Source organism: Salvelinus fontinalis, chromosome 19 (genome assembly GCF_029448725.1).
Source record: "Salvelinus fontinalis isolate EN_2023a chromosome 19, ASM2944872v1, whole genome shotgun sequence".
NCBI lineage: Eukaryota > Metazoa > Chordata > Actinopteri > Salmoniformes > Salmonidae > Salvelinus > Salvelinus fontinalis.
The window spans coordinates 48,561,570-48,705,748 of NC_074683.1; the positions used below are offsets into that span (position 1 = coordinate 48,561,570).

Genomic DNA, 144,179 nt, shown 5'->3' on the forward strand with positions numbered 1-144,179 from the left:
TCAGTAGAAAGGCCTCTTTAGTGTCCTAAGTTTTCATAACTGTGACCTTAATTGCCTACCGTCTGTAAGCTGTTAGTGTTCCACAGGTGCATGTTCATTCATTGTTTATGGTTCATTGAACAAGCATGGGAAACAGTGTTGAAACCCTTTACAATGAAGATCTGTGAAGTTATTTGGATTTTTACGAATTATCTTTGAAAGACAGACAGGGTCCTGAAAAAGGGATGTTTCTTTTTTTGCTGAGTTTACATGTACACTTTTAGAAAAAAAGGTGCTATCTAGTAATGGAAAAATGTTTCTTCAGCTGTCCCCATAGGATAATCCTTTAAAGAACCATTTTTGTTTCCAGGTGGAACACTTTTGGGTTCCATGTAGAACCCTTTCCACTGAGGGTTCTACATGGAACCCAAAAGTGTTTGACTTGGAACCAAAAAAGGTTTCTACCTGGAACCAAAAAGGGTTCTCCTATGGTGACAGCCACAGAACCCCTTTGGAACCCTTTTTTAAAGGGTTTAGGCTACTGATAGTAGGCTAAACCTAAGACAGTTAACGATGCCAATCCATGATGAAAAGGCTGTGCTAATTACTAACCAAAGAAAATTCAAAGATGGAATGAAAGCAACAACATTTTGTCATGATGAAGTTAGAAATGGAAAACTATCTACAGGGTAAACAAAGTGTCTGGGGTGTGATTTTTTAAAAATGGTGTTGTAATTCTAGTTTGTCATGTGTGGTTGCAATATCCCTTCTCATGTGGACCTATTGGGCTTGAAGACTAGTTTTGTAACCACTACCCTGCATGCTACCCATGTCTTTCCTACAATGGAGAGCTTTATTTTCCCTTGAAATGTAGTTTGTATCTTTCCTGAGGGAGATGTTGTATCACCAAGGGGACCATGACAGTGCTTTGAATCTTCTGAAAATTCTGTTTGACCCCGTGGCAGAATCACTGTAGAGTCTGTGTAAGTGCAGGAAATCACTGTATGATGACAATGCCATATGTGATTAGACATAAACTCACTGTCTCTGAGCTACAGAATACAGCCTTTGTCCTCAGACAGTAACATTATTGACTGTTATAATGGTGGTATGCCTCCCTTGAAAAGGGGATTTTAGTAAAGTATTTATATAATTATAAATGATAATCATTAGTGTTAGTGTGAATGTTTTGATAGTGAATTTCCCAGAGTATGATTGGTTTCCCATCTTAAATTCTTTCAATAAAAACATACATTTGCATAATTATTTATATTCTGTGTGTGTATGTGTGTACATATGTGCATGTGTGAACCAAGCGTGGCTGGACAGCCACTTCCCCCCAAACTGTTAACCTTGGTCTTGATCTTAGTCAAAGTATCCCTGCCTTTTGGCTTCTAGCAACTGTGTTTCCATGGAGACTCAGCGATTCACATCCAGCACAATACACAGACCCTCATGTGTGACGCCGATATTGTTTCTCTCACACAAAGTGCTCACTTTGATGTGCGGTCCTCTTTGCTCAGTGTCCGTCTCAAAACCAACTGGGCTCTCCATACTATGCTGAGACCCAGCTATCACCATGTTTTGTGAATGGGACCTTACCTTAATAAAGATAATTCATTCGATATTAAGGGCTGATTCTCTGTGAAATGTTAGGGTGGATTTAAAAAACACACCAAAGTGCTACCCAACTTTGTTCATCATCTATGTTGATTTGTGTTGGGCAAACACATTCAAAGACCTCTGATTTGTTTCAGCTATAGGGGTGGAGTAGCTAGGGCCCCCTTTTCCCTACAGCGTTCCAGATGCTACCCGGTTGCCATGACAACATGGTGCCACATACAGGAAAGCCTTTGATTGACAGACATGCTCCCTGCCAACGGCAGTTAGCGGCCACAAAACAATACAGGGAGGAAGTCAGCCATTAGTCTGGTTGCAAGTCTTTAACCTCTCCTTAATCTCTCCAGGGATGCAATGTTTAGATCTAGCTATGCCTGTGTGTGTGTGTGTGTGTGTGTGTGTGTGTGTGTGTGTGTGTGTCATGAGCAACACATTTTGGTAAGCTATATTACATGACAGCAGCCAATTCACCAGAGTGGATGTGTAATTTATTGATAATAATGATGACAGTGAGGGGAAAGAGAGGGAGGAGGGGGAGGATGACTTAAGATATTTCAATCCACATCATTGGAAAATGTATGCTTTCAATATATGTTATATTATTTTATATATTTACAGAAAAATATTTGAAAAAGTGGAACAGGGTAGTATGATTTTCATCTAAGCTCATTTTTTTTGTGTAGCCCTGAACAAATGTGACATTTTAAATAAATGAAATTACCATTCTATACATAGGCCTATATACATCTATAATAAAAAACTAGATCTACAGGGAAACAATACACACACGAACTTGACCACAGAGCAATTGAGTATGATACAGATCAAGGTGTAATAATCCTGTAGTTTTGTGCCCCCTTCTGGTCATTCAGGTCCCATTCACAAACATGGTGATAGCAAAATGAATCACTATAATACTAATGGAAGACCATAACATGTATCAATATATGTGGAATATTGTAAGACAACCACACTTGTATCATCCCAACAATGTGTTAATTTTGTGCTCAGATATTTTTGCAGTTGACTTAAAAGCCCTTGTATCCATAGCATAATGAAATCAAAACAATTAGTTGCATTCAGAACTAAACATCAACCTATAATGTCCCACTTGACAAGGCCAGTTTTCATAATTTCACTCCCTTGGTTCAAGGCCTCCTATGAGTCTTTCTTTCACTGCCTTTTGTGTCACCTTGAAGAGAAGCTGACTAAGCTAAGCCATTAAATTCCATAGCTGTAAATATGATACGCCACAAAACTCCATTATTACCTGTGCTGTCTTTGCTACAGAGCTGGTAGGTAGATGGGAAGAGTGGATCGAGACACTGGTGAAATAGTGATTGTGATTGATGGCTTCCCATTAGATAGTGTGTTATCGCTGCAGGTGGAGAGAACCATCCAGCCACTGGGTTATAACACAACACATTACCTGCCACAGTCTCCAGCAGCCTCAGATGTTTAAATAAAATATAGACCCTATCATGAGATCCTCGTTCCCTGCTCCAGGCACTCTGACTAGCTGATTTCACGTCAGCCTTGATTTTCACAACATTCCCACCCAACAAACACATCTAGTATTCATATTATTCTAGCTAGAGTTTCAGTTCCCTGCAGGAGCTCTCAGCAATGTACTGTAGGTCTCTGTTCAATCATCTCAGTCGTGGATAATATCTGGTGTAGCCTAGCAATTGTCAATTTTTATTTATTTTCTTCCTGGTGCTCCCGGTCAAAGTGATAGACTGTGACTGGTGCACGGTGTCCTGCATTACCTCAACAAATAATCTGGCCCTCGATGGCAGACCTTGACCACAGAGAAATCAATATCTCACCATTAAAATCTATCAGAGTTAGGGCAGCAGCTGTCAGAGGTTCCACTATCACACGGCCACAACATTAAAATCTTACACTGGCCGTACATGAGTAATCAATATACAGTGGTTCACAGATCATTTGTGGTCACTTTCGCAGCCGTGATGGATGTCTGTGGAGCCCGTGATTCATGTGACACCGTTTAACAGGATTCTGCTCCGATTTAGATGGTCATTCCTCAGAGACATACAGGCGACGTGGCAGTGGAGCCCACACACTTTCACTGAGACATTATGGATTTTGTGCCCTGCCATCTGTGAAAACACCTCAGTGTGCAAGGTTAAATCTTGTCCTACAGTTTTCAAGTGATGAGCAAATGCAACAACCATAGTAAACAGCAGTCTTGCTTTGAGGGGTGTTGGACACAACTGTACCATACTGGATCAGTGTAATATGGTACTACTGGGTTCAATACCAACTACACTGGTGTCAGAAGTGGGAATAGCTAATATGTGGGTAACACAAGGTGAACGTTCCAAAGGAACGTGTTATGACAACAGCTCTCTACTACTCACTATCCACTACCATGCTAAGCCTGTTGAATGGTTGGAAAAAGAGCCATCTTACTTTTTCCTTGGAGTGTATCGGATTGCTCTCAAACTTGCCTCCTGACCCTCAGTCTCTGAGAGGAGATAATTACTTGTCAGGAATAGATAGATATTAATGAATTCATTAGCAGGAAGGAGTTTAGCTTTCACAGCACCACTTTCTGCTATGACACATCACGCCTATTGTTTTAGCTAGTAAGCCTTGAACAATAACATTCACACAGTAAATTGCCCCATACAGGACCGTAAAACCCAAGAAAAAAAATATCCATAAATGCTGGAATTTAGCAACCATGCAAACGAAGGATTCTTAACTCCAAATTATTCCTTTTGTATGTCTATATAAGCCTGTTATTGTGGGAGGCTGGTGAAGACGGGAGACATCCATCCACATTAGCAGAATACACCAGTTAGATTGGATAGCCTTGCTATAGCAGGCACTGTATATTTGGACTGCAGCACTGGTACAGTATTTTCACGTCAATACACATTTATCTAACCATGTAGAATAGCCTAAGCATCATGATCAAGTGTTTCTGTTAGAGGTGAAAACATCCCAGTTCAACCAGTTAAACCCTCCACTTCCTGAAGAGATGCATTAAATAAAACCTGTTCCATCATATTTATAGAAACATTCACCATAGCTTTAACGCTGACATGCTAGGACATTCAAGTTAGTTATTGTAATATTGATCGCGTTCTTAGTCATTGGCAGGTTGTTCGCATATTATCATATCCAGTCAAATTAATCTTTTACAAAAACACTGCAGACACTTATTTCTAAAAACATTGAGCTTCCTTTAAATCAACCCTTCGTGTTAAATATTGAATGTTAAGGTTTTCCAAAATCATTATAAAAAAAAAAAACTATTCTTGCCACAATTTCGAGATACAGGAAGCCATCCCTTATTTATTGCTGTCTATATCCAATAAGATTTGGAAACAAGAAGTGAGGTTCCTCAACTCTAATTCAAGTACAACTGCATACAGGAACGTAACACTCTATTATATCCTTATAGTATATCCGTTTAATTAATCAAATGTTCTATTTTTTCAAAGCAGAAGTCAGTTCAATTATTGTCTGTGTGCTCAATGCGCAGTTTCTCTAGAGATAAATCAGATCTAGCCCAAAATGTGCGATGTAGTAGGGAGTTGTAGTTTCCAACAGGCCAATATTTTACATAGTTTAATGCAGAAAACTTGGTAATTAACTATAATGACCCATTCCACACCTACTTGTCAGGTTTGTGTGTTTATTTTACCCCCGCTATGCTATGTTACTGTGGGGCAGACACGGAGGGAGAATGGCGATTGAGAGGGATAGATAGCAGTTGTTTCGGGAGGTATCTTTTCCTTAAAATACATGAGCTAAGTGACTGATAGTTGGTATTCAACAGTCATAAAAGTATGCCTTATTTACTTTGATGAACTACAAAAATTGTGATTTTGTTGTTAGACATCAGCTCTATACAGATGAGATGATGCTTGGAATGAAATAAAAGTCATCAAATAAAACAAATGCAATATACACAACTAACATATTATTGTAAAGTAATGTGGATTTCTTTTAATATGCAGTAATGGGCAGCCATCAAGGGACATTTATTATTTTATTCTGTGTTACAGCATTCAACCAATAACGCATTTAACATTTAAAAATAATCATCAAACCCGAAAACTTGGATTTTTTTTTTTTTTAACAATCAAACCAAACTTAATAAGTACTAATAGCTTATCAGCAGTACCTCTGACCCAAGAACCCACTGCTGATGTGGATACTTGTGTGCACCTGCTGGATGGACAATGAAATGGGAAGCCTGGTCTCTGACTTGAAATGATCAGGGTTTAGGTCAATTCGGTTTTCAATTCAGGAAGTAAAATTTGCCCATAAACTTCTATGAGCATTTTTTACATTTTTTTTTAACAAAAGAACCATTTTAATTTTAATTGAACATTGAATGGAACCAAAATGGTCAGGTGTAGAAAAGCAGGGGCAGGTAAGGCTGTTTGAAATACCAACTGGACCCTGTATGCCAGTTGCCTTGATATCCCACTAGGATGTCACAAATAAGTACAACAATAAACACCCCTTCTCATGTGTGCCAGCAAATAGACATTATCCACATGTAACAAATTTAAAAAACTACTATATGTATGTATATAATTGTACATTTTAAAAGCATGAAATAAATGTATCTACACATATATTGGCTATATAGATTCTACTAATGTATCAAGGATATAAGGAATGGATGAATAAAGAAAATAATTCAGATAATCCTGTGTGTAAGTCTGTTTGGCACGATGGAGCCAAAGGTTTCACACCACTGGTGCTGAGGTGCCCTGAACAGCAGCAGAGCGACACTAATATTGGTGCCTGTTGAGTTGCAATCACAGATTGCGTTGTAGATTGGGCCTACCTACCACACACATCGGCAATTCTTGTTATTCCTCTCATTAGGCCAGCCATTGAATGCTTATAATAAAGCTAGCTGTTGTCCGTCCACCTAGGCCCTAAAGAGGCACAAAGGAATCAACCAATCGAAACAGTCTTGTCCTACAGCACTCAGCAAAACAGTAGCACATAATTGTGCATGACTGCTCCGCCTCCGCCAAGATTGTCCAATCCCCATCGATGCTGCATACAGACGTCCTTTTACATCCCCCTTTTGGCTTTTTGTTGCAATTTTTATTAAATATTTTGAGCAACAGTTTGATATAACCAGAAGTTATTTTAGTCTTGATGAGTCTTTCCTGACATACGTTTGCATTCATACTGGAAAAAAGAACAGGGATAATGTAATGTGCCAGTTGAATAGTCAGAGTAAAAAGCTTTGGTTTGAATGAATATATACAACCTATGACAAACTTCTTAATTCAGCATAAAAAAAGATCCTCACCAGGGCTAGCTGCCGTCCTATGTTCCCCATGGTTATCACACCAGCGAAGAAGATGCAAGGCAACCAGGAGCGAATGTACAGAAAATCTGGAGAGGTATACCTGAAACAAAACAATAGAACAACTATTAAAACATAGTACAATCCCAAAATGAGCATGAAAATCAACAGAAATATCTCCTTCCTGTCTCTTGAAAAACAAAAACATGAATTGCAATTTTGTCTCTAAAGAAAGATTATTCCATTTAAAATGCAGTGTATACCATGCTTTGATTGTAATGGAGGAAACAAAATGCTCCCAATGTTTAAGTAGGCCTACTCCCTCTGATCAATGTTCTTGAAAATTAACACACACACACACATTTAAAGCTTCAGGCATTTAAAATAAAAAAACGATTCGCTCTATGGATACAAAGAGCATTTCAACCTGTCCAACAATATTATGAATTTAACAGAAGACAATAGCTCAGCCAGGTGTAAGTTCATGTAATACAGCTATTAGATTTAGCTTACTTAAACATGAACAAGCTGCTACTACTAGACTTGGGATCATTTTCTTAACTCTTTAGACTTGTGAAATAAAACAGTAGCTAAATTGAATGGATGTCCTAGTCTGATTAAAATCATTGTGGGAAGTTAGCTAGTTAAATCACAAGGCATTCAGCCATTGCATTGTAAACATTCATTTGGATAGCTAGCTAGTTACTTCTGTACAAAATGGTGTTGTTGCTGTTATCCAAAGAAACATCTCGGGAATGTGTTTGTTGTTGAATTCTGTTTTCCTTAAAAATTGTTTCTCTGAGCTGGCACGCAGTGGATGTTTAAGAGACAGACAAGGCTACATAACATCAGCTGCCACAGACCGCAGTATCCGTGCGGAATAGGGCCCGTGCAGAAACAAGTGCGATTAAAAAGAGAAATGGAGATCCGATTAACTGCGTCAAACTTTTTTACGGCATAAAAAAATGTAACGCGTTATTAATTAAAGTTAACAGCCATTATTATAATATATGTATGTCCTGTAAATTGTATTCTAAGGTATTGTAGTAGTACTCACTGAAAGACTCCGTTGTAGACCAGGAGCTGAGTGGACAGAGTGGCCAGCAGGGCGATGACCACCCCCAGGCCAAAACCAGAGCGAGATCGGTCAAACGTCCACCACAGGCCGATGGACAGGGCCGCCAGTGTCAGGGACAGCTGCACGTTGTTCGCAAAGTCCACTTTCTGAGAGGGCCTGGGTTAAGGACAGCTGAGCTTGTAGTAGGATAGTCCACACAGGAACTATGGTTTCTACTTAAGAGTAAGGCGCTTTCTTGTAAACAGAATATCACGTTTAAAACCCCACATTTTTAGCTTGGTAATCTTATTGTTTTACACATCCTTTGTGTTTATGCACTTTATTCATCCCCTTTATTGCTTCATTTGATTTTACTTTAATTTTATTGTAAAGTGTGTTGCAATTATAAATACACTTAAAGTTTTATTTGAATGTGGAAGTGTCATGGGATACTTTTGCCCCATGGTTATCAGGTTTTTACGCACATCTTGTATTATGGTATGCACATCAATTCAGTGCGTGTCAGACAGGCAGGTAGGCCTAGAGGATACAGCACTGGCATGGTTGATGCCTACGAACACGGCAACACAGCGCATCACACTGGACCACTCCCGCTTGAACTTGTGGGGCTCGCCGAGCCTACTGTCAATGCACGGATACAACAGACCGATCATTGCTGGGAGAGAGCGGTAGATGGAGAGAGAGGAAGGGGATTGCAGGGTGAGATGGAGCAGAAATAGGGAGAGAATCAGAGATCAACAATCAACTTTATTGCTACAGCAGCAATCCGTGCCGTACATTCCTGTTAGTATTGTTGTGGAGAGAAAGGCTGCCATGCCAGCCCATCACATAGCATCAAAGCTATTCTGACGACAAAAGAAACAAAAAACACTTCAGGTTGGCCCCCTTTGAAAGTTATAGGTTCAATAATACACAAGAACTGTACAGACAAGTAACTATGTACAGTAAACATGAAGTGCTGCTCTGGTCTTGACTAGTCAATAAAACCCAATAGCTACAGCATGATGCAAACAGCCCAGTGTGCAGTAACAGCGGAAACCTCCAACTCCCCCAGGCTGAGCATTGGAGCACGGGAGTCTCAGTCTCAGGGGGAAACGGGCCTGGGGCTGTTGTGCCCTTCCACTGGTCCACTAGGGAACAGCAGCTACATCTAATCTCTGTGCTGCAGACCCAGGGGACAACAATTTAATTATTATAGAAGTCAAGTCTGGCGGGCAAAAACCTGTGTGTGTGTGTGTGTTGTGTTCGCCCTACCCGAGGCGGTTCCACAGCAGGGCGGCACCCACCAGGCTGATGAGAAGATGCTACTGATGACATCAGGGGGGAACAGAGTGACGTTCCTCTGTACCTGCAGCAAGAGAAAACAATCAGGAGCTACTTTAGTACTCTGTCACCTTCAATGTTTTCTTGCTCAAGAGATGTATCATTAAAATAAAAACAAACATGGTCCACCTGCAGCAGATTGAGCACCAAAGCCAAGAACACTCCTATAGAGAACAGCATAAACCCGCGGATCCCCAGATTGGTGTTTCTGTTTGTGATCACCGCGATGTACGGTCCTCTGGAAGGAGTAGTCTGACCGGACCCGGGCGGCTGCTGGTCGCTGACCACTGTAGAGTCGGCCATGGCTGCCAGGGCCGGGGCAACCGTGGAAGCCAGGACAGGAGGAAAAAAAGGAAACGCTAACTTTATCCGCAAGTGATCGTACTGTCCACTGACATCACCAACACCCTGAAACACAAGAACATATTTATGTATTCAAGTATGGCTACATGATCCAACAACCAACCACAGACAGCCCAGAGGTGTGGACTGTGAAATCTGTGGGCAGGAACAGCGCAGATACAAAGTTTGGTAACAGAATGACGGTTTGTGCTGTTTATACCATCATTCTGTCACCAAACGTTGCATCTACACTGTTCAAATGTGTCTTTGTGAGAAAAATAATTACAAATTAAAAGTCGTCCTTGTGCATAGAGTTCTATGGTTAGTTGTCCCCCAATAAGAAATTGGGGAGGGCACTGTGCATCCGTCTCCATCCAGTCTTACGTTAGTCACACGCAATCTCATAACACTGGCACGATGACGACAAAACTTGGGTGAATGATGCATCTTGCCATAGAGATCAGGCAATTACAAAATTACACTAATTGGCCAGATGGTGGCACTATAATACGTTTTAAAATGCTACTTTTGAAAGGTTATGCCCATCACCCTGATTGACCTAAGTCATGAAATTCAATACATAGGTCCCTCTCACAATGAACAAATTTGCCCCCGGGACCCCTCCATGACAGACTTTCACCATTTTGAATTGAGAAAAAACACACTTAATAACGCTACTCTTCTGGCACCGAATGACCAATCAGCACAAACCTTGATTGTTGTATCTAGGTACAAAAGTCTTAATGCAATTTTTTCTAGACAAGTACCTAAAACAGCTTCTATTAAGCAATAAACATTCACATGGGGGTGTGGTCTGGCACATAAATGCATATAAAGCAGTGAAGGATATTCATATTGTAACACCCTTTGGTAGACTCAACATATGCAAGAACATTCTTATCGACCACCCGGTGACGCTCTAACGGACATGTGCATCTCTCTTGATCTGTTTGACTCAGAGCGCTGAAACGTGGCACACACGCTAAGGGATATGAGTGTATTTAATCCACTCGGTATCAGACACCACTGCCCCGATTTTGACTAAACTTGGGTAAATGATGCGTCTTGTCATAAAGAGCTGGAATTGACAAAATGACATTGATTGTCCCAAGGGTGCCTTCAGAAGTATTCACACCTCTTGACTTTTCCACATTTTGTTGTGTTACAGCCTGAATATAAAATGTATTAAATGGAAAATTGGTCACTGGCCTACATAATACCCCATTATGTCAAAGTGGAATTATGTTTTTAGAAATGTTTACAAACTCATTAAAAATGAAAAACGTACATGTCTTGAGTCCATAAGTAGCAACCCCTTTGTTATGACAAGCGTAAATAAGTTCAGGAGTAAAAATGTGCATAACAAGTCACAGAAGTTGCATGGACTCACTGTGTGCAATAAGTGTTCAGCATGATTTTTGAAAGGCTACCATCTCTGTACCCCACACATACAGAAAATTGTAAGGCTCCGCAGCGGAGCAGTGAATTTCAAACACTTATTCAACCACAAAGACCAGGGAGATTTTCCAATGCCTCAGAAAGAAGGGCACCTGCTGGTAGATGGCCAAAAAAAAAGAAGAAAAAAGCTGACATTTAATTTTCCTTTGTGCATGGTGAAGTTATTAATTACACTGGATGGTGCATCAATACACCCAGTCACAACAAAGATACAGGTGTCCTTCCTAACTCGGTTGCCGGAGAGGAAGGCAACTGCTCAGGGATTTCACCACAAGGCCAATGGTGACTTTAAAACAGTTAGAGTTTAATGGCAGTGATAGGAGAAAACAGAGGATGGATCAACACTGAGTACGTTTACATGTGCAGGAATAATTAAATATAGTCATGTAAACTCCTTATCTTTAAATCGGCGTAAGGTCAAAATCAAAGTAAGCATATGCCGATTTAAACACCTGGATTCTGAGCAACCTTTCAAATTATTAGGACATGTAAACACCTTAAAAATCAGCATTCCAGCTGTGTATTTGATCTGCAAATGTGCCAGCACTGGTAGCACAAACCTCCCTCTTTAGCGAGACTGAAGTGAGTTCGGAACAACTGAATGTATGCATCTTAGAAATAGTTTTCGCATACAAAGGTTATATGTCCGAACTCAGAAACAAATATACTTTCCAAAAATAACATGGTCTCTGTGGTAGAACGTTTATTTTTTTGGAGCGATTTTCTGCATTTATGAAAGCGCCATCAAGCAGCTGGATTACAGATGTGTTCATATAAAAACAGGATTATTAGGAAAATGATTCTTTGTGCAAAAATCTGACTATCCATAATAAATCACATTGTGCATACAAAAAATGTGGGAAAGAAATTAACTTTATGTCCTGAATACAAAAAGTTGTGTTTGGGGCAAATCCAGAAACACATCACTGAGTACTACTCGTCATAATTTCAAGCATAGTGGTGGCTGCATCATGTTATGGATGTGCTTGTCATTGGCAAGAACTAGGGAGTTTTGTTTAGGATAAAAATAAACAGAATAGAGCTAAGCACAGGCAAAATCCTAGAGGAAACCCTGGTTGAGTCTGCTTTCCATCAGACACTGGGAGGCAAATTCACCTTTCAGCAGGACAATAACCTAAAACACAAGGCCAAATATACACTGGAGTTGCTTACCAAGACATTGAATGTTCCTGAGTGGCCTAGTTACAGTTTGGACTTAAACTGTCTTGAAAATCTCTGTCAAGACTTGAAAATGGCTGATTATCAATGATCAACAACCAACTTGACAGAGCTTGAAGAATTTTTTTAATAATGTGCAAATAATGTACAATCCAGGTGTGCAAAACTCTTAGAGGCTTACCCCAAAAGACTCAACTGTAATCACTGGCTAAGGTGATTCTAACATGCATTGGCTCAAAGGTGTGAATACGTATGTAAATTCGATATTTTTGGTTTTCATTTTCAATACATCTAAAACATGTTTTCATTTTGTCATTATGGGGTATTGTGTGTAGATTGGTGAAAGAAAAACATTCAGGCTGTAACACAAAATGTGGAATAAGTGAAGAGGTATGAATACTTTTAGTCACACGTGATCTCAGACACCACTAGCCCGATTTTGACGAAACCTGGGTGAATTATGCATCTTGCCATAGAGATATGTAATAAAAAAAATTACACTGATTAATTGCTTTTTCAAATTATTTTTTTTAATATATCATACAACCAGCTGTCATAAGACACAAAAATTACTTCCCATGCAGTCACAAGCTGCATTATTCCTGGGGGACAATATGTTTAATGTTGCCTTGTTTAAAATGTGTAAGTCATTGGTTTTTGTTTGACAAACATTTTAAAGTGAAGAATCTGAGTCTCAGCATCCCTCTAACTGTGGAATTTCCCCTGGCTAGCTAGTCAATTGAGCCCCACAGTGGAGGAATCGTAATACCCGTAAAATCTAGCAGTCAAAACAGAGAAATGTTTCCAATCGTTTTTTCCACCATTCATTTTTAGAAACACTTAAAATAAAATAAGGCCTGTATTTCGTGTAGGTTTACCCTGGCGTGATGTTTTGATAACCATGTAAATCTCTCTGGAAACCGTGACTTTAAAATCAACATATTTCCGCTTTATTTACTCTCAGATTTGAAAATGCTATTAGCGTCAAAGTAGACATCATGCAAGACTACAAATCCCTGTAAGCTCCAGCATGTCATCTCTCACAGACAGCTTTGCTAACAAGTATTGTGTCAATTTAAAACTTGCACAAGACAGTTTACAGAAATGTAATTTTAAAAGAAACGCACCACATTTGGCTAACAGATAGTTAATCCAGAGATTCTTACCATTGCCTCAATTTGGCAGTCTCATCCAGATCATTATGGCATTTGTAGTTATGATAGCCACATTGGCAGCTAATTAGCATTTCATTTTTGGGGGGTAAATACAGACAAATTTATTGATAAAAGTCACTTTGTCCTAGAGATTTACAGGGTTATCAAAACTTCACGCCAAGGTAAACCTACATAGAACACAGCCCTTATTAAGTGTTAACATTTTTGGGGGGAGAAAATGTATGGTGGAAAAAATGACTGGAACCATTTCCCTGTTTGACCGCTAGGTTTTATGGGTATTATGACTCAATGTGGTAATCTATGTTAATGCCTTAACTAGAGTATTCATATTCTACAGTTAATTTCTTTATAGTCTCAAGAAGAGGAAAATCTAATTACATTGGTCACATGCACAGAATACGACAGGTATAGACAGTAATTTGGCTTTACATACACCAAACCACACACACACTACATGGCCACTGGTATGTGTGGACACTCCTTCAAATGAGTGAATTCTTCTATTTCAGCCACACCAGTTGCTGACAGGTGTATAAAATTGAGCACACAGCCATGCAATCTCCATAGACAAACATCGGCAGCAGAATGGCCCGTACTGAAGAGCTCAGTGACTTAACGTGGCACCGTCATAGGATGCCACCTTTCCAACAAGTCAGTTCATACAATTTCAGCCCTGTTACAGCTGCCCTGGTCAACTAAGTGCTGTTATTGCCGAGAGCTTAAGCGTGTAGTGTGTAAAAAGTATCTGTCCTCGGGTGCAACACTCACTACTGAGTTCCAGCAAAATAACTGTTTGTCTGGAGCGTCATGAAATTTCCATGGTTGAGCAGCCGCACACAAGCATCGGCTGGAGTGGTGTAAAGCTCGCTGCCATTGGGCTCTGGAGCAGTGGAAACGCGTTCTCTGGAGTGATTAATCATGCTTCACCATCTGGCAGTCCGACAGGTGAATCTGGGTTGACATCAACCCCATCGAGTACATGAAATGGGACGACGACTGCGAGCCAGGCCTAATTGCCCAACATCAGTGCCCGACCTCACTAATTCTCGTGGCTGAATGAAAGCAAGTCCCAGTAGCAATGTTCCAACATCTAGTGAAAGCCTTCCCAGAAGAGTGGCGGCTGATATAGTAGCAAAGGGGGACCAACTCCATATCAACGCTCATGATTTTGTATTGAGACGTTCGACGAGCAGGTGTCCACATACACTACATGGCCAAAAGTATGTTTAGCCTCAAATGATTGCACACGTTTGCCATATTGCTCACTACTTTAAGACCTAGCTAGCTACCTACCTACATGCATGTATAAACGTTTCATCTACGAACTGAGAGCTGATAACAGTAACGTGTGTCAGTATTTGCAGAGCAACGTAACGTTAGTAACTTTGTTAGCTCGTTGTGATGACCGTAGCTATCTAACGTTAGCTACTATAATGCTAGAAGATAGCCAGCCAACTACTGTAGTTAGCTGGCATTATACTTTTCAAAACACAATGTTGGATACAAGCAATTATTAGCTTACTATATCATGTAAGATTACATAAACGATTTTGTTACTTAGTCATTTGTACATAGTTGACTGACGATAATCACATTTTGTTGATAAGCATAGCTAGCTGACTAGTTAGCTAGCCAGCAAGCTTCGTAAGTCAGCTGATGTGACCGATATCCACAAGCTATTTGCCTTTAATTAAATAATAAATCTTACCTTCAACGTTTAACAAGTATATTTTCTAAAATTGTAAAGTACACATTCCACGTTATGCTTTTATGTAGTTAGCAGGAGTTTGAGCTAGCTTCGAAATTAACCTTCTCGCTAACTTCCGAATAACCGGCTTGGCACTGGCTAGGTGCCAAACCAATCAGCTCCTAAAACCAGAGATACTTTCAAGGAGATGAGAAACGTAATTGAAATCATAATAACATCAACTGTGTGCGTTGCCCGTGCTTCATCAATGGGCCACACAATGCATTCTGGGCTATTCTGGCACAAGGAGAGCTGTTCTCTTCAAAGGTTGAATGGGAGTCAATTGGGTACAAGCTCAAAACCCCAACAAAAAGTACAAGATTACAAATATTTTCCAAGATATGAGACAATTAACTTGTTTTCTGTAATATTTGATAGCTTTATAGAATCGTTTTATTACGTACCTTTGAGGAAAATAGTCAGATTTCCCTGACTTTGAGAAGGCACTGCGTGACGACATGCTTAGCAACCTGGTGACGTAAAATGACAATGTCAACGCGATTGGTCGACAGTTTGCTGGGTGCGGCGTTGAACGTTCCCCAGTCATTGCTCAATGAGATATCCATCTCCTTTCTCTAATATCTCTGCACGTGTACCATGACGTGTCCTCATGTACACATTGACCAACCGACACGTTGTTCTTAAACAATGTTCAGCGCACAGGAGGTTGGTGGCACCTTAATTGGGGAGAACGGACTCGTGATCATGATTGGAGCGGAATAGGTGGAATCGTTCCATTTGCTCCGTTTCAGCCATTAGATTATGAGCTGTCCTCCCCTCAGCAGCCTTCAGTGGTTGAAGTACTTAAGTATTACTTGAAAGTATTTTTTACTTAATTAAGTAGCTGTTGGGGGTATCTGTACTTTACTTTTACTAAACTACAGTCCTAAAGAAAATGTACTGACACCCAAAAGTACTCATTACATTTAGCAGGACAGAAATGTTTTCAAATTCACATGCTTATCAAGAGAACAACCCTGGTCATCGCTACTGCCTCTGATCTGCTTTGTTTGGAAATTATGTCTGAGTGTTGGCCCCTGGCTATTGATAAATAAAAACTAGACAATTATGCCGCTTGGTTTGCTTACCATAATGCATTTGAAATTATTTATACTTTTACTTTGATATATTTTAGCAATTACATTTACATTTGATACTTAAGTATATTTAAAACCAAATACTTTTAGAATTTTACTCAAGTAGTATTTTACTGGGTGACTAACTTTTACCCGAGTCATTTTCTATTAAGTTATCTTTACTTTTACTAAAATATGACAATTGGGTACTTTTTTCACCACTGAAAATGTTCATAATCAAGCGGGAATGTGTAAATTCATCTTCTTCTTTGGTATTATGGCAAACAAATATTATAGGTGCATGTATTATCTGTGTATCAGCTTATTATTCTGTAGGATGAATTCAGTACAATTTGTGAGAAAAAACAAACATATTTTAACTCTTCTGCAGTAAAATCTCGTACACCCAATATCTTCTCTGTAGATACCACCACAACATCTATCCTCAGTGATTTACAATCCATTCCATGCGGTACAATTTTTCCACCGATACTACACAATCCTTTGTCTCATGTCCTCCTGCACACTTCTCACATCTCGGAACCTCCCTCCTACACACTGCTAGCACATGACCATAAGCTTGCCACCTAAAACACCTTAATGGATTCAGGACAAAAAGCTCGCACAGGATAACTGACACATCCTAACTTGACTTGATCTGGTAAAGACTGCATCAAAACCCAGTAGTACAGACAGTGTCTTCTCTGTTTGCCATGCTCTCCACCACGTTTGTGTCGCACGAAACAGCAGACGTCACAGACCTCGGAAATCTTCAATTTCAGTTGATCCTCCTCAACACTTAATGCAACTCCAGTTATCACTCCTTTCAATAGAACCCTGCTCTAGAGAGGAAAGCAAGTCACAGTTCTTGTCCCCAGTTGCGTGGTGTGGTAAGCACGCTCCCTCTGGTTGTCAGAAACGCAAAAAATCACCAAGATTCCACTTAGTTTCACTTTCACCGACCCAACATTTCCCAACCTCTTCTCCACCCAACATGACACCACATATGGATCTGCCAGAAGGCAAGGATCCATTCGCTCCAAAAATCTCACTCCCACTGGGCCAGAATCATCTTTGTCATCACCAGGACGAGGCTCAAACTTTGCGGTGTTTACCACACCTGCCACCGTAGTTAATTCATCCTCACTCTCGTCACATTCATTTTCCTTCTGTAGCTGTTCCTAAGTTCTGTGTGATCCACCTCTCCATATTCACTGAAAGCATGTTTCACTTTTTTCCTGTCCGCCATATTCTCCATTATCAGATATTCCAGAAGGCTTGTGCATTCCCACATTCCATTTTTACTTATAATATGTTCCACTTTTCTTCTTTTTTTCCTGTCCACCATCTTATCCACACCTCATAAGGTGGAAATGACCAGTTGTGAAGTCGTAAATACCAGTTACATGCACATGCTTTGAACTTGTTGAGAAACGCCGATTGGCTAATGGCCAACAAGCTCCGTCGTCAACCATAAACTAAAAGTACAGCTATCATGTTTGTTATTAAATTACAGTGTTCAAAAACCATATTAATATAACGCTTTAAAAAACATTTAACTGCCGAAAATGCTGTTATCGAGGTCATTTCCTGAGTAGGTGACGTCAGAGGTCAGCATGTGATGCTAGTGGGAACTAGTAAACTCATAAATGTCCAACTTGTGATTAACTACAACCAGTTAGCAAGTCAAACATTTCCCAGTTTCCTAGTTCTGACTAGCGCGTGAATGCGGCATTAGAGAAATTGGAGCTCAAGGATGATAAACGAGTTTCCCACTAGTAGCTCATTACCAGTTGGAGTGGTGTTCAAGTGGATTTTTCCCAGTCTTATCTGGTAAATACCACCTTCCCACTTCGTTTTGAATACAGGGAAAGTCCAAAATCTGCCCAGGTAGAATAAAAGCAAAGCCTGTCTTTGATATATCACATTATAAAATACACAAAAGTGGTTTAAATTAAAATACATACAGTACCAGTCAAAAGTGTGGACACACCTACCCATTCAAGGATATTTCTTTATATTTTACTATAATAGTTCAGCTATGAAAACTATGAAATAACACATATGGAATCATGTAGTAACCAAAAAAGTGTTTAAGATTTTAGATTTCTTAGATTTTAGAGAATAATATATATTTCAGATTCTTCAAAGTAGCCACCCATTGCCTTGATGACAGCTTTGCACACTCTTGGCATTCTCTCAATCAGCTTCACGAAGAATGCTTTACCAACAGTCTTGAAGGAGTTCCCACATATGCTGAGCACTTGTTGGCTGCTTTTCCTTCACTCTGCCATCCAACTCATCCCAAACCATCTTAATTGGGTTGAGGTCAGGTGATTGTGGAGGCCAAGTCATCTGATGCAGCACTACATCACTCTCCTTTGTGAAATAGCCGTTACACAGCATGGAGGTGTGTTTTGGAACATTTTCCTGTAAAAAAATTTTTTTACAGTCCCACTAAGCGCAAACCAGATGGGATGGCGTATCACTGCAGAAGGCTGGGGTAGCCATTCTGGTTAAGAGTTCCAGCAAAACACCCCCACACCATCACCCCTCCTCATGGAGGGAACCACACATGCAGAGATCATCCGTTCACCTACTCTGTGTCTCACAAATACACAGCGGTTGGAACCAAAAATCTCTAATTTAGACTCATCAGACCAAAGGACAGATTTCCACCGGTCTAATGTCCATTACTCTTGTTTCTTGGTCCAAGCAAGTCTCTTTTTCTTATTGATGTCCTTAAGTTGTGGTTTCTTTGCAGTAATTCGACCATGAAGGCCTGATTCATGCAGTATCCTCTGAACAGTTGATGTTGAGATGTGTCTGTTACTTGAACTCTATGAAGCATTTATATTGGCTGCAATCTGAGGTGCAGTTAACTCTAATGAACTTATCCTCTGTAGTGGAGGAATCTCTGGGTTTTCCTTTCCTGTGGCGATCCTCATGAGAGCCAATTTAATTATAGCGCTTGATGAAACTTTCAAAGTTCTCAACATTTTCCTAATTGACTGACCTTCATGTCTTAAAGTAATGATGGACTTCTCTTTGCTTATTTGAGCTGTTCTTGCCATAATATGGACTTGGTCTTCTACCAAATAGGGCAATCTTCTGTATACTACCGCTACCTTATCACAACATAACTGATTGGCTCCAACGCATTAAGAAGGAAATAAATTCCACATATTAACTTTTAACAAGGCACTCCGGTTAATTGAAATGCATTCCAGGTGACTACCTCATGAAGCTGGTTGAGAGAATGCCAAGAGTGTGCAAAGCTGTCATCAAGGCAAAGGGTTGCTACTTTGAAGAATCTCAAATGTAAAATATATATTATTTTGTTGAAAACTTTTTTGGTGTTAAACACATTTAGAAAATAGCAAAAATAAAGAAAAACCCTGGAATGAGTAGGTGTGTCCGAACACAACAAAAGTTCCAACCACCGTGTGGTGGTGCTTTGCTGGTGACACTGTCTGTGATTTATTTAGAATTCAAGGCACACTTACCCAGCATGGCTACCACAGCATTCTGCAGCGTTACGCCATCCCATCTGGTTTGAGCTTAGTGGGACTATCATTTGTTTTTCAACAGGACAATGACCCAAAACACACCTACAGGCTGTGTAAAGGCTATTTGACCAAGGAGGGTGATGGAGTGCTGCATCAGTTGACCTGGGCCCCACAATCACCCGACCTCAACCCAATTGAGATGGTTTGGGATGAGTTGGACCGCAGAGTGAAGGAAAAGCAGCCAACAAGTGCTCAGTATATGTGGGAACTCCTTCAAGACTGTTGGAAAAGCATTCCTCATGAAGCTGGTTGAGAGAATGCCAAGAGTGTGCAAAACTGTCATCAAGGCAATGGATGGCTACATTGAAGAATCTAACATCTAAAATCTATTTTGATTTGTTTAACACTTTTATTGTTACTACATGATTCCTATGTATTATTTAATAGTTTTGATGTCTTCACTATTATTCTACAACGTAGAAAATAGTCAAAATAAAGAAGAAGTAGGTGGGTCCAAACTTTTGACTGGTACTGTCATTCAATTTATATATCATAGCAGTGTTGATTAAATAATGTATTTAATATAGATCACATCTGACTTGTCATTAGGGACTATTTACATGGTTGGTCTATCCATTGCATAAAATTCATTGCATGAAATTCAGAATTGTACTATTAAACATAACAATAAATCATAATAAACTGAGTGAGTGTGGATGGTCTGTGAGACTTTGAGAAGGCATCATGTGAGGTATATAATCCTTTAAACCCCAGCATGAGCACTAAGCCATGAATACTGAATACCAAATTCAAGTGTAAATGTGAATGGGGATTAACTATGATCCACTTCACACTGTGACTGCCTCACCTCCATAGCATAAGCCTATTAGATCACGTGCTGGAGTATATCGAATGTGTTGAGTGAACAGTGATAAGAAACTTGAGAGGAGATGTCGTGCAGCCATCGTGAATGAAAGATGACAGGGGAAAGAAGGGGATCATGTTACTGATTGAGTATGCAGTGAGGAGCAGGACAGGGATATTTGTCTGTTATACTTTTGGGGGACACAACAGCCTTTAGACTTATTTGACACAGAGATAGTTGAAAGGATTTCAATTTTTTCTCACATACAGTAGGAAAAGCTGTCACTAAACTACTTTCCAGCACACCAGTGTAAACACTTTCAACATCCACAGTATATTTTTCCACTGGATGGCTAGGATGTAAAATCACATAGAGTAGAAGAAGAGCACATGTGGTTAATTCATTTAGAACTGTTATCATCTTGGGTTTTCTGGATTCAACTGGGTGACTCTACAAGTCCCATCCACTTCAGCAGTACCAACAATCCCCAGGGAGATATCCTTAACCCTAATAATCAGAGTTATAGAGGGAGCCTGCTAGGTACAGGCAGGATGCAGAGGGGGTTTCAATTAGTTGTCCATGGCTATTTGGAGGCCCCGTGATGCTGAGAGAAAATGGCTGGGGACCCAATTCATCATCCTGACTGGCTTAATGTTAAGGACATTTTCATTACCAGTCCCGTGTGTCCCAGTCAGACACAACCATGGTATAAATGTGACTGATGGGCCTCCCGGGTGGCGCAGTGGTCTAGGGCACTGCATCGCAGTGCTAACTGTGCCACCAGAGTCTCTGGGTTCGCGCCCAGGCTCTGTCGCAGCCGGCCGCGACCGGGAGGTCCGTGGGGCGACGCACAATTGGCATAGCGTAGTCCGGGTTAGGGAGGGTTTGGCCGGTAGGGATATCCTTGTCTCATCGCGCTCCAGCGACTCCTGTGGCGGGCCGGGCGCAGTGCACGCCAACCAAGGGGGCCAGGTACACGGTGTTTCCTCCGACACATTGGTGCGGCTGGCTTCCGAGTTGGAGGCGCGCTGTGTTAAGAAGCAGTACAGCTGGTGGGGTTGTGCTTCGGAGGACGCATGGCTTTCGACCTTCGTCTCTCCCGTGCCCGTACGGGAGTTGTAGCGATGAGACAAGGTAGTAATTACTAGTGATTGGATACCACGAAAATTGGGGAGAAAATGGGATAAAAATGTATTAAAAATAAAAAAATAAAAAAATAAATGTGACTGATGGGGAAGGTGCAGGGCGGGGTCGGCTGTCGCCTCTCTTCAAAGTCACCCCCTATTGGCCCGTTACAGATCTCAGCTCAGACATAATAGGCCCCCTGACCTTTCTGTTGTTTCTAATTAACCCCTAACCCCCTCCCTCCCTGACTCGCCCACCAATCCCCAGACAGGGATAATAGATGCGTTTTGCAGTGCCACCGTAACTCTCAGCCTCTCAGAGGTGTTATTTAATACTGAAAACCACTGAGGGCAACAAAGTAAAATGGCTGAGTATATGTGTTTCACTGGGGCTGCCTGACCAATAAATACATGTAACATATTTTATGCCGTTGCGTGTGGGGGACGATGGTGGTGGTCTTCAATCATTTGAAACATAATATTAGTAAAGTTGTTGTCTAGGTGCCATAGAGAATTGAGAATATTATCAAACATAAACTAAATTAATGAAACGCCTTATTTGAAATTACACCTATGCACATCTGTGCCAAGAAAAGTCTGTGTTTTTGAAAACATGTTTGCATGTTCCAGCATGTCCCCAGGTCCCCAGGGCTCACAGAGTGGATCAGGAATAACCCATAAGGGCTTGACATATTGTCTCTCTCTGTGCCTGACTGACATTCTGTGAGTCTCCATGAACATCTGTACTATGTTGTGTTCAGAAGACAAGCCAGGAATGAATAGAGAAACGTGCAAGTACCTCCCTCAGAAAGTTTATTGACATTTACAGCAACAATGAAATACCAACCATCACATTTGTGGTATTGCCTAATGAACCAGAGTAATAATGGAATGTAAAATTCTCCAAAGTTGCATGATTAGACATTCCGTGAGGTTTTTAAGAAGCAAGGTATGCAGGCACACAGGGACACACAGTGCCTTCTATCATTCTAAATAAATGAGAAAGAAACACAGGATGGGAAAGAATATATATTGAAACTTTAGAAACAGAGGGTAGTTATTTGTGGTTCTAAGTCTACTAATTCATCATTGTCGAGGAAAATTATTGCGACTATAGGCAAAATGCTAATGTCATTTAGCTGGCAACACAGAAGCACCAACACCAGCATGTGTGTGGCATCTTGAATGATAGTGACAAAGCATTCCGTATCCCTTGTGAGCAAGTCTGTGGAACGCTGATTACAGATTGGCCAGTGTGTCCTCACCCCTATCAGGACCAGGATTCTAATGCTAATCACTGTTGGCTCCCATTGAAATATAATGTTTTCCATGTAGCTTTAAAGCACGGAAATAAAATGGAATACACCAGTTACACTATTGTACAGAGCTCTGTGTGTTTTGTCATTTTTATCCCTACTGCATTTTGTATCACTTACTCACTGCCAATTTAAACCAATTGCACCATCTACTGGCCCCATAATAGAACTAGCCTGTTTTTGTGATGAACCAGTCACTGGCCAGACCTTTCAAGTTGAATGTATATGCTCAGATTCTAACAGGAGGAAAGTTAAGAGAATATATGAGGAGTGCTATATGATGATGTTTATTCACGTCTATAGTATATTTACCAGTCATCATACAGGTATCATCAGTTCACTCTCAATTTGAAATGCCCTACATGGGATTCATCATCAATTACAAACTGTGAGACATTCCATAAATATCAGACAGCAGACACTTTATTTTCATTCAGGAGAAACATGTCGGAGCCGAGCCCAGTGATGCTCAGCTGCACATCTAATATAGGTTAATTGAAAGGAGGGAGATTCAGTGCATCTGTTCTCATTGGCTGGCTGTGTGCAGCTCCTCTGTAGCACAAAATGTCTGTATTAATCAGCAGCCATCTCTTAAACAGCGGCCATGGCTATCAGTGAGGTGAGTCCATTGCTATTCAGGACCGAACAGATGATAAATCATTTGTACATAATTAGTGCTCAGCAAGGTTACAACTGACACAGATTTTCATCTTAATTAGGTGGGAGATTTGTTCCATTAATTTAATTTGGTGCGCATGAGCGGGTTAGTGCCTAACTAAGTTAATCTTACACCTGTCAGTGTGGGCGAAAAGAGGGCCTTGGATGACGGGTAAACGAAAATTCTTCTTCTATGAACTGGCTTGTTTCATATGTATGCCACCATTGTGAATGTCGTCTGTTTTCAGTACTGTTTCACAGTAAGCCATAATAGTCTAATCACCCTAAGAAAAACATGTAGCCTATTTTGTTATTCTGTTATAAGTAACTTGCGACATGGCTCCAATTTATAAGAAAAACCTTTGGCCCAAAACCCTGTTTTGAGATGGCTGCAGTCCGTACACCTCGTCAAGTGATGTACTGTTGTAAGCGTCTTATGTTTGAGTGAGAGACACTGCCTGTAATGGTCTCAGCCGGGTGGGCATGGGTAAGTCCAAGGACTTGGTTTCTTTTCATTGTTGAGGAGGCAGGGGAGTAGAGTGTATGAAGCTGTAGTAATTACCTGACAGAAGCAGTTCAATAAATAGAGAGAGAGAGAGAGAGAGAGAGAGAGAGAGAGAGAGAGAGAGAGAGAGAGAGAGAGAGAGAGAGAGAGAGAGAGAGAGAGAGAGAGAGAGAGAGAGAGAGACTGATTTAGGAACTGTGGGTCTCTAATGGAATCCTCCACCTGGGCGCTTAACCTGACAACTGTTACCTGAACTGATGCATAGACCATTATGGGAGCCTCCAATTTAATAGAGTGTCCATCATGTGAAATACAGAGATGTCGGGTGCCAAAGGACTCACACCTATTTGAAGGTGTAACCCGCTCTGTAATGGTGTTCTTTTAGACAATGGTGAATCTATTCTTTGTAACAAAAAGCATACTTAAGACAGAGGCAAATGGGAATTCGAACACAGGTTTTTAAATGTGAGTGTTGTAGTGTTCTCTTTCTCTCTCTCACGCACGCACGCACGCACGCACGCACACACACACACACACACACACACACACACACACAAATCTCAGGTTGTATGATTTTGTTGTCTCCAAGAAGATTGACAACCCTGTTCAAGTGAAAGATACTGATGTTGAAAGGATTCAGACCTAGATCTTCATCTTGTGCACGAGTAGACTTTCCCATGGAATCTTGAGTGGCATTAGCTTCCTCCACTGGACAAAAGTGGTATTGCAACTTTTAGAACAGTTGCATCGCTTCAAATGCACCATTCGTGTTACCTCAATACTCACTTTATCAACTCTCTCATCACTCTACTGTGGCCGTGGTACAGTCGATATTTAGCTGAGGTTACCCTACTTGTTGTATAGAAATCGTAAACACAATTTCTCACGGAATGACCAAAGTCATATGCTTCGTCATGTGACTACACACCACACCAGCCCAACATGGCGGCCACGTCTGTTTTCCAGAGAGTGAGAACAGGGTCGAAAATAGGAGCTCAATATGATCAAGAAGGAAATCTTATTCAGGTAACATAATTAAATGTTACGCTGTAGTCTTTCGTTTTTCCAAATATGGTGCGGTTTGTTTCATAACAATACAACATTGCAAGGTAAACATGGCTGGGTTTGCCAGTTAGCTACGTTAGCTAGCTCACCGTTTGCTATATAAACCAACTGATGTTAGCAACTTTGGCTTGCAGGTTGAAACACGGGAGGACGAGGAGCAGAGTGTCAAGCTAGCAGAAATCCTGGAACTTCTGCTTGCTGCTGGATACTTTAGAGCCCGAATCAAAGGACTGGGACCTTTTGATAAGGTGAGTATTAACAACTTACGTAGGGGTGGCCAAGGCCAACACTCCTCCTTGTTAGCTGCAGACTCCTTTCGATTCCCGGTATATCATCTCCTTGCTACCCTGTAAATGACACATCCATATTTCTTAGTCCACTTCCCTGAACCATATTTTGTAATAGGTGGTTGGAGGGATGACATGGTGCATTACAACATGTAACTTCGACATTGATGTGGATCTACTGTTCCAGGAAAATTCAACTATTGGACAGAAAATGTAAGTAGTTCACAGCCAGCATTATTGTGTTTACTGTTAGTGATGTTGCTGGACCAGTGTAACTGATGTATATTGACCTTGTGTTTCTCATTGCAGAGCTCTCACAGAGAAAATAGTGTCTGTTCTACCCAAAATGAAGTGCCCTCACCGCCTGGAGCCCCATCAGATCCAAGGGCTGGATTTCATCCATATATTTCCAGTGATACAGGTGTGCATTCCTAGACATTAGAGTTTTGTAGTAGAATACTGCACTTAGTTTGTGATCTCATGTCTGATTCATTGCCTATGTTGTATGGTATTCAGTGGCTGGTGAAGAGAGCCATAGAGACGAGGGAGGAGATGGGAGACTATGTGAGGGCCTACTCTGTCTCTCAGTTCCAGAAGACACACAGCTTTCCTGAGGTGAGCACTGTTATAGTAGGGTGGCTCCATGGCAGGGCTATTAAACTCCAGCGCTACTCATACAATTTCTAAGTGCAACGTTCTGAACGTTTCACTGAATAAACCCGTCTTATGCACCCTGTCTGTATTGTCCCTCCATCCTAGGATGAAGACTTCCTGCAGAGAAAGGAGAAGGCTGTGAAAGCAGTCCTAGATGTATCGGTGAGTGACTCGCTGACACGTAATTTCTGGGTCAAATTATCCCATGTCCCTTCACAATACAGGCCCCCCTTGTTATAGTATAAAAACATTAAAATCACACATACAGCATTTGTTTTTCTCCTATGGTATTGACAGGAAGTGTATAAACCTCAGAGAAAGTACAAGAGACAGGTTGAAGCAGGAGAGCTGCTGGATGAAGAGTCCAGGGTTCACTCCACCTTGCTGGAGTATGGAAGGTATGCTACCTCACTCTTTCTTTTTCTCGCTCTCTTTCTCCGTATTCAGTTCTTCATATCCAACTTTCTCCACAGTTCATGTCATTTTCACATTGATTATCAGAACCAATGTGATCTCATCCCATTTGATAATTGTGTTCCTTCCATTTTCCTATCCTTTTCCTGCTTATCATCCATCCTTGTATTAGAATGTCAGATTACCTTCTGTAAGTATGTAAATGGATTCGTTCACTGCAGGGAGTGCTTTTCACATGAATGCTTGTTATGTGTGTTTGAATACAGAAGAGAGTACAAAACACTTAAAATAAGCATGTAGTCTGTGTGTGTGTGTGTGTGTGTGTGTGCGCATGCATGCATGTGTTAATGTGTTCCTTATAATGTACCAGTATATTAACAGTGATTTAATATAAGCACCTATTTCTCCTTGATTTTAGACGATATGGATTCAGCAAGCAGACAAAACAGAACAAGGTGAGCCTCATTGAAATCGCATCAAGTTACAAAAATCTCTTTCATCCTTGACGTGAAGTTAATTGTAGAATTCTATGAATTGAAAGCCTAACACTACAGCCTTCTACAGAAAGATACATACAGGGACAGTAGGTTGATCATTACAGGGATGGAGACTGGTGGATTTATAGGTGTTCTGTCAACTGTAGCTGTAGTAGAAAGTGAAACCTTCATAATGAAAGATGGTTTCCCCCTGTTCCTTACAGACAGAGGATCGGAAAGCCTCGTTGACCCCGGGCTCTCAGGCCACTCCCCAAGGGATGACAGAGGTGTCACAGGAGGAGGAGGACCTGCAGGCAGCAGAGGAGGTGAGGTCACGTCCCACGTGTATCGCTCTAAACCCAACCGTAGCCACATGTCCAATACTTCATGAATGCATCCCTCTGTATGATGATGTCCTGTCATATTTCCTCTCAGATGCGCATCAAAACACTGATGACCAGCATGGCTGCCATGGCGACTGAGGAGGTAGGCACAACTTTAGTTCTTCTCTTTGCCTGCGCCTTTACTGTGTGGTTGATTTGTGTCAAGTTTTTTTTATTAATGTTTGACATCAATATATTGTGGTCATGTGTGGCTGTTGGTAGAGCATTGCGCTTGCAACGCCAAGGGTTGTGGGTTAAATTCCCATTCAGGCCACCCATAATCATGCATGACTAAGTCTCTTTGGATAAAACGTCTGCTTTATGCCATATATTATTGCATTGTGTTTGCCTGCAGGGGAGGCTAACAGCTAGCACCGTGGGCCAGATAGTTGGGCTACAGTCTGAGGAGATTAAACAGATAGCATCTGAGTACGCTGAGAAGGTAAGCGACTCTCACATCAGGGCTCACTTAAATGGTTAACTGCAATCAACAGGTTTCTGTCATATTTTAAAGGATAAGTCAATGCCACATTGTGTAGTTAATTTGTTCCCACACACGCATTTCCAGCAGTCAGAGCTGTCTGCAGAGGATCGTCCAGAGCGGTACGGGCCAGTCCAGCAACACCGAAGATTGGTGACCTCTCTAAACAAACAGATCCAACAGAAAACCAAGCAGTTGGAGGAGGTGAGGACTGGACTCTGAACTTTACTGTACTTTATTGTGAAATAGCCATGTATTTCTCTAATGGAAGGATACAATGCTCTTTCTTTTAGTGACAGAAGTAAATAAAAGTATGTATTTTGTGTATTTTCAGCTACAAGCCAAGCGCTTGGAGGTAAAATCAGGGTGTGAGCAGGCTAAGAGCAAACTGATGGAGGCCACAGAGCAGACAGAGAGACTGGAGAAAGAGCTGAGTGCCCTGGAAGAGGCTGAGGGCCAGGCTGATACTGGGTGAGTACTGCACATGCAGGCCAACCATTGGGCATTCATTCAGAGGTTGTTAGTATAGAAAAACCCTGAAATTACAAATGTGCTTTGGACATTTCTCATCCTCCCTGTGTGTACCACAGTCTGTTGGAGAAGCTGAGGGCTCTGGTAGGCATGAATGAGAACCTAAAGCACCAGGAGCAGGAATTCCGAACACACTGTAGAGTGAGTCTGCACACTTTCCCTAATACGTCATAATAGTCCATATGACTTGTTAGACATACTTCATAGATGTACAGTTGAAGTCGGAAGTTTACATACACTTAGGTTGGAGTCATTAAAACTCGTTTTTCAACCACTCCACAAATTTTTTGTTAACAAACTATAGTTTTGGCAAGTCTGTTCCAGAAAATGATGTCATGGCTTTAGAAGCTTCTGATAGGCTAATTGACATCATTTGAGTCAATTGGAGGTGTACCTGTGGATGTATTTCAAGGCCTACCTTCAAACTCAGTGCGTCTTTGCTTGACACCATGGGAAAATCAAAAGAAATCAGCCAAGACCTCAGAAAAAAAATTGTAGACCTCTGGTTCATCCTTGGGAGCAATTTTCAAACGCCTGAAGGTACCACGTTCATCTGTACAAACAATAGTACTCAAGTATAAACACCATGGGACCACGCAGCCATCATACCACTCATGAAGGAGACGCGTTCTGTCTCCTAGAGATGAATGTACGTTGGTGCAAAAAGTGCAAATCAATCCCAGAACAACAGCAAAGGACCTTGTGAAGATGCTGGAGGAAACCGGTACAAAAGTATCGATATCCACAGTAAAACGAGTCCTATATTGACATAACCTGAAAGACCGCTCAGCAAGGAAGAACCCACTGCTCCAAAACCGCGCTTTAAAAAATCCAGACTACGGTTTGCAACTGCACATGGGGACAAAGATCGTACTTTTTGGAGAAATGTCCTCTGGTCTGTTGAAACAAAAATAGAACTGTTTGGCCATAATGACCATCGTTATGTTTGGAGGAAAAAGGGGGAGGTTTGCAAGCCGAAGAACACCATCCCAACCGTGAAGCACGGGGTTGGCAGCATCATGGTGTGTCACGGTGTGGGGGTGCTTTGCTGCAGGAGGGACTGGTGTACTTCACAAAATAGATGGCACCATGAGGAAGGAAAATGATGTGGATATATTGAAGCAACATCAGTCAGGAAGTTAAAGCTTGGTCGCAAATGGGTCTTCCAAATGGATAATGTCCCAAAGCATTCTTCCAAAGTTGTGGCAAAATGGGTTAAGGACAACAAAGCCAAGGTATTGGAGTGGCCATCACAAAGCCCTGACCTCAATCCCATAAAAAATCTGTGGGCAGAACTGAAAAAGCGTGTGTGAGCAAGGAGGCCTACAAACCTGACTCAGTTACACCAGCTCTGTCAGGAGGAATGGCCCAAAGTTCACCCAACTTATTGTGGAAGGCTGCCATTTAAATTGTTTAACTTGGGTCAAATGTTTAAGGCAGTGCTACCAAATACTGAGTGTATGTTAACTTCTGACCCACTGGGAATGTGATGAAAGAAATAAAAGCTGAAGTTAATCATTCTCTCTACTATTCTGACGTTTTAAATTCTTAATATAAAGTGGTGATCCTAACTGACCTAAAACAGTGAATTTCTACTAGGATTAAATGTCAGGAATTGTGAAAAACTGAGTTTAAATGTATTTGGCTAAGGTGTATGTGAACTTCCGACTTCAACTGTATTTGATATATTTCACTAATTTTCTGGTAAGAGCACCACAAATAATATGGAGTGCTATTTGATTCCAGGAGGAGATGGTTCGCCTGCAGCAGAACATTGAGAACCTGAAGATTGAGTCAGGAGATGATACGGAGGATGAGAAGGTAGCACACTGTCCCTGAGAGGAGCCCTCACAAGACCAGCTAACTCTTCTTTGTCTATGTGTAACTCTCTCTCTCTCTGTCTCTCTGTCTCTCTCTTTGTCTCTCAGGAGAGGAGTCAGCTAATAGAAAAGCAGTACAACACAGACAGAGAGAAGCTACAGAAAATCAGACTACTGATGGTAAAATCTCCAACACACACTGCTGGAGCAGGATTAATTAATGCTTATTCAGTTTGAATTGGGTTAGGCATTTTGTTTGGATCATGCAAATAGTGGTCCTCTTACCACTTCCATTATTTGCTAATGACCTGAGGTCTACTCTCTGATAGGCTCGTAGGAACCGTGAGATTGCCGTCCTGCAGAGGAAGATAGACGAGGTGCCGAGCAGGGCAGAACTGACCCAGTATCAGAAAAGGTTCATTGAGCTCTATGGCCAAGGTGGGTGTCTTTGCCTCATCCTCTGTTTTTTGGCATATTGTTTAACAAATTCTTGCATCAAACGCAGTTATAGACAGTGTACAAAACATTAGGAACACCTTCATAGTATTGAGTTGCACCTCTTTTGCCCTCGAAACATCTTAAATTCGCCAGGGCATGGACTTTAGACAAGGTGTCAAAACTGATCCACAGGGGATGCTGGCCCATGTTGACTCTAATGCTTCCCACGGTAGCTTCAAGTTGGCTTGATGTCTTTTGGGTACACACAGGAAACTGTTGAGCGTGAAAACCCAGCAGCGTTTCAGTTTTTGACACACTCAAACCGGTGCGCCTGGCACCTACTACCATACCTTGCTCATAGGCACTTAAATCTTTTGTCTTGCCCATTCATCCTCGCAATGGCACACATACACAATCCATGTCTCAATTGTCTCAAGGCATATATAATAATTATTTAACCTGCCTCCTCCCCTTCATCTATAAGAGACCATAGATGGATTCACCTGGTCAGTCTGTCATGTTTTATACACTGTGTATATCTTTTGTGTTTTCAAGTTTATTTGTCATATGGACAGGATACACATAGTATACACAGTCCAACTAAATGCTTGCAGGTTCCCTCTCGTTAATGTGACAACAATGAGAAATAATAAAAGATAAGAATAAAACTTACTAAGTAAATGAGCTCAGTAGAATATAATTTTTTTTTTGCATAAGTATAAATATAGGAAGGCACTCATCAATTTACAGTACAATATTTGCACGTATCGGGGAAGGGTGACTGGATGGCAAGTGTTTAAAAGGTGCAGTATTTAGCAATAATAAATAAGTCTAGTAGCAGCAGTCATGATGTATATGTACCATGAATGTATATGTGTGGTTGCATGTGTGCTAAGGGGCAGAGAATCAGTGCAGGTGGTCAGTCCAGTTCAAGGGTTCAGCAGTGTGATGGCTTGTGGATAGAAACTGTCTCTGTGCCTGTTGGTTCGAGACCCAATTCCGTCTGCCCTGCGGTAAGGGAGTGAACAGTCCGTAGCTGGGGTGTGTGGCTTCCTTAATGATGCTGTGTTAATAATGTTTGCTTTTTCGTCCTTTAGTTTCAGCAACACATAAAGAGACCAAACAGTTCTTTACCTTGTATAACACATTAGATGACAAGAAGGTTTACCTGGAGAAGGAGGTAAGAGAAGAGGGCAAACTATCTCAATCAATTTCATAGAGCCATTGCAGTTGAAATCAGCGGTTTACTCATCATAGTCATCCTCCTCTGTATTGATCTGTTTCTTTAGGTGAACTTGCTGAATTCCATCCATGACAACTTCCAACAGTAAGTATTGTCACAATTAACCCTCTCTAAACCTATCCTGCATTTGGTATTATGGGTAATGGAGTCCAGCAGATTTACTTCCTGTCCAAGCTGTGGTTTTCTGTCTTGCTCAGGGCGATGGCGTCTTCGGGGGCCAAGGAACAGTTCTTGAGACAGATGGAGCAGATAGTCGAGGGAATCAAACAAAGCCGCATCAAGGTAACCATTTATTATTCTCTTTACTGTCTACTGCGTAATGACAGCTTTCACTGAGCATGCCAGGTGCTCACCCCCTGGCCCTAGTGACACATAAATTAGACAGCGATGTGGAAGTGGAAAAAAATTAAGCAGAGCATATTGGTAATGTGATGTGTGTACAGATGGAGAAGAAGAAGCAGGAGAACAAGATGAGGAGAGACCAGCTGAACGATGAGTACCTCGAGCTGCTGGATAAACAGAGGCTCTACTTCAAAACTGTCAAGGACTTCAAAGAGGTGAGGCCTGAGAGAAAACAGTGCTGGGTCTGTACAGTAAAACAAAGGATCTAGTTAACTGTTTTATGAATGTATTTTATTGTAGTCTCCCAGAGCTGAATATTGTTTTCTAAACTGTTAAAGAAGAGAATCACTGAGGTTGTTTACTGATCCAATACTCTTTCTTACAGGAGTGTCGGAAGAATGAAATGCTGCTATCCAAGTTGAGAACCAAGGGTGCTTCGTAACTCAAATAATCTCTTATTGTTTATAAAAACTAATCTCAAAACAAATCTCATCAGTCAATGACTTTGTCTTGCTGTCTGCATTATGTATTCTCCTCTATTGGAGGTCATCATTGTTTTGTCTTATTCTGCCTATTGTGCTTTGAGATTCCACGTTTATTTGCAGCATGTGGTTAGGGATGTCACTCGTGGCAGGGCAGGGGGATTCTTGAGAGAGGGACATTAACTGCCCTGTGCACTGTGACATGAGGAATGTTCGCTCTACTTATGTGCCAATTACCTGTGCCTGGCCCCTGTGGCGTTAGCCATTGCAGTAGACCTAATGTTGTAGATAGGTACTCTGTGAAATCCCAAGTGTGCAATTGGCACTAACGTGCAGGGCTATCTGTACAGTTGTATTCATTAGCTTTCTCAGATGTTGATTGAGTGTAACAGTGCAGAATGAGGCATGGTTGACACTGTTACTAAACTACAGCATTTCAAATTAATAAATGCTATGCAGAAATATGGTTCACTTTTATGCTGACAATTTTTTCAACCAAAATCAAATGTTTTACCTGTGTCTTATTCTCTTGTCTATCCTTTCCAACAGTTTACTATCAAGTTGGCACTTCCAACTTGATAGTAAACTTGATAGTTGAACAGATTTCCTGCTGTTCAATTCCTGATCATTTCAGAAGCTACATTTAAAATGCCTTATCTTAATACAACGGGATGTAGCTTTAATCCAATCAAAATCCAGGATATGAGTTGTTGTAGTAAATCAATGTACCCGCTAGTTGGTTCTTTGATAGGCGCAAGGTGAACAAGCCAGTATGGCGGAGGAGGAAAGTGATTTGGAAACAGACAGACTAGAATTGAAACTGGAGACTTTGTACATATACTCTAACGACAACTGTTCAGTACAAAGCAAAGAATATTGCTCTGAGTTTTGTAAGGTAAGCTAAACCGAGGCAATTTCTGGTTTTATCTGGGAGAGAGGCAAGGAGTAATGTGCTTCCGCCAAGCTAACGTTAGCTAGCTAGTTAGCCAGTTGCTCATCAGTACAAAGCCAGGTACAGTAGCCCAGCTAACTATTTAATGTCAGTAGCTAAAGTAATTATCTAACTTAATAGTTAAAAGCTACATATACTAGCTAGCATTAATAACAAATTCAGTCAACCCACGCCGGCCTATAGTTACTATTTTATTTAGCTAACTTAACTAGCTAACTTTAGCTTGCTAACGTTCCTATTCCAATGTGAAGTTGCAAGCTACTATAGTCAACTAGAATTACTAGCTAGCATGCAAATGCAAAACTGTTTGCCTATTAGTGTGAAGTACCGTTAGTCTACTTATTGTGTCTACTAGATAACAAACTGGAATAAATTATAGCTAAGGCTCTAATACGTTTTTCCTCGCTAGCATGCTAAACCAGTGTTTACATTTAGCCAGTTGGCTAATGATAGGCTAGCTAGTGCAGCTGTCGCATTCAATATAATATCGTATACTTGTTTGCAAAGAGAGCTAACTAGTTAGCAAGTTGTGTTTAGCACCCAGGAGGACCGGTTGAAATCTGCAACTATCTAGCTAGCAACACGCAATGAGCCCCAATTCCACCTAGCTACCATATAACGTTCCACGACACTTCACCGAAGCGTTCCTGTGACATTTGGCTTCAAATTCAGATAGCTAGCCAGCAGCCACACAGGTCTGCGCAGATCTCTACAATACCGCACCTGGAAAAAGGTTGATCATATCAGTATTCAGGAACCACATAAAAAATAATCTGGACAGGAATTTGTATCTGAATCACACTCCCTGTATCTGTCGGACTGTCTCTCTCCCTGTCAAGCTGGTGGAGGAGCATACAGAGAGATGGCAGGTGCCGCTGCCCCAGCTGAAGGTGCTGCGGACAGCTCTTACCTGCTTCACCAGAGCCACTGCTGCCTACCCCGATGACTGTCAGCATGTCAGTTACGCTCTCAGCAGTCTGGCCTTGTAAGCACTTATTTATATGGTTCTTACACTTTCATGCAGACTCAAACTGTACTGTGTCGACTTGGATATTTATTTTCTACATTGTACAATCCTGCATGACTCGTCTCTAAAATCGAGCTGAACTGGCCCAATTGCATATGTCACATTTTCAGGAGCTTCTTTGAGCTGATGCTGTTCTTCGGTAAAGAGGAGTGCCAGGAGGCCCCCTTGAAGGACATACTAGCCTCTTTTCAGGTGAGGCCAACCGTGATGTAGCCTATTTGTTCATACAGAGTGAAACCATGCTGATCCATGTGGTGTGTTAACATGAGTCTCATCTCCTCCTCTGTAGGCCTGCCACCGCCGCCTGCTGAGACACAGGAATGTCTACCTGCTACAGGTGAGGCAGGTGATCAAAGATGGCGGCCCCTGGGAGAGACCCACTCTACAGGCCATCCTGAAAGATACAGTCCTCACACAGACAGAAGGTACCTTCACTACTTTTTTTAGCTTGTGAGTTCTCTATGCATTTCTTATTCTCTCTCATCTCCTCACTCTCTGCTCTCAATTTCCCTCGCTCTCCCCGGTACAGTGGAGAAGTATCTGAGCTCGGAGAAGCCAGTGTTCTTTGAGCTGCGTGTGCGATACCTGCAGGCCTGTGAGCGTGTGCAGGAGGCCATGGCCCTGGCTAAGAGTTGTCTGGAGCACCCAGAGGTGGGGAGGCACCTTTTCTTCCACCAGGCCTACCTCACCTGCCTGTACAAGGCCTCGCTGCATGAACACCTGCTCAAGGAGGTACAGTCACTACCTAGAACTACCTTTCACTGTATCTTCAGACAGACTCTCTAATCAGAGTGGACTGAAAGACAATAAACATAATCGGAGAGGATTCATGGATGTGTTTCCTCCCTTAGGTGGCTGAGATAGATGGCAGAGACGCAGTAGAGATAATCTGTAACGCAGAGAGCCAGGAGAAAGAAGAGCTGCTGCTGTCTCTTTGCAAAGCCTTTCTCAGTCAACAGCTAAACAATGGAGACATGTACTACATCTGGTCAGTAACACTGTGATATATATGTACTACATCTGGTCAGTAACACTGTGATATATATGTACTACATCTGGTCAGTAACACTGTGATATATATGTACTACATCTGGTCAGTAACACTGTGATATATATGTACTACATCTGGTCAGTAACACTGTGATATATATTCTACATGTACTACATCTGGCCATTAACACTGTGATATATATGTACTACATCTGGTCAGTAACACTGTGATATATATGTACTACATCTGGTCAGTAACACTGTGATATATATGTACTACATCTGGTCAGTAACACTGTGATATATATGTACTACATCTGGTCAGTAACACTGTGATATATATGTACTACATCTGGTCAGTAACACTGTGATATATATGTACTACATCTGGTCAGTAACACTGTGATATATATGTACTACATCTGGTCAGTAACATTGAGATATATATGTACTACATCTTGTCAGTAACACTGTTATATATATATATATATATATATATATATACATACTACATGTACTACATCTGGTCATTAACACTGATATATTTTTTTATTTCACCTTTATTTAACCAGGTAGCAAGTTGAGAACAAGTTCTCATTTACAATTACGACCTGGCACACAGGCAAGGCCATATATATACTACATGTACTACATCTGGTCATTAACACTGTGATATATATATACTACATGTACTACATCTGGTCATTAACACTGTGATATATATATACTACATGTACTACATCTGGTCATTAACATTGATATATATATATATATCAATATATACACTACATCTGGTCATTAACACTGTGATATATGTACTACATGTGCTAAATCTGGTCAGAGCTCACCACTTTAAACAGGGCTCCATGATAACACAGTATTGTAACATAATATAATGTTGCGTTGATACAGGGATCTGGTGTTCCTGTGGAGCAGACTGCACCTCAGGGCCCATCCCGCTAAGCAGGGCTTCCTGTCTGAGTGTCACCAGCTGATGCTCTCCGCCATCAACACCAGAGCCATCTTCCCCTTCATCAAAGTCATCACAGCAGAGGTGGGTGTATAGCCAACCACCATCAAGTTTACCTTGATTTAGAAACTTTGTTCTGTCATTTACGCAATTCAATGTAACACATTGTTCTTATTTCTTTGCCAGATGGGTAGTGAGGGAGTGCCGCTGTGTGTGGAGCTGTGTACTGCAGCGTTGCAGACAGACCTCCAGTCTGACCCTGTGACGCGCAGCCTGTTGTGTAAGACCATTGCCTTCCTGCTCCCCCGCGACCTGGAGGTGTGTCGCCTCTGTGCCCTACTGGTGTTCTGTCTAGAGCGCAGTGTGGAGGCCTACAAGACCGTGTATCTGCTCTACACACACCCAGACGAGGAGCCACACCCCCTCCACACCCCTGTCAAAACCAACATACGCTTCTATATCTTACAGGTCAGAGAGGCACCGGGTAGCTTGGAAATATGATGCCAAAGACTTTTGCTCAATTGCTAAATACGGTATCTAGAAAATACAGTAGGTTATTGAAACATATACTTTGTCATTAAAAAAATACTTTTCTCTCTTGTCGAAATGACATAACGATAGACTGTTGGCCTGTATTTTGACCTGGCATCCTCTCATTGAGGATGCATCTATTAATAATGTTATGTCTGTAACTGAAACTGTGCCTATCCCTGGTCCAGGTGCTGAAGGAAGGGCTGTTCTTCGACCCAGAGTTCTGGAACCTCCTGACCCTGAGAACCCACTGTCTGGAGCTTATGACTGACAAGGTCATGAGGGAGGCCCTCAACGAGGTGAAGGAGGAAGAGGAGTTGGAGCAGGTAGAGGAGGAGTGGATACCAAGTTACTGGATGGAGGAGGAGACATGCAGGATACACACAGACACCTCCCACCTCCAACCACACACTAACACAGCACTGGAGAACTCTGAGACTGCAGGGCAGGAGCATGAGGAGGGAGAGTATGGGGATGCTCCTGAGTCACAGACAGAAGACTTCCTAGTGAGGAGGAAGAGAAGGTGTAGGTCTGATGTTGACTATGCTGAAGACCCAGACATGAAGTACTCCCTCAGACACAATCACAGTTCTGAAAGCTCCACCAAGCTACCGGCCAATCGGCAGAGGGAATACCTGGCCAGACACGTGAAGAACAAGATCCTGAAGAGACGCGGCAGGAAACCAAGATGGCTGCTCCTGGAGATGACCAGACAGACGGAGAATGTGTCCCCGGGGAGAACAAGGGCGAGAGGGAAGGGAAGGGAGGGAATGAGAGAGAGGGGTGAGGGTAAAAGAGAGAAATGGGAAAGAGGAGAGTGTAAGAGTGAGAGATGGGAGAGGGGAAAGGGGAAAAGAAAGCAAGGGGACGAGGGTAAGAAAGCGAGGAGGCAGGGAAGGGAAGGTAAGAGACCTTACCGCAGAACAATACGTGGCATGGAGCTGTCCTTCCCTGAAAATGAAGTGCCTGTGGACCAGGTGGTGGTAGAGAATCGTGTAGAACCCAGTATTAGTGTTGCACTGCAGCACAGTGACGCGGAGAACTATGTCAACATGGGACTGCCTAATGGCCTACATGGTGAGAGACTGTTTGAGTATGAACCAGAGACAGAAATAGAGCTTTCAGAAGTAGAGCCTTCAGACATAAATCCTTTAGACTTAAAACCTTCAGTAGTAGAGCTTTCTGTTGTAGAGCCTTCTGTTGCTGAGCCTTCAGAAGTGAAGGTTTTCGAAGGTCCCAGTGAGCAGACCGACCCAGAGCTCGACGGCCCAGCCTTGGACATGGAGGATTGTCCACTAACACTGTTCCACATCTATGCCAAATCCTCTAAAGGGACAGATGCTAAGGAATTACAACCTTTGACGGAAGGTAGTGATGTCACAGCGTTGGAGGCGGGACCGGACTCAAACACTCAGGTTAGTGTTATCTGAGGCAACGTTGTTTTGAGAAATTAATAATTGATGCTTAGCTACTGCAACTGTCCTAAGAATATCACCTGTTAACAGCTTGTTTCTCCTACTCCAGGGTGAAGACACAAAGCCAGAAAAGGCTCCTGTCCGCTCCAAACACCTGCGCTTCCACTGCAATCACTGCCAGAAGCTCTTCAAGGGAGGCAACGTGGTGAGACACACCCTGGCCCACCTGAAGCTGAGGAAGACTAGGCTCAGCTGTGTCTTCTGTGGCAAACACTTCCAACGGTACAACCGTGCCAAGGAACACGTTCTAGAGCACGTAGAGGAACTGAGAACCACCACGCTCAAAAGTAAGATCAAACCTGCTGTCAATGGAGATGCAGAACCGTCGGAGAACGTTAATCAAGCTTCGGAGAACGAGACTAAACCCACTGAGAATGTGACAGAGCCCCCTGCTCTGACGGATCAGCCTCCCAAACCCAAACGTGTTAAAGCTAAGCCAGTGGTCAGCAAGCAGAGTAGAATCATTCAGAACCTGAGAAACCTGATCAGAAAGTCCCAGAAGTGGAAAACGGACACGGATAACCAGGTGCCAGTGGAAGTGAAGGATGAACAGGTGACTGTGAAGGATAAAGTGGTGATTGTGAAAGAGGTGGTGCCTGGGGAGGAGACTGAGGGAGGAGAGAAGAATGAGTGTGAAGGAGGAGAGCAGGAGGGGAAGCAGAAGCAGTACCACCTGTGTCCTGCGGAGGGCTGTGACAGCATCTTTATGAAGATAGGCCCATCAATGCTGAGACACGCAGTCAACTACCACATGGAGGATGCAGCTGTCCTGGAGAAGACCTTCCAGTGGGGGAAGGGGAAGTGCCAGATCTGCCAGAGGTAAGAAGGGTCTTTCTCCACATATTATTTTCCAGGTCAGGTGCGAAGGCACTCTGAACAACATGTAGGCCCCACCTAGACCAAAATTGTCAATTGGAACCAATAGAAACTCTAAGGTGGGCTGCAACTGATCTCTGTGGGGGCGGGGGGTTCTTACCATACAATGGTGTCATTTTATGTCTCCATCTTTTTTGTTGTGCCCCAGGCACCTGCTGGTGTTCGAGCACTACAGAGACCACATGAAGCTCCACGATGCTCCTCTGAAACAGGCGTGCCTCCACATGAGCTGTGGCCAGTGCTTCAAGACCTCCCAGGAGCTCAAAGACCACATGGACACCCACCGGCCACTCCAGGCCCCCTGTGGGTACTCCGGCTGTAGGGAGATCTTCTTTACCCTCCCCTCTCTCCACGGCCACGAGTGGAGACACTACACCCAGCCCCAGTCTAAAGATGAGCTGGAGCAGGGCGCTACCAAAGAGCTGAGCCCTGAGGGTGAGGCCTCCTGGAAACAGAGGGTTAAGAGCCATAATGTGACAGTGCACGGGTGGAGGGAAACGACTATTCCCAAATCCAGGCGCTCTGATCCTCATGTGAAGTGCATTTACTGTAACAGGTAAAATAGTGAGACTCTATATACTGCTGTCCAATGATTTTTATCACAGTAACATTTCAACCATGAGGTCTTCATCATGCTAGGCCTGAGACACGACTTGCAGAAGCTAGTGAGAACACCCAATTTTTACTGCTCTCCAGTATTAGGTTTCATCTGTGTCTGGGGAACTAGCCCATAGATGGTTTAGCCGGTAAATTAAATAACCCCCTATGGGCGATGTCTGTGCCCCTGTGGAAATCTAATTAGCATAATAACAAAATCCCCAGAAAAATCTGTTAGTTTAAGATAGAGATTTCTGCATCTCAAGCCACCACAACCTCCTATATAAGACTTCTGTATCTGTGGAGGAAGGTGATAGGGCTAGAGCTGTGTTTGTCAGACCATGAGACAACCCAAAAATAGGTCTTCTCACAAAATCGTCTGTAGCGTCCGAACGGTTTGGCCTACAAACTATGACCCCTCTATGATGAGACTCTCACTAAGGTGTTCCGTTTTGCTTTACGACCCCCACAAGTGTCTTGGGACTCGTCGGAAGTTGGTACAGCCATTCTGCCAACTTTTGTCTGTAGTGTCCGAACAGTTTGGGCTACACACTAATACGACCCCTCTGTGTAAAGGTGAGACTTTCACGAACACGTACAGTACCAGTCAAAAGTTTGGACACACCTACTCATTCCACGTTTTTTCTTAATTGTTTACTATTTTCTACATTGTAGAATAATAGTAAAAACATAACTATGAAATAACACATATGGAATCATTTAGTAACCAAAAAAAGTGTTAATCACAAAGTAACCACCCTTTGCCTTGATGACAGCTTTGCACACTTGGCATTCTCTTAGCCAGCTTCATGAGGTAGTCACCTGGAATGCATTTCAATTAACAGGTGTGCCTTGTTAAAAGTTAATTTGTGGAATTTCTTTCCTCAATGCGTTTGAGCCAATCAGTTGTCTTGTGACAAGGAAGGGGTGGTATACAGAAGATAGCCCTATTTTGTAAAAGACCAAGTCCACATTATGGCAAGAACAGCTAAAATAAGCAAAGAGAAACGACAGTTCATCATTACTTTAGGATATGAAGGTCAGTCAATCCAGAAAATTTCCAGAACTTTGAAAGTTTCAAGTGCAGTCGAAAAACCATTTAGCGCTATAATTAAACTGGCTCTCGTGAGGACCGCCGCAGGAAAGGAAGACCCAGAGTTACCTCTGCTGCAGAGGATAAGTTCATTAGAGTTAACTGCACCTGAGATTGCAGTCCAAATGAATGCTTCGCAGAGTTCAAGTAACAGATGTGAATCAGGCCTTCATGGTTGAATTGCTGCAAAGAAACCACTACTAAAGGACACCGATAAGAAGAGACTTGCTTGTGCCGAGAAACACGAGCAATAGACATTAGACCAGTGGAAGTCTGTCCTTTGGTCTGGAGTCCAAATTTGATATTTTTGGTTCCAACCACCGTGTCTTTGAGACACAGTGTAGGTGAATGGATGATCTCCGCATGTGTGGTTCCCACCATGAAGCATGGAGGTGGTGTGGGGGTGCTTTGCTGGTGACACTGTCGGTGATTTATTTTGAATTCAAGGCACACTTAACCAGCATGGCTACCACCGCATTCTGCAACGATACAGCATCCCATCTGGTTTGCACTTAGTGGGACTATCATTTGTTTTTCAACAGGTCAATGACCCAAAACACACCTCCAGGCTGAGTGAGGGCAAAAAAATCAAGTATTCTTTATTTAACGAGGCAAGTCCGTTAAGAACAAATTCTTATTTACAATGACTGCCTACCCTGGCCAAACCCTAAACAGGACGATGCTGGGCCAATTGTGCGGCGCCGTATGGGACTCCCAATCACAGCCGGATGTGATACAGCCCGGGATCAAACCAAGGTCTGTAGTGACGCCTCTAGCACTGAGATGCAGTGCCTTAGACCGCTGCGGCACTCGGGAGCTTCAAGGAGAGTGATGGAGTGCTGCATCAGATGACCTGGACTCCTCTAATCACCCAACCTCAACCCAATTGAGATGAGTTGGATCGCAGAGTGAAGGAAAAGCAGCCAACGAGTGATCAGCATTTGTGGGAACTCCTTCAAGAATGTTGGCTAAGCATTCCTCATGAAGCTGGTTGAGAGCATGCCAAGAGTGTGCAAAGGGTGGCTACTTTGAAGAATAAAAAGTATTTGATTCCATATGTGTTATTTCATAGTTTTGATGTCTTCACTATTAATCTACAATGTAGAAAACAGTCAAAATAAAGACAACTCTTGAATGAGTAGGTGTGTTCAAACTTTTGACTGGTACTGTACATGTCGGTTGTTCCATGTAGTGCATCTGTTATTCAATGTGTTTGTATGTGCTAATAGCAGTATAACCAAATAAACATTTGCATAAAATAATGAAAAAATATTGTTGTGGCGATACTTCAAGGAGTCTTAAAATTCTAAATCAGATAGCAAAATTATCCTTGGTTTGACCTTCTTTAAACAATTCCATATAGCTAAGTAGTACCCACCCCACCCCCTGCTCAATTTAGATAGAGCTTAGTCTTATGGGTTAAGGCCTGGTGAAAATGTTGTTGCTGATGTCCATATCTTTTTTTGTTCCAGGTACCTGTGGAACTACCAGCACTTCCTAGACCACATGAAGATCCATGATGATCCTCTAAAACAGGTGTGTCTCCATCAGAACTGTGGCCGGCGCTTTTCCAGAACCCACCTGCTCTGGGAGCACATGGAGACCCACCGGCCTCTCCAGGCCCTCTGTGGGTACTCCGGCTGTAGTCTGATCTTCTCTCGCCTCCCCTCTCTCCATGACCACGAGTGGAGGCACTACACTCAGGGCCAGCCTAAAGATGAGCCGATAGAGGAGCAGAGCGCTACCAAAGAGGGGCAGACTCTGGAATCAATCACCAACAGTAAAAACAATGACGGCCCTGTGGCGACTCCAGGCACTGGTGCTGTCACCAGACCTCCCAGTGACTGCACACACAAACTAATCAATGGCCATGATGGAGAGGACAAGAAAGCCCAAGCCCCTGAGACAGATGTCCCTGCCACCACTACCACTACCACCTCCCCCACACAACCCCATCCCAGTCTCGTCCAAAACCTCACTGAGCCAATGACCATGAGGGATGTGGACAATATCGTCACTTTGGCTCAGGTGATGCCTTGCGGAGAGGAACCAGTTATTGCGGAACATAAGACCTTCAAACCAGAGGATCCTTCCTACTTACCCCTGGCCAAAGCCCCCCTCATCCGCCCGCCCCCCTCAACATACCTGACCGAGGCAGCCCTCAGCATGCGCAAGCGCAGGAAACCCAACGAGGTCACTTCCTGCGGGGCTGGCAAGAAGAATAAGGCTACAGTAAAGAGGCGTGTGGTGGGGAAGAAGAATGCGTTGCAGAAGGAGGTGGCGGCTGAGAAGGAGGTAGAGGAGGAGGCCCCCCCTCAAAGACAGCGCTGCTCCAGGTGTTTCTCCTCTTTCCCTAGTCCAGAGGAACTGAAGAGACACCTCTCCCAAAACACCTGCTCCTCCCTCTTCAACTTTGACTCTGATGATGACAGTAAGTAGCACACATAGGGGATTTTTTTATATTTTTTGTTGGTATGTTAAAGCTTTATTCAGAAATTAAGGGAATTGGGTGGAGGGAAATTAAAGAAATTAGGTGGGGAGACAGGCGAGTGGAGGAAGGGTGGATGAACCCTGGTCTCCGGTGTGAGCTTGCACATGTGTTGCATGTGCCAGGGAGTGTTACCAATGCATCACGGTTTTGCACAAGAAATCTAAATTCTTACAACAGAATATTGAAAGGAAGAGTTTTGAAACGGCATCAACTTGGTCAACAAACATTTCCGCTTATTTGTAGCAGCTGCTTATATAAATAGCATTTGCATAGTGATGTGACACCTTTTGTTTGTAATGCAACTATTTGTTTATGTTAATATTTATTTAAATATTTTCCTTTCCAGGTTAGTGGTAAAGAGGAATGGGAGTGAAATGTTCTTCATGATGTTCAGAAAAATGTTTTGTTGGTGTTCGAGCACTACAGAGACCACACGACACTCCAGGATGCTCCTCTCAGAAAACAGGTGGAGACACTTGTCTATCTGTACTCTCTGAACTGGACCTAACACAGGCACTGTTAGCACCCAGTCGGCTCTGAGAGCTGTAGGGCCAGTGTCATGGCACACTATAATACTGGCAGCCGGTCACAAAAAATACAACACACAACTCTGGAGTAAGTGTTATTACCACAATACACTGTACATAGGTCCAGACCGGACAGTATTGCATTTCAGTCATTGCCACGACTTTGTTTCAATAAGTCTTATTTGCTTTAAAATCATAGTATAAAGAATCACACTAGGTTACTAATAATGTTTCAAAAGTACTTCTAATTATGTTCTGTTTGGCATACATTTTTGTTCAGTATTTTAACAGAATTTTTCTAATGACAAAAGAGATGGTTTCACAATGTATGAGAAATTGGTAATCTATGCATTTGATGACAAATATTTTGTAAAAGAGCATCAAAATTAATTTGAGAATAAAAATCACTGAAGAACCCATAATGTGATAAACGATGTGCACTTACCTGCATTGGTCGTTTATTTATATGTACTAATGTTGATATATTTATTAGGTTTGTACTTAATGTAAATATCCTTCTCAATTCAACTCTATTTTTCTTAAAGAAAAATGTATGACTTGTTTTCAATAAACAATTTACAGTATGAACCAAATAAGTGGTTAACTGCTGGTTATTTACTAACAAGTTAATACTATCTGTGTCAATAAGGGAGAGAATAACAACCAGTGAACTATAAGAAATTATTTATTTAAGATGACAAATTGCATAATTTCCATCTTAAAATGATTGCTTTAGTTTTTGTCCATAGTTCGATCCAGGCAAAAGCCATGACTGTTGATCTACAGGTTTGCATCATATATTTTTTTCTGACAAGTGCAAAGACGGATGAGTTGAGTTTAGGGAAGTAGAGTAGTGAGAGTAGACTGAGCTCTCCTTTTAGGGTTTGCTCCAGAGGTCAAGCTCATTGCAGTTACATGAACCACCACTAAAGCAGTGTCCATTACTGCTCCTGGAGCTACTGTAATCAAGGTCTTGTTAAGAAGCTCGAACAGGTATGGCAGGGCTAGAACAAAAGCTAGTAGTATGGAGTACTAGTAGCTGTGCCAGAACAGGCTCTGTGGTTAGGAGTAGTTGGAATAGGAGAGCTAGCTATAGATGTGGCCAGGGTCTGAAATTCTCTCTCAGGGTTAGAAACAAATTGGCTAGAGAACAGGGTCCTATCATATCCTAACTACAGGCTTCATGATCAGAGCATACAGTAATACATGCATCAAACAAACTAACACATTCCAGTTATTGTAACATGCATTTCAGTGAGTGAATGAGACACTAAAAGTAGTAACGCCTAGTAATAATTATAAACAGTATCTAGGGTTGGCTTTGACCAGTTGAGTTATTCCTCTCACTAGACTAAAGACTGTTTCACTAGAGGTACAGCAAGTCTCTCACAGACAGAAACCCAACAAAGCCAAACATAGGAGTGGGAGATGGAGCAAATGTTTACACTACATCAGCATTTCACATAAAAATAGTACAGTACACTCTGCAGGTCTGTGAATGGTACAGACAGTACATGTTACAGTGATATGTTTTCCAGATTTTGCTCACACAGGAAGTCCTCCTCCCATTGCAACATTGTGCAGCTGACCAGAGATAAAAACAAGTGCATTGTGTGAAGCAAGGGAGACACCACTCTGGTGTTGTACCGTGGGAGAGTTCTCGAAACAGATGGGCTTGAAGAGACAGTGCTGCTACACAGTACAAAGCTCTTTCTAGAGAGCAGTGTACTGACAGTGAACTGGTACCTGGCTATACATAAAGCAGCAAAATCTGGTGTGCATTAAACATTTTGGGATAAAAGTTTTACTAAACAGATATTTTTTTATAGATAAATAGTCAACTTTTTTATCTTGTTAGAAAATGTACAATTGTGTACAGTAAGTGTTCAATTGGATCATAGACACACATTGAATTATTCAAGCCTTCCTATCAGATACAGTATCAAGAAATATATTTATCATCAATGCTAAAATTAATTGATAATAAATAGGTGCATACTAAAATGCAACATTTGCACTTTAAATGCTTAAAATGGGCGACCCAATAAGATGAGGAAGTAAAACCAGGATAAAAGTATGCAGTGCATTCGGAAAGTATTCAGACTCACTTTTTCCGTATTTTGTTAAGTTACAGCCTTATTCTAAAATCTATTCAATAATTTTCCCCCCTCATCAATCTATACATAATACCACATAATGACAAAGCGAAAACAGATTCTTAGACATTTTTGCAAATGTATTAAAAATAAAAACAGGAATACCTTATTTACATAAGTATTCAGACCCTTTGCTATGAGACTCGAAATTGAGCTCAGGCGCATCCTGTTTCCATTAGTTCATCCTTATGATGTTTCTACAGCTTGATTGAAGTCCACCTGTGGTAAATTAAATTGATTGGACATGATTTGTCAGGGCATGTCAGAGCAAAAACCAAGCCATGAGGTCAAAAGAATTCAAATCAAATTTTATTGGTCACATATACATCTAGCGAAATGCTTATGCTTCTAGATCTGACAGTGTAGCAGTATCTAACAGGTAATATCTAACAATTCAACAACAAAACCTAATATCTAACAATTCCACAACAAAACCTAATATACACAATCTAGTAAAGGAATTTAAATATAAAATTATATGGATGAACAGTGACAGAGCGGCTAAAACGCAATAGATATTACAGTATATACATATGAGATAAGTAATGCGAGATATGTAAACATTCTTAAAGTGGCTTTATTAAAGTGACAAGTGTTCCATTTATTAAAGTGGCCAATGATATCAAGTCTGTAGGTAGGCAGCCGTCTCTCTGTGCTAGTGATGGCTGTTTAACAATCTGAAGGCCTTGAGATAGAAGCTGTTTATCAATCTCTCTGTCCCAGCTTTGATGCAGCTGTACTGACCTCACCTTCTGGATGGAAGCGGGGTGAACAGGCAGTGGCTCGGGTGGTTATTGTCCTTGATGATTTTTTTGCCTTTCTGTGACATCGGGTGTTGTAGGTGTCCTGGAGGGCAGGTAGTCTGCCCCTGGTGATGTGTTGTGCAGAACGCACCAACTTCTGGAGAGCCTTGAGGTTGTGGGCGGTGCAGTTGCTGTACCTGTCGGTGATACAGCCCAACAGGATGCTCTCGATTGCGCATCTGTAGAAGTTTGAGGGTTTTCAGTGACAAGCCACATTTTTTCAGCCTCCTGAGGTTGAAGAGTTCGCTGTTGCACCTTCTTCACCACACTGTCTGTGTGCGTGGACCATTTCAGTTTGTCGGTGATATGTACACCGAGGAACTTAAAACTTTCCAGCTTCTCCACTGCTGTCCCGTCAATGTGGATAGGGGGTTGCTCCCTTTGCTGTTTCCTGAAGTCCACGATCATCTCTTTTGTTTTGCTGACATTGAGTGAGAGATTATTTTCCTGACACCACACTCAGAGGGCCCTCACCTCCTCTCTGTAGGCTGTCTCGTCGTTGTTGGTAATCAAGCCTACCACTCTTGTGCAGTCTGCAAACTTGATGATTGAGTTGGAGGCGTGCATGGCCACGCAGTCGTGGGTGAACAAGGATTACAGGAGGGGGCTGAGAACGCACCCTTGTGGGGCCCCAGTGTTGAGGATCAGCGGAGTGAAGATGTTGTTTCCTACCTTCACCACCTGGTCTGCCCATGCTCTGAGGGCGCAGCCTTGCGAGTGTTAACACGTTTAAATGTTTTACTCACGTCGGCCACGAAGAAGGAGTGCCCACAGTCTTTGGTAGAAGTTTGTGTCGGTGGCACTGTATTGACCTCAAAGCGGGCAAATAAGTTGTTTAATTTGTCTGGAAGCAAGACGTCGATGTCTGCGACGGGGCTGTTTTTCTTTTTGTAATCCGTGATTGTCTGTAGATCCTGCCACATACGTCTCGTGATTGAGTCGTGGAATTGCGACTCCACTTTGTCTCTATACTGACACTTTGCTTGTTTGATTCCCTTACGGAGGGAATAACTACACTGTTTGTATTCAACCATATTTCCAGTTGACTTGCCATGATTAAATGTGGTGGTACGTCCTTTCAGTTTTGCGTGAATGCTGCAATCAATGCACAGTTTCTGGTTAGGGAAGGTTTTAATAGTCACAGTGGGTACAACTTCTCCTCTGCACTTCCTTATAAACTCACTCACCGAGTCAGTGTATACGTCAATGTTGTTATCTGAGGCTACCTGGAACATATCCCAGTCCATGTGATCGAGGCAATCATGAAGCATGGAATCCGATTGGTCAGACCAGCGTTGGAAAGACCTAAGCACGGGTGCTTCGTATTTAAGTTTCATGGTCACGGTCAGATTTGCCAAAAGGAAGGCGGGGGAGGGCCTTGTATGCATCGCGGAAGTTAGAGTAGCAATGGTCAAGCGTGTTACTCGCTTGTGTACTGCAGTCGATATGCTGATAGAATTTAGGTAGCCTTGTTCACAAATGAGCTTTGTTAAAATCCCCAGCTACAATAAATGCAGCCTCAGGATATATGGTTTCCAGTTTGCTAAAGTCCAGTGAAGTTCCTTGATGGCCGTCTTGGTATCCACTTGCAGGGGGATATACATGGCTGTGACAATAACGGAGGAGAGTTCTCTTGGGAGATAATACGGTCGGCATTTGATTGTGAGGAATTCTAGGTCAGGTGAACAAAAGGACTTGAATTCCTGTGTGTTGTTACAATTACACCATGAGTCGGTAATCATGAAACATACAGCTCCTCCCTTCTTCTTACCAGAGAGATGTTTATTCCTGTTGGCGCGATGCACTGAAAATCCTGTTGGCTGTACTGACTCCGACAGCATGTCCCAAGCTAGCCATGTTTCCATAAAACAGAGTATTATTGCCCAAGCGGGCACATGACAGCCCGCTTGGAGTTTACCAAAAGGCACCTAAAGGACTCTCAGACCATATGAAACAAGATTCTCTGGTCTGAGGAAACCAGGATTGAACTCTTTGGCCTGAATGCCAAGCGTCACGTCTGGAGGAAACCTGGCATCCTCCCTACGGTGAAGCATGGTGGTGGCAGCATCATGCTGTGGGGATGTTTTTCAGCGGCAGGTACTGGGAGACTAGTCAGGATCAAGGGAAAGATGAATGGTGCAACGTACAGAGAGATCATTGATGGAAACCTGCGCCAGAGTGCTCAGGACCTCAGACTGGTGCGAAGGTTTACTCTACCACAGGACAACAACCCTAAGCACACAGCCAAGACAACACAGGAGTGGCTTCGGGAAAAGTCTCAATGTCCTTGAGTGGCCCAGCCAGAGCCCGGACTTGAACCGATCAAACATCTCTGGTGTCATGACTTTCCTTCCTGGTTGAGGATCAAAGAGAGTCCCCAGTCTTATGACTTTAACGACCGGTCGTAAACTCTCTCTGGACCTGCAGTACTGAACAACGGAATCTGATGTGAGTAGAAAGATTGGGCAATGGAACATTAGTTTTCAAATAGAAACGTCTGGAATGGTTGGTTCAGATCCAAACAATAAATCCGGTCAAAAGTTTGTTTTCTGATATCATTGAGGACGGTATAACTAAATAACTGTAACTCTGAAAATATAAGTCCCAGTTATCAGATTTACATTTAAATGTTGTAAACCGTATATGATTAAATATGAAACTTTGTGAGAAGATGAAATGTGATTTTAGCCTTCTAAATTAGATAATTGTTTTTCATGTACGTTTTTGCTGAGTCAGTGACCACACCCACGTGGGCATAGACATTTTGGCAACGTGATGCAACCACCCTCCAAGGAGAGTGCCTTAAAGGACTCGCCGAAGAATTAACATACCAGACCAGAAAGCATGGAGCGGTGGCCACATGTTAAAATGGTTTAACTTTTTAGGGATAGGGGGCAGCATTTTCACTTTTGGAGGAATTGTGTGCCCAAACTGAACTGCCTCCTACTCTGTAACAGAACTCATATGGCAGACAAAAACCTGAGAAGAAATCCAAACAGGAAGTGAGAAATCGATTTTCAAAACAGTGCCAATTGAAATCCCTGTTAGTTATGGATGTGCATGCACTTCCTAGGGCTTCCACTAGATGTCACTGTCTTTAGATACTGGTTTTAGGATTCTACTATAAAGGAGGGGCTCATAGGAGCTCTTTTACTGAGTGGTCTAGCAGAGAGCCTCTGTCTCATGACGCGCGGTCACGAGAGAGTATGCTCTCGTTCCAAGGCTTTTCTTCAGACAATGAAATTCTCCGGTTGGAACCTTATTGATGATTATTGATGTGAAAGAAATAAAAGCTCAAATAAATCACATTCTTAAAATAAAGTAGTGATCCTAACTTGCCTAAAACGGGATTTTTACAAGGATTAAATGTCAGGAATTTAAATGTATTTGGCTAAGGTGTATGTAAACTTCCGACTTCAACTGTATATAACTACGCTGTATTGTTTGTCCATGTTTCCATGAAGGATCGGACCAATGTGCAGCGTGGTAAGTGTTTGTCATAATTTTAATAGAAAAACTGAACACTACACAAAATAACAAACGATGAGAAAACGAAACAGCTCTACGAGGTGAACAGACACTACACAGAAAATAATCACCCACAACACACAATGGAAAACAGGCTACCTAAGTATAGCTCCCAATCAGAGACAACGATAGACAGCTGCCTCTGATTGGGAACCACACCAGGCCAAACACAGAAATAGACAACCTAGACATACAACATAGAATGCCCACCCACATCACACCCTGACCAAACAAAACATAGAAACATACAAAGCAATCTATGGTCAGGGCGTGACAACTGGTTGATATTAAGTCTTTCATTTCATGAAATACTACACCTACCCTGTGTCCTCAGTTCAGTGAAGATCAGTGAAGGAAATTAGATATTGAGATGAAACGGTTTTAGAGTATTTACATGATGCATAGGAATTGTAGTGTACTGTTTGTTAATTCTGTTTCTGTATATATGAATTACAAATCAGTTTTTAACTAGTTAAATCATGTTTCTAGTCTCCCGCAAAGTTTCAATGTGTAACCATTGATGTCCCAGGACCAGTAAACAGTGTTGAAGTATATAATTGTAATACACACATGCAGACACAGCATCATTCAAAGACAGGAGTTTGATACTCCTGGTATTGGATATGATAGAAAATGAATGTCTCAAAGACATTCATACCTGAACAGCACCTTTGTTTGCCATGGTAGAGTACATGAACAGTGAATGTATTCAATGTACAGGCTACAATGTGGGGATCTAATGTTTGGTAATAAGTACATGTACACTACCATTCAAAAGTTTGGGATCACTTAGATTGTTTTTGAAAGAAGATAATTATTTGTCCATTAAAATAAAAAATGTATCAGAAATACAGTGTAGACATTGTTAATGTTGTAAATGACTATTGTAGCTGGAAACGGCAGATTTAAAAAAATGAAATATCTACATACTGTACATGTAGGCGTACAGGGACCCATTATCAGCAACCATCACTCCTGTGTTCCAATGGCACGTTGTGTTAGCTAATCCAAGTTTATCATTTTTAAAGGTTAATTGATCATTAGAAAACCAATCATGTTAGCACAGCTGAAAACTGTTGTCCTGATTAAAAAAGCAATAAGACTGGTCTTCTTTAGACTAGTTGAGTATCTGGAGCATCAGCGCTTGTGGGTTCGATTACACGCTCAAAATGGCCAGAAACAAAGAACTTTGTTCTGAAACTCGTCAGGCTATTCTTGTTCTGAGAAATTAATGCTATTCCACGCGAGAAATTGCCAAGAAACTGACGATCTCGTACAATGCTGTGTACTACTCCCTTCACAGAACAGCGCAAATTGTCTCTAGCCAGAATAGAAAGAGGAGTGGGAGGCCCCAGTGCACAACTGAGCAAGAGGATAAATACATTAGAGAATCTAGTTAGAGAAACAGATGCCTCACAAGTCCTCAACTGGCAGCTTCATTAAATAGTACCCGCAAAACACCAGTCTCAATGTCAACAGTGAAGAGGTGACTCGGGATGCTGACCTTCTAGGCAGAGTTGCAAAGAAAAAGCTATATCTCAGACTGGCAAATAAAAATTTAAATATGATTAAAATGGGCAAAAGAACACAGGCAATGGACAGAGGAACTTTGCCTAGAAGGCTAGCATCCCGGAGTCACCTCTTCACTGTTGACGTTGAGACTGGTGTTTTGTCGGTACTATTTAATGAAGCTGCAAGAACAAGAATAGACTGACGAGTTTCAGAACAAAGTTCTTTGTTTCTGGACATTTTGAGCGTGTAATCGAACCCACAAGCGCTGATGCTCCAGATACTCAACTAGTCTAAAGAAGGCCAGTTTTATTGCTTCTTTAATCAGGACAACAATTTTCAGCTGTGCTAACATATTTGCAAAAGGGTTTTCTAATGATCAATTAGCCTTTTAAAATTATAAACTTGGATCAGCTAATACAAAGTGCCATTGGAACACAGGAGTGATGGTTGCTGATAATGGGCCTCTGTACGCCTATGTAGATATTCCATAAAAGATATGCCGTTTCCAGCTACAATAGTAATTTACAACTTTAACAATGTCTACACTGTATTTCTGATCAATATGATGTTATTTTAATGGACAAAAAATGTGCTTTTCTTTCAAAAACATGGACATTTCTAAGTGACCGCAAACTTTGGAACGGTAGTGTATATAAGACTTGCGTCCTTAGCACAGTCAAGTTATATTACATTCTACTCAATCCATAGGCTTCATTAATGCCATTCAGACTGTTTAAAGTCGATACAACCGACTATGATAGCTGAGGTTCATAGCGAGGTTCTAAACTAATATTTACACCAAACATTTTAGGGTCCATACACAGCTTGGCTACATTGCTAGCTACACATCAATAGGCATACAGGTATTTTTATCCTCCACTACACAATAAGCAAGAAAATAGTTAGCTAGCTATGTTACTTCAGCTGCATTGCATGGCAAATATCAGCAAGGCAAGGTTACAAAATTGTACATTCAATTTGCAGTAAATGCTTTAGCTAGCTAATGTTAAATTATTTTCATCCACTGTTTCACAAGACGACAGCCTGGTTTGCTGTTTTTCTCAGGAGTCCCTAAAACATTAAACAACACAAATTACAATGTCATACTCATGTCACAACACCCATAAAGCTAGCTATCTAAATGGCTAATGTTAGCTAGTCAGCTAGCTTACTAAATAGTGATTTTCGTTTGTCTCTAAATTGTCTCTACATTAACTAACATATTCTTCTCAGCTGTACATTTTTTTTTACATGATTCGTTATGATGTTATAATTACTTACATTTGCTTTCATCCTAGTATTTTTGTCAGCCATCTTTGCTGAAGAAAGTCTTCAGCGTTGGGTCGCATAGCGTCAAATTCATCATGGGAACCACTCAATATCAAATCAAATCCAAATCAAATGTTATTTGTCACATGTGCTCAATACAACAGCTGTAGACCTTACAAATAATTAAACAGCAGCAGTAAAATAACAACAGCGAGTCTAAATACAGGCGGTACCGGTACAGAGTCAATGTGTGGGGGCATCAGTTAGTCAAGGTAATTGAGGTTATATGTACATGTAGGTAGAGTTAAAGTGACTATGCATAGATAATAAACAGAGAGTACCAGCAGCGTAAAAGAGGGTTCTGGGTAGCCGTTTGATTAGCTGTTCAGAGGTCTTGTGGCTTGGGGGTAAAAGCTGTTTAGAAGCCTCTTTGACCTAGACTTGGCACTCCGGTACCGCTTGTCATGCGGTAGCAGAGAGGACAGTCTATGACTAGGGTGGCTGGAGTCTTAGACCATTTTTAGGGCCTTCCTCTGACACCGCCTGGTATAGAGGTCCAGGATAGCAGGAAGCTTGGCCCCAGTGATGTACTGGGCTGTATGCACTACCCTCTGTAGTGCCTTGCAGTCAGAGGCCGAGCAGTTGCCATACCAGGCGGTGATGCAACCAAACAGGATGCTCTCGATGGTGCAGCTGTAAGACTGCTGAACAATGATTCCACCCAGACTATTTACATTTATTTACATTTACCCCTTTGTTTTTACACTGCTGCTACTCGCTGTTTATTTTCTATGCATAGTCACTTTTCAAATTACCTTGACTAACCTGTACCCCCGCACATTGACTTGGTACAGGTACCCCCTGTATATAGCCTCGTTATTGTTATGTCAATGTATTGTGTTACTTTTTATTGATTCGATTTTTTTTTCTTTAGTTTATTTAGTAAATATTTTATTAACCCTATTTCTTGAACTGCATTGTTGGTCGCTTGTGATTTGCATAAAGTTGAGAGATGCCAAACTTTTTCCCCGCCTCCCCCATGCCACGTTCACGCTGCCCAATTGTCCCTTGCCCACTCCGCTTCTCTTGCTAATTATTGTCTTAATCTAAATGACGGATTACCTCTTATCCGCTCATCGTTCCCTTATGCCATAGTTTGTACATCTCAATTGTCAGTAGCAACCACATTTGTTTAACCCTCCTGCTGTGTTCCGGTCGAATTGGACGTTTTCTCTCTGAAAAATGTATTTAATTTAATCTGATTGTCATAAGGTTCCATTACTTTGTCCACACAGGGCATCTGAACACACAAAATATATTTTGATGATTTTCATTAAATTTTTGGTGTTTTATTTGATTTTTGTACACCTGTGGTGTTCCCAGTCAAAAATGACCGGTCATTAGAAATGAATGGGTGAGACTACAATTTCTGTATAAAATTGAGTTCAGGCACATGCCCATTCATCAGATGGACACACTTCCTTTCCCAGACCCCCACATGCATGTCTGTTTGAGCACACACATACACCTCACTCCCCTTCTTGGCTTCCATGGCAAACCCCACAGGAACCTTTCCCCAATAGAGTCTTTCCCCCACGGGAACCACACCTGTTGGCATTCTCACAAAACAAATTGTTTCAATAATATATAGAACTTTTCTCGCAGCTCTGGTATATAAAGCTTTTTTGAGGCCTCGCTCACAATTCATTCTGTGGCAGCACAATGACCAAACGATATACTGTATGTGAGGCTCTTGATCATATCTTTGATCATGACACTGGTAAGGAGGAGAGAGTCCTTGTTAAACTTTAACACAAATTAGTCTGGGATAAATAGCACAATATGTTTCATCTGAGTATTTGTTATAGTCAAAATAATCCATACATTATGCTTTTTTTACTCAAAAACGAGTTGTATGAGCTCAGGTCAATTAGGCCTATAAATAGCAAATAGAAGTTAAAAACTTGTAATGTTCACAAGAACCTAAGTGGATAAAAAGATCTAACACAACATCAGGTGATGATATATGTATTACTATGGATTTATAATCAGCTATAATGGGGTGGTGATTTTGGACCGGGAACACAGAATTAATTAACATGAAACAAACACAAGGTTAAACAAGTTAAGCAAGTCAGCCATAAAAAGGAAGTAAACAAGGCTGAATGAACTGTTTCGCTGCCAAACAAGGCTCTGCTGATAGCCAGGTGTAGCGGTGGTAAGGATTCACTCTATGGTGCTGAAAAGAATGCTCTGCTGTTGGGACAGCTTTATGTAGGCCCTAACAGTTTGTGGGCACTGTTTGCCATCGTTATAGCGCGATTCATGTATAGTTTAGTGTTCTGTTGTGTTGTGTAGTGGCTTTGCTGGCATGCATCTAAAAAAAATGATGGAGTTTGCCCCATCAAGATTTAAGTGCTAAAATCACAACTGAGAATGCAGTTTACTTCTAACCACCTCTGAGCAAATTTATCTAAAGCACTCTAGTGGGCCACTTCTTGTCAATAGGGGGGCGCTGTTTTCACTTTGGAAAAAATCGTGCCCAAATTAAACTGCCTCGTACTCTATTCTAGATCATACAATATGCATATTATTATTACTATTGGATAGAAAATACTGTGAAGTTTCTAAAACTGTTTGAATTATATCTGTGAGTAAAACAGAACTCATTTGGCAGCAAACTTCCGTACAGGATGTGAAAAATCTGAAAACGAGGCTCTGTTTCAGGGCCTGCCTATTCAACTGGCTTTTATTTATCGATATGTATGCACTTCATACGCCTTCCACTAGATGTCAACAGGCAGTGGAATGTGGAATGGGGTGTCTAGCTTGATCTGAGGTCGAATAAGAGCTTTTGGAGTGACAGGTCCGGTATTTTCTTTGTCTTCGAAGGCGCACGGGGGAGCTCGACATTGTCTTCTGAAAAGCGTTCGGTATACACGGCGAATATCTCCGGCTCTGATTTTATTTGATACATATGATAATAACATCATAAAGTAGGTTTTTTCAACCGAGTTTTATCAGTTTATTCAACGTTTATTGGGACTTTTGGAGTTTTCCGTTCTTTGCGCCAAGAGAGGATGGGAATGTTAGCAACCTTGGCTAGCATTGTGGCGCAAATTCGACAGAAGAAATGGACATTCTAAAACCAAGCAACGATTTATTCTGGACCAAGGACACCCTGTACAACATTCTGATGGAAGCTCAGCAAAAGTAAGAAAACATTTATGATGTTATTTCGTATTTCTGTGTAAAATGTTGACTCCTATTCTCCGCCGTGTTGGTGAGTGCTGTCTCACAATAACGCAAGCTGTATGTTATGGTAAAGTTATTTAAAAAAATCTAACACAGCGGTTGCATTAACTTGTTTGGCGTGCAAGCCCGACGTCGGTACACTTATGACAACAGCCAGCTCAGTGCAGGGCGCGAAATTCAAAAGATATTTTTTTAAAATATTTAACTTTCACACATTAACAAGTCCAAGACACCAGATGAAAGGTACACATCTTGTGAATCAAGCCAACATGTCTGATTTTTAAAATGTTTTACAGGGAAGACACAATATGTAAACCTATTAGCTAACCACATTAGCAAAAGACACCACTATTTTTACTCCATCAGTTTTTTACTACATCAGTAGCTATCACAAATTCGACCAAATAAAGATATAAATAGCCACTAACCAAGAAACAACTTCATCAGATGACAGCTTGTGTATATTGTGCAAAATGTGCATATTTCAGGTATAAATCATAGTTTACATTGCAGCTACAGTCAGAAATTGCACCGAAAGCAGACAGAAAAATTACAGACACCAACGCCAAATAACTAAATACTCATCATAAAACATTTCTGAAAAATACATAGTGTACAGCAATTGAAAGACAGGCATCTTGTGATTCCAGACAATATTTCCGATTTATCAAGTGTTTTACAGCGAAAACACAATATAGCGTTATATTAGCTTAGCACAATAGCAAACATAACAACAGCATTGATTCAAGGCAAAAATAGCTATAACGTATAAACCACCAAAATATATTAATTGTTTCACTAACCTTCTCAGAATTCTTCAGATGACAGTCCTGTAACATCATATTACACAATGCATATAGAGTTTGTTCGAAAATGTGCATATTTAGCGGCACAAATCGTGCTTAGACAATGAGAATAGTGTCCATAACGTCAAGCAATCTGTCCGGCGCCATCTTGTAAAGGCACCTTTTCTTATCGAATACTATTCATAAACTTGACTAAAAAAATACAGGTTGGACAGCAATTGAAAGACAAATTAGTTCTTAATGCAATCGCTGAATTATATTTTTAAAATTAACCTTACTGCGCAATACAGGCTGCGATAACGCAAGGCTACACTGCAGGAAATGGCGTCTTATGCATTTGACATTTTTCAACAGAACAATGAATTATCAGCATAAATAGTTCTTACTTTTCGATGAACTCCCATCAGAATCTTGGGAAATGTGTCCTTTGTCCAAAAGAATCGTTGCTAGGTTGGAGAACGTCGTCTTCAACGTTGCAATTAGCAGTAAACAATAGCCATGTGGGCCAGAGATACCCAACTTCCTAAAACGTCAAGAAAATAAATACCCGAAAATCGCAATATACTGACATAAACTGATATAATTTGGTTTAAAATAACAACATTACGATGTCTTCAACACCTATATCGAATAAAAACAGAGCCGGATATATCTAGGAGCTAATACGGGAGCTTCTAAAATGACATGCCAAGACCCTTCCTGCGTCAGAGCGAAGAGTGGAAAGATGGGACACTTCGGTTCCAAGCAATTTATAACCTTTGGGACCTACGTCGAAACTCCATTTCAACTCTCCCTATTCGCTGACACCCAGTGGAAGGCGTATGCAGTGCATCTCAACCAATAGAGGACAGGCAAATTAATACACAGGTCTCAGAACAGCCAGTAAAATTCTGCATTCTGACATACACATAGGAAAATTGCTCTAAGTCCAGTTCTGTTTCACCCACAGATATAATTCAAACGGTCTTAGAAACTAGAGAGTGTTTTCTATCCAATAGTAATAATAATATGCATATTGTACGAGCAAGAATTGAGTACGAGGCCTTTTTGAAATGGGCACCTTTTATCTGGCTACTCAATACTGCCCCTTGAGCCCAAAGAGGTTAAGAACCAGTGTATCTTTCATTTGCCATACAACAAGTATTTTTATGTAAAGTTTATGATGAGTTCTTTGGTCAGATTAGGTGAGTGTCCAAAATATCTCCGGAGATTCTGGTGAATCGTTGCTACGTATTCACAATGTATAACCAGGATTTGTAGCTATAAATATGCACATTTTCGAACAAAACATAAATGTATTGTATAACATGATGTTATAAGACTGTCATCTGATGAAGTTGTCCAAAGGTTAGTGATTAATTTTATATATTTTGCTGGTTTTTGCGAAAGCTACCTTTGCGGTGAATGAATGCGTTTGTGTGTTTGGCTATTGTGGTAAGCTAATATAATTCTATATTGTGTTTTCGCTGTAAAACACTTAAAAAGTCGGAAATATTGGCTGGATTCACCAGATGTTTATCTTTCATTTGCTGTACACTATGTATTTTTCATAAATGTTTTATGATGTGTATTTATGAATTTCACATTGCTGCAATATAAAACTATGATTTATACCTCAAATATGCACATTTTCGAACAAAACATAAATGTGTTGTATAACATGTTATAAGACTGTCATCTGATGAAGTTGTTTCTTGGTTAGTGACTAATTTTATCTCTATTTTGTCGGTTTTGTGAAAGCTACCTATGCGGTGGAAACATGGTGAAAATATGCGGTTGTGTGTTTGGCTATTGTGTTTAGCTAATAGAAATACATATTGTCTTTTCGCTGTAAAACATTTTAAAAATCGGAAATGATGGCTGGATTCACAAGATGTTTATCTTTCATTTGCTGTATTGGACTTGTGATTTCATGAAAATTATATTATATGATGTCCCGTTAGGCTAGGCTATGCTAGTCAGCTTTTTTGATGAGGATGATCCCGGATCCGGGAGAGAGAAGCGGTAGAGGTTTTAATTAAGTCATTTTCCAGTGCTTTGTCGCGGTTATATCAGTTCTAGCGCATTAATATGTTTTATGGAAAAAGCATAAAGCAATCTAAATAGCATAACTAGAACAGGTTGTACTGCTGTCTCCGTGAATCAGTTTGTGGGCACGTTTATTATTAGCGTCATGGCAGCAACATTAGTGTTCCGGTGTTGTGCCGAAAAGCTCCCCCCTGCCAGAATTACCCCCTCCTTCGCGCGCACGCACTCAATTCTTCATTGCTGCAACTTGATTGCTAGTTGAGATTTCTGATCACGTTAGGCTGCATTTCATTTTTTTTATGACGGTTTGATCGCATTAGAGGCACTAGTAATGTCTGCAGTTTTCGGTTTGGCTATTTGTTTCAAGTGTATTAGTCTATAAATAAATCTCTTTGCCAAAATTCATCATCTCTCCCATGTCTTATTCGACTAGTAGTTGTTCTGAAATGTTTATTGCTTACCTACATTTTACTCCCTCCTCTATGTTTAAAATAACACACATACATTCATTATTAATTTCGGCTGCCTATCCTGATGTGAAGTTTGTTCTGTAGAAAGTATTTGACTCTGATGTGTTCGACAGAAAGTATTTGACTCTAGCCACAAAATGAAGAATATTAGAAGAGGGGGAGGATTTCGACAAGGCTATTTTCTTGCCTCCTGAAATTCTCCCCCCCACTTCTATCTTAGGACTGCAAGGCCTGGCACACTTCTGAATCATATTGGTAGCTCATGTTGAACAGTAGTCTGTGCTACAGAAAGCAAAATTAGAGTATAAAGAAACATTTATTTTAGAAACATTTTGTCATGTTTAAGAAAATTAAGATAATACACAAATATTATCACAGAATAACACAAAAACATCACAGAAAGTTAAGTTTGTTAACAAACATTAAATCGTAAATACAAATTTAAATCTTTGCATAATAAGATATGAAATGACAATAAATCAAATATAAAAATACAATAAATAACATACACAAATATTGGAAAGCTGCAACAGCTCGACTGAACATTTATTCCACTTTTTATGGAAAGTTTTCCTGGTGATACCGTCGCCTGGAACTCATGCCTAACCTATTCCTGACAGGCAGCGCAGACATAATCCTCCAAATGATGTGATGGTTTTCATACAGGACTGGTGGATTCATCGTGGGCAACGGTCACAACCAATCTGAAATTTATGATGAAAAATGTTAATATATTTTACACATTAAATACATTTTCTTGAATTACAATTATTTCATTATCAGACAAAGCGGATAATACTACCTCTAGAAATATTACTACTTATACAAATTCGTACTCATAAAAATGTGCTTTTAGAAGTGAACAAGCAAATACCCAGCTAGTGTTTTCAAATCAAATCAAATTTATTTATATAGCCCTTCGTACATCAGCAGAAACCCAGCCTAAAACCCCAAACAGCAAGCAATGCAGGTGTAGAAGCACGGTGGCTAGGAAAAACTCCCTAGAAAGGCCAAAACCTAGGAAGAAACCAAGAGAGGAACCAGGCTGAGGGGTGGCCAGTCCTCTTCTGTCTGTGCCGGGTGGAGATTATAACAGAACATGGCCAAGATGATCAAATGTTCATAAATGACCAGCATGGTCAAATAATAATAATCACAGTAGTTATCGAGGGTACAGCAAGTCAGCACCTCAGTAGTAAATGTCAGTTGGGTTTTTTAGCACGTCCGGTGAACAGGTCAGGGTTCCATAGCCGCAGGCAGAACAGTTGAAACTGGAGCAGCAGCAAGGCCAGGTGGACTGGGGACAGCAAGGAGTCATCATGCCAGGTAGTCTTGACGCATGGTCCTAGGGCTCAGGTCCTCCGAGAGAGAGAAAAAAAGAGAGAGAGAAGGAGAGAATTATAGAGAGCATACTTAAATTCACACAGGACACCGGATAAGACAGGAGAAGTAACTACTGCAGCATAAATACTGGAGGCTGAGACAGGACGGGTCAGGAGACACTGTGGACCCATCCGATGATACCCCCGGACAGGGCCAAACAGGAAGGATATAACCCCACCCACTTTGCCAAAGCACAGTCCCCACACCACTAGAGGGAAATCTTCAACCACCAACTTACCATCCTGAGACAAGGCCGAGTATAGACCACAAAGATCTCCGCCACGGCACAAACCAAGGGGGGGCGCCAACCCAGACAGGAAGATCACGTCAGTGACTCAACCCACTCAAGTGACGCACCCCTCCTAGGGACGGCATGAAAGAGCACCAGTAAGCCAGTGACTCAGCCCCTGTAATAGTGTTAGAGGCAGAGAATCCCAGTGGAGAGAGGGGAACCGGCCAGGCAGAGACAGCAAGGGCGGTTCGTCGCTCCAGAGCCTTTCCGTTCACCTTCACACTCCTGGGCCAGACTACACTCAATCATATGACCTACTTTCCTCATTATTGTCCACCTCCCCACAGAAGTGGCACAGTTGGCTCAGGTCATCTAGCAAAACATAATGTCAAGTAGTTGATTCATCTTTACATGTATTTTTCAGAACAAACAGGGAACAGGGAACAAGGGAATAGTATAGGTTTCTTGTAACACAGTTATTTAAATACATGTGTTTTAGTGGCAATCTAGTCAGAAGTTGGAACAAAGATAACCTTGAAAGATACATATAAATGATTTTTTTTTATCTACAATTATATTAAATTAGAAATTGAACATACCAGTGTTTTGTAGGAGAGTGACTAGTATTTATTTTCTCATGATGTTATTAACATCTTTGTCTGTATTTGAAAAGACAATTGACTCCTTCAGAACACATTCAGCAAACTGGGAAAAAAATTGATGGTGTTTCAGTCTTCCCCAACAATATGATGTTACACTTAAGATTATAATTCACAAGTATACAACGACACAGCTATAATATCATTTGGCAGTTTTGTTATGCCTTTTAGTCAGTATACTTTCGGTAGGTTAATTGTGCATTTCTTATACTCTTATACTTACTTTCAAGGCAAAGACCCCACACGAAGTAAGATATTTTTGCATGGGTGAGGAAGGGTACCACACGCCCATCTGGAATATTACACCCCTTCTCTCTCAGGAATGATCTGAACATGTATGTTACTACAAGTACAGCATTTTGAAACACTTTACTGATTACAATATAGAGATTAATAACAGTATAGCATTTCAAAGACTTTATTGATTCCATTGTAAAAAACATTATTAAAAGCAGTTTTTACCTTTTACCTGGCATCTTTTTATCTTTCTGGCACTTTCCCCCATTGGGTCGAGGAACAGAGCCCTCTTCTGAGATGGCAGCATAACCTTTCAAGTAAAGAAAGAAAGAAAGAAAGAAAGAAAGACAGACAGACAGACAGACAGACAGACAGACAGACAGACAGACAGACAGACAGACAGACAGACAGACAGACAGACAGACAGACAGACTACATTAATACATATGGCACACACACATTTTACACGTGTATGTGTTCACATACTGTATTATGTATGTATTTCTTAGTTCTTTGTACTGCCTTAGCGGCTCTTACCGTCACAGTCCAGTGGTTGTGTTCATTGATGATGCCAATAATGTACTTGTACATCATTGGATCAATCTGAAATTTATAACATATAATATTACTCCATGATATTATGAGAATAATTTTGATTTCTTGCTCCCCCAAATGCCAGTAGTTTCAAAGGTGTCAATGTAGAGTGCTGTGCTCCTCCTTGCACAAAGGCGGAGGTAGCGGTCCTGCTGCTGGGTTGTTGCCCTCCTACGGCCTCCTCCACGTCTCCTGATGTACTTGTCTGTCTCCTGGTAGCGCCTCCATGCTCTGGACACTACGCTGACAGACACAGCAAACCTTCTTGCCACAGCTCGCATTGATGTGCCTTCCTGGATGAGCTGCACTACCTGAGCCACTTGTGTGGGTTGTAGACTCCGTCTCATACTACCACTAGAGTGAAAGCACCGCCAGCATTCAAAAGTGACTTAAACATCAGCCAGGAAGCATAGGAACTGAGAAGTGGTCTGTGGTCACCACCTGCAGAACCACTCCTTTATTGGGGGTGTCTTGCTAATTGCCTATAATTTCCACCTTTTGTCTATTCCATTTGCACAACAGCATGTGAAATTTATTGTCAATCAGTGTTGCTTCCTAAGTGGGCAGTTTGATTTCACAGAAGTGTGATTGACTTGGAGTTACATTGTGTTGTTTAAGTGTTCCCTTTATTTTTTTGAGCAGTGTATATACTGTATGTGCAACAGTCTCACCTCACTTTCCAGCTCCATATTTGGACCAGTTTTGTGGAGATCCTGATAAAATATTTTATATTGGCTGATTCTAGACAACAGCACATATACATATTTTCCTCCCCAAGCCTCTGCAACACCTGGAAAAATGTACCTGTACATGTACTGAGATATATAAATGAATCAACCTGACAAGATTACATACATACATTTGTTTTTATCAGTAGCTGCTGCTGTTGCTGCTGCTGGTGTGGTAGCTGAGGAGGTGGAGGCAGCTGGTGTGGTGGCTGTGGAGGCCTCACCAGCAGCAGCAGCTACTGATGAAAACAAATGTATGTATGTGGTGGTTGTGGAAGCTGCACCTGCTGGTGTGGTGGCTGTGGAGGTGGAGGTCGCAGGTGTGGTGGCTGTGGAGGCTGCATTTGCTGGTGTGGTGGTTTTTGAGGAGGAGGCTGTTGGTGTGGTGGCTGTGGAGGCTGCACCTGCTGGTATGGTGATTTTGGAGGAGGAGGCTGTTGGTGTGGTGGCTGTGGAGGCTGCACCTGCTGGTGTGGTGGCTGTGGTGGTGGAGGCCACTGGTGTGGTGGCTGTGGAGGCTGCACTTGCTGGTGTGGTGGCTGTGGAGGTGAAGGCTGTTGGTGTGGAGGCTGCACTTGCTGGTGTGGTGGTTTTGGAGGTGAAGGCCGTTGGTGTGGAGGCTGCACCTGCTGGTGTGGTGGTTCTGGAGGCTGCTGATTTTATTTTATGAGGGATCTGAGGAGTCTCCTCTACATGAGGCCTCAGGTGATCCACGCTTATTTTAGGGAAGATAACACCCTTGTCATCTTCCAAGTCCACACTTTTCCCGCCAAGACCTCAAATCGTATATGGGCCGAGATAGTTGGGATCTAGTTTTCCCCCGTTCCTCTGCTGGCTCCAGATATTTGCCCTCCACACTGTCACCCACATTAAGTTTTGGCACTGTGCCTTTTGTTTTTTTGGAGGATTTCCTCTGGACCTCAGCAGTGTTATCCATGGCAGTCTGGAGAACCTCATTGAGCTTCAGCATATGTTCTGTTAAGTCTTCCACTGCGAAGACCTCCTCGACACTACTGTCAATCTATAACATATATTTCTGATATTAATTTAAACTTACAAAGATAGTCTGCACTTCTCAAATCAACTAAAATGTAAAATAATGTACAACAACCCTGTAATGTTCTGGAACCTCTGATGGGTAGCGAGCCTTTCTACCAAACATCAGGCAGAAGGGGGAGTATTTTGTTGTCATTTGATTCTTGGTTCATAAACCAAACATTACTGCATCAAGGTGCATGTCCCACTCTTTTGGTTTTTGGCAAACTAATTTAGAGATGGATCTGAAAATATGATTGAATAGAAAATGATATGACACAAGTTATTCTTAGAATGTGAAAGTTTTTAGAACATTACAATTGATTAACCTGTTGAGGATGGGGGCGCTGTTGTGACTATTTATGCTAATCGTGTAATTTTTGAAACGGCTTCCCACAAAATCCTTGATCGTACAATATGCATATTATTATTATTATTGGATAGAAAACAGTCTATAGTTTCTATAGGGGTTGAAATTTTGTCTCTAAGTGGAACAGAGCCCATTCTACAGCAATTTCCCTGACATGGAGTCAGATTTCAGAAATTTTGGCCCCTGATCTGGAGTCAGTTAAAAGGGCACTGTTATTGCTATGAGTATACGGACACTGCTTACGTCTTCCCCTGGATGCCTTTACGTGATGACGATTTGAATGGGGTCGATTGCGCGTTCACAGGCACTACAAATTAAAAAACCCTGAGGCTAGTCACTCTTTTGGAGCTGCGTCATGCGCCTAGAGGACACCGACCCGCACCTGTTCCAAGCATTAGTGGAGGGAGTAATATTACTCGGGTCATGTTTCTACTCGTTATGGGAGTTAAAAACATCATAAGGTAGTTAATTTAAAGCGTTTTATAGCAATTTATATCCGTTTAGTGCGATTTTGGGACATTTATTTCTGAAACGCTGTGAATTGCTGGGCACGCTTCCAGTTCATCCCGAACGCAGTTGGCATTTCCACATGGCAAGAGGACAGCTTTCCACCAAAAGACGATTGGACCCAAGAAAGGATCCTTTGCCCAAGATACTGATGGAAGAACAGCTCAAAGTAGGACATTTTTATTATGATAAATCGTGTTTCTGTCGAAAAATGTTAGTGGCTTAGGACGCCATGTTTTTTGACGTAGCTTCGCTTGGCGCAAACTGTATTGAAAAGTAAGGATAATTTAAAAAATGTAATTCCGCGATTGTATTAAGAATTAAATTGTCTATCAATCCCTGTCCACCCTATATTTTTTAGTCACGTTTATGAGTATTTATGTATAAGAGTAGATCACTGTCTAAGTGGCGCACGGACATTTTCTCACCAGCTGGGCTACATTTCACATTGTCTAACCATGATTTTGGTGGCTAAATATAAACATTTTCGATCAAACTCTATATGGATTGTGTAATATGATGTTACAGGAGTGTCATCTGAAGAATTCTGAGAAGGTTAGTGAAAAAATTAATATATTTTGGCGATGTTGACTTTTATCGCTCACTTTGGCTAGAATCAATGCTGGGCTGCTATGTGCTATGTGCTATGCTAATATAACGATTTATTGTGTTTTCGCTGTAAGACACTTAGAAAATCTGAAATATTGTCTGTATTCACAGGATCTGTGGCTTTCGATTAGTGTATGCTGTGTATTTTTACGAAATGTTTGATGATTAGTAAGTAGGTAAACACGTTGCTCAATGTAGTTTTTCTAGTCCATTTGTGACGGTGGGTGCAATTGTAACCTATGCCATCTACCTGAAATATGCACTTTTTTCTAACAAAACCTATCCCATACCATAAATATGTTATCAGACTGTCATCTGATGAGTTTTTTTCTTGGTTAGGGGCTATAAATATCTTAGTTTAGCCGAATTGGTGATAGCTACTGGTGTTGGTGGACAAATAAAAGATGGTGGATTATGCTAATGTGTTTTTAGGTAATAGATGTACATCTTTACATATTGTGTCTTCCCTGTAAAACATTTTAAAAATCGGACATGTTGGCTGGATTCACAAGATCTGTGTCTTTCATTAGCTGTATTGGACTTTAATGTGTGAAAGTTAAATATTTAAAAAAAATATTTTTTTTGAATTTCGCGGCACTGGTTTTTCAGTGGGGGTGGGGGGGGAGTGCCGCTAGCGGCACCCTCATCCTAGACAGGTTAACTCAAAACCACTACTGCCTGTTAAATATGTTATAACATCAGTCTACAGATGTTGCTTATACCTCTGTATTGTCCAGTTCATCCTTTCGACCAATCTATTCGTCTGGGGATGGTACGGTGAGCGGAGACTTCTTCGGATCGCCAGAGCATTGCAGTCATTTATTTTATCTTTTCTTATTTATTTTTTATTTTTATTTCACCTTTATTTAACCAGGTAGGCTAGTTGAGAACAAGTTCTAATTTACAACTGCAACCTGGCCAAGATAAAACAAAGCAGTTCGACACATACAACAACACAGAGTTACACATGGAATAAACAAACATACAGTCAATAATACAGTAGAAAGTCTATATAGTTGTCTATATACATTGTGTGCAAATTAGGTAAGATAAGGGAGGTAAGGCCATAAATTGGCCATGGTGGCGAAGTAATTACAATATAGCAATTAAACACTGGAATTGTAGATGTGCAGAAGATGAATGTGCAAGTAGAGATACTGGAGTGCGAAGGAGCAAGATGTTTTGGAAAACACATGGTGACGTGTAAATACAAACGTATCATTACAATCTCTATCATCTGTGATGCTAATAATATACAGTATGTTTTTCATAGCAGTGTAGCCATATCACATTTCCACACCCTCTTCAAAGAGGTATTCGATCCCTCTCTCTCCGGTGGTCCTATAGGAGACCTCCTCATAGAATTTCAACAAGGACACAATTTAGCTGCTGAGTATGGCCTCGAGTTCCGCACCATGGCTGCAGGGAGTGGATGGAATGAGGCTGCTTTGCTTATCTACCGACGAGGACTCAACAGGGAACTTCAGGCGGAGCTAGCCTGTAGGTTACCTTCAGGATTTAAACCAATACATTCGTATGTCTATCTCCATCGACCACCTCATCGCCGAATGCTGAAGATCTCTGCCACCCAGGAACCCGAAACCTACTCTTTCCATGATTCCGTCATCCCATCCGAGTCTTCCAGAGCCCATGCAGTTGGGTCATGCTCCTGTGTATTGCACGTCAAAAGTGGATCCAAGAAGGGCTCTGTCTTGATAACCATGAAGGGAGTGGCAGGTCATTTTATTGATCACCAGCTAGTAACAAGAGCTTGACATTGATCTAACACCTGTCACCCCTCCCTTAAGGATTAACACCCTGGACGGGCAGCCATTGGGCACGGGCTTCATCACGCACCTGACAGAGCGTCACCCTCCAGATTGAGGTTTTCCACACCGAAACCATTCAACTCTTGGAACTCTCATCCTCGGACACCTCTGGCTTTGTCGTCATGACCCTGCCATCTCGTGGCAACAAGGTGATCTACTGTCCTGGTCTTCTACCTGCTTCTACAGTTGTCTCAGCCTACCCTGCAGAGCCACCACAATTGAGGACTCTGCCTCGGCAGTGCCACCCACCATACCATCTGAATACGCCCAGTACAGCAAAATCAAGGCCTCCACTGCCACCACATCGCCCAGGAGACTGTGCGATTTACTTACTCCCTGGAGTGTCCACACCGAAGGGCTGTGTTTACCCCATATCTATCCCGGAAAATGAGGCAATGGAGAACTACATTGATGAAACACTCAAACGGTTTAATTTGTCCGTCTTCCCCGGCTGCGTCCAGCTTCTTTTTTAGAAAAAAGGGCCGTGCCAACATCTATACTAAACTTGACCTGCGAAGTGCACATAACCTTGTCCGTATACGTGAAGGTGACGAATGGAAGACAGCCTTTATCACCGCTCGAGTGCACTGCGAATACCTGGTCATGCCTTACGAACGACCCCGCAATCTTCCAATCCTTTATGAACGAGGTTTTCCAGGATATGATCAACCGCTTTCTTAACATCTACATTGACGACATCCTGATTTACTCCTACTCCCTGAAGGAACACATACAGCATGAGCAAACAGTTCTTCAATGGCTCCTTGACCATAACCTTTATGTGAAGACTGAAAAGAGCGCCTTCAATGTAACCTCGGTAAACTTCCTCGGCTTCGTACTGAAACTTGGAGGGGTTAGCATAGATGAGAGCAAAGTCACCGCCATCAGTAACTGGCCCAAACCCACCACCGTCAAGGAACTCCAATGTTTTTCATTGGGTTCTCCAACTTCTATCGCCGGTTCATTTGGAATTTCATTTCTACTGCCTCTCCTTTCACCTCTCACTCCTCTCACAAGCCAAAAGACCCAAACCCTTCAATGGACTTATACCAACCTGACTGTGTTCAACAACTTAAAATGCCTCTTCACCTCACCGCCTGTCCTTCGCCATCCTGATCCGACCCTTCCTTTCACCCTGGAGGTGGATACCTCCGAAGTAGGAGCCATACACTCTCAGCGGGTGGGAACACCTCCCAAATCACATCCATGTACCTTCCCCAGGAAGTTATCCCCTACTGAGAGGAATTACGGTTTGGGAAACGGAGAACACCTCGCTATCAAGCTGGCCCTCGGAGTGGCGCCACTGTTTGGAGGGTGCACAACATACCCTTTCTTGTCCTAACAGATCATCGTATTCTGGAATTTATCAGAGGGGCCAAGAGGTTAAACTCCAGACAAGCCCGCTGGGCTCTCGCCACACGATTCCATTTTCATGTTAGTTACATCCCTGCTAAGAAACGTAAAAGGTGACGCTCTCTCCCGCCAGTTTGACCTTCTGACCATTAACTCAGACCCTACACCCATTCTTTCTTCCTCTTGCATTATGGGACCGGTACAGTGGGAGGTTCCCTCTGCCATACAAGCAGCCCTAACCTCAGACCCGGCTCCTCCTGAGACACCAGCTGGGAAGATTTATGTACCAGCAGCTGAAAGACCCCAACTGATGCAATGGTGTCACACGTCCTTGGGGTCAGGACATCCGGGCATTACACGAACCACCGAACTTCTAGCCCAGAAGGTCTGGTGGTCCTCACTGGCATTCGATGTAAGGGATTACGTACTCTCCTGTCCAGTCTGCGCACAAACCAAAAGCCTTCGCCATCTCCCTTCCGGGAAGTTTAACCTTTTCCAACCCCCTCACAGACCCTGGTCCCACATAGCTGTTGACTTCATCACAGACCTTCCTGAATCCTTTAAAACAGACCATTTTTCAAAAATGTGTCAAGTTCCTCTTCCTCATTTACCTAACTATGATGGAATTGACGGAGTGTATGTTCCTGCAACTGTTCCGTCTGTATGGGATTCCGGAGGACACCGTCTCTGACCGCGGGCCCCAGTTTGTCTTCCGGGTGTGGCGATTCTTCTATGACATCCCTCTGCCTTACTCCGTTTCAGTGTGTCCTTGGTTACCATGTCTCTGTTAAAAGCAGTCACCTACAGTCCTCTTCATCCTCCAGTTTCTACGCGCTGTGCGCCATACGGGCCCTCCTTGATTCCAAAAGCCTGAGGTCACATCCACCACCTAGTGGACTGGGAAGGTTATGGGCCTGAAGATCGGTCCCCAACCAAGACATCCTCGACCCAGAGATGATTCAGGCATTTCACTGTAACTGTTCGGATCGTCCTGCTCCCCGACTTAGGGGTTGACCCCCGAACAGACCCACTGGACATCAGCCTCGACGCAGAACATCGGGTCAGTCCACAACCTCGTCGAACTAGTCTGCCGGACCTCGCCCCCAAGGTAGGCGTCCACCTCTGCTCCCTCACCCACTCCATCCTCCGGTGCCATTGGGTCGTCAGGAGCCTCCCTTGGGGGGGTACTGTAAGGTTCTGCTTTTCTTTTCTTAGAACACATGGTTGATTTTCTTTGTTCTGGAATGTAGCCCTGGCTTTCATTTTTGTTAATTGATTTAACCTCTGTTAACTTTGCGCTACGGATCCCTTTAGCGGGATCATTTTCCTAAACAACCGCTGAATTGCAGGGCGCCAAATATTACTAAAAATATTTATAATCATGCAATCACTAGTGAAATATACCAAAACACAGCTTAGCTTGTTGTTGATCCACCTATCGTGTCAGATTTTGAAAATATGCTTTACAGCGAAAGCAATCCAAGCTTTTGTGAGTGTATCAATCAATGCTAGAACAGCTAGCCCCAAATTAGCATGGTCACGAAAGTGAGAAAAGCAATAAAATTAATCGCTTACCTTTGATAATCTTCGGATGTTTGCACTCACGAGACTCCCAGTTACACAATGAATGTTATTTTTGTTCGAAAAATATTACTTTTATAACAAAAAAACGCCATTTGGGTTATGTTCAGAAAACCACAGCCTCGTTCCGTTCGACGAAAATTCCAAAAAGTATCCGTAACCTATTCAATAAAAGAGAGAAAGAAAATGGAGAGCTACCCCTCTCGCGCGCAGGAACTAATCAAAGGACACCTGACTAGTTTTGAAAAATCTCGCTCATTTTTCAAAATAAAAGCCTGAAACTATGTCTAAAGCCTGTTCACAGCCTGAGGATACACATTAAAATGGAAGAAAGACGGGCAATGAAACGCAGATAAAAAAAATAAAAAAAATCACTTCCGGGTTAGATGTCCTCAGGATTTCGCCTGCAAAATCAGTTTTGTTATAGTCACAGACAATATTTTGACAGTTTTGGAAACTTTGGAGTGTTGTCTATCTTAATCTGTAAATTATATGCATATTCTACGATCTGGACCTGAGAAATAGTCCGTTTACCTTGGGAACGTTATACATTTTTTTTTTTTTTTAAATCTGACCCCTAGCGTCAAGAAGTTAATTTCTCACCTGGTCTCATCACCTCCCTATTTAGTTCTTTCTGTTTGTATGGTTGTGAGGTCTGGTTTGTTTTTACTATTGCCTGCGACCAAGATTCCTGCCTTCTTCGAAGGCTTAATAAACATCTGCCGTGTTCTGCGCATGAATCTACACCTTTTCTCCTTGAGTATTTATTACAAGTACACGCTGAAACCATAAGTGCATGTTATGGTAGATGTCGCGTTACATTATGGAATCTACCAAATTCTAAAATGTAACATATACAGTATATGATAAGTAAACTCCTACCTAACCTGTTCACTGCTAGAGTAAAAGCACAACACAGCGCAACAGACGTGTATTCCTAGTACAAAAGTAAACCAGTATCAAAGAGCTTTTTGAATAGGTGGTTATTGAATCAGCATTTTACAAACAAGGGACTTTGCAGTTATGATGCCTGCAGCTCAACTCATTCAACCAACTAGGCAACAGTACACAGTGAAATCTGATTGTTCACTGAATCCTTAGAGAAGACAACTTCACGAATGTCGCAGTTGATCACAGAGAAAGAACAACAGTACAGCACTTTATCCAGGCCAAGAGGTATGAAGGAGCTGGTCATTTTATGGCCCTGTAGGCTAGAATTAGCATCCTGAACATAATGTAAGGTGCAATAGGGAGCCCGCCCAGGGTGCAAATCGGTAGCGGGGAATCTGAGAATGCAGGGACTCCAGCAGGGTGTGAGTTGCGCCTTCTTCACCACGCTGTCTGTGTGGGTGGACCATTTCAGTTTGTCCGTGATGTGTACGCCAAGGAACTTAAAGCTTTCCACCTTCTCCACTACTGTCCCGTCGATGTGGATAGGGGGCTGCTCCCTGCTGTTTCCTGAAGTCCACGATCATCTCCTTTGTTTTGTTGACATTGAGTGTGAGGTTATTTTCCTGACACCACACTCCGGGGGCCCTCACCTCCTCCCTGTTGGCTGTCTCGTCGTTGTTGGTAAACAAGCCTACCACTGTAGTGTCGTCTGCAAACTTAATGATTGAGTTGGAGGCGTGCATGGCCACGCAGTCCTGGGTGAACAGGGAGTACAGGAGAGGGCTGAGAACGCACCCTTGTGGGGCCCCAGTGTTGAGGATCAGTGGGGTGGAGATGTTGTTACCTACCCTCACCACCTGGGGGCGGCCCGTCAGGAAGCCCAGGACCCAGTTGCACAGGGCGGGGTCGAGACCCAGGGTCTCCAGCTTAATTACGAGTTTGGAGGGTACTATTGTGTTAAATGCTGAGCTGTAATCGATGAACAGCATTCTTACATACGCAGGTATTCCTCTTGTCCAGATGGCAGTGTGATTGCGATTGCGCCGTCTGTGGACCTATTGTGGCGGTAAGCAAATAGGAGTGGGTCTTGGGTGTCAGGTAGGGTGGAGGTGATATGGTCCTTGACTAATCTCTCAAAGCACTTCACGATGACGGAAGTGAGTGCTACGGGGCGGTAGTCATTTAGCTCAGTTACCTTAGATTTCTTGGGAACAGGAAAAATGGTGACCCTCTTGAAGCATGTGGGAACAGCAGACTGGGATAAGGATTGATTGAATATGTCCGTAAACACACCAGCCAGCTGGTCTGCGCATGCTCTGAGGACGCGGCCGGGGATGCCGTCTGGGCCTGCAACCCTGCGAGGGTTAACACATTTAAATGTTTACTCACATTGGCTGCAGTGAAGGAGATCCCGCAGGTTTTGGTAGCAGGCCGTGTCAGTGGCACTGTATTGTCCTCAAAGCGAGCAAAGAAGTTGTTTAGTCTGTCTGGGAGCAAGACATCGTGGTCCGCGACGGGGCTGGTTTTTCTTTTGTAGTCCGTGATTGACTGTAGACCCTGCCTCATACCTCTCGTGTCTGAGCCATTGCATTGCGACTCCACTTTGTCTCTATACTGACGCTTAGCTTGTTTGATTGCCTTGCGGAGGAAATAGCTACACTGTTTGTATTCGGTCATGTTTCCGGTCACCTTGCCCGGATTAAAAGCAGTGGTTCGCCCTTTCAGTTTTGCGTGAATGCTGCCATCAATCCACGTTTTCTGGTTGGGGAATGTTTTAATAGACGCTGTGGGTACAACATCACTGATGCACTTGCTAATAAACTTGCTCACTGAATCAGCGTATTCAACAATGTTGTTGTTCGACGTTATGCGGAACATATCCCAGTCCCCGTGATCGAAGCAATCTTGAAGCGTGGAATCCAATTGGTCGGACCAGCGTTGAACAGACCTGAGCGCGGGTGCTTCCTGTTTTAGTTTCTGTCTATAGGCTGGTAGCAACAAAATGGAGTCGTGGTCAGCTTTTCAGAAAGGAGGGCGGGGGGAGGGCCTTATATGCATCGCGGAAGTTAGCCTGTTAGGGGCTATAAGGGGCGTTTTGGAAAAACTAGAAAATATGTGCAAATTTTCAAACGGCCTCTTAATATATTTTTGCTCTTACAATATGCATATTGTTAATACTATTGGACAGAAAAGAGTCTATAGTTTCTAAAACCGTTTTAATTTTTTCTCTGAGTGGAACACAAGTCCTTTGGCAGCACTTTCCCCGACCAGGAAGTAAAATGCAAGATGTTTATGCTCGCTTCAACGCTCTGCCTATACATGGTCATGCCACCTATGACCCGAAACACACCTCGTACGCCTTCCTCTGGGTGTCAAGAGGACGTCAGAAGAGAAATCTTGCGTTTATCTTGTTCTGACGTGAAATAAGACCTATTTCTTTGGCGTGACCGTCAATTTCAGGAAGTCAGAAGCGCGCGACTTGGGAGAGATATCATGTTTTGTTTTGCTGCCGTTTCTGATGTGAACTATCTCCAGCTCGGATTTGATTTGATAAATGAGACCATGTCATCATAATGTATGTTTTTTAAATATAGTTTAATCAGATTATTTGAATTTTTTCGGGAGTTTTGCCGTGTTCCGTTCTGTGACTTTTTTTACTTTGGACAGATCCGTGCCAGTCGACCAGTACATATGCTAAATGAAGATGGAAAGTTGCCATTCTGAATGGATTGAACGACTCTTCTGGACTAAGGACAACTTGATCAACATTCTGATGAAAGATCAGCCAAAGTAAGACCAAATTTATAATGTTATTTCATATATCTGTCGTGCACGTCAACTGGTCGCGCGCGCCCAAGTGTGTCTGTCTGGCGTGGCTATGCTAATTTAGCGCTACATTTAGTTTTCAATGTAAAACATTTCATAAATCGGAAATATTGTCTGGAATCACAAGAATCCTGTTTTTCAATTGCTGCACAGTATGTATTTCTCAGAAATGTTTTATGAGGAGTAATTAGGTATTTGATGTTGGTGTCTGTAAATGTTATGGCTGCTTTCGGTGCCATTTTTGAGTGTAGCTGAAATGTAATTTATGATTTATACCATAAATATGCACATTTAAAAAAAAAAACATATGCTATACAATAAATATGTTATCAGACTGTCATCTTAGGAAGTTGTTTCTTGGTTAGTGGCTAAATATATCTTCATTTGGTCGAATTTGTGATAGCTGCTGATGGAGTAAAAAACTGATGGAGTAAGAAAAGTGGTGTCTTTTGCTAAGGTGGTTAGCTAATAGATTTACATATTTTGTCTTCCCTGTAAAACATTTTAAAAATCGGACATGTTGCCTAGATTCACAAGATGTCTGCCTTTCATATGCTGTATTGGACTTGTTAATGTGTGAAAGTTAAATATTTAAAAAAAAATGTATTTTTTGAATTTGCCGCTCTGCCTTTTCAATGGAGTGTGGGGGGAGTGCCGCTAGCGGCACCCCTGTCCTAGAGAGTTTAGAATAACAATGATCTAGGGTTTTGCCAGCCCGGGTTGCGCAATCGATGTGCTGATAGAATTTAGGAAGCCTTGTTTTCAGATTAGCCTTGTTAAAATCCCCAGCTACAATAAATGCTGCCTCAGGATATGTGGTTTCCAGTTTACATAGAGTTGAAAGAAGTTCTTTCAGGGCAGTCGATGTGTCTGCTTGGGGGAGAATATACATGACTGTGATTATGATCGTAGAGAATTCTGTTGGTAGATAATGCGGTCGGCATTTGATTGTGAGGAATTCTAAGTCAGGTGAACAAAAGGACTTGAGTTCCTGTATGTTGTTATGATCACACCAGGTCTCGTTAATCATAAGGCATACACCCCCACCCTTCTTCTTACCAGAGAGATACTTGTTTCTGTCGGCGCGATGCGTGAAGAAACCAGGTGTCTGTACAGACTCTGATAGCGTGTCTCAAGTGAGCCATGTTTCCGTGAAACAAAGAACGTTACAGTCTCTGATGTCTCTCTGGAAGGCAACTCTTGCTCGGATTTCGTCTACCTTCTTGTCAAGAGACTGGACATTGGCGAGTAGTATGCTCGGGAGCGGTGCGTGATGTGCCCGTCTACGGAGCCTGACCAGAAGACCACTCCGTCTGCCCCTTCTATGGCGCTGTTGTTTTGGGTCGCCGGCTGGGATCCAATCCATTGTCCTGGGTGGTGGACCAAACAGAGGATCCGCTTCGGGAAAGTCGTATTCCTGGTCGTAATGTTGGTAAGTTGACGTTGCTCTTATATCCAATAGTTCCTCCCGACTGTATGTAATAAAACCTAAGATTTCTTGGGCTAACAATGTAAGAAATAACACATAAAAAAACAAAGTACTGCATAGTTTCCTAGGAACGCGAAGCGAGGCGGGCATCTCTGTCGGCGCCAGAAGTTGTAGGGAGAGAAGTTGAGTGTCCTGTGAATATGTTAATGTATATGTACTTTGTGTACAGTTGTGTGTACAGTTGTATATGTGTACAGTTGAAGTCAGAAGTTTACATACACTCAATTAGTATTTGGTAGCATTGCCTTTAAATTGTTTAACCTGGGTCGAACATTTTGGGTAGCCTTCCACTAGCTACCACAATAAGTTGGGTGAATTTTGGTCCATTTCTCCTGACAGAGCTGGTGTAACTGAGTTAGGTTGTAGGTCTCCTTGCTCGCACACGCTTTTTAGCAGCACCTACCTGTAGCACGCGCTCCAGCAGGTATATCTCTCTAGTCACCCCCAAAACCAATTCTTCCTTTGGACGCCTCTCCTTCCAGTTCTCTGCTGCCAATGACTGGAACGAACTACAAAAATCTCTGAAACTGGAAACACCTATCTCCCTCACTAGCTTTAAGCACCAGCTGTCAGAGCAGCTCATAGATTACTGCACCTGTACATAACCCATCTACAATTTAGCCCAAACAACTACCTCTTTACCTACTGTATTTATTTATTAATTTATTTTGCTCCTTTGCACCCCATTATTTCTGTCTCTACTTTGCACTTTCTTCCAATTGCAAACCAACCATTCCAGTGTTTTTTTTATTTTTTATTTTACTTGCTGTGTTGTACTCACTTCGCCTCCATGGCCTTTTATATTTTTATTTATTTATACATATATCTGTTTGCCTTCACCTCCCTTATCTCACTTCACTTGCTCACATTGTATATAGACTTATTTTTTTCACTGTATTATTGACTATATGTTTGTTTTTTACTCCATGTGTAACTATGTGTTGTTGTATGTGTCGAACTGCTTTGCTTTATCTTGGCCAGGTCGCAATTGTAAATGAGAACGTGTTCTCAATTTGCCTACCTGGTTAAATAAAGGTTAAATAAAATAAAAAAATAAATTTTCAGTTTTGCCCACAAATTTTATATGGGATTGAGGTCAGGGCTTTGTGATGGCCACTCCAATACCTTAACTTTGTTGTCCTGAAGCCATTTTGCAAAACAACTTTGGAAGTATGCTTGGGGTCATTGTCCTTTTGGAAGACCCATTTGCGACCAAGCTTTAACTTCCTGACTGATGTCTTGAGACATTGCTTCAATATATCTACATCATTTTCCTACCTCATGATGCCATCTATTCTGCTTTTTCCTCCAAACATAACGATGGTCATTATGGCCAAACAGTTCTAGTTTTGTTTCATCAGACCAGAGGACATTTCTCCAAAAAGTACGATCTTTGTCCCCATGTGCAGTTGCAAACTGTAGTCTGGATTTTTTTATGGCAGTTTTGGAGCATTGGCTTCTTCCTTGCTGAGCGTCCTGTCAGGTTATGTCGATATAGGACTTGTTCTACTGTGGCTATAGATACTTTTGTACCTGTTTCCTGCAGCATCTTCACAAGGTCCTTTGCTATTTTTCTGGGATTGATTTGCACTTTTCACACCAAAGTAGGTTCATCTCTAGGAGACAGAATGCGTCTCCTTCCTGAGCGGTATGACTGCTGTGTGGTCCCATGGTGTTTATACTTTCGTACTATTGTTTGTACAGATGAACGTGGTATCTTCAGGCATTTGGAAATTGCTCCCAAGGATGAACCAGACATGTGGAGGTCAACAATGTTTTTTCTGAGGTCTTGGCTGATTCATTTTGATTTCCCCGTGATGTCAAGCAAAGAGGCACTGAGTTTGAAGGTAGGTCTTGAAATACATTCACAGGTACACTTCCAATTGACTCAAATGATGTCAATTATCCTATCAGAAGATTCTAAAGCCATGACATCATTTTCTGGAATTTTCCAAGCTTTTTAAAGGCACAGTCAACTTAGTGTATGTAAACTTCTGACCCACTGGAATTGTGATACAGTGAAATATTCTCTCTGTAAACAAATGTTGGAAAAATTACTTGTGTCATACACAAAACTATAGTTTGTTAACAAGAAATGTGTGGAGTGGTTGAAAAACGAGTTTTAATGACTCCAACCTATGTGTATGTAAACTTCTGACCTCAACTGTATTTCTTGGTATATATTTTTTGTATTTTAATTTCTGTTATTGTCATTAGTTTGTTTTGTGGTTGAAGGGTGGGGGAGGTTGATGGGGATGGTGGAGGTGCTGGGGGTGTCCTATTGAGGGAAAAGGGACCTATTGTGGAGGGGATTCTTCATGGAGGCACATTCAGTCATAGTTTTGTTAATTATATTATTATACATGTATTTTTTTCTTATTTTTTTCTTATTTTCTTATTTTAACAGTTTACTGTGATTATGGATATGCACTCATGTTGACATATATATTTGAACTTTCTTCTTCGTCCAGAGTACAGATTTTAGATGTATTATTGTTATTATGTCTGGCTAGACTGTAAACTCTACTTCCAGACTCACATTAAGCATCTCCAATCCAAAATGAAATCTAGAATCGGCTTCCTATTTTGCAACAAAGCATCCTTCACTCATGCTGCCAAACACACCCTTGCTAAACTGACCATCCAGTCATCTATAAAAGAGCCTCCAACACTACTCAACAAATTGGATGCAGTTTATCACAGTGCCATCCGTTTTGTTTTCACCAAAGCCCCATATATTACCCACCACTGCGACCTGTACGCTCTCGTTGGCTGGCCCTCGCTTCATACTCGTCGCCAAACCCACTGGCTCCAGGTCATCTACAAGTCTCTGCTAGGTAAATCCCCGCCTTATCTCAGCTCACTGGTCACCATAGCTGCACCCACCTGTAGCAAGCGCTCCAGCAGGTATATTTCACTGGTCACCCCCAAAACCAATTCCTCCTTGGCCGCCTTTCCTTCCAGTTCTCTGCTGCCAATGACTGGAATGAACTGCAAAAATCAATGACGCTGGAGACCCATATCTCCCTCACTAGCTTTAAGCACCACCTGTTAGCGCAGCTCACAGATCACTGCACCTGTACATAGCCCATCTGTAAACAGCCCATCCAACTACCTCATCCCCATACTGTATTTATTTATTTATCTTGCTCTTTTGCACCCCAGTATCTCTACTTGCACATTAATATTCTGCACATCTACCATTCCAGTGTCTAATTGCTATATTGTAATTACTTCGCCACCATGGCCTATTTATTGCCTTACCTCCCTTATCTTACCTGATTTGCACTCACTGTATATAGATTTTTATTTTTTTCTACTGTATTATTGACTGTATGTTTGTTTAATCCATGTGTAACTTTGTCGTTGCATGTGTCGAATTGCTGTGCTTTATCTTGGCCAGGTTGCAGTTGTAAATGAGAACTTAGGCTAGTTGAGAACATCTGTGTCATGATCGTCATAATGTGGAAGAGGGGAGGACCAAGGCGCAGCGTGAAGTGAATACATTCTTCTTTTAATGAAACGAAACGAAGAACACTTGACAAACTATACAAAACAACGAACGTGACGCTATATATAAACAGTGCAGACACAGGCAACTAACATAGACAATAACCCACAACCCACAATACAAAACAGGCTACCTAAATATGGTTCCCAATCAGAGACAACGCAAAACACCTGTCTCTGATTGAGAACCATATCAGGCCAAACACATAGAAATAGACAAACCAGACATACAACATAGAATGCCCACTCAGATCACACCCTGACCAAACAAAACATAAAACATACAAAGCAAACTATGGTCAGGGCGTGACAATCTGGTTAAATAATGGTGAAATAAAAAAGAAATACAAAATTATTTTATTACTACTGTACCTACAGTCTTAAAAACTAAGACAGAAAAAGTGTCATTTTTTTGTTGTTGAAAAAGCACGACGGGATGGGGGATTGAGGGATGGATAGAGAGAACACTAGAGGGCTCTGAAAACTATTAATTCTGAAATAACCAATTATTTTTGTGACTAGAGTCTAATACTTCCTGTGGCACACATCAGAGGTCATGATAGGTCAACAAAAAATCCCAAAATAGGAGGGGGGATTTCGGCAGGCAAGAAAATAGCCTTGCCGAATCCCCCCCCCCCCCCCCCCCCCCCCCCCCCCCCTTAATTTTGTGGCTAGTCAAATACTTTCTGAGGCACGCTGTAACAGTCCTGACCTATTTATGTTAGTTTTTATGTGTTTTGGTCAGGGCATGTGTTTTGGGTGGGCAGTCTATGTTATTCGTTTCTATGTTGGTTTTGGTTTGCCTGGTATGGCTCTTGATTAGAGGCAGGTGGTTTGCATTTTCCTCTAATCAAGAGTCATATTTAGGTAGGGCATTCACACTGTTTGTTTGTGGGTGGTTGTCTCCTGTGTCTGTGTGATGTTACGCCACATGGGACTGTAGCGTTTGTTTGTAGTCGTGTACCTGTTCGTGCGTTCTTCAAGTTATATGTAAGTTCGTGTCTAGGTCTGTTTTCATCGTTTATTTGTTTTGTAGTTTATTCAAGTATAGTTCGTTTTCTGTCTACGTCGTGTTTGTTATTTTGTCGTGTCTTAAATAAATTATGTCTTCACAATCCGCTGCGCCTTGGTTCCCTCAATACTCCTCCTTTTCGGTTGAAGAGGAGGAGGATATTCGTTACAGAACCACCCACCCCACCAGAGCCAAGCAGCGGAGTCAAAGGAGAAAGGGACAGGAAAAGAAGGAGCAATGGACATGGGACGATGTTCTGGATGGAAAGGGTGTCTACACATGGGAGGAGATCCTAGCTGGTAGAGATCGCCTCCCATGGGAACAGCTGGAGGCACTGAGGAGAGCGGAGGCTACCGGAGAGAGGAACCGGAGCTATGAGGGAACGCGTCTGGCACGGAAGCCGAAAAAGCCCGTGAGTAACTCCCAAAAATTTCTTGGGGGGGGGCTAAAGGGTAGTGGGCCAAGGGCAGGTAGGAGACCTGCGCCCACTTCCCAGGCTCACCGTGGAGAACGGGAGTACGGGCAGGCGCCGTGTTACGCAGTAGAGCGCACGGTGTCTCCTGTACGAGTGCATAGCCCGGTGCGGGTTATTCCACCTCCCCGCACTGGGAGGGCTAGATTGGGTATTGAGCCAGGTGTCATGAGGCCGGCTCAACGCATCTGGTCACCAGTGCGTCTCCTCGGGCCGGCATACATGGCACCGGCCTTACGCATGGTTTCTCCGGTTCGCCTACATAGGCCGGTGCGGGTTATTCCACCTCCCCGCACTGGTCGGGCGACCGGGAGCATTCAACCAGGTAAGGTTGGGCAGGCTAAATGCTCAAGAGAGCCAGTACGCCTCCACGGTCCGGTATTTCCGGCACCACCTCCCCGCCCCAGCCTAGTACCTACAGTGTATACACTACGCACTAGGCTACCAGTGCGTATCCTGAGCCCTGTTCCTCCTCCACGCACTCTCCCTGTAGTGCGTGTATCTAGCCCGGTGCCTCCAGTTCCGGCCCCACGCACTAAGCTACCAGTGCGTCTCCAGAGCCCTGTACACACTGTATATTCTCCCCCTACTAATCCTGATGTGCTTGTCCTCAGCCCGGCGTCACCAGTGCCGGTACCACGCATCAGGGATAGAGTAGGCTTTGTGAATACAGTGTGCCCTGTCCCTGCTCCCCGCACTAGTAGGAAGGTGCTTGTCATTAGCACGGTGCCTCCAGTTCCGGCACCACGCACCAGGTCTACAGTGCGCCATATCCGGCCAGAGCCATCCGTCTCCCCAGCGCCATCTGAGCCATCCGTCTCCCCAGCGCCATCTGAGCCATCCGTCTCTCCAGCGCCATCTGAGCCATCCGTCTCCCCAGCGCCATCTGAGCCATCCGTCTGCCAGGAGCCTGCAAAGCCGCCCGTCTGCCATGAGCCTGCAAAGCCGCCCGTCTGCCATGTGCCTACAGAGCCGTCAGCCAGACAGGAGCCGCTAGAGCCATCAGCCAGACAGGAGCCGCTAGAGCCGTCAGACAGACAGGATCTGCCAGAGCCGCCAACCAGACAGGATCTGCCAGAGCCGCCAACCAGACAGGATCTGCCAGAGCCGCCAACCAGACAGGATCTGCCAGAGCCGCCAACCAGACAGGATCTGCCAGAGCCGCCAACCAGACAGGATCTGCCAGAGCCGCCAGCGAGCCATGAGCAGCCAGAGCCGTCAGAGAGCCATGAGCAGCCAGAGCCGTCAGTGAGCCATGAGCAGCCAGAGCCGTCAGTGAGCCATGAGCAGCCAGAGCCGTCAGAGCGCCATGAGCGTCGAGAGCCGTCAGCCTGCCATGAGCGTCGAGAGCCGTCAGCCTGCCATGAGCGTCGAGAGCCGTCAGCCTGCCATGAGCGTCGAGAGCCGTCGGCCTGCCATGAGCGTCGAGAGCCGTCAGCCTGCCATGAGCGTCGAGAGCCGTCAGTCTGCCATGAGCGTCGAGAGCCGTCAGTCAGCATGGACCTGCCAGAGCCGTCCAAACAGGACCTGCCAGAGTCCTTCAGCCGGGATCTGCCCCTTGTCCCGGTGTTGCCCCTTGTCCCGGTGCTGCCCCTTGTCCCGGTGCTGCCCCTTGTCCCGGTGCTGCCCCTTGTCCCGGTGCTGCCCCTTGTCCCGGTGCTGCCCCTTGTCCCGGTGCTGCCCCTTGTCCCGGTGCTGCCCCTTATTCCAGTGATGGTCCTTATCCTGGTGCTGCCCCTTGTTCTGGTGCTGCCCCTTGTCCCGGTGCTACCCCTTGTCCCGGTGCTGCCCTTTGTCCCGGTGCTAGCTGTTTATTTAGGGGAAGCTAATGTTTGGGTGGTCAGTGGAAGGGGTAGAAAGAAGAGGGGAGTGACTATGGTGGTGCGGGGACAGCGTCCTGAACCGGAGCCACCACCGTGGTCAACTGCCCACCCGGACCCTCCCCTGGACTTTGTGCTGGTGCGCCCGGCGTTCGCACCTTGGGGGGGGGGTACTGTAACAGTCCTGACCTATTTATGTTAGTTTTTATGTGTTTTGGTCAGGGCATGTGTTTTGGGTGGGCAGTCTATGTTATTCGTTTCTATGTTGGTTTTGGTTTGCCTGGTATGGCTCTTGATTAGAGGCAGGTGGTTTGCATTTTCCTCTAATCAAGAGTCATATTTAGGTAGGGCATTCACACTGTTTGTTTGTGGGTGGTTGTCTCCTGTGTCTGTGTGATGTTACGCCACATGGGACTGTAGCGTTTGTTTGTAGTCGTGTACCTGTTCGTGCGTTCTTCAAGTTATATGTAAGTTCGTGTCTAGGTCTGTTTTCATCGTTTATTTGTTTTGTAGTTTATTCAAGTATAGTTCGTTTTCTGTCTACGTCGTGTTTGTTATTTTGTCGTGTCTTAAATAAATTATGTCTTCACAATCCGCTGCGCCTTGGTTCCCTCAATACTCCTCCTTTTCGGTTGAAGAGGAGGAGGATATTCGTTACACACGCAATACTGGTCAACATGAGCTATCAAAATGATTATGAATTGTGCCAGGCCTTGCAATCCCAAAATAGAAGGGGGGAGAATTTCAGCAGGCAAGAAACGAGCATTGCCGAAATCCCCCCCCCCCCCATAAATATTTCTGAACAACTACTAGTCGAGTAAGACATGGGAGAGATGACGAATTTGACTGTGGTCAAACAGCTTAAAGTAGGTTACCTGGACAATATACGGTACAAAAATAAAAAGGTACAGGAAAAATGATTGATTGTGTGTCCAGTCTACTCACTAGAAACAGGTGAGTTTGAAAGAAAAGCTAGGTCACAGGAAGGTTTATGTTGACAAATGAACAGTGAGACACATATCAGCACCATGGACAGCTACACTTTTAGAACGTTATGTTGTCACAATATGTGGCAAATACACTATATATACTAAAGTGTGTGGACACACCTTCAAATTAGTGGATTTGGCTATTTCAGCCACCCCCGTTGCTGACAGGTGTATAAAATCGAGCACACAGACATGCAATCTCCATAGACAACATTGGCAGTAGAATGGCCTTACTGAAGAGCTCAGGGACTTTCAATGTGGCACCGTCATAGGATGCCACCTTTCCAACAAGTCAGTTAGTCAAATTTCTGCCCTGCTAGAAGCGTATAGTGCGTAAAATCGTCTGTCCTCGGTTGCAACACTCACTACCGAGTTCCAAACTGCCTCTGGAAGCAATGTCAGCATAAGAACTGTTCTTTGTCTATTGGACTGCTTCACCATCTGGCAGTCCAATGCAAGGAGTCATCAGGCTAGGTAGCCCCGGGGCATGGTCCTAGGGCTCAGGTCCTCCGAGAGAAGAGAGAAAGAGAGAGAGAGAGAGAGAGAGAGAGAGAGAGAAAGAGAGAGAGAAAGAGAGAGAGAGAGGTAATTAGAGGGAGCATACTTAAATTCACACAGGACACCGGATAAGACAGGAGAAATACTCCAGATATAACAGACTGACCCTAGCCTCCCGAAACATAAACTATTGCAGCATAAATACTGGAGGCTGAGACAGGAGGGGTCGGGAGACACTGTGGCCATGTCCGACGATACCCCCGGACAGGGCCAAACAGGCAGGATATAACCCCACCCACTTTGCCAAAGCACAGCCCCCACACCACTAGAGGGATATCTTCAACCACCAACCTACTACCCTGAGACAAGGCCGAGTATAGCCCACGAAGATCTCCCCCACGGCACGAACCCGAGGGGGGCGCCAACCCGGACAGGAAGATCACATCAGTGACTCAACCCACTCAAGGGATGCCCCCTCCTAGGGGCGGCATGGAAGAGCACCAGTAAGCCAGTGACTCAGCCCCTGTAATAGGGTTAGAGGCAGAGAATCCCAGTGGCGAGAGGGGAACTGGCTAGGCAGAGACAGCAAGGGTGGTTCGTCGCTCCAGTGCCTTTCCGTTCACCTTCACACCCATCATAGTACCTACTGAAGAGATGAGTCTTCAATAAAGACTTAAGGGTCGAGACCGAGTCTGCGTCTCTCACATGGGTAGGCAGACCATTCCATAAAAATGGAGCTCTATATGAGAAAGCCCTGCCTCCAGCTGTTTGCTTAGAAATTCTAGGGACAGTAAGGAGGCCTGCGTTTTGTGACCATAGCGTACGTGTAGGTATGTACGGCAGGACCAAATCAGAAAGATAGGTAGGAGCAAGCCCATGTAGTGCTTTGTAGATTAGCAGTAAAATCTTGAAATCAGCCCTAGCCTTAACAGGAAGCCAGTGTTAAGAGGCTAGCACTGGAGTAATACGATGACATTTTTGGGTTCTAACCCTAACCCTAACCTTAATATAACTCCTTAACTTAACTTAACTTAACCGTAACCTTAACCCTAACCCCTAGCCTAGCTAACATTAGCCAGCTAGCTTACGTTAGCCACCTAGCTAGAATTCGTAACTTATTGCACATTTTGCAAATTCATAACATATAATACAAATTGTAATTCTTAACATATCATAAGAAATGGGTGATGGACATGCACAAATTAATACATAGGGTAATGGACATCCACAAATTAATACATACCATATGAAATGTAACATATTCTAAATGGAGTGTCTTGGGTTTACATACAGAATAATACGAAATGCTCTGAGACCAGGTTGATTGACACCATATAGATTCTACAGACCCTACTGAGTACTCCCCATCCCACTTTTACATCGGCACAAATAATAGTCTTTTCTCTATAAGCCAATATGTAATGCATATACAGTGATTTGTGTAAGAATATGAATATGATATATTACTATTAGAATGAAAGGCTTGTAGGAAAACTAACAACGTTGCTCAAACAAATAGAATAACTCCTCTGTGCTTGGAATGGAATCCCTTATGCTAGCTAGACCTTTATCGTGTTCCATTAGATTACACATAAGAGTCATTGGTTGGATGCGTCTTCTGTATGGAGAGTCTTGTTAATGCAATCGCCGTGTTAGAATTCTAAACATAACTTCAGTACGACATGCAGCTTACGTTATAGCGAGAGATCGCCCAAAATCTGGGCGCAAACTTATAGTAAACATGTTCAACAGATATATGAAATAACATCATAAATGGGTCCTACTTTTGATGATATTCCATCAGAATGTTGTACAAGGCGTCCTTTATCCAGAACAATCGTTGTTTGGTTTTAGAATGGCATTTTTCCCTCTCGAATGAGCAAGCAAAACTAGCCAAGTGGCGCTAAGCTCTCCTTCGTTACCAAACGCAAAGAACGCAACACGCCTAAACTCCCGAAAAAATTTCAATAATCTAATAAAACTATATTGAAAAAACATACTTTACGATGATATTATCACATTTATCAAATAAAATCAAAGCCGGAGATATAAGACGTCTATAACGAATGCTTTTCAGAAGCCAATACTGGTGACCTTTATGCGCTTCCTGAACAAAGGAATTCTGGGGTCATGTCATTCCAAGCTCTCTCTTTTGACCATAGAAATACCTATAAACCCCATTTCACCTCTCACAGCCTATTGACATCTAGTGGAAGGCGTATGAAGTGCATGTATACTAATAGATATCAAGCACATTTATAGGCAGGCCCTGGAACAGAGCCTCGATTTCAGATTTTTCACTTTCTGACAGGAAGTTTGCTGCAAAATGAGTTCTGTTTTACTCACAGATATAATTCAAACGGTTTTAGAAACTTGAGAGTGTTTTCTATCCAATAGTAATAATAATATGCATATTGTACGAGCAAGAATTGAGTACGAGGCCGTTTGAAATGGGCACCTTTTATCCAAGCTACTCAATACTGCCTCTGCAGCCCAAAGAAGTTAACCTGTTGGGGATGGGGGCGCTGTTTAGACTATTTATGCTAATGTGGCTAATTTTTTAAACGGCTTCCCACAAAATCCTTGATCGTACAATATGCATATTATTATTATTATTGGATAGAAAACAGTCTATAGTTTCTATAGGAGTTGAAATTTTGTCTCTAAGTGGAACAGAGCCCATTCTACAGCAATTTCCCTGACATGGAGTCAGATTTGAGAAATGTTGGCCACTTTTCTGAAGTCAGTTAAAAGGGCACTGTCGTTGCTATGACTATACGGACACTTCTTACGTCTTCCCCTGGATGCCTTTACGTGATGACGATTCCAACGGGGTCGATTGCTCGTTCACAGGCCCTACAAATGAAAAAAACCTTTAGCTAGCAAGTCTTTTCTTGCTGCGTAACGCGCGTGGAAGACACCGACCCTCTCCTGTTCCAAGCGTTAGTTTAGCCTGTTATATTTCTCCGGTCATCTTTTCACTCGTTATAGGAGTTACAAACATCATGAAGTAGTTAATTTAAAGCGTTTTATAGCAATTTATATCCGTTTAGTGCGATTTTGGGACATTTATTTTTGCAACGATGTGAAAAGTTGGGCACGCTTTTCAGTTCATCCCGAACGCAGTTGACATTTCCACATGGCAAGAGGACAGCTTTCCACCAAAAGACGATTTCTCCCAAGAAAGGATCCTTTGCCCAAGATACTGATGGAAGAACAGCTCAAGGTAGGACATTTTTATTATGATAAATCGTGTTTCTGTCGAAACATTTTAGTGGCTTAGGACGCCATGTTTTTTGACGTAGCTTCGCTTGGCGCAAATTGTATTGAAAAGTAAGGATAAATTAAAAAATGTAATAACGCAATTGTATTAAGAATTAAATTGTCTATCAATCCCTGTCCACCCTATATTTTTTAGTCACGTTTATGAGTATTTATGTATAAGAGTAGATCACTGTCTAAGTGGCGCAAGGACAAATTCTGACCAGCTGAGTTACATTTCACATTGTCTAACCATGATTTTGGTGGCTAAATATAAACATTTTCGATCAAACTGTATATGCATGTTGTAATGTGATGTTACAGGAGTGTCATCGGAAGAATTCTGAGAAGGTTAGTGAAAAAATTAATATCTTTTGGCGATGTTGACTTTTATCGCTCACTTTGGCTAGAATCAATGCTGGGCTGCTAATTGCTATGTGCTAAGCTAATATAACGATTTATTGTGTTTTCGCTGTAAGACACTTAGAAAATCTGAAATATTGTCTGTATTCACAGGATCTGTGTCTTTCGATTCGTGTATGCTGTGTATTTTTACGAAATGTTTGATGATTAGTAGTTAGGTAAACACGTTGCTCATTGTAATTATTCTAGTCCATTTGTGATGGTGGGTGCAATTGTAAACTATGAAGTCTACCTGAAATATGCACTTTTTTCTAACAAAACCTATCCCATACCATAAATATGTTATCAGACTGTCATCTAATGAGTTTTTTTGTTGGTTAGGGGCTATAAATATCTTAGTTTAGCCGAATTGGTGATGGCTACTGGTGTTGGTGGACAAATAAAAGATGGTGGATTATGCTAATGTGTTTTTAGGTAATAGATGTACATCTTTACATATTGTGTCTTCCCTGTAAAACATTTTAAAAATCGGAAATGTTGACTGGATTCACAAGATCTGTGTCTTTCATTAGCTGTATTGGACTTTAATGTGTGAAAGTTAAATATTTTAAAAATATATTTTTTTTGAATTTCGCGGCACTGGTTTTTCAGTGGGGGGGGGGGGGGTGCCGCTAGCGCCACGCTGATCCTAGACAGGTTAATGTAAAATTCCTTTCCTTTTTCCAAGATTTCTCCAAAAAACAAGTGTATCGCTGTAAAATGTCAACGGAGCACTGAGCGAAAATGCTTTTCAAAACATTTTACATTTAATTAAGCTTGTGTCATGTTAATTTAGCTTTGAACACGACCGCCACAACATGTAAAATCCTCAAAGTTGCTGCGAGAAAGCCACACTGCTCTGTCCACACAGTTATTATTTGATGTATTTGGTTACGAAAACCGATTTTTTGGATATGTTAACCTGTTGAGGACAGAGGGCGCTGTTTTCACTTTGGGGGAAAATCGTACCCAATTTAAACGGCCTCGTACTCAATTCTTGCTTGTACAATATGCATATTATTATTACTATTGGATAGAAAACACTCTCTAGTTTCTAAAACCGTTTGAATTATATCTGTGAGTAAAACAGAACTCATTTTGCAGCAAACTTCCTGACAGGAAGTGGAAAATCTGAAATCGATGCTCTGTTCTAGGGCCTGCCTATAAATGTCCTTGATATTTATTAGTATACATGCACTTCATACGTCTTCCACTAGATGTCGACAGGCAGTGAGAGAAGAAATGGAGTGTATAACTTGATCTGGGGTCGAATAAAAGCTCTTTGTATGACGTGTCACCAGTTTCTTGTTTTCTGGAGAGCGCGCGAAGGGACCTTGTATTGCCTTCTGAAAGGCTGTCGTTATAGACGACTAATATCTCCGGCTTTGATTTTATTTGATAAATGTGACAATATCATCGTAAAGTATGTTTTTTCAATATAGTTTTATTAGATTATTGAAATTTATTCGGGACGTTAGGCGTGTTGCGTTGTGTGCCTTTGTTCAGGAAGGAGAGCTTCGCGCTACTTTGCTAGCTTTCCGTGCTAATTGACTGGAGAAGAGGACATTCTAAAACCAAACAACGATTGTTCTGGACAAAGGACCCCTTGTACAACATTCTGATGGAAGATCATCAAAAGTAGGACCCATTTTATGATGTTATTTCATATATCTGTCGAACATGTTGTACTAGTAGTTTGCGCCCAGATTTTGGGCACGCTCTCGCTATAACTAAGCTGGATGTCGTAATGAAGTTATTTTTAGAATTCTAACACGGCGATTGCATTAAGAACTAGTGTATCTATCATTTCCTATACAACATGTATTTTCTAGTAACGTTTATGAATAGTTATTTGGTCAGAATAGTTGAGTGTCATAAAAATATCCACACATTCTGGGAAAAAGATGCTACGTTAGCACAATGTATAACCACTGATTTCAGCTCTAAATATGCACATTTTCGAACAAAACATAAGTGTATGTATAACCTGATGTTATAGGACTGTCATCTGATGAAGGTTTATGAAGGTTAGTGAAAATTAATATATTTTGCTGGTTTATTCCCTATCGCTAACGTGCCTATTGCTATCGCTAACGTGCCTTGATGAATGAATGCGGTAGTGTGGTAGGCTATTGTAGTAAGCTAATATAATGCTATATTGTGTTTTCGCTGTAAAACACTTAAAAAATCGGAAACATTGGCTGGATTCACAAGATGTTTGTCTTTAATTTGATGTACACCATCGATTTTTCAGAAATGTTTTATGATGAGTATTTAGGTATTTGACGTTGGTGTCTGTAGTTACTCTGGCTGCTTCAGTGCTATTTCTGACGGTAGCTGTGATGACCTCCCGGGTGGCGCAGTGGTCTAGGGCACTGCATCGCAGTGCTAGCTGCGCCACCAGAGTCTCTGGGTTCGCGCCCAGGCTGGGCTGGGTTCGCGCCCAGGCTCTGTCGCAGCCGGCCGCAACCGGGAGGTCCGTGGGGGGACGCACAATTGGCATAGCGTCGTCCGGGTTAGGGAGGGTTTGGCCGGTAGGGATATCCTTGTCTCAGTATGTAAAATGTAATAAAATTGTATGCACTCTACTGTAAATCGCTCTGGATAAGAGCGTCTGCTAAATGACTAAAATGTAAAAATGTAAATGTATGGTAGCTGCAATGTAAAACTGATTTATACCTCAAATATGCACATTTTTCGAACAAAACATATATTTATTGTATAACATGTTATAAGACTGTCATCTGATGAAGTTGTTTCTTGGTTAGTTTGGTTGGTTCTTGGTTAGTTAGGTTGGCTTTGTGCATGCTACCTGTGCTGTGAAAAATGTCTGTCCTTTTTTGTATTTGGTGGTGAGCTAACATAAATATACGTGGTGTTTTCGCTGTAAAACATTTAAAAAATCGGACATGTTGACTGGATTCACAAGATGTGTATCTTTCATTTGCTGTATTGGACTTGTTAATGTGTGAAAGTGAAATATTTCTCAAAAATATTTTGGGAATTTCGCACTCTGCCTTTTCAGTGGAATGTGGGAGGAGTTCCGCTAGCGGAACCCCGGTGCCAGACAGGTTAATGAAAAGATAACTTCTTATGGCAGCAGGGGCAGTATTGAGTAGCTTGGATGAAAGGTGCCCAGAGGTGCCCAGAGGAAACTGCCTGCTCCTCAGTCCCAGTTGCTAATATATGCATATTATTATTATTATTGGATAGAAAACACTCTGAAGTTTCGAAAACTGTTTGAATGATGTCTGTGAGTATAATAGAACTCATATGGCAGGCAAAAACCTATGAAGAAATCCAAACAGGAAGTGGAAAATCTGAGGTTGGTCGATTTTCAACTCATCGCCTATCGAATACACAGTGGGATATGGATTAGTTTGCAGCTCCTACGGCTTCCACTAGATGTCAACAGTCTGTAGAACCTTGTCTGACGCCTCTACTGTGAAGTGGGGCCGAAGGAGACAGGAATGAGTCAGGTCTGCCATGAGCTGTCCATGCTCTGACCATGCGCGTTCACATGATAGGGAGCTCTGTTCCATCGCATATCTGAAGTCAATGGAATTCTCCGGTTGGAACGTTATTGAAGATTTATGTCCTCAATCCTAAAGATTGATTCAATACATCGTTTGACATGTTTCTACTGACTGTTGCGGAACTTTTTGACATTTCATCTTCTTTTAGTGAATGCGCTTCCTGACTTTGGATTTGTTAACCAAACACGCTAACAAAAATAGTTATTTGGACATAAATGATGGACATTACCGAACAAAACAAACATTTCTTGTGGAAGTGAGAGTCCTGGGAGTGCATTCCGACGAAGATCAGCAAAGGTAAGTGGAGATTTATAATGCTATTTATAAGTTTTGTTGACTGCATAATTTGGCGGGTAACTGTATGGCTTCCTTTTGTGGCTGAACGCTGTTCTCAGATTATTGAATATTGTGCTTTTGCCATAAAGCTTTTTGAAATCTGACACAGCGGTTGCATTAAGAACAAGTGTATCTTTAATTCTATCTAAAACATGTATCTTTCATCAAAGTTTATGATGAGTATTTCTGTTATTTGACGTGGCTCTCTGCAATTTCTCCGGATATTTTGGAGGCATTTCTGAACATGGCGCCAATGTGAACTGAGGTTTTTGGATATAAATATGAACTTAATCGAAGAAAACATATATGTATTGTGTAACATGAAGTCCTATGAGTGTCATCTGACGAAGATCATCAAAGGTTAGTGATTCATTTTATCTCTATTTCTGCTTTTTGTGACTCCTGTCTTTGGCTGGAAAAAGGGCTGTTTTTCTGTGATTTTGCGGTGACCTAACATAATCGTTTGTGGTGCTTTCGCTGTAAAGCCTATTTGAAATCAGACACTTTGGTGGGATTAACAACAAGATTACCTTTAAAATGGTATAAGACACATGTATGTTTGAGGAATTTTAATTATGAGATTTCTGTTGTTTGAATTTGGCGCCCTGCACTTTCACGGGATTGCAGCCATAAGAACTTTTTAAAGAAAGACCCAACTGAACGATTCATAACGAAAAATCGAATTGGTCTTGGTAAAATGTATTTTTTAACATAAGGAAGGGAAATTTCATCACCAAAGTGTGTTTTCACCCACTCTGGGCAGAGTGGACACCTTACTAAATGTCTGTCTCCTTGTTTGAAGGCATTGGACCATCAAACCCCAGCAGTTGAGACCAGCCTAAGTCTGAGGCTAGCTGATTGTGTTTCTGTGTCGGTGTCCTCTGAGGCGGAGGACAGTGCTGGCTTTGACCACCTGGCCTTTGCCAGACAGTTCTGTCATTGGTTTTTCCCCTCAACAGTCAGAACCCCAGGACTGGGACTAGCCTCCTCAGGACTGGGGCCCTCAACACTTCTGGTAGGACGTTTGTCTGCACCTCTTCTCCAGGTAAACATTTTGACCCAAATTATACAGTTCACACTCTCTTTTGAGATTAAGTATTATTTTTGCTGAACTGTTTGTATAGTTTAAAACAATATCAATTGAATCCAAACTATCTGATCTCTCTGTGTCTTAGTGCTGATTGTCAAAAGATGGAGGAGTTCCATGGTTCTGAGCTGATCAGCCTGCGTCTCCTGGCACTGGCAAGAAACGAGAGGCTCCTGTTGAGCCCCAAACTGGACCCTCATAGCCTGAAGGCCCTGTCCTCCCCCCACGACCTGGTGCTGGTAGCAGTAGCAGGGACCATACACAGAGACACTGTCTGTCTGGGAGTCTATGAACAGGTGTTTGGCCTTATCCGCTCCCCACTAGAACAGAACAGCTGGAAGATCAAGTTTGTCAACCTGAAGATCAGGGGGCGGGGCGCCCAGGATGGGGCAAAGGAACTGACCTTGCCTGCATTGACCTGCAGCTCCACGGAACTACAGCTGCTCTGTAGATGATCAGGTACCTGGGGAGCATGCCAATATTCTAAGTGTCTTCCTCTCCTCTTCTTCATCTGCACTGATTCAAAGGAACTTGACAAGTAAAAGTAGATTGCTGGTGTAGCCATCAAGCATATCGCTTTCACCTATCCTGGGTTTTTAGGTCAGTGCAGATGAAGGGGAGGAGACGAGGAGAGAGCCACTTCAGATTATTGAACTCCATATCTGGCGTCACCAAGATCAAGTCTCTGCAGACAGTAAGGGAGTGGTGGTTAGAGATATGCTTGTGATAGACGTGAGAATGAAAGACAAAGTGCACTCAATACATTATGCATGTAATGTAATTGTCATGATGGGGGTAAACATACATTTTATGCTTTGTTTTCTTCAACAATACTGTATAGTGAGGTATTATTTACTGCTGCATCAAGAAGACAAATACATTTAAAATGTTGCTATTAATACAGTATGCCAGGATATGTTTAGGTTTACTCTCCATGTAATGGGAAAAGCTTTCTTGGTTGGTGCAGGAATGTGTGGCATAGGGCCTCCCGAGTGGTGCAGTGGTCTAAGGCTGTGCCATTAGAGATCCTGGTTTCGAGTCCAGGCTCTGTTGCAGCCGGCTACGCCTGGTAGACCCATGGGGCAGTGCACAATTGGCCCAGCGTTGTCCTGGTTAAGGGAGGGTTTGGCTGGAAGGGATGTCCTTGTCCCATTGCACTCTAGCAACTCCTGTGGTGGGCCAGGCACATACATGCTGACACGGTTGCCATGTGTACGGTGTTTCCTTGACACAATAGTGTGGATGGCTTCCAGGTTAAGCGGGAATTGTGTCAAGAAGCAGTGCGGCTTGGTTGGGTTGTGTTTCGGAGGACACACGGCTCTCGACCTATGCCTCTTCTGAGTCCTTACAGGATTTGCAGCGATGAGACAAGACTGTAAGAAGAATGCTTTTATTTGCAGAAGAATGCTTCTATCATTTGTAACTGTATTATATTGTAAATGTATCATACCTGTACTAAAAAGAAATACAATTTTGGGTGTACTGTTTGCTTCTCTCTGTAGTACCTGTTATGTACATAATCATAACATTAACTGTATTGATCTTGATCAGGTATGTTCGGTGACGATTTTAGCATGTAAATCTTAGTGGGGCAAAAAAAAAAATGTGGCATGCATGCCAGCAAATCCACTACACAATACAATACTAAACAATATATTAATTGCACTATAATGGTGTAAAACGGTGCCCACAGACTGCTAGGGCCTACATAAAGCTGTCCCAACATCAGAGTTGAAACAGCAGTCCCAACATCTTACCACTGCTACACCTGGCTGTAAGCGGAGCCTTGTCTGGCAGCGAAACAGTTAATTCAGCCTCATTTACTGCCTTTAAAAAAACATAGCTTATACGGCTGACTTGCTTAAACAAATGTGGTTTCTACTGACAATTGAGACTATGGCATAAGGGGACGACAAGTGGATAAGAGGCAATCCGTAATTTCGATTAAGACATTAATGAGCGAGCTAGGACAGATGTAGTCAATATAACTATTTGTTCAGCACTTTTGAAATGTACAGCGACAGAATTCAGAACATGGGTCTTTCTTACAGTGTTCTACCTGTACACCAAGTCAGAACAGTAGGCGAAATTAAGAGGTGAAAATAGACCAAATTATTAGGGTGAGGCACATGGGTTACTAACAGTTTACAACACATCATACACTTAGTATTACTTTCTTAGCTACAGTATACATAGCTCCCTGGTATATTACATAATTGTTGTGTTATCAAAGTCTGACATTCTCTGGATTTATGGTGCTTTATGGGAACTCGAAAAAACAAGGTTGAATCATGATGACGTCAGTGATCTTCAGGTCGTAGCTCTAGAAAGAGGCCCGAGTTCCGGATTTACAATTCCGAGTTGGATGAAAGTTCAAAACGTCTTTTCCCAGTTGTAGCTCGTTTTTCCCAAGTTCCCAGTTGTCTTGAACTCACTAAAGTCCGATTTTGCAGTTCCAAGTTAACAGTTGTTTTGAGTGCGATACAAATCCTGCTTCATTGGCACCGATAGAGATGTCAGCTTTGCTTCTAATCCTTAGAAAACTGTGCAGTATTTTGTTTTTGTATTTATTATTTATGACATTGTTATCCCAGTAAACCTTAAGTGTTATTACATACAACCGGGAAGAGCAATTGGATATCAGAGAGACGTCAACTTACCATCACAACCAGCACTACGACCAGGAATATGACTTTTCCAAAACGGATCCTTTGTCTGCACCTGCCAGGGATTTGTAAATGACTCCAGAGGCCGACCCAAAACAATGCTGCCGGAGGAGAGGGTGCTGGAGCGGTCTTCTAGTGAGGCATTGATGCGCACACACCACCCACCGGTCTCGAGTATATTACTCGCTAATGTCCAGTCCCTAGTGAACAAAGTCGACAAAATCTGGGCAAAGGTTGCTTCCAAAGAGATATCCGGGATTGTAACATACTCTGTTTCACAGAAACATGGCTAGCTGGGGACATGCTGTCAGAGTCCATACAGATAACAGGATTTTCAGTGCATTGCGCCGACAGGAATCAACGTCTCTCCAGTAAGAAGAAGGACGTGGGTGTATGTTTCATGATTAACGACTCATGGTGTAATTGTAACAACATACAGGAAGACAAGTCCTTTTGTTCACCTGGCCTAGAATTCCTCACAATCAAATGCCGACCGTATTATCTCTCAAGAAAACTCTCCTCCGTTATTGTCACAGCCGTGTATATCCCCCCGCAAGTGGATACCAAGACGGCCATCAAGGAACTTCACTGGACTTTAGCAAACTGGAAACCACATATCCTGAAGCTGCATTTATTGTAGCTGGGGATTTTAACAAAGCTAATTTGAGAACAAGGCTACCTAAATTCTATCAGCATATCGATTGCTGTACACGAGCAAGTAACACGCTCGACCATTGCTACTCTAACTTCCGCAATGCATACAAGGCCTTCTGCCGCCCTCCTTTTGTCAAATCTGACCATGACTCCATCTTGTTGCTCCCGTCCTATAGGCAGAAACTAAAACAGGAAGTGCCCGTGCTTAGGTCTATCCAAACCTGGTCTGACCAATCGAATTCCACACTTCAAGATTGCTTCTGTCTCGTGGACTGGGATATGTTCCGGGTCGTCTCAGATAATAACATTGACGTATACGCTGACTCAGTAAGCGAGTTTATAAGGAAGTGTATAGGAGATGTTGTACCCACTGTGACTATTAAAACCTTCCCTAACCAGAAACCGTGGATTAATGGCAGCATTTGAGCAAAGCTGAAAGCACATACCACAGTATTTAATCATGGCAAGGCGACTGGAAATATGACTGAATACAAATACTGTAGGCAAATACTGTAGGCAATCAAACAAGCAAAGTGTCAGTATAGAGACAAAGTGGAGTCACAATTCAACGGCTTAAATCCGAGACGTATGTGACAGGGTCTACAAACAATCATGGATTACAAAAAGAAAACCAGCCCCGTCGCAGACATTGATATCTTGCTTCCAGACAAATAAAACAACTTCTTTGAGGGCTTTGAGGACAATACAGTAACAGTGATGTGGCCTGCTACCAAAGACTGTGGGCTCTCCTTCTCCGTGGCCGACGTGAGTAAAACATTTAAACGTGTTAACCCTGGTAAGAGACTGCCGGCCAGATGGCATCCCTAGCCGCGTCCTCAGAACATGCACAGACCAGCTGGCTGGTGTGTTTACGGACATATTCAATAAATCCCTATCCCAGTCTGCTGTCCCCACATGCTTCAAGATGGCTGCCATTGTTCCTGTTCCCAAGAAAGCTAAAGTAAGTAAAATAAATGACTATCACCCCGTAGCACTCATTTCTGTCATCATGAAGTGCTTTGAGAAACTAGTCAAGGATCATATCACCTCCACCATACCTGTCACCCTAGACCCACATCAATTTGCTTAATGCCCCAATAGGTCCACATACGATGCAATCGCCATCACACTGCACACTGCCCTATCCCATCTGGACAAGAGGAATACCTATGTAAGAATGCTGTTCATTGACTACAGGTTAGCCTTCAACACCATATTACCCTCCAAACTCATCATTAAATCAAATCAAATCAAATGTATTTATTTATATAGCCCTTCGTACATCAGCTGATATCTCAAAGTGCTGTACAGAAACCCAGCCTAAACCCCCAAACAGCAAGCAATGCAGGTGTAGAAGCACGGTGGCTAGGAAAAACTCCCTAGAAAGGCCAAAACCTAGGAAGAAACCTAGAGAGGAACCAGGCTATGAGGGGTGGCCAGTCCTCTTCTGGCTGTGCCAGGTGGAGATTATAACATGGCCAAGATGTTCAAATGTTCATAAATGACCAGCATGGTCAAATAATAATAATCACAGTAGTTGTCGAGGGTGCAGCACCTCAGGAGTAAATGTCAGTTGGCTTTTCATAGCCGATCATTAAGCTTGGGTCTCGACCCTGCCCTGTGCAACTTGGTCCTGGACTTCCTGACGGGCCAACCCAAGGTGGAGAAGGTAGGAAACAACATCTCCACTCCGCTGATCCTCATCACTGGGGACCCACAAGGGTACGTTCTCAGCCCCGTCCTGGAGTCCCTGTTTACCCACGACTGCGTGGCCATGCACGCCTCCAACTCAATCATCAAGTTTGCAGACAACACTGCAGTGGTAGGCTTGATTACCAACAACAACAAGACAGCCTACAGGGAGGAGGTGAGGGCCCTCGGAGTGTGGTGTCAGGAAAATAACTTCTCACTCAATGTCAGCAAAACAAAAGAGATGATCGTGGACTTCAGGAAACAGCAAAGGGAGCACCCCCCTATCTCCATCGACGGGACAGTAGTGGAGAAGGTGTTTAAGTTCCTCTGTGTTCATATCACCGACAAACTGAAATGGTCCATGCACAGACAGTGTGGTGAAGAAGGCGCAAGGAGGCTGAAAAAAATTGTTTTGTCAACGAAAACCATCGCTAACTTTTACAGATGCACAATCGAAAGCATCCTGTCAGGCTGTATCACCACCTGGTACGGCAACTGCACTGCCCACAACCGCAAGGCTCTCTAGAGGGTGTTGCGGTCTGCACAACGCATCACCGGGGGCAAACTACCTGCCCTCCAGGACACCGACAACACCCGATATCACAAGAAGCTAAAAAGATCATCAAGGACAATTACCACCCAAGCAACTGTCTGTTCACCCTGCTTCCATCCAGAAGATGAGGTAAATACAGGTGCATCAAAGCTGAGACAAAGAGATTGAAAACCAGCTTCTATTTCAAGGCCATCAGATTGTTAAACAGCCATCACTAACATTGAGTGGCTGCTGCCAACACACTGACTCAAATCTCTAGCCACTTTATTAATTAAAAAATTGTATGTAATAAATGCATCACTAGTCACTTTAAACAATACCACTTTATATAATGTTTACATACCCTACATTACTCATCTCATATGTACTGTATATACTGTACTCTATACCATCTACTGCATCTTGCTAATGCCGCACAGCCATTGCTCATACTTATATTTATATCTACATATTCTTATTCATTCCTTTACACTTGTGTGTATAAGGTAGTTGTTGTGAAATTGTTAGATTACTTGTTAGATATTACTGCACGGTCGGAACTAGAAGCACAAGCATTTCGCTACACCTGCATTAACCTGTCTAGGATCAGCGTGGCGCTAGCGGCACACCCCCCCCCCCCCCCACTGAAAAACCAGTGCCGCGAAATTCAAAAAAAATATATTTTTAAAATATTTAACTTTCACACATTAAAGTCCAATACAGCTAATGAAAGACACAGATCTTGTGAATCCAGTCAACATTTCCGATTTTTAAAATGTTTTACAGGGAAGACACAATATGTAAAGATGTACATCTATTACCTAAAAACACATTAGCATAATCCACCATCTTTTATTTGTCCACCAACACCAGTAGCCATCACCAATTCGGCTAAACTAAGATATTTATAGCCCCTAACCAACAAAAAAACTCATTAGATGACAGTCTGATAACATATTTATGGTATGGGATAGGTTTTGTTAGAAAAAAGTGCATATTTCAGGTAGACTTCATAGTTTACAATTGCACCCACCATCACAAATGGACTAGAATAATTACAATGAGCAACGTGTTTACCTAACTACTAATCATCAAACATTTCGTAAAAATACACAGCATACACGAATCGAAAGACACAGATCCTGTGAATACAGACAATATTTCAGATTTTCTAAGTGTCTTACAGCGAAAACACAATAAATCGTTATATTAGCTTAGCACATAGCAATTAGCAGCCCAGCATTGATTCTAGCCAAAGTGAGCGATAAAAGTCAACATCGCCAAAAGATATTAATTTTTTCACTAACCTTCTCAGAATTCTTCCGATGACACTCCTGTAACATCACATTACAACATGCATATACAGTTTGATCGAAAATGTTTATATTTAGCCACCAAAATCATGGTTAGACAATGTGAAATGTAGACAAGCTGGTAAAGAAAAAGTCCTTGCGCCACTTAGACAGTGATCTACTCTTATACATAAATACTCATAAACGTGACTAAAAAATATAGGGTGGACAGGGATTGATAGACAATTTAATTCTTAATACAATTGCGGAATTACATTTTTTAATTTATCCTTACTTTTCAATACAGTTTGCGGCAAGCGAAGCTACGTCAAAAAACATGGCGTCCTAAGCCACTAAAATGTTTCGACAGAAACACGATTTATCATAATAAAAATGTCCTACTTTGAGCTGTTCTTCCATCAGTATCTTGGGCAAAGGATCCTTTCTTGGGAGTAATCGTCTTTTGGTGGAAAGCTGTCCTCTTGCCATGTGGAAATGCCAACTGCGTTCGGGATGAACTGAAAAGCGTGCCCAGCTATTCACATCGTTTCAAAAATAAATGTCCCAAAATCGCACTAAACGGATATAAATTGCTATAAAACGCTTTAAATTAACTACCTTATGATGTTTTTAACTCCTATAACGAGTGAAAAGATGACCGGAGAAATATAACAGGCTAAACTAACGCTTGGAACAGGAGAGGGTCGGTGTCCTCCACGCGCGTTGCGCACCAAGAAAAGACTTGCTAGCTACAGGGTTTTTTCATTTGTAGTGCCTGTGAACGCGCAATCGACCCCATTGGAATCGTCATCACGTAAAGGCATCCAGGGGAAGACGTAAGAAGTGTCCGTATAGTCATAGCAATAACAGTGCCCTTTTAACTGACTTCAGAACAGTGGCCAACATTTCTGAAATCTGACTCCATGTCAGGGAAATTGCTGTAGAATGGGCTCTGTTCCACTTAGAGACAAAATTTCAACTCCTATAGAAACTATAGACTGTTTTCTATCCAATAATAATAATAATATGCATATTGTACGATCAAGGATTTTGTGGGAAGCCGTTTCAAAAATTACCCAATTAGCATAAATAGTCTCAACAGCGCCCCCATCCTCAACAGGTTATCATCTTCTAACCATGTGTATGTGACCAATAAAATTTGATTTGATAACATGATTTGAAGTCATTTTATCTGTGGCCAATGACCTTGAGCCTTCTTGGATGGGCACTTCTAATGTAACCGTATGGCAGCACCCAAGCGGCTAGAATTTTCAAGCTCTACCCTTAGGGTGGGTTGCACCAACATGGATTAACTCTTAATCTGGGTTAAATCAAGGTTTATCTATTAATCTTGTTGCACCAAATTTTAAAACTAGTTTTAAATTAATCCTAGTTAAATTAAATCCTTCCTCTAATCTAAGTTTAGTTTTCACTTTAAACCTAGATTAATTTTAAGCCTGTTGCTCAATGAATAAAAAAAGATATACTCTTAAATTGGAGATTAATTCTAAACGGCCACTTGAGGTGGTTTAACTGATAAAATGGCAGCATATCTACTGTGGAGAGACCAACACGAGTTCTTCAGAGAATAATTAGAGACAGGTTGAATCCTGTTGAGTTTTATGATAATTAACTCATTATTCAGTGGGCTATTTACGTGCCCATTTTGTACAACAATTGAATTGGGGCTTTTGATATGACCAGCTTTGGTACGAATGATGATGTTATGCAACATACTGTAACGGGCCTGATAACAGTAACATATTAGTGAAGTAGCATTAACCTGTTTGGGCTGCAGGGGCAGTATTGAGTAGCCGGATAAAAGGTGCCCATTTCAAACGGCCTCGTACTCAATTCTTGCTCGTACAATATGCATATTATTATTACTATTGGATAGAAAACACTCTCTAGTTTCTAAAACTGTTTGAATTATATCTGTGAGTAAAACAGAACTCATTTTGCAGCAAACTTCCTGACAGGAAGTGGAAAATCTGAAATCGATGCTCTCTTCTAGGGGCTACCTATAAAGGTCCTTGATATTTATTAGAATACATGCACTTCATACGTCTTCCACTAGATGTCGATAGGCAGTGAGAGAAGAAATTGAGTGTATAACTTGATCTGGGCTCGAATAAATGCTCTTTGTATGACGTGTCACCAGTTTCCTGTTTTCTGGAGAGCGCTCGAAGGGACCTGGTTTTGCCTTCTGTACAGCTGTCGTTATAGACGACTAATATCTCCGGCTTTGATTTTATTTGATACATGTGAAAATATCATCGTAAAGTATGTTTTTCAATATACTTTCATTAGATTATTGAAATTTTTTCGGGACGTTAGGCGTGTTGCGTTGTCTGCGTTTGTTCACGAAGGAGAGCTTAGCGCCACTTTGCTAGCTTTCCGTGCTAATTGACTGGAGAAGAGGACATTCTAAATCCAAACAACGATTGTTCCCGACAAAGGACCCCTTGTACAACATTCTGATGAAAGATCATCAAAAGTAGGACCCATTTTATGATGTTATTTCATATATCTGTCGAACATGTTGTACTAGTAGGTTGCGGCCAGGTTTTGGGCACGCTCTCGCCATAACGTAAACTGCATATCGTAATGAAGTTATTTTTAGAATTCTAACATGGCGATTGCATTAAGAACTAGTGTATCTATCATTTCCTATACAACATGTATTTTTTAGTTATGTTTATGAATAGTTATTTGGTCAGAATATGTGAGAGCCAGAAAAATATCCGGACGTTGTGGGAAAAAGATGCTACGTTAGCACAATGTATAACCACTGATTTCAGCTCTAAATATGCACATTTTCGAACAAAACATAAGTGTATGTATAACCTGATGTTATAGGACTGTCATCTGATGAAGCTTATCAAGGTTAGTCAAAAATTATATATCTTTTGCTGGTTTGTTACGATCGCTAACTTTTGCTGCTGGGGAATGGCTTGTGTTTCTGGCTATTGTGGTAAGCTAATATAATGCTATATTGTGTTTTCCCTGTAAAACAATTAAGAAATCGGAAATATTGGCTGGAATCACAAGATGCCTGTCTTTCATTTGCTGTACACCATGTATTTGTCAGAAATGTTTTATGATGAGTATTTGGGTATTTGATGTTGGTGTCTGTAATTACTCTGGCTGCTTCGGTGCCATTTCTGACGGTAGCTGTGATGGTAGCTGCAATGTAAAACTGATTTATAGCTCAAATATGCACATTTTTCGAACAAAACATAGATTTATTGAATAACATGTTATAAGACTGTCATCTGGTTAAGTTGTTTCTTGGTTAGTTTGGTTGGTTCTTGGTTAGTTAGGTTGGCTTTGTGCATGCTACCTGTGCTGTGAAAAATGTCTGTCCTTATTTGTTTTTGGTGGTGAGCTAACATAAATATACGTGGTGTTTTCGCTGTAAAACATTTAAAAAATCGGACATGTTGGCTGGATTCACAAGATGTTTATCTTTCAAATGTTGTATTGGACTTGTTAATGTGTGAAAGTTAAATATTTCTAAAAAATATATTTTGAATTTCGCGCCCTGCACTTGAAGTGGCTGTTGTCATATTGTGCCCGGCTTCGGGCTTGCAGCCAGAATAAGTTTTTATCAATAGGTTTAACGTGCATTATAAGCATTAATATTTAACGGTTATTTATGCTTACTAAATATTGGTAGGTAAAATTGTCCGTCTGTCACGACTCCAACCGAGGCAGGCTCTCCTTCCCGTTCGGGTGGCGCTCGGCGGTCGTCGTCACCGGCCTACTAGCTGCCACTGACTCTTTTTCCTCCCCCTCCTTAATTGTTTATTTGTATCACCTGTGTTCAGTTAGTTGTTAATTAGTGTGGCTTTATGAGTCAGCCAGCCCGTAGGCTTCTTTGTGCGGGATTGTTATATTGTAGCTTTTGGGATTTCGGGAGTGAATATTGTTATTGTGAACTGTTAGCGGTGGTCAGGGCTCTGAAGGTGTGGAGACACCGGCTTGAGGGGGCTAAGCACCCCTTTCTCATCTGGACCGACCACCAGAATCTGGAGTATATTCGGGCAGCTCGGAGACTGAACCCGCGTCAGGCAAGGTGGGCCATGTTTTTCACCTGGTTTAGGTTCACGTTGTCCTACAGACCCGGCTCCCAAAACGTAAAGGCTGACACACTGTCCCGCCTTTACGACACGGAGGATAGGACCACCGAACCCACTCCCATCATCTCCGCCTCGAGGCTGATAGCGCCAGTGGTATGGGAGGTGGACTCGGACATCGAGCGGGCGCTACGGGCGGAACCCGCGCCTCCTCAGTGTCCGGCGGGCTGTAAGTACGTACCGCTTGGTGTTCGGGACCGACTGATTCGGTGGGCTCATGTCCTACCCTCCTCGGGTCACCCTGGGGTGACGAGGACAGTGGGGAGCCTTTGGGGTAGGTATTGGTGGCCTACCTTAGCTCGGGACGTTAGGGTTTATGTCTCCTCCTGTTCGGTATGCGCTCAGAGTAAGGCTCCTAGGCACCTTCCTAGAGGGAAGTTGCAACCCCTCCCCGTTCCACAACGGCCATGGTCTCATCTGTCCGTGGACTTCCTGACCGATCTCCCCCCTTCTCAGGGAAACACTACGGTTCTGGTAATTGTGGATCGGTTTTCTAAGTCCTGCCGTCTCCTCCCGTTGCCCGGTATCCCTACTGCCCTACAGACTGCGGAGGCCTTATTCACCCACGTCTTTCGGCACTACGGGGTGCCGGAGGACATCGTTTCTGATCGGGGCCCCCAGTTCACGTCCCGAGTATGGAGGGCGTTCATGGAGCGTCTGGGGGTCACGGTCAGCTTGACCTCCGGTTTTCACCCCGAGAGTAACGGGCAGGTAGAGAGAGTGAACCAGGAGGTGGGTAGGTTTCTGCGGTCGTATTGCCAGGACCGGCCAGGGGAGTGGGCGAGATACATTCCCTGGGCCGAGATGGCCCAGAACTCACTACGCCACTCCTCTACTAATGTGTCCCCCTTTCAGTGTGTGTTGGGTTACCAGCCGGTCCTGGCACCATGGCATCCGAGCCAGACCGAGGCTCCTGCGGTGGAGGAGTGGGTACAGCTCTCCAAAGAGACCTGGAGGGCCGTCCAGGAGTCCCTCCAACAAGCTACTAGTAGGCAGAAGAGGAGCGCTGACCGCCACCGCAGTGAGGCTCCCGTGTTTGTACCGGGGGAAAGGGTCTGGCTCTCGACCCGAAACCTACCCCTCCGCTTGCCCTGCCGGAAGCTGAGGCCGCAGTGTGTAGGGCCCTTCAAAGTCCTGAGGAGAATAAACGAGGTGTGTTATCGATTAAAACTCCCTTCCTATTATCGTATTAACCCCTCGTTTCATGTGTCTCTCCTCAGGCCGGTGGTAGCTGCTCCCCTGCAGGACGGTGAGGTGCCGGAGGTCCCCCCCCCCCCCCCCCCCCCCCCTCTGGACATCGAGGGGTCCCCGGCGTACCCAGTACGTGCCATTCTGGACTCGAGACGCCGGGTGAGGGGCCTGCAGTACCTCGTGGACTGGGAGGGGTACGGTCCGGAGGAGAGGTGCTGGGTACCGGTGGAGGACATTTTGGATCCATCTATGTTAAGGGATTTCCATCGCCTCCATCCGGATCGCCCTGCGCCTCGTCCTCCGGGTCAACCTCGAGGCCGGTGTCGGCGCGCTGCGGGAGCCGCGAGTCAGAGGGGGGGTACTGTCACGACTCCAACCGAGGCAGGCTCTCCTTCCCGTTCGGGTGGCGCTCGGCGGTCGTCGTCACCGGCCTACTAGCTGCCACTGACTCTTTTTCCTCCCCCTCCTTAATTGTTTATTTGTATCACCTGTGTTCAGTTAGTTGTTAATTAGTGTGGCTTTATGAGTCAGCCAGCCCGTAGGCTTCTTTGTGCGGGATTGTTATATTGTAGCTTTTGGGATTTCGGGAGTGAATATTGTTATTGTGAACTGGGTTTGTTTCTCGTGTCGTTGGACCGTTGTGTATGACACCCAGTACGTCCGTGTTGGACATTTTGTTTGCCAGTTGGGCATTAAAGACTCAACATATTGAAGCTCTGCTGTTCCTGCGTCTGACTTCGCACCCCCCGACCTTCAGGGCGTTACACCGTCGTCATCATAGGGTTTATGGAGAGGGGCAAACTGCTGGGGAATCATCTCGCATATCTTCTGGGTGATAGGATCAATTCCCCTGGACGGAGGCCCCCCTCCGCCTCTGGTCTGAAATAGCCCCCGCCTTTCCTCTGCCGCATCCTTTTTGGTTTTGGCTTTTCATTTTTTTCCAGCATCCTTTCATCCTTTCACTCTTCTCTTTAATCCGTATCAATCCATTACATTTGTCGCATAAAATTGCCCAGGTGTCTTCCTTCTTTTTGACAGTTGTGTTGTCTGTTTTTTTATCCTCCAGTATGTTACTAAATTCCTCCATCAGCTCCGACAATCGTTTTTTTTCATAAACAGAGAAATTTGAACTTCATTGATTTGCCATGATCAGGTGGCTAGCAGACATATAATAAATGGCTAAATAACGTTAAGCAATGACAATAATAAATAATATTGTATGCTAGCTAGCTTGGTTTATAAACCAGCTAGCTACAGTAGCTAACAAATTAGTTTTCTGTCTAGTACTGGCAAATAACGTATTTTTTTTCAAATCCGCCAACCCATGAGAACCTTTCAGATGGAGTTGCAGTAGTTCTAACGTTACATTGTTATTATTTTATCAAGGAACAGCAACATTGTGGCCTCATATGCCAAGTAGGCTAGCTACTTCGTTTCAACATGTCACTAATCATAGTTTATAACCGTTAATCATAGATTTACTGATCCAGATTTAAAATTAAGTGGTGCAACACATCTCTGATTAATTATTCTACCTAAATTTACAAAACCTAGATTAGCTCTAATCCTAGATTAATTTAAACCATGTTGGTACAACCCACCCTTAGATTAGGCAGTGAAATAGTGTCCCCATGAGTGATATAACACTGAGCCAATCACGGCGCAACGCTCAGTATTTTCTGCAGGTTTATCCCACCACCACAGAAAGCACTGAGCTAGGCTGAAACACCTGCATTTGTAGCTGCCTTACTCAAGAAAACAAAAAAGAGACCATGCTTGTATGCGGCTTTATTAACTCAATGATATATATATATTTTTTTACATTGTTTGCAAACTGATATGTGACACGTATTAATGCCAAAATAACATGCAAAACAGGCAAGCCCCTCCAAATTAAAACTTAAAAAAAAAAAAAAAATACCCTGAATAAACAGCTCTGAATGACGGGTCATCACAGGGTATGTGATTTAATTAGCTAGTTCTATACGTTCTCTTTCTTTCTTTCTCATGCGCTTTATTTAGGGTTATATTCCACCGAAGTTGCATTACGTTTCAAAGTTTTGTACAATAATTGTGTAGTAGTAGACAACCAATACATTGGTTAATAAACCAAATATTTTGCGTTTTTTATAGAGGTTACCAAGCTTTCTTATTTTCGGGAAATGAAACCGAAAGTTCCAAGATATGCTCTGCTGAAACGGAATTAGTTAGATCGGCATATATTGCTGGCATGATCTGACAGGAAGTTGCTACAAAAAGTTTCTGCACCCATTTGTGATTTTAAATGAGCTCTTTAGTTCTGAAGATGTCAAGATTGAATTACAAGGAGCGTTATGGTTGCCAACAGCTGTTGGAGATGATGACAAATGATGACATATCCTCACTTCGATTTACTGTCACTAACAAAAAGAAGGATCTTTTCGAGAGCACATCAGGTAGGGTCGGGAATCCAAGTTTTTTCATCCTTCATTGAAGCTAGAATCCTTAGTTGCTACATCCATATTTGGACGTATACATTAATTCTATATACCCATTGATTCATGAAGAATATAACTTATAAATGCCTCATGAGCGTAGTTATTCAGAAACGAAAGTACAAGGTTGTTTTACTCTGATGTTTGTAAACAATGTAAACGTAAACAAACACTGTATAGCTTAAAAAAATAAAAAATAGCTCAAAAAATAGCATTTTGATATCATGGATGGTCAGTACTTGCATCCATAGATCTGAATTTGTGAGTGGTTACATTTCTCCGGGGTGTCTGATTTCTATTTGTTTCGTTTAACAATTCTAGCTTTAAAAACACATCTGTATTAAAACATTTTAATAGGTTGTTATACAATTCATTAATTTAGCCTGCAATTGGTTTTAGAAAATGTGTATAAAATGTACTTTCTTAGCTCCATGTATTGAAGGTAGACTCAATATCATCATAGCAGGGTGACTGTTTGCAGACATCATCAACAACAACAACAGAATTCACATACGTGCCATTGCCAAGATTGCCAGACAGTTATTGTGCCCTACCTTGAGGCACACCCTATACTCAGTATTTCCATAATTTACCAATGAATATCCAGTGGTGGTGTGAAAAGCTTTATCTGTAATTTTGCTGCTCAGATATGTGATATCTCATTAGAGTCCTTTGGGTCATATTCTTATGTTACAGAATCAATTGATGCCATCCAAATACAGAGAATGCAGAGGCATTCCTGAAAGGCAGGAAAGTTCAACGTGACTTCATATTCAGATACCTGACGGAGGACGAGGGGGTTGTGATACCCAAAAACAGCAACAAAGACCAGCTAGTGAATAAGGCCCTTGAGGTCTGGACATTTGAGAAGGTATTTTTGGAGCAGATACATTTGGACACTTAGGGAACTAAGAGATAAGGTAAATAAACCACTTTCTATTGTCTCAATTATCTTCAGGTGCGTCCACAAGTGTATAAAGATGTCTCCTTCAGTGCTTCAACAAGAGCAGCAGATTCTCAGATAGGAATGAGGTTTCCAACAGCACATGTCCCCCCTCAACCTCTCTACTCTAAGCTGCACTACACATCCCAGGTAATAATAATATCAATCCTAATTCTATGGCATGAAGGTATGCAGTGTAAAAAGTATTTTGTATTGTAGCGAACAAAGACATTTCACCTCAGTTCTTAGAAATGCGAAGCTTTGGCCAGAACATTTATTCAGTTTTTTAAAGCGATATGTTCTTGTCTATAGATGTTGGACCTTCAAAGCCCAGCAGCTGAGACCAATCCAGGACCAGCTGTGACTATTGTGAGACAAATTGAGACCAGTTTGAGACCAATTGGTCTGAGAACAAGTGAGAGTGTCTCTGTTTCCTCTGAAGCGACATGCAGTGCTGGCTTTGACCACCTGGCCTTGGCCAGACAGTTTTGTCAGTGGTTCTTCCAGCTTCTCAACAGTCTGAACCCCTCCCTGGGTCAGCCTCCTCAGGAGTGGGGACCACAACACTTCTGGGAGGATGTGAGGCTACGTCTTCTCTCCAGCGCCGGAGAGCAGTATACAGAAGAGTACGAAGGAGCAGCAATGACCAGCCTGCGTCTCCTGGCCCTGGCGAGGAACGAAAGGCTACTATTGAGCCCCACCCTGGAGCCTGGTGGCCTTAAGGCCCTGTCCTCCCCCCACTGCCTGGTGCTGGTGGCTGTGGCAGGGACCACCCACAGAGACAGAGAATGTGTTGGCATTTATGAGCAGGCGTTTGGCCTGATACGCTCCCCACTGGACCAGAACAAATGGAAGATCAAGTTCATGGTCTTGAAGGTGAGGGGCCAGGAGGCTTTCAGGGTGGGAGAGAACCTGCTGTCTCCAGTATTAACATGGGATTCCAACGACCTGCAGCTCCTCTGTAGATGATGGGGGACCTGGTGTGAACGTCAGCAGGGGTCTTCAACCGAGGGTCCGCAGGTCTGGATCCTAACTATGGAGACATTTTAAGTTTAATTTAGCTTTATAAAATGGTACAGTAAATTAATTATCATGTAATGCTTCATAAGTTGCCTACTTCTAGGTTTACTCATTATCAGAAAATTACTATTTAACTGTTCCCTAGTTTGGTACATTTTCCCACCAGCTAATCAATCATGATACTGTAATTGACCTCAGTTACCGCTGATCTATTTATTCTAATTATTTGTAGCCTTTATTTAGGAATGGAGTCATTGATACCAAAATCTATTTTTTCAAGGGAGTCCTGCATAGATACACCTTTTACATTATATCTACAAAGTCCATTGGCTGTGAAAACTAAGCCACCACTCCCTTTTTCATTTGTGTTCTTTCACCCTCAATCTCCCTCTGTGTCGCGCTGTCCTCTCTCACTCTGTGTGAGAGTATAGCCCATAGGCCTGGCTCTGTGGGGTAGGGTAGAGAATGCAGCAGTGACTATGTGATTTTGGTTGGAAATGTTACATGTGGGTTATTCTTGGCATTCCCTGCAAAGGAACTGAGCTAGTTAATATCTGTCTCTGTAGGTCGGGGCTCTGCGCTTTACTGGGCCATAGTGTCAGAGGAAACCACCACGGCCATTGATCTCTGGCTGTTCATCTCACAGAAAGAATAATAACAAGTCGCCCGCCTCCTGCCTTTATGGCACTTGGCTTCCCTCCGTTTAATAAGCGGTTTGACCCATGGAATGGCTCTGACACAGAGCTTAAAAGATATCTCTCCAAAACGACACATATTTGGTTAGTAAAGACCCTACTTAGTATTTCCCACCACACTTTAGCTGAGACAGGTAGTAAAGTTCTCTCTACTGCCCAATATTCTCAACATACCAGTATCAATTATTAGTCTTAAAAAATATGATTTGTCTTCATATATTACTTTTAGCCTGTTCTTGATTGCATAAAAAAGTGTCCTTTGATAGAAATTCCATATCTTTTGAATGAGTTATCCACATTGCAGTGTTTTGAAAGGTTTCCCCATTACCATACAAACATGATGTCATAATTTGTGTTGCTAGCATAATTCTAGTCATCAAGTTGCTTCGGAAAGTTTCAGCACCCATTTCTGATTTTAAATGAGCTCTTTGTAGTTTTGAAGATGGCAGGATTGAATTACAAGGAGCGTTATGGTTGCAGACAGCTGTGGGGGATAATGACAAAGTCACATATGTCACTTTACTGTCACTAAAAATATGGATATTTTTCCAGAGCACATCAGGCAGGGTCAGTAGTCAAGCTTAGTTTTTTTCTTGGTCATTAAAGCTGGAATCCATTTTTGTATCCATTTTTGACGAATAAATTAATTATATCCATTCTTGAAGAATATAACGCAGGTAGCCTAGTGGTTAGAGTGTTTGGCCAGTAACCGGAAGGTTACTGGATTGAATCCCCGAGCTGACAAAATAAGAATCTGTCCTCCTACCCCTGAGCGAGGCAGTTAACCCACTGTTCCCTAGGCACCGTGGATGTCGAATAAGGCAGCCCCCCGCACCTTTCTGATTCAGAGGGGTTGAGTTAAATGCAGAAGACACATTTCAGTTGAAGGCATTCAGTTGGACAACTGACTAGGTATCCCCCTACCCCACCAAAACCCAAAATATAAGCTTATTTTACTCCAATGTTTATAAACGTTAACAAATACTGTATATTCTCAACATGGTTAACAACTATCATTTTGATGTCATGGGTGGTCAGTCTTTGCATCCATAGCTCTCTATGAATTTGAGAGTGGGTTTGAGGACCTTTTTACTGATTGTGTTTTGCTTTTCATGTATTAACTTGTATATTGATGACTATTATTGATGTGTATAGTGTGTGTTGATGTGTATGCAGGGCTCATCTGTAAAATAGACCTTGTTCTCAGCATGACTTCTTGTCGAAATAAAGGTTGAATCAAAACAAGTAAATGGTGAGAGGCTGTATGCTAGAACCATCATCTTTTCTCATACACTTTCTGCCAAACTGGTGAAACCAAAGTTTATTCTTTAGATATAGTAAAACGTATCCTGTGTCTGTTTTTAACGTGGGTTGCTGTTTCATGATGGTGTAATATATATGAAATAGTATAACGTTATATACTGGATAATTATGTCCTAATATTTGAAATTATGTAATGTCATCCTGAAAGAATGATACCGATCTTTGTTACCCTTTCTGCCTTTCAGAGTGACAAAGTCCCAACATTCCACAAGGGGGCAGGCATGCTACATCAAGGAGAATTTATATTTTGATCCTCAGCCAAATCGAATGCTTTTAAAGCGATTATGTGGGGAAAGTAATCAATTCCTAAGCACAGCCTGGGCTACTTTATGTAAGCTGGCAGTGTCTTATAGCCTAGGTCGTGAACAAAACAGTAAATTTGAGAGTTTACTGGGAATTGTCTGCCATTAAATTAATAGGGTTGTAAACTATTGCCTTTCAAAGGCATGAAAACACATATTTTGAAACACATATTTGACTAGTTATTGAAGTGCCAGTGAAGTGGATTTATGTTGTAGAACTATAATCAATCAATAGGCAATAATAGTTCTCTTCAACGTTGAGTAACAAATCACATTAAGAGGTAAATTCAATCAAAGTTTTTTCAATGTGATTGCCGTCTCCAAAGTGCTACTCATTCAGAGCATTTCCAACATATACAAGCTTTGACAAACTATTGTTGAGAAGACTTGTATAAAAAATATAACAAACTTGTATAGGAAAAATGGGGGTTAGGGTGATGGTCAACTAGATTCTGGGCAAGGCCTCTATAGATTGACATATGATGTCACCGCTCTTCCTGTCTTCCCTTTATGTTAGCTAAATAAATGCATCAATTTACAGCTGACATACTTTTCCTGTTTCAGGGTAAATTGATGTGGACTAGATAGGCAGATATCAGAGTTTCTAACTGCTCTGTGCTTCGGCCCGGTGTAGTTTTACACTCACATGATTAGCTCACATAAACACTGGAAATGTTAGACCACAGGGGAATGCACAGGATCCCACGAAACAAACAGGCGAATAGTGAGAGAATCCCGTTGCTGTGACGATTTAGTTTAGCATCAATTAACCCAAACAACAACCAGAACACTTTCTACCGGAAAATAACTGTGTATTTATAAAAGGGGAAAATACATGGAGAAATGCACCTAAATACATTAAGCTAACATGGAGGTTTCAATCAGAAGAGGTTAAAATAAACCAGGAAACAAACACTGCTCTCCATCATCCTATACAGTGGTTGAATTGGGGTGGGTGGGGCTGGTAGATTGAACCAGTAATTCAGATTTTCTACTGCTTGAATGCCAGCTCAAAATTGGTTAATCCACAATACATATCAGGGAGTATTAGTGTACAACTTTATTTTTCAAATACACAGCCCTATAGAACATACAGCCCCATCCCACCATTTCCTCCATACTGCAGTGTTCCTCTCTGATAGCCAGGCCTTCACCACGTAGCGCAGGGCCCTGGCGGTTCTCTCAGCTTGGCTCTAAATAGAGATGATCACGTTATCAGAGCGTTGCCAGGAGGTTGTCAGCTTGCGTTGGGCCTGCTGGCCGTCCTGAACAGAGCGGCCGTTTGGCGGATGTGTGTTGGTGCCAGCCTCCCAGCACCCGTCCTCCAGGACATCTGCAGCTGAGAGCTGCCTGCCCACGCTGCATCTTAATCTCCATCTCTCTCAGCCTCTCCAGCCTCTCCCTCCAGCGCTCAGCCCACTGCTCGCCGGTTTGTATTAATTGCCCTTGCCTCGCTCGCTGTTTGCTTCTGATTACACTCATTAATTTCAATTCCCAGGGAACCCAGCCGCCGATTTACACACACACACACACACACACAAACACACACACACACACACACACACACACACACACACACACACACACACACACACACACACACACACACACACACACACACACACACACACACACACACACAACACACACACACACACACACACACACACACACACACACACACACACACACACACACACACACACACACACACACACACACACACACACACACACACACACACACACACACACACTATGACATCAGTGCCTGGACATTTGGATGCTATTAATTGTTATTAATAGCAGCAATGTTCGCTCCCCGCCTCTCTCTGTCTGAAAGTAGACTGCGAGTGTTAAGGGTGAAGATGGGTACTGACTCTATGACCTTATGTCCCTATGCCCATAACCCAGCCTTCAGATACCCAGGAGGTGGCTCAGATCTGGACCCATGCTTAATCTATATTACCTTGAGAATTATTCAATATCCTATATAACTACTGCTTAACTACTACACCTTTTCTACTCACATAGCACCATTTTTTCTAAGAAAAAATTGAGAGTATCTAGAACCTAAAAGGGTTCTCCATCTGTCCTCATTGGTGAACCCTTTGAAGAACCCTTTTTATTTCCAGGTAGAACCCCTTTGAGTTCCATGTAGAACCCTTTCCACAGAGGCTTCGACATGGAACCCAAAAGAGTTCTACCTGTAACTCAAAAAGGATTTTACCTGGAACCAAAAAGGGTTATCCTATGGGGACACCCGAAGAACCCTCTTTTTGAAGAGTAGACTGTCTATAGACACCATTCACATATACATATATTTATATTCTGGACTCTGGTCCGGAAGCTCATTTCCTGCAATTCTGTCAATTTTCCCATGGGCTTTGTACTACATATTTGAATATTGTATTCTTGATAGCTGTCTAATATTTTTGCTACTGTACAATGTATTTTAGTTACGCTGTTTATACACCACATATTTATAGGTGTACAGGATTTTTGACATAGCTCACTCTTATAAACTCAGCAAAAAAAGCTGGACCTTGTCTTTCAAAGATAATGCGTAAAAATCCAAATAACTTCACAGATCTTCATTGTAAAGGGTTTAAACACTGTTTCCCATGCTTGTTCAATGAACCATAAACAATGAATGAACATGCACCTGTGGAACGGTCGTTAAGACACTAACAGCTTACAGACGATAGGCAATTAAGGTCACAGTTATGAAAACTTAGAACACTAAAGAGGCCTTTCTACTGACTCTGAAAAACACCAAAATAAAGATGCCCATCTGCATGAAAGTGCCTTAGGCATGCTGCAAGGAGGCACGAGGACTGCAGATGTGGCCAGGGCAATAAATTGCAATGTTCGTACTGTGAGACGCCTAAGACAGCGCTACAGGGAGACAGAACGGACAGGTGATCGTCCTCACAGTGGCAGACCACGTGTAACAACACCTGCAGGATCGGTACATCCGAACATCACACCTGCAGGACAGGTACAGGATGGCAACAACAACTGCCCGAGTTACACCAGGTATGCACAATCCCTCCATCAGTGCTCAGACTGTCCGCAATAGGATGAGAGAGGCTGGACTGAGGGCTTGCAGGCCTGTTGTAAGGCAGGTCCTCACCAGACAACACTGCCAACAACGTCCTCTATGGGCACAAACCCACCGTCGCTGGACCAGACAGGACTGGCAAAAAGTGCTACGTGACGAGTGTGACGAGTCACAGTTTTGTGTCACCAGGGGTGATGGTCGGATTCGCGTTTATCTTCGAAGGAATGAGGGTTACACCGAGGCCTGTACTCTGGAGTGGGATCGATTTGGAGGTGGAGGGTCCGTCATGGTCTGGGGCAGTGTGTCACAGCATCATCGGACTGAGCTTGTTGTCATTGCAGGCAATCTCTACGCTGTGCGTTACAGGGAAGACATCCTCCTCCCTCATGTGGTACCTTTCTTGCAGGCTCATCCTGACATGACCCTCCAGCATGACAATGCCACCAGCCATACTGTTCATTCTGTGCGTGATTTACTGCAAGACAGGAATGTCAGTGTTCTGCCATGGCCAGCGAAGAGCCCGGATCTCAATCCCATTGAGCACGTCTGGGACCTGTTGGATCGGAGGGTGAGGGCTAGCGCCATTCCCCCCAGAAATATCTGGGAACTTGCAGGTGCCTTGGTGGAAGAGTGGGGTAACATCTCACAGCAAGAACTGGCAAATCTGGTGCAGTCCATGAGGAGGAGATGCACTGCGGTACTTAATGCAGCTGGTGGACACACCAGATCCTGACTGTTACTTTTTGACCCCCCCCTTTGTTCAAGGATACATTATTCCATTTCTGTTAGTCACATGTCTGTGGAACTTGTTCAGTTTATGTCTCAGTTGTTGAATCTTGTTATGTTCATACAAATATTTACACATGTTAAGTTTGCTGAAAATAAACGCTGTTGACAGTGAGAGGATGTTTCTTTTTTTGCTGAGTTTATGTCTCCTGTTGTACATATCATTCTTAGTATATCTCGTGTAAATCATCCGGTGTATACTGTGTATGTATAGATAGCATTTGGATTACTCTTATTCTGCTATTTGGTTGTTAATTGGATTCTTCTTGATTTTTTAAATGTTGTATTATTTTGTACTGTTTGACATTTTATTGCATTGTTAGGAGCTAATAACAGAAGCATTTTGCTGCACCCGCTACATCGGCTAAACTGTGTACACGACAAATACACTTTGACTTGATTGGAATGTAAAGCCATGAGAAATGTTTTAGCTTTCTCTCTCACTCCCTCTTCCTCCAGCTCTCCTTCTCTCTGTCCTGCTGAGTGGAGGAGAGATTAGGACAAATGGAAAAATGTAAGTTTTAACAAATAACTCAGCTAAAAGTTCTGATGTATAAGTAGGATGGAAGTTCCTGTGAGAGCGTGTGGGGGTAGCTACCACTCTTCTACAGCTGCCTTGCTACTTCTACAACTGTATCGTCAACTGCTGGACTGTTCAACTACCGCCCCGGCCCTGTTCTACTGAACCTACCAGCGGAAACTCATTCACTGTATTTGGCCTACCAGAGGAGCAGTGAAAGTCTCACCTCCCACCCAGCTGCTGCTCCTCTCTCTCTCACTCTGTCACCTCACAGCCAGCTTTCTGTGAAAACGAGTCTGCAGGAGTGATTCATGTTGCGGCTGTACCCTAACAGCCCTCCAGGGGGCAACACCTCAGGGGTCAGTGCTTTCTGCTCAAATCCCTTGCAGCCTGACTGACTTCCTCACACAACACAACCCACGCACTGTAAGCCAATTAGAGAACAGAGCTTGGATGGAAAAATTCAAATGTTCCATTCTCGATTTCCCAAGAGAAGAGTGATATTTTTTTAAATCTTTTTTTTCAAGGGTTGTTTCGGCATTTCACCTATAGTGACTCAACAAACCGGATGAATGTCACATTGAGTGGATGTGGGACATCTGGGACATCTTAGACATCTGGGACATTTCCTGCTTACCTCAAGACTGTTAGGGTACAACGTATCTCTTCAAGTCTCAGGCAAGGTTACTCACCACTGAACCACCTCTATTATACTTGATTATCTATTCAAGGGTTTTCATACTGTTTCTGTCACTCTCCAGTACCTTTCTAAAACACCAGATAATGAGCTCAGATTGTCTCAGCTCTGTGGGTAGTAAAATACAGAGGGCCTTCTGGGGGATGCTGGGGGATGTAGGCAGTTAGAAGGGAGGATATGTGATCTTGTAGAAGAGCATATTGATTGATAGCTGGCCCCATGGCTGGTCTGTGAGTTATGAGTTGTGTTCCCCCTAGTCTTCTGCTGTGCGATGGTGTTGGAGGCCAGACTGCTGCCCACAGGGCCTGGTAACACCAGTTAGAGAAAGGAGAGGAAATCAATAGCTGCCCTGTTCACTCAGAACCCAGCAGTGCATCTCAGTAGTCTAATAGTCTATGTTTCTCCTCTCCTCTCCTCTCCTCTCCTCTCCTCTCCTCTCCTCTCCTCTCCTCTCCTCTCCTCTCCTCTCCTCTCCTCTCCTCTCCTCTCCTCTGTCTAGATATCTACATGCTGCTGCTGACATCCAGGAATGTTCTCATTCATCCTCATCATCCTCACCTCCTCCACCAGAAACCCTATTTCCCCAGAGGACCCTACCAAAACCGATCTCTCCCCCCCAGCAAGCAGTGAGGGAGCTGCATGCCTCCATGGAGCGTTTGTCAATATGTCATTGTATAAGCCAGTTGGCACCACAAGCTGAGAGGAGAACAGCAACCTGGTCTCTGAGCATTTAATATTATTTTGTACGTAAAAGTAGTGATGGTGCCGGAGGGTAGGGATGCCGTCATATCGGCTCTCACCAATCATGCAATTTTTTTTCTTTCCAATTGTTCGTAACTTGTTTTGGACATAATGTTTCTTCTACCGTCTCTTATGAACGAAAAGAGGACATCAGAACTGGGATTATTCACCTCAAATCGAACGAGGAGTTCTTCAATGAGTTGGACGCAAGGGATATACCTCAAACACCTGACCAGGCCCCGATCCCTGTGATTCACGGGTGAAGGAAACAGAGATTTCAAGGCAAAAGATCAGAGTGCCTTGCGAGGATCAGGCGACGAGTGGCTAATTTGCCTTTGCCTTCCGTTCTGCTAGTTAATGTTCAATCGCCGGAAAATAAATGGAATGAACTGAAAGCACGTACATCCTACCAATGGGACATTAAAACTGTAATATCTTATGTTTCACGAGTCATGGCTGAACGACGACATTAAGAACATACAGCTGGCGGGTTATACACTCTATCGGCAAGATAGAACAGCATCCTCTGGTAAGACACGGGGTAGGGTCCTATGCATTTATGTAAACAACAGCTGGTGCACGATATCAAAGGAAATCTCAAGGTTTTGCTCGCCTGAGGTAGAGTATCTCATGATGAGCTGTAGACCACACTATCTATCTAGAGAGTTTTCATCTGATTTTTTGTAGCTGTCTACATTCCACCACAAAGCAAGGTTGACACTAAAACCGCATGAAACGAGCTGTATTCCGCCACAAGCAAACAGGAAAATGCTCATCCAGAGGTGGCGCTCCTAGCGGCCGATGACTTTAATGCAGGGAAACATAAATCAGTTTTGCTGAATTTCTGTCAGCATGCTAAATGTGCAACCAGAGGGGATTTTTTTTTTTAGATCACCTTAACTCCACACACAGAGACGGGTACAAAGCTCTCCCTCACCCTCCATTTGGCAAATCTGACCAGAACTCTATCCTCCTGATTCCTGGTTACAAGCAAAAATTCAAGCAGGAAGCACCAGTGACTCGGTCTATAAAAAAGTGGTCAGATGAAGCAGATGCTAAGCTACAGGACTGTTTTGCTAGCACAGACTGGAACATGTTCCAGGATTCGTCCAATGGCATTGAGGAGTACACCACATCAGTCACTGGCTTTATCAATAAGTGCATCGAGGACATCGTCCCCACAGTGACTGTACGTACATACCCCATCCAGAAGCCATGGATTACAGGCAACATTCACACTGAGCTAAAGGGTAGAGCGGCCGCTTTCAAGGAGCGAGACTCTAACACAGAAGCTTATAAGAAATCCCGCTATGCCCTCCAATGAACCATCAAACAGGCAAAGCAATACAGGACTAAGATCGAATCGTACTACACCGGCTCCGACACTCGTCGGATGTGGCAGGGCTTGCAAACTATTACAGACTATGAGGGGAAGCACAGCCGCGAGCTGATCTTCAACACGGGGGCCCCTCAGGGGCCTGTACTCCCTGTACTCCCTGTTCACTCATGACTGCACTCATGACTGCATGGCCAGTCACAACTCCAACACTATCGTTAAGTTTGCTGATGATACAACAGTGGTAGGCCTGATCACCGACAACGATGAGACAGCCTATAGGGAGTAGGTCAGAGACCTGACTGTGTGGTGAAAGGCAACCAACCTCTCCCACAACGTGATCAAGACTAAGGAGATGATTGTGGACTACAGGAAAAGGAGGACCGAGCACGCCCTCAATCTCATCGATGGGGCTGTAGTGGAGCAGGTTGAGAGCTTCAAGTTCCTCGGCGTCCACATCACCAACAAACTAACATGGTCCAAGCACACCAAGACAGTCGTGAAGAGGGCACGACAAACCTATTCCCCCTCAGGAGAAAGATTTGGCATGGGTCCTCAGATCCTCAAAAGGTTTTACAGCTTCACCATTAAGAGCATCCTGACGGGTTGCATCACTGCCTGGTATGGCAACTGCTCGGCCTCCAACCGCAAGACACTACAGATGGTAGTGCATACAGCCCAGTACATCACTGGGGTCAATCTTCCTGCCATCCAGGACCTCTATACCAGGCGGTGTCAGAGGAAGGCCCAAAACATTGTCAAAGACTCCAGCCACCCTAGTCATAGACTGTTCTCTCTGCTACCCCACGGCAAGCAGTACCAGAGCGCCAAGTCTAGGTCAAAGAGGCTTCTAAACAGCTTCTACCCCCAAGCCATTAGACTTTGAACCCCCCCCCCCCACACACACTTTAATAACCCTACCTGCATGTACATAATTACCTCAATTACCTCGACACCGGTGCCCCCGTACATTGACACATTGACTAAGTACTGGTACCCCCTATATATATTGTTATTTACTGCTGCTCTTTAATTTTTTTTTTTTCTTATCTTTACTTTTTAAGGTAAAGGGCTTGTATGGACTTGTAAGTAATATTTCACTCTAACACGGAACCCAAACCAGTTGCACGCATGCGCCATCGTGCGCCATTGTGCATACATTTATTTTGTCCCCCCACACCAAACGCGATCACAACATGGAGGTTAAAAAATCAAAACAATCTCTGAACCAATTACATTCATTTGGGGACAGGTCGAAAGCATTAAACATTTATGGCAATTTAGCTAGCTAGCTTGCACTTGCTAGCTAATTTGTCCTATTTAGATAGTTTGCTGTTGCTAGCTAATTTGTCCTGGGATATAAACATTGAGTTGCTATTTTACCTGCAACGCGACGCGAGCGGTGTAGTCAGCCTGTTAGGTCTATACCTGTGGTATTCGGCGCATGTGAAAACATACAATTTGATTTGATTTGAAATCCAAGACACTCCATTTAGTATGATATGTTACATTTCTTATGGTATGTATTATTTGTGAATGTCCATCATCTATTTTTTATGACATGTTATGAATTGCAATTTGTAGGATATGTTACAAATTTGCAGACCGTTCAATATGTTATGAATTTGAAAATGTACAATATATTCAGAATTTGCAAAACATATGATATATTACGAATTTCAATTAGGTGTGTCTATAGTTAGCTAGGTGGCTAACTCTAATTTCAGTTAGCTGGCTAACGTCAGCTAGGCTAAGGGTCAAGGGTTAAAGTTAGGGTTAAGATTAGGAGTTAGGTTAAAGGCTTAAGGCTACGATTATGCTATGGGAAGGGTTAGCTAACATGCTAAGTAGTAAGCTAAAAAGTAGTAAGTAGTTGAAAATTTGCTAGTTAGCTAAAATTGTCCTTAATGAGATTCGAACACACAACCTTTGGGTTGCTAGATGTTCACATTATATGCCTACGCATCCATCCTGACCAACCACCCTCTTTTAGTTTTTTGCCTTAAGTAACCTTCTGTCTTATGTAACCATACAAAACGTAACATATCATACTAATTTGAGTGTCCTGGATTTATGTTTACTATGTTACGTCTATGATACCAGGCTGAGCAGAGAGGAACAGAGCTGTAAGCAGCAGAGATTTGTGAGCAGATCTATTCCTCTAGCTTGCGTCTCTCTCACACACACACACACACACACACACACACACACACACACACACACACACACACACACACACACACACACACACACACACACACACACACACACACACACACACACACACACACACACACACACACACACAACCCTCTTTGTGTTCTCTAGGAGAGAAACATATAACTCAGCCGGGTCCTGGTGGAGTTGGACTCATGATTAGGTTGTCTCTGTTCAGTAACTCTGTTACTGTAATGGAGAGGTATTTGTGATGAACAGACACGTGGCCATCTGAGACACAGCGAGCTGTGTGTGTATGTGTTTGTGTGTAGAAGCAGTGAGACACAGAGAGCTTTGTGGGTGTATGCAGCAATAGTAAGCACTTCTGGCCTAAACTAGGTGTGCTGACAACAGTGTTTCAGCTAGCAGAGAAAAAATAGCGGATTCCTCAGATGATACCTCTTCAATACAAATGTAGGACATCAATAATTCACCTGTGTGTCTTTGTGGTGCAGTGGCTCACTATAAGGGAAGAGGCAGGGTTTGGCTCTGTGTTAGCCTCTTTAAACTCATCCTTTATCTTTATTCACAACATCACTCCTGCCCTTTGGATGGTGAGAGGAAAATACACATCAGGGCCTGTAGGAGCATCCAGTGTAAGCCCCAAATACTGAAACAGTGATGAATGTTAGTTGTGAGTTTGAACTGTGAATGTGCTGCTCTGGGTCTTTTAAAATACTTCCCAGCCAGCACTCAGCTCTGCTTGTACTATGTTTTTAAAAAACAGACACATTCTGTGTTATGATGTGTGCATGTAAACAATACTCATCCATTAATTGAAACCAGACATGATGTACCATACTGTCATTGAGTCTGCTGCAGTATAGCAGGGCAGCATTTAAGTAATAAGCTATAACCTTGCTATAGGAGTTGAGAGGAATTTCTTTGTCATTATTTGGGTCTGAGTGACAAACAGAATCAAAATCAATCTCACAGTTTGTCATCCGAGTCCATTGTGTCCGGGTTAGGACAAAGAGAAGTGCCAATTTGTCTACAGTTCAGAAGAGAAGAGAGAGGGGGGGGAGGAGGAGCAGAGGAAAGGGGAATAGAGGGAGGGAGAATTCCCTCCTCCCCGCTGAATGCCCAGCAGCTACCCCCTTCCTGCTAAATTACAGGAAATTGCAACTTTGCTGCTGTTCTCCTTAATTAATTCTGTGTATTCAGGAGGAGATCTGAGTGAGAGCAGCACACATGTTGGCCTAGCCTCTGTAGACTAGATGATAATGCACATCTAATGGGGAGGAAAATGAGAGTAGATTTCATTGGAGGAAAACACAGCGGTAATGACAGAGATGATGACTGTGATAATATCAGTAACAATTGGATTTTAAATATTTTGTTTGCTTCCTCTTAGTTGAGTTGACTCACTTAATTCCATTGCTGTTGTTTTTTTCAAGCATTGTGGTTGTAATGGAAACCATGTTACCTACAGTAGTGGGGGGACAGCTGTACAGGGCCCAGTCTAACTTGAGATGCACATTTCCCGCAAATCTCCCATTCACATCAATGCATGGTCAACATATTAGTGGATTATACTCTATCAAAGTTATGGATATGTCATTGGCTCACAATGATTTCTAGATCTGTGATAAAACTTGGATTGCGTGGCTTTTTCCAAAGGGAGGGTCATCCATCTTAATTTTCTCTCTGTCCATTACTTTACACAATAACAGCAAGTCAAACAGCTTGCAGTGTTTGGATAACTCACTGAACTGGCCTAATCACAGAAAACTGTCTGGAATGACGTCCATCAATCAAACACGATTACTAGAGTATCATGTTCCCACTTGCGCTCTCTCTCTCTCTCTCTCTCTCTCTCTCTCTCTCTCTCACTCTCTCTCTCCTCTCTCTCTCTCTCTCTCTCTCCTCTCTCTCTCCTCTCTCTCTCTCTCTCTCTCTCTCTCTCTCTCATCTCTCTCACTCTCTCTCTCTCTCTCTCTCTCCTCTCTCTCTCTCTCTCTCCTCTCTCTCTCTCTCTCTCTCTCTCTCTCTCTCTCTCTCCTCTCTCTCTCTCCTCTCTCTCCTCTCTCTCTCTCTCTCTCTCTCTCTCTCTCTCTCTCTCTCTCTCAGGTTCCCCCTTTCTCTCTCTCTCTCAGGATCCCCCCCCCTCTCTCTTTCTCATCTTACAGGAATTGTAAAAAAAAAAAAAAGATTTTTAAATTAAAGTACAGTAGTTGCACAAAACAAAGTTAAGTAGACTGCTATTTTAAATTACAACAATAACCCTGCATTACAATAAGCCCAGAAAATGTTTGTTTTGTCATTCAGTAGACAGTCTTATCCAGAGCAAATAGGTTAAGTGCATTGCTCAAGGGCACATTGACAGATTTTCCACCTAGTTTGCTCAGGGATTCAAACAGTGACCTTTCAGTTACTAGCCCCAACAGTCTTAAAGTAGACTACCTGCTGCTACTTCACCAGATAGTGAGACTTCTGTGGGCTATTAGGCAGCCACACTGCCCTTTATCAATCTGATTTTCAATCTGAGTAAACTTGAAAGATACCCGTACCTGGAAGATACCAAAGGCAGGTAAGTAAGTCACATGATTAGGCATTTTTTTTTAAACATGAATAGTTTCACAGAATAGAATGGATTTTGAATTATCTTCACGTTTAGATTATTTATTCAACATAGAAATGCTGAGCATAAAAGTTTTATCACTGGGAAAATAATTTCCAAACCCCAAAATACCACCCCTCTCCAAGTATAGAGCAGCATCTACACAGTCAAAACGTGCTCAATCAGGTGCGTACATTCTCTGTGGAACACACCGGGTACACGCAGCTTTCCACTTGGCGAGAAACTCAAACAATAACGACAAGATGCAAGTTAATGCCAATGTAAGAAAATGTAAACAAATGTATTTTACAGTTGTACATATCAAGAGTTGATCAGGCTCTTGCAACCGGAGAACAGGTTCTCCAGCACAAAATGCGTATCAGCCAATTAAAATGGTTGATTTCCTTGCACTTAACAGAACACTAAATTGTAGCTCTTCCCATCAGATAACAAGGCAAACGTTAGCCCTACGCTAACCTCAGCAGGTGGCACTGGTTATATCCTGGCACAAGTTCTGCATCATCCAATTCAAATCGTAGACGTGTTTGGACGTGTTCCAACACTTGTTCATGGAAGAGTACTTAGTCCAGCAGCACGTTCTGATCATCAAAGCAACTATCACATGTATTTTACTGACTGGTCAAATTGCTCTCTGTGCAAAGCAGTTGGGTAAAGCACTTAACTATAAATACTTTAAAGTACTACTTAAGTAGTTTTTTGGGGTATCTATACTTTACTTGACTATTTATATTTTTGACAACTTGTACTTTTACTCCACTACATTCCAAATGAAAATAATGTGCTTTTTACTCCATACATTTTCCCTGACACCCAAAAGTACTAGTTACATTTTGAGTGCTTGTTAGGACAGGAAAATTGTCTAATTCACACACTTATCAAGATAACATCCCTGGTCATCCCTATTGCCTCTAATCTGGCGGACTCACTAAAAACAAATGCTTCATTTGTAAATGATGTCTGAGTGTTAGAGTGTGCCCCTGGCTATCCATACATTTTAAAAGCAAGAAAATGGTGCTGTCTGGTTTTCTTAATATAAGGAGTTTTAAATGATTTATACTTTTACTTTTGATACTTAAGTATATTTTAGTGATTACATTTACTTTTGAAACTTAAGTACATTTAAAACCAAACACTTTGACTTTTATTCAAGCATTATTTTACTGGGTGACTAACCTTTACGGGTACTTTTTCCACCACTGTTGCAAAGTGCCTCGTCCACGTAAATGTCACAGATTGTGGCAAGGGTTCAAATCTTACATGAGTTCCCCCCCCCCCCCTTTTGAAATGTAGATTTGCATGTATTGTGTTACAAAAAGTTGTTGGTTTACCTTATATACACTGCTCAAAAAAATAAAGGGAACACTTAAACAACACAATGTAACTCCAAGTCAATCACACTTCTGTGAAATCCAACTGTCCACTTAGGAAGCAACACTGATTGACAATAAATTTCACATGCTGTTGTGCAAATGGAATAGACAAAAGGTGGAAATTATAGGCAATTAGCATGACACCCCGAATAAAGGAGTGATTCTGCAGGTGGTGACCACAGACCAATTCTCAGTTCCTATGCTTCCTGGCTGATGTTTTGGTCACTTTTGAATGCGGCCGGTGCTCTCACTCTAGTGGTAGCATGAGACGGAGTCTACAACCCACACAAGTGGCTCAGGTAGTGCAGGTCATCCAGGATGGCACATCAATGCGAGCTGTGGCAAGAAGGTTTGCTGTGTCTGTCAGCGTAGTGTCCAGAGCATGGAGGCGCTACAAGGAGACAGACAAGTACATCAGGAGACGTGGAGGAGGCCGTAGGAGGGCAACAACCCAGCAGCAGGACCGCTACCTCCGCCTTTGTGCAAGGAGGAGCACTGCCAGAGCCCTGCAAAATGACCTCCAGCAGGCCACAAATATACATGTGTCAGCATATGGTCTCACAAGGGGTCTGAGGATCTCATCTCGGCACCTAATGGCAGTCAGGCTACCTCTGGCGAGCACATGGAGGGCTGTGCGGCACCCCAAAGAAATGCCACCCCACACCATGACTGACCCACCGCCAAACTGGTCATGCTGGCGGATGTTGCAGGCAGCAGAACTTTCTCCACGGCATTCTCCAGACTCTGTCACGTCTGTCACATGTGCTCATGTGCTCAGTGTGAACCTGCTTTCATCTGTGAAGAGCGCAGGGCGCCAGTGGCGAATTTGTCAATCTTTGTGTTCTCTGGCAAATGCCAAACGTCCTGCACGGTGTTGGGCTGTAAGCACAACCCCCACCTGTGGCGGTCGGGCCCTCATACCACCCTCATGGAGTCTGTTTCTGACCGTTTGAGCAGACACATGCACATTTGTGGCCTGCTGGAGGTCATTTTGCAGGGCTCTGGCAGTGCTCCTCCTTGCACAAAGGCGGAGGTAGCGGTCCTGCTGCTGGGTTGTTGCCCTCCTACGGCCTCCTCCACGTCTCCTGATGTACTTGTCTGTCTCCTGGTAGCGCCTCCATGCTCTGGACACTACGCTGACAGACACAGCAAACCTTCTTGCCACAGCTCGCATTGATGTGCCATCCTGGATGAGCTGCACTACCTGAGCCACTTGTGTGGGTTGTAGACTCCGTCTCATGCTACCACTAGAGTGAAAGCACCGCCAGCATTCAAAAGTGACCAAGACATCAGCCAGGAAGCATAGGAACTGAGAAGTGGTCTGTGGTCACCACCTGCAGAACCACTCCTTTATTGGGGGTGTCTTGCTAATTGCCTATAATTTCCACCTTTTGTCTATTCCATTTGCACAACAGCATGTGAAATTTATTGTCAATCAGTGTTGCTTCCTAAGTGGACAGTTTGATTTCACAGAAGTGTGATTGACTTGGAGTTACATTGTGTTGTTTAAGTGTTCCCTTTATTTTTTTGAGCAGTGTATTACTGGGAGCTTGTATATAGAGTGTGCAACTCTCTTTATTTCTTTTATACCCTACTGTTTACTTGCCTTTGGTCAGCATCTCTACTAAATTCTTTGGGTGTGCGCCTGCTCATGCTCTTTATTAGTGTGTTGAAAAGGGACACCTACAGCCAACAGCTTGAAAATTAAGATTATGAATGAATTTAATAATGAGCTACCTCTTTCTTCAGCCTTGCACACCACACACTGCTATTGCTTAATAATCATAGGCTATATTACATGAACATGTACACCTAAATGTAGTCCTACAACGTTTTATATGTATTTTGACAATCCTCTGCTTTGTCACATATTATTTAACTCGAGGAGAATCAGCGTTACAAAGTGTACAATAGGATTGTAGTCATCATTCTACAGAAGGCAGTATTGCAATTATTTTAAAGAAGTTAATCGCAAGTCCACAGGACTCTAATTGACATTCCCACTTGGCACAAACTGGTTGAATCAACATTGTTTTAACTTAATTTGTCAATGTATTTTGATGTGGAATCTACATGGAAATACAGCGCCTTCGGAAAATATTCAGACCCCTTGACTTTTTCCACATTTCATTACATTACAGCCTTATTACATAATGGATTAAAAACAAATCCTCAGCAATCTACACACAATACCCCATAATGACCACACGAACACAGGTACATAGAATTTTTGGCAAATTTATTAAAAATAAAAACAGAAATCCTTTATTTACATAAGTATTCAGACTCTTTGCTATGAGACTCGAAATTGAGCTCAGGTGCATCCTGTTTCCATTGATCATCCTTGAGATGTTTCTATTCACCTGTGGTAAATATAATTAATTGGACATGATTTGGAAAGGCATACACCTGTCTATATAAGGTCCCACAGTTGACAGTGCATATCAGAGCAAAAACAAAGACATGAGGTCAAAGGAATTGTCCATAGAGCTCAGAGACAGGATTGTGTCAAGGCACAGATCTCAGGAAAGGTACCAAAACATTCTGCATCATTGAAGGTTCCCAAGAACATAATGGCCAAGACTTCCTAGAGCTGGCCACCTGGCCAAACTGAGCAATCGAGGGAGAAGGGCCTTGGTCAGGAAGGTGGCCAAGAACCCGATGGTCCCTCTGACAGACCTCTAGAGTTCCTCCGTGGAGATGGGAGAACCTTCCAGAAGGACAACCATCTCTGCAAAACTCCACCAATCAGGCCTTTATGGTAGAGTGTCCAGACGGAAGCCACACCTCAGTAAAAGGCACATGACAGCCCGCTTGGAGTTTGCCAAAAGGCACCTAAAGAATCTCAGACCGTGAGAAACAAGATTCTCTGGTCTGATGAAACCAAGAATTCTTCGGCCTGAATGCCAAGCATCACGTCTGGAGGAAACCTGGCACCATCCCTACGGTGAAGCATGCTGGTGACAGCATCATGCTGTGGGGATGTTTTTCAGCGGCGGGGACTGGATGACTAGTCAGGATTGAGGCAAAGATGAATGGAGCACAGTACAGAGAGATCCTTGATGAAAACCTGCCCCAGAGCGCTCAGGACCTCAGACTGGGGCGAAGGTTCACCTTCCAACAGGCCAACGACCCTAAGCACTCAGCCAAGGCAACGCAGGAGTGGCTTCAGGACAAGTCTCTGAATGTCCTTGAGTGGCCCAGCCAGAGCCCGGACATGAACCCGATCGAACATCTCTAGAGAGACCTGAAAATAGCTGTGCAGCAATGCTCCCCATCCAACTTGACAGAGTTTGAGAGGATCTGCAGAGAATAATGAGAGAAATTCCCCAAATATAGGTGTGCCAAGCTTGTAGCGTCATATCCAAGAAGACTCGAAACTGTAATTGCTGTCAAAGGTGCTTCAGCAAAGTATTGAGTAAAGGGTCTGAATACTTATGTAAATGAGATATTTCAGTTCTTTCTTTTTAACAAATCAGCAACATTTCTAAAAGCCTGTTTTTCTTTGGCATTATGTGGTATTGTGTGTAGATTCATGATGGAAAACAATAATTTAATACATTTTACAATAAGGCTTTACTGTAACAAATTGTGGAAAAAGTCAAAGGGTCTGAATACTTTACGAAGGCACTGAATTTGAAAAAAGTAATCAAATGTTGTTTTGAGGTTGGAATTTCAACCACAGGATTATGTCATCATTGTAACATATTTTCATCATAGACAAACCTTGCTTAAAATATGTTGAATTTGGACCTTTGAAACAATGTCAGATCTTCAACGTTATACCCACTATCAGAAAAAAAACAATAGGCTAGGCAGCACCTCCTACTGGGGAGTTGATCTATCGACAGCTGTTCATTTGGTCTCCCATCCAGAGTTTTAATCAAGCCCTACTTAGCTTTGACATGTGTCACTGACTACTACTAATGTGCTATGGTGAGAATGACTAGTGTGAGATCTCTTAATAACTAAATATATAAAAGAAAAGGAGAAAAAAACGAGATTGGACTTTATCTACATGTGTATTTATTGTACTGTTTTTACCAAACAAATGTCAATTATATACAGTATATCACAAAAGTGAGTACACCCCTCACATTTTTGTAAATATTCGAGTATATCTTTTCATGTGACAACACTGAAGAAATGACACTTTGCTACAATGTAAAGTAGTGAGTGTACAGCTTGTATAACAGTGTAAATTTGCTGTCCCCTCAAAATAACTCAACACACAGCCATTAATGTCTAAACCGCTGGCAACAAAAGTGAGTACACCCCTAAGTGAAAATGTCCAAATTGGGCCCAATTAGCCATTTTCCCTCCCCGGTGTCATGTGACTCGTTAGTGTTACAAGGTCTCAGGTGTGAATGGGGAGCAGGTGTGATAAATTTGGTGTCATCGCTCTCACACCCCCTCATACTGACTGGTTACTGGAAGTTCAACATGGCACCTCATGGCAAAGAACTCTCTGAGGATCTGAAAAAAAGAATTGTTGCTCTACATAAAGATGGCCTGGGCTATAAGAAGATTGCCAAGACCCTGAAACTGAGCTGCAGCACGGTGGCCAAGACCATACAGCGGTTTAACTGGACAGGTTCCACTCAGAACAGGCCTCGCCATGGTCGACCAAAGAAGTTGAGTGCATGTGCTCAGCGTCATATCCAGTGGTTGTCTTTGGGAAATAGACGTATGAGTGCTGCCAGCATTGCTGCAGAGGTTGAAGGGGTGGGGGGGTCAGCCTGTCAGTGCTCAGACCATACGCAATACACTGCATCAAATTGGTCTGCATGGCTGTCGTCCCAGAAGGAAGCCTCTTCTAAAGATGATGCACAAGAAAGCCCTCAAACAGTTTGCTGAAGACAAGCAGACTAAGGACATGGATTACTGGGACCATGTCCTGTGGTCTGATGAGACCAAGATAAACTTATTTGGTTCAGATGGTGTCAAGCGTGTGTGGCGGCAACCAGGTGAGAAGTACAAAGACAAGTGTGTCTTGCCTACAGTCAAGCATGGTGGTGAGGGTGTCATGGTCTGGGGCTGTATGAGTGCTGCCGGCACTGGGGAGCTACAGTTCATTGAGGGAACCATGAATGCCAACATGTACTGTGACATACTGAAGCAGAGCATGATCCCCTCCCTTCGGAGACTGGGCCGCAGGGCAGTATTCCAACATGATAACGACCCCAAACACACCTCCAAGACGACCACTGCCTTGCTAAAGAATCTGAGGGTAAAGGTGATGGACTGGCCAAGCATGTCTCCAGACCTAAACCCTATTGAGCATCTGTGGGGCATCCTCAAACGGAAGGTGGAGGAGTGCAAGGTCTCTAACATCCACCAGCTCCGTGATGTCGTCATGGAGGAGTGGAAGAGGACTCCAGTGGCAACCTGTGAAGCTCTGGTGAACTCCATGCCCAAGTGGGTTAAGGCAGTGCTGGCTGGAAAATTATGGTGGCCACACAAAATATTGACACTTTGGGCCCAATTTGGACATTTTCACTTAGGGGTGTACTCACTTTTGTTGCCAGCAGTTTAGACATTAATGGCTGTGTGTTGAGTTATTTTGAGGGGACAGCAAATTTACACTGTTATACAAGCTGTACACTCACTACTTTACATTGTAGCAAAGTGTCATTTCTTCAGTGTTGTCACATGAGAAGACTCAAATATTTACAAAAATGTGAGGGTTGTACTCACTTTTGTGATATACTGTATATTTAGTAACTGAAAATGAAATATAACCATACTTTTTAAGTCATATCATCAATTATTCTACAGTATTTAGACCTACGTATATAGCATTTGCAAAGTCATCAACAGCTTTTGTTTCAATTCAACCCAGGATTCAACTAAAAATAGACAATACATATAGGCCTAGGGTTTTGATTGATATCAACATTTAATCTTCAAGTTAATCATTAATATGTCTCCTATTCTTTAACTTCAATTTTTGGTTGAGATGGAGACATGAATCCAACATGTTAATTTGGAGACCAAATAGATATTGAATTGTGTTTGGTTGTCAACGCAAGCTTTAATTCACTTTTATTCTTGGTTGAGATTGAGACGTGTATCCAACATTTCAATGATTAATTTGTCGATAAACTGGGATTAAAGTGAGACTAAGTCAGTGGCACAAAAGATATCTCCTTCAAATGTTGATATTTGGTTCCGTTAACAACCAAGCACAATTCAATGTCACTTTTGTAATACAGTGAACTAATGGAACAGTATTTATTCAACATTAAAATGAGTAGCACATCCATGGTCACATTTTGAGGTCAGCCTACAGTAACTAACAATACTATAAATGTCTTATGTAATAATAGAAAGCATGCATGTTCAAGATAGCATTCACAGGTCTGTGGAGATCTTCACAATTGCTGTAATAATCTGTGCAGAATCTCGTACGACATTGATCACTTGCACTATGTACTTTTAACGTAACCTCAACTCTAATCCAGGTGCCTTCTTTATTCTATTGGAAGAAGAACAGTGAAACACATTACATTTAAATACAATTGTATATATACTATCATTCAGAAGTTTGGGTCACTTAGAAATGTCCATGTTTTTAAAAGAAAAGCACATTTTCTGTCCATTAAAATAACATCAAATTGATCAGAAATACAGTGTAGACATTGTTAATGTTGCAAATGACTATTGTAGTTTGAAACGACAGATTTTTTATAGAATATCTACATAGGCGTATGGAGGCCCATTATCAGCAACCATCGCTCCTGTGTTCCAATGGCACGTTGTGTTAGCTAATCCAAGTTTATGATGTTAAAAGGCTAATTGATCATTAGAAAACCCTTTGCAATTATGTTCGCACAGCTGAAAACTGTAGTCCTGATTAAAGAAGCAATAAACTGTCCTTAGACTAGTTGAGTATCTAGAGCATCAGCATTTGTGGGTTCGATTACAGGCTCAAAATGGCCAGAAACAAAGACCTTTCTTCTGAAACTCATCAGTCTATTCTTGTTCTGAGAAATGAAGGCTATTCTATTAGAGAAATTGTCAAGAAACTGAAAAGAAACAGATCTCGTAAAACGCTGTGTACTACTCCCTTCACAGAACAGCGCAAACTGGCTCTAACCAGAATATAAAGAGTGGTAGGCCACGGTGCACAACTGAGCAAGAGGACAAGTACATTAGAGTGTCTAGTTTTAGAAACAGACGCCTCCCAAGTCCTCAACTGGCAACTTCGTTAAACAGTACCCGCAAAACACCAGTCTCAACGTCAACAGTGAAGAGGCGACTCCGGGATGCAGTGTCTGTGTTCTTTTGCCCATCTTAATCTTTTATTGGCCAGTCTGAGATATGGCTTTTTCTTTGCAAATCTCTTTATTCCCTCTTTGGGGTACAGCACACACACACACACACATTAACTTTAACCAAACAAACCAAACAATGCTGCATGCTGCTAGCTGGCCTTTACCACGGTTACCAGTAATTAGAACATTGAAATGTGTAGGCCTAAATGTAATGTAAAATGTATAGTCAGTGGAGGAGCACTACAGTATGTACTTTTCCTTACCTCTCTCCCTCCATCCCTTCACAGGTTCTAATCAGTTAATGGAATGCTTTTTTGTCGTTCTAGCCAGAGAATTGTCGAGAGGAACATTGAGGAATTACATTTAACAGGAGTCAGAAACCACTGAAGAACTGAGAAGTCAATGGAGGTGAGACACGTTATGAAGCAGACTGTACCAGCAGAGAGAGTCAAGGTGAGTTTGGCTGTAGTGATTGAGTGAAAGGCTCTCCCGCCAAGATTGTTGTGAAATGGCTGCTATATAAATGCATCCTGGCGGGCCAGGCAGACAGTATTATTTGTCGAGTCTTTAAATCAGATGGTGATATAAAGTCAACTGTCCTTGGAGGTGCTGTAAATCTCAGGACATTAACAAAGTGAGGGGTAATCAAAACGGCCGTCAACATCAAGTCCTCAAGGACATTGATTGACATTTTATACAGCGCCTGCAATTTAGAGGTATTGATGGGATTTAATTTAGCACTAGAGGTATTTAATAAAGGCGCTGTCAGGTGTCTGTTGTTTTCTGACTGCTGGTTAAGAGAGTGGAGAGAGAGATGGCAGAGAGAGGAATGGAGAAAGGTCAAAAAGCAGGGATGCACTTGATTAACACCAATCAGGATGACTACTCTTTACAAGTCTTTATAAAAAGACCGACTAGACAGCCCATTGAAGCAATGAGTATAGGCTCGTCTCCAATGGCTATGTTTCAGCCAGGCTGTGGCTTGGCTGGCAGACAGCGAACGTCTCCATGGTAAGGGAAAAGGGCACACAGGGCCCTGGTCAGAAGTAGTGCACTATATAGGGAATAGGGTACTGTTACAGACACAGCCTATGTTTTATTAATCCACAAACTCCCCAAAACTAGGCCAGTTACGTACGGCCCTCTCCACTCTGCCTGTGGATTGTATTAATGTCTTTTTGTGCTGGCTACAAAGGCACAGAAATTGGGTTCCTCCGAGCGATTTAGAAGAGGAGAAATTAACATTTTCCTTGGTTTGCCTTCGGGACAAAGCACCATGAACTGGGCAATGGGTACACATTGTATAACGCTGAGAATATGCTCATATGAATATTAGACAGTGCAATAAGTGCTGCGCTGTGCTAGAAATATAACAATGTCCTTCCATTTTCCATTCCTAATAATGAGCATATGTGTGTGGTATATGAGCTTGGCAGGGTTGTGTAGCACCACATCTTCTCACTGCACAGCATAGCACAAGGCTCTAGACGCTTGACCACACAGGGTGACATTGGTACCAATCAGGGGGCCTGCCATCTGTGTGTGTGTGTGTGTGTGTGTGTGTGTGTGTGTGTGTGTGTGTGTGTGTGTGTGTGTGTGTGTGTGTGTGTGTGTGTGTGTGTGTGTGTGTGTGTGTGTGTGCTGTACCCCAACGATGGAAAAAAAGAGACCCATGTGTCACACATGTGAATCTTGAATCAGAATGAGAGAGAGATGTAGAGAGAGGTGGAGTGAGGGAGAGAAAAAGAGAGCTAGAGAGAGCGAGAGGGAGAGATGGAGGGAGAGAGATGGAGAGAGAGTCAGGCCCCCTGGGTGAAGGGGATCTGTTCCCAAGCTGGCAGACAGTCACACAGACCCTGGCTACTGCTTTAATTAACACACTAATGATACTCTCTCTAACGAAAAGCAACTTATCATCCCACTTAATCACTGAGAGTCTAGTTTAGTTAACAGGGCCTGGATTGTAACCATCTGGTCCTTAAAAACATATTCTCATCATTCCTCCCGTAATACTAGTAGTGTAGAATACGGGGGTGTTTTAAGAGAGCCCCCACTAGAAGCTAGTGATCATATTGGACATCAATGGAACATCTGCAGTTAGGCGTTACGATATGCAGCGGAGGAGCACAAGTTTGGAGCACTTGACTCTTTATCAAACAGCTCAATTCAGGCTCTTGACTATGTATTATTTTATTGCTAGAATAACACAAAAATCTGCAGCCTCTTGTGAGATTTTAGCCGAGTCACATTGGGTTCAGTCAGGGATAGATTTTGTTGTGGTGCCAGGCTCTCTGACCCTATAGATTGGTATAAAGATGTAGCTGACAGACACCTTTTCTATGACAACTATTGGAGAGTTAGATGATTAGAACCACTACTAATGGTTGTATGGTATAAGTGCTGCCACAGCAGCATGGGGTATAGACCACAGTGATGACAGGTGACAGGGTCTGTAACACCCTGATCTGTTTTGATCTCTGATCAAAGGCAGAGAGAGGGAGGTAAGAGACAGAGAGAGAAGAGAGAGAGAGAGAGAGAAGGATAGAGGGAAAGAGAAAGATGTAGAGATAAGAGATGCGGATGAGAAGGAAGGTGAGGTGAGAGGGAGATTAAAGCTGCCTCTTCAAGACAGCAATGTGTTTCTCCCGCTATGGACTGATGACCTGACTGATAATCTGCTGCTGCTGAATAGAAGCTGGGGCTGTGTGCGTGTGTGGAGCAATGATGGAGAGCATTCAGTAGATAAGCACCACACACACACAAACACCATCCCATCTCCATCCCCTGTCCATCAGCAGTAGCAGCAGTTAGCCTGACAGCAGTTAGCCTGACAGCAGTTAGCCTGACAGCCTCTCAGCCTGGTTAATTGGGGTGATAGATACTCTTGACATGCATCTAAGCGCTGCTGAGAAGATTAACACATCGTTTTCTTCCCTCCTGCATCCCTCATATTAGAGGAGGTCACAATCCCAGGTCTTTTTAATACGCCTATGCAATTAATAAGGCCCTAATTCTGCCCCATATCTCTGCTTGTTTAAAGTTCCCTTTCAAAAGCCTGATAAACCCCCCTCTCTCTCCCTCTGCTGTTTGCTGCAAATTAGACTAATCTCCTTCAAGTTCACCCTCCGGCGCTACACTTTCTCCTCTCTTCTTTTCTTCCTATCCTCTCACCCAGTTGAAAGTGAACACTGGCTGACATCAACAGTAAGGTTAATGTGTCCAGTGTTTTACAAAGCCTCCTCTAGGGATGGTTAATCACCACAGTAACACCTACCTGATATCTCTTATCATCTACCTCTGTATTGAGGGGTTTCTTTAATCAATTAATGAATGGTCTTACACACAGTACGTTTCAATTAGGCCTGCTTTGACTGGTGGCCCTCTAAGCAGGTCAGTGTTTTAAAGTACGTATGTAGTCGTTGGAGTAACTGGCACTCTTTTCCCTGTAGGCTCTGTGACTGCCTCTTATACTGCTTTTCCCTGTAGGCTCTGTGACTGCCTCTTATACTGCTTTTCCCTGTAGGCTCTGTGACTGCCTCTTATACTGCTTTTCCCTGTAGGCTCTGTGACTGCCTCTTATATTGCTGCTAGACTGTATCTCCTCTTTTCTTGACACTATAAAATATCTCTTTTCTATTGTGCTTAACATTTTCATGCTTATTTGTTTTCATGTTTTATTCAAGTTTTACATACTTTTGGGAGTTACTGCGACCCCTTTTCTCTATGATGGGGGGTGTCTAATATTGTGCTGTGTTCAGTAATGTAGGCCTTCCAACAGAGATCCTGTCGTTATTTGTTATATGTACATTCCTCTGTATCACCACAGTACTGTCCCGGCTGCCTCCTATTATGCCTCATAACATCCATTTGACTCTGTGGTCACAGATGGTCTGATCTCCCTTTCCTCCTCTTTAACTGGGCTGTTAGTGATGGGATCCAGAGATGAGAGCAGCAGACAGTGCAGTAGGATAAACGGTAAACAGTAAATGTTCAACAGTAGCGGTTCAGCTGAGTTGAGTTGTGCCCTCGAGAGAGGGAACTACAGTGTTATCAGATGGAGATCAGAGCAGAGGGATAATTCACTTATCACATCTGCTGTGATTAGGAAGCAGGATGCAGCCGGCTGATTGGCTGATAGGGATCTGTGGGCTGCTGGGATCCGGAGTTCTCTGGGTTTACTAAAGGCCACCGGGGCGTAGATACTCTGATTCTCTCCCCTTCTCTCTGAAGTCATTCCCTCCCACTCAAGAATTTAAAAGCATTGGATTGGAAGATGGAGAACATAAATCAAGTGCTTTTAAATCCGTGAGGGGGAGTGAACTAGTGTATACTTCATAGAGAAGGAGGCAGAACAATTGAGCTTTGGTGACACGGTCACAGAGACTCTGAGGAGTAAACAGAGTGACTTTCAAATGAAGAACAGGCCTGTTTCAAAAAACCGATCCACACCTCACGGCACAACGTCTCTCCCCTATTTGACCTAGATATTTTGTGTCTATGTAATGATATGTAGGCTATGTGCACCGTTTTTAAATGCATGTAGTTTTGTCCTCGAGCTGTTCTTGTCTATTAATGTTCTGCAATATGTCATGTTTCATGTTCTGTGTGGACCCCAGGAAGAGTAGCTGCGGCTTTCGCAACAGCTAATGGGGATCCTAATAAAATACCGAATAACACAAGACCAGCCATCTTCTGTGTCTGCCCTGTTTTCATACCACTCAATTATTCAGTAGTTTTCTCAATGAATTTCAAACTCTTACCAATGTGTACAAATGTGAAGTTCCCATCAAGTGAAGGAATTCTGAAAATACTGAATATTTATCCAAAGTATCCTCAGTGAATTAAAATTAGTTTATATCATTTTTGTCCTGCCCTGAAAATGTACAGAGTAGATATCTCCCAATCAATGCCTTTTATTGTAGAGAAAATGACAGCATGGTTTCTGTCCACCATGTCCCAAAAGTGTAATTAAAACAGTCATCATCATCATCAACCCAGACAGGTTACCATTATCAGACACACACATTGTTGCTTTGTGTGTGTGTGTGTGTGTGTGATACCATTGCTACCCTCATTCTAAAGGACTCGTTCCTCAGATTGTCCTCTCAGAAAGAGATGTAGGCTAATTATCTCTCTCTCCCACCTGCTGTCCTGATGAGCCTCTTGTTCTCTATATCCTCCCCTCCTCTCTCTATCCTCTCTCCCACTCTCTCTCACTCACTCACTCCTTTCGTCTCACTCACTCCTTTTGTCCCGCTCTGATCACCTCAATCATTAACTCACACCTATCTGTGTCTGCACACTTAACACACACACACACACACACACACACACACACACACACACACACACACACACACACACACACACACACACACACACACACACACACACACACACACACACACACACACACACACACACACACACACACACACACACTTAGTAAAGCCACGTGAGACAGATAATGACATCATCATCAGCAACAACAATAACATTAATAGTAATAAAAATAGTGATTAAAGAAAAAATTATAATAATAATAATGATGTGATAATCTAAAAATCATGTAGCTTTGATAAGTAAAGATATACTGTAACTTGGTGAAATAAAACGTTTTAATTTCACCTAATTTTAACATTTTGTCATGAATCACATGTACGTACAACTTAATAAAACATGTTTTCCAATTTCAAAATGACTATAGTAAGTGCCTATTAGTGGCAATCAGCAGTAGAAACAATAACCAAGCTGTTGCCCCACCCCTGATTGGGTAAAAGCTGAGAGATGGTGCTGGAGAAATGTAACCATTCTCAGTCATAGACAGAGCTATGGATGCAAGGACTGATCATCCATGATATCTTGCTGCGGGTGATTCTCTGATCCACCACTACGCAGACGACACCATTATGTATACATCTGTCCCTTCTTTGGACACTGTGTTAATAAACCTCCAAACGAGCTTCAATGCCATACAACACTTCTTCCATAGCCTCCAACTGCTCTTAAATGCTAGTAAAACCAAATGCATGCTTTTCAACCGATCGCTGCCTGCCCGATCGCCGCCCGCCCGACTAGCATCACTACTCTGGACGAGCATCACTACTCTGGACGGTTCTGACTTAGAATATGTGGGCAATTACAAATACCTAGGTGTCTGGCCAGACTGTAAACTCTCCTTCCAGACTCACATTAAACATCTCCAATCCAAAATGTAATCTAGAATCGGCTTCCTATTTCTCAACAAAGCCTCCTTCACTCACGCTGCCAAACATACTCTCGTAAAACTGACTATCCTACCGATCCTCGACTTCGGCGATGTCATTTACAAAATAGCCTCCAACACTCTACTCAGCAAATTGGATGCAGTCTATCAGTGCCATCCATTTTGTCACCAAAGCCCGATATACCACCCTCCGCTGCGACCTGTATGCTCTCGATGGTTGGCCCTCGCTACATATTCATTGCCAGACCCCCTGGCTCCAGGTCATCTATAAGTCTATGCTAGGTAAAGCTTCGCCTTATCTCAGGCTCCGCCTCACCATAACAACACCTACACCTATCCGGGGTTATAAGAGGGTTAAACCCTTCCTAGAAGTCACAGACGATGCACAGAGAGACATGGCAAAATGCACATTTTTGTCACTTTAGCAAGTGTGGTCTATATTAAAGGGCTCTTCAGTTAATATAACAGGCATTTAAAATGCAAAAGGGACCTATTTCGTGGACCGACTCAGGGGTACTTTCAGTTGTCAGGTGTCAGTAGTGGGTTTCTGTTAGCTTTTGTGCGCGCGCACACACACACGGACACCTCTCTCAGTAAGATCACTTAGAACACACACACTGATTTAAAAAAATAGTATTTCTCTGAATCTTCTGATAGGCTGATTTGCTCTACAGCTTCATCAACGTTGGAAAACTGTGACAATGTCTCTGAGCCAGCAGCACGTCTTCTCCTGACACAAATGAAAATACAGACCAGACTGATCCCCACCATCACCAGTGGAGCCAAGCAGACTCTGTCTCTTTCAGGTACCCAGCTGACATCCAGCTTGTTGTAAAGACTGAGGTGGGAGGCAGTGCAGGTGTAGTTGTGTCTCTCTATCAGTTCCTCTGTACTGATCACCAGACTCTTCCTCAGCTGGTACGTCCCGTCTCCATTGGGCAGCAGCTGTCAGCTCTTGTTCTGCTATTGGCTGGCCGCCTCTCAGCAGGTTCAGGTTGATGCGTCTGGGGTAGAACCAAATACGGTGACTCCCGAGTGGCACAGCAGTCTAAGGTACCGCATCGCAGTGATTGAGGTGTCACTACAGATCCGAGTTCAACCCCGGGCTGTGTCGCAGCTGGCTGTGACCGGGAGACCCATGAGGCGGCTCACAATTGGCCCAGCGTCGTCCGGGTTAGGGGAGGGTTTGGCCGGCCGGAATGTCCTTGTCCTATCGTGCTCTAGTCACTCCTGTGACGTGCCGAGCGCAAGCAGTTGTATGGTGTTTCCTCCAACACATTGGTGCGGCTGGCTTCCGGGTTAACCTCTCTGGGATATGTGGACTAGCGTCCCACCGGCCAACATCCAGTGAAAATGCAGAGTGCCAAATTCGAATAAACTACTATAAAAATTTAACTTTCATGAAATCACACATGCAATACACCAAATTACAGCTACACTTGTTGTGAATCCAGCCAACATGTCAGATTTCAAAACGGCTTTACGGCGAAAGCAAATTATGCTATTATCTGAGGACAGCACCTCAGTAAACAAACACAGACAATCCTATTTCAACCCTCCAGGCGCGACACAAAACGCAGAAATAAAGATATAATTCATGCCTTACCTTTGACGAGCTTCTTCTGTTGGCACTCCAATATGTCCCATGAACATCACAAATGGTCCTTTTGTTCGATTAATTCCATCGATATGTATATTCAAAATGTCCATTTATTTTTGCTTGTTTGATCCAGAAAAACACCGGTTCCAACTTGCGCAAAGTGACTACAAAATATCTCATAAGTTACCTTTGTCCAAACATTTCAAACTACTTTTGTAATACAACTTTAGGTATTTTTTTAACGCAAATAATCGATAAAATTGAAGACGGGATGATCTGTGTTCAATACCGGAGGAAAACAGAGTGTAGCTAGCTTTCAGGTCACGCACCTCTAACAAAGAGTACACTTCCCTCGAGCCTCATTATGAACAGTGCTACTTCTTCATTTCTCAAAGGGAAAACCTCATCCAATTTCTAAAGACTGTTGACATCCAGTGGAAGTGATAGGAACTCCAAGAAGGTCCCTTAGAAATCTGGATTCCCAATGAAAAACCATTGAAAAGAGAGTGACCTCAAAAAAAGAAAAATCTGAATGGTTTTTCCTCGGGGTTTTGCCTGCCAAATAAGTTCTGTTATACTCACAGACATGTTTCAAACAGTTTTAGAAACTTCTGCGTGTTTTCTATCCAAATCTACTAATAATATGCATATCTTAGCTTCTGGGCCTGAGTAGCAGGCAGTTTACTTTGGACACGCTTTTCATCCGGATGTGAAAATACTGCCACCTATTCCAGAGAAGTTAAGCGAGAAGTGTCAAGAAGCAGTGAAGCTTGGCAGGGTCGTGTTTCAGGGGATGTACGGCTGTCGACCTTCTCCTCTCCCAAGTTCGTACGTACGGAAGTTGCAGTAATGGGACAAGACTGTAACTACCAATTAGGGAGAAAAAGGGGTAAGAAGACCAAAAAAAATGTAGAAACCAAATGCCAGGCAGCTCACCTAGACCCCTCCAGAAATGTCCCTGTTTATTATCCTGACTTTGGGATAAACTTTACGATTCATACAATTGTTTTCTTTCTCCAGGTATGCCTTCAATGATCTTATGCAAATAGGAAGGCAAAATGGTCTAAACAAACATTTTTACATATGCTAGCTTTATCTTATTCCACCATGGTAGCTTTTTTGCCAGTTCATACAGTAGCTCCATTCTGTTTTTTTTTTTATCCTGAAAAAAGTATTTGACGATTACAAGCATACCCATAACAAGATGCAGCCACCACTATGCTTTAAAATATGGAGAGTGGTACTGAGTAATGTGTTGCATTGGATTTGCCCCAAACATAACACTTTGCATACAGAACAAAAAGTTATTTGCTTTGCCACATGTTTTGCAGTATTACTTTAGTTCCTTTTTGCAAACAGGATGCATGTTTTTGAATATTTGTATTATGTACAAGCTTACTTCTCTTCACCCTGTCCATTAGGTTAATATTGTGGAGTAATTTCAAAGTTGTTGATCCATCCTCAGTTTTCTCCTATCACAGCCATTAGACTCTACCAGTGATATAAAGTCACCATTGTCCTCATGGTGAAATCCTTGAGCGGTTTCCTTCCTTTCAGGCAACTGAGTTAGGAAGAATGCCTGTATCTTTGTAGTGATTGGATGTACTGATACACCATCCAAGTGTAATGTTTAACTTTTTTTACCCATCTACCAATAAGCGCTCGTTGCGAGGCATTGGAAAACCTCCCTAGTCTTTGTGTTTGAATCTGTTTGAAATTCACTGCTCGACTGAGGGACCTTACAGATAACTATATGTGTAGGATACAGAGATGAGGTATTCATTCAAAAATCATGTTAACTAGTTAACTAACTGACTTGGCTAACTGAGGTCGAACAATTCCCCTATTTACAGCTAGTTAGCCACTGCACAAATTTTAGCTCGCAATTGTAACACTGTTTCCAAAACTGATAAGGCGTCTCCAATAATCTTTACATTTTTACGTTTGTGACGTCTCCAATTTCCAAGCACATTATTACTCACTGGGGATTTATAACATCATTAATGACTTATTATGACATGAGATTAAGTAAACAGTCCGCCTTACCTGCATTTACAGTGGTGTACAATGAAAAAACTAAATAAAGACACGCAGTGTGCCCATGGTTTGAGAGTGTTCCTCACTTTTCCAGTAGCCTTAAGTACCTGGTTTCTAATCTCTCAAATAAGCCTGCCAGACTTTAATTTTCTCTCACCAAAAGAAAGATACATGTGGGGTAGTTGAACTGGTCAAACAACATTATGGTCCAAGTATCGAGTGGACAAAGGAATCAAGCCGCTTTAGAACATTCGACACCAGAAAATATAGGTTTCGATTATACATTTTTCGCTAAAATGTCCCTCTGCTGATTTAGGCATTTAGTGCACAACTATGTGCCCCTTGACCAGTTTGCTCATCACGTCTTAATGCTCACCATGTCTAAAAGCTGACCATGTCTAAATGCTTAATGTGTATTCTCCTTGAGGATCGTGATGAGTCAGAGATCTGTACTACCTGAGCAAACAAACCCGCACGCAGCTCTCTCTCCTTTGGCCTGTTCGTTAATAGGTGCTAAATCCCTGAGTCATACTGGCCTGTCATATTACAGCAAGGGTAGGAGGGGAGAGGAGGAAGGAGTTGAAAGCGGGTGGAGATGAAGGAGGGAGGTCCTGCCTGGAGAACATAGGTGCGGGGTCCACAGACTGTTCTCTAACAGGAGCAACAGTCATCCCGGTGCCTTGCAGCAGTTGCCATGCAGCGACAGTGTGTGTGTTTGTGCATCTAAAGGAGTGACACCAAGCTCGAGGGAGTGACCAGTAAAGATTAGTGTAGTTTGATGCGTAGAAACCAGATCAGTAGAATCAGTAGAAATCTGATCAGTATAATCAGTAGAAATCAGATCAGTAGAATCAGTAGAAACCAGATCAGTAGAATCAGTAGGAAATCAAATCAGTAGAATCAGTAGAAATCAGATCAGAAGAATCAGTAGAAATCAGATCAGAAGAATCAGTAGAAATCAGATCAGAAGAATCAGTAGGAAATCAGATCAGAAGAATCAGTAGGAAATCAGATCAGAAGAATCAGTAGAAATCAGATCAGAAGAATCAGTAGAAATCAGATCAGTAGAATCAGTAGAAATCAGATCAGTAGAATCAGTAGAAATCAGATCAAACATACAGATTCAGGTGAGTAAGGCTGACACTGCCTGGGAAGGGGCATGAGGATTGGCAGACAGGCAAGCAGATAGGCAGTGCTGTACTTTTTCGCTTTCTTTCTCTCTCTCTGTCTCACAGTCGTGAAGAGAGCACGACAACGCCACTTCCCCCTCAGGAGGCTGGAAAGATTTGGCATGGGCCCTCAGATCGTCAAAAGTTCTAC

At 42.5% G+C, this 144,179-nt stretch overlaps 3 protein-coding genes and 3 pseudogenes across 4 annotated transcripts; 4 read left to right on the forward strand and 2 right to left on the reverse strand.

Moving 5' to 3' along the window:
* Window positions 1-5,555: 5,555 nt before the first annotated feature.
* Window positions 5,556-15,448, reverse strand: LOC129816896 (insulin-induced gene 2 protein-like). The gene is made up of 7 exons (XM_055871867.1): window positions 15,177-15,448; window positions 9,444-9,722; window positions 9,246-9,339; window positions 8,522-8,646; window positions 7,971-8,137; window positions 6,917-7,016; window positions 5,556-6,792 (listed from the first exon to the last, which is right to left on the reverse strand). The coding sequence occupies exons 2-7, from the start codon at window positions 9,615-9,617 to the stop codon at window positions 6,751-6,753; spliced, it is 702 nt and encodes a 233-aa protein (XP_055727842.1). The 5' UTR covers window positions 9,618-9,722; window positions 15,177-15,448; the 3' UTR covers window positions 5,556-6,750.
* Window positions 15,449-24,986: 9,538 nt separating this feature from the next.
* On the forward strand, window positions 24,987-33,349 carry ccdc93 (coiled-coil domain containing 93). The gene is made up of 22 exons (XM_055871870.1): window positions 24,987-25,293; window positions 25,467-25,580; window positions 25,738-25,832; window positions 25,929-26,040; window positions 26,136-26,234; window positions 26,379-26,435; window positions 26,571-26,671; window positions 27,106-27,142; window positions 27,388-27,489; window positions 27,599-27,649; window positions 27,902-27,988; window positions 28,115-28,231; window positions 28,362-28,498; window positions 28,618-28,699; window positions 30,305-30,379; window positions 30,487-30,558; window positions 30,708-30,816; window positions 31,914-31,996; window positions 32,106-32,143; window positions 32,257-32,341; window positions 32,503-32,616; window positions 32,787-33,349. The coding sequence occupies exons 1-22, from the start codon at window positions 25,210-25,212 to the stop codon at window positions 32,841-32,843; spliced, it is 1,908 nt and encodes a 635-aa protein (XP_055727845.1). The 5' UTR covers window positions 24,987-25,209; the 3' UTR covers window positions 32,844-33,349.
* A 106-nt stretch (window positions 33,350-33,455) lies between these two features.
* On the forward strand, window positions 33,456-44,994 carry LOC129816897 (zinc finger protein 654-like). Of its 2 annotated transcripts, XM_055871868.1 has the most exons (13): window positions 33,456-33,778; window positions 34,675-34,820; window positions 34,973-35,054; window positions 35,152-35,287; window positions 35,392-35,594; window positions 35,714-35,850; window positions 36,765-36,906; window positions 37,009-37,290; window positions 37,542-38,768; window positions 38,878-39,647; window positions 39,853-40,260; window positions 42,867-43,825; window positions 44,232-44,994. In XM_055871868.1, exons 1-13 carry the CDS (start codon window positions 33,656-33,658, stop codon window positions 44,234-44,236), a joined length of 4,620 nt encoding a protein of 1,539 aa, XP_055727843.1. In that variant the 5' UTR covers window positions 33,456-33,655; the 3' UTR covers window positions 44,237-44,994. The 2 variants fall into 2 exon arrangements, with proteins under 2 accessions (XP_055727843.1, XP_055727844.1); XM_055871869.1 differs by lacking the exons at window positions 33,456-33,778; window positions 34,675-34,820; window positions 34,973-35,054; ... (1 more) ...; window positions 35,392-35,594; window positions 35,714-35,850 and adding an exon at window positions 36,569-36,597 and having other exon boundaries at window positions 44,232-44,993.
* Window positions 44,995-70,395: 25,401 nt separating this feature from the next.
* LOC129816214 (uncharacterized protein C3orf38-like) lies at window positions 70,396-93,940 on the forward strand (annotated as a pseudogene).
* Window positions 93,941-107,859: 13,919 nt separating this feature from the next.
* Window positions 107,860-112,021, forward strand: LOC129816899 (uncharacterized protein C3orf38 homolog; annotated as a pseudogene).
* A 27,804-nt stretch (window positions 112,022-139,825) lies between these two features.
* Window positions 139,826-141,966, reverse strand: LOC129816215 (zinc-alpha-2-glycoprotein-like; annotated as a pseudogene).
* Window positions 141,967-144,179: the final 2,213 nt, after the last annotated feature.

Excerpts from the sequence above, each read along its gene's own strand:
- LOC129816896 (XM_055871867.1), bottom strand. The coding sequence starts at position 9,617 with ATGGCCGACTCTACAGTGGTCAGCGACCAGCAGCCGCCCGGGTCCGGT. Across the intron at positions 9,340-9,443 it reads TGGTGCTCAATCTGCTGCAG|GTACAGAGGAACGTCACTCT; the intron begins GTGGACCATGTT and ends CTCTTGCTGCAG. Across the intron at positions 8,647-9,245 it reads CTGCTGTGGAACCGCCTCGG|CAATGATCGGTCTGTTGTAT; the intron begins GTAGGGCGAACA and ends GCTCTCTCCCAG.
- ccdc93 (XM_055871870.1), top strand. The coding sequence starts at position 25,210 with ATGGCGGCCACGTCTGTTTTCCAGAGAGTGAGAACAGGGTCGAAAATA. Across the intron at positions 26,436-26,570 it reads AAGCAGTCCTAGATGTATCG|GAAGTGTATAAACCTCAGAG; the intron begins GTGAGTGACTCG and ends TGGTATTGACAG. Across the intron at positions 28,700-30,304 it reads AATTCCGAACACACTGTAGA|GAGGAGATGGTTCGCCTGCA; the intron begins GTGAGTCTGCAC and ends ATTTGATTCCAG.
- LOC129816897 (XM_055871868.1), top strand. The coding sequence starts at position 33,656 with ATGGCGGAGGAGGAAAGTGATTTGGAAACAGACAGACTAGAATTGAAA. Across the intron at positions 35,288-35,391 it reads AGTCCTCACACAGACAGAAG|TGGAGAAGTATCTGAGCTCG; the intron begins GTACCTTCACTA and ends TCCCCGGTACAG. Across the intron at positions 40,261-42,866 it reads AAGTGCATTTACTGTAACAG|GTACCTGTGGAACTACCAGC; the intron begins GTAAAATAGTGA and ends TTTTTGTTCCAG.